Genomic DNA, 144179 nt, shown 5'->3' on the forward strand with positions numbered 1-144179 from the left:
CTTGCCATGTGACCTAAGATCCCAGAGACTGTCTCCAGACTTCCAGCAACCCTACAAAGGTGAGCAGTACGGAAAACTGATGCATGGATAGATGGATGAATGGATGGATGGAGATTATTAACCAAATTGGATGAAGCTTTGCAAAATCAGAATAATTTAGAAACTACGAGAACTTTAGGAAATTAGCCTATTCAGCATGTTTTTGGACTGCGGGAGGAAACTGGATTAACCAGGAGGAAATACACCAAGCACGGGAAGAACATGCGAACTCCACGCACACAGATCCTGATGTGGAAATCGAACCTGGACCCTGGAGGTGCGAGGCCATGGTCCTAAACACTACACCACCGTGCTGCCCCTAAATAATAAGCTGTATAAGTAAATAATATAATGGACTGTAAATCTGCTTATATTTTATCAGAAGCAGGTGTGGATCATAAATATCTGAATCACAGGACAATCACAGCTTGTTCTCATCCCGCTAACCATTTATGCACTAAAATAGCATATAGAACATAGCTCAAGACTGGTACATCTGGTAACTCAGGTTCGTTTTCTCATGTAAAAAAAGAGGCTAAAAGGTTATGGCTAAAATAAGAGCTAAGCTATGCACAGTGATTCATTCTCCACAGTATTTTGGTGGGCTTGACATCACATTTCCTAAATATAGCCTGCGCTTAAATTGTCCAGAGGAAATTAGACAATTCAATTCAAAACTCCACACATACTGTATACACACACACACACACACACAAACACTGACCAGAGAACTCACTTTATTCTGGTTCTGGGTCCGGAGCCATCATGTGGATTAACGCATCAAAATGCCGAAAAACAAATCCAGCAATTGTCTCAGATTTGCATAAAACATTGTTTTTATAATTTTTTTGATTATTGGTTTGGGTTAAGCATGCTTTATTTTAAAAAGTTTTAATTCAGGTGAAAGCTAGTTGGACTATAATAACCAGGTCCACGGACTTCAAAACAATCCTTTTGACTAAGCACGTTGCTATTCAGTCTCTACAACAATTAACAACAGGTTTGAGTAAACCATATGGAATGTTAAACCTAGGTATTAACACTGCGCCTGGTCAAAAATAAAGTTGTACACTTCAATACTTCATTTGACCTCCTTTACCTTCGATTCCTGCTCACAGTTAGTATTCAGTTCATCCATTAAAATGATTCTTCGTTCTCCCAGAACCAGTCCTGGAGGAAAATCCCGATAGATGTGATAACCTGGTGATTCAGTACATTCAGGTGGTCAGCTGACTTCATTTTATTGCCACATAACGTTGCATACGAGTCTAGACCTGAGCGACTGAAACAACTGCAAATGCAAGATGGGTGCATCATGGGTGCGCATCGCTCTGGAATAGGCTCAATCTGTACCCATTAGACCACATGACCCTTTTTCAAGTCGAATGTTTATGCTCCCTTTATGCCTTTTTCTGATGATTCTCACTAACAAGAGGTTTTCTAATGGACACGCAGCTGTTTAGTCCCAATCCTGTGGGTTCTTACATTGTCTGTTTATGGGAATGCTCTTATCTTCACTATTAAACATATACTATATGGACACAAGTATTTGGTCAAACCTGTTAATTATTGAACTGAGATGGGGAATCGTAATGCTTCAGCACCCCTTAACATCTTGGACGAAGCTACGCTTCTATGCAACTTTGTGGCAACAGTTTGTTGAAGGCCCTTTTCTATTCCAACATGACTGAGCCCCAGTGCACAAAGCAAGGACTATAAAGACATGGTTTGATGAGCTCAATGTGGAAGAACTTGACTGGCCCTAACACAGAGCCCTGACCTTAACCCCATCAAACACTTTTGGGATAAACTGGAACGGAGACTGCAGAGAGCCAGGCCTTCTCGCCCAACATCAGTGCCTAACCCTAACCCTAACCACTCTACAGAATGAATGGGCACGGAAACACTCCGAAATCTTATGGACAGCACCCCATCCAAGAAGAAGGGAAGCTGTTGTAGGTGCAAAAGGATAACCGATTCCATATTGAAGTGTATGTATTTGGATACAATGTCAATGCAGGTTTAAACAAATATTTATATCTATATTGTGTAGTTATGGTTTCTATTGTTCATGTTTTCTCATGCAACGTGATCGCCAGTCATGATTAATTCAAGTCCGGATTACTTCCATGAAGTTGACGACTTACTGTAGCACTATTCCACTTCCAGTTTGTAGTGAGGTGTTGGACAGTTCCTAATTCCCAATTTTGATCATTTAAAGTCTCCTTAATTATTTTCTTTGCCTGATGAAGGACAATAATTCGACCAGGCAGTTGTTGCATAAATTGGATAAATGTATTTTATTCACATCTCATACATATATTTTCATTATATGCATATATCCATATAAAAATACAGAATACAGTAGACTGTCACCCAGATATCACATCACCTGGGCCACAATTACTTATTTGCCTTTGGCACCCTGACTATCTTCCATGACTAAGAGCCTTCTAGCTGCATGACAGTCCAAACGTCCAGGAACAGGGATTTTATTCTGCGCCGCGTGAGTTTCTCTTCTCGTTCCTGTGACACCCACAAAGGACATTTATTTATTTATTTTTTAAAACCTCACGTCCAGACACGAGGATTTGTCCTAGTTGAAGTGTTCCGATATATACGAGCAAGAAATCAGTCTCAGATTCATGACGGCCTTCAATAAGTCCATGGCATGTCGCGTGCTGTCCACAGGTTCGAGGTCAGAGGCTCTTAAGTGGGTCGATTTAAAACACAACAAACAAAAACAAAAAGGAAAAAAAAAGAAGAAAAAAAAAAAGGAGACGACGCCGCCATCTAAAGTTTCACAGCTTAGGCCTGTTTCCACACCAAAAAAATGAAAATAATATGCAATAACATCAGTAAAAAAAAAAAATGTGTATGATGATTAGAGCTCTGGTACAACTATTCTTCTTAACTCGTTACATGTGGTTGTGTTGTTTTGTTGTCATTTTTTTAAAAACTCTGTCTCAGTTAGAAAGAACAACCAAACCACTGGACTTTTTCTTTTTTTTTTTTTTTTGTCTCAATGAGACTCGTATAACATCGAATCTAATCCAACTTAAGCACAGCATAACACTTGACCGCATGCGCATCGACACTTTGTAACACCAGCAAGTTTTTTTTTTGTTATTTTTTCTTTACGTCAATTAAAAGCAGTACTGCACTATTTCTACACATAGTTCATGTCTGATGGGTAAATAGTTCTCACGCAACCTTAAGTCCTAATTCCGTTACAGTCGTTTAGTTCTGGTGAAAGAGGAAAGGTTTAAAAATGTGTACAATTAAAATAAAATGTAAAAAAGAAAAAAAAAAACAACAGTTTTTAGTTGCTGCCGTAATGAATATAAGGCTGTAAACGTTCAATAACGGGCAGATTTCTCTTTCAGACGTCCTCGGAAAAGTCACATTCGAGGTCGTAAATTGAGAGAAAACCAAAAACCTTAGTGGTAATGCATGATCGGGGAAACAGATTTAATTCATTGACAGTGGCAGAAATGCATTCGAATCATCAGCAACAGGTCATTCGCACACAGGTCATTAAAACAGTGACGAACATTCTACTGAATATAAAACATAACCAGAATAGCTTCATCTGAAATGTCACATATGGAAATATATATATAGTTTTTTTATGTTGTTGATCGCTGTTCAATCTTTCTCTACAGATGGGTTCTGATGAAGAGAACGGGAAGATAAAATGTAGCTGACGCTCATGAGCAGACAGCAGCGTGCTGGAGATGAGTCAGATTTAGCCCGAAGCCACTCAGAAGCTTGAGAAAAGCAAACTCAAACACTGTTTGGTAACGCACGCCCCAAAAGGGTTACATCACTCACTCACTCCTCTTCTATACCGCTTTATCCTGTATTCAGGCTCGCGGGAACCTGGAGCCTATCACAGGAGACTTAGGGCACGAGGCGGGGTACACCCCGAACAGGGTGCCAATCCATCGCAGGGCACACACACACATGCACACACACACACACATGCACACACTCACACACCCACTCACACACTACGGGCAATTTGGGAACGGCAATTAGCTTAACCTGCATATCTCTTCGGAATGTGGGAGGAAACCGGAGTACCCGGAGGAAACAGAAGGGTTACATAACTAACATTATTCACAGCCTTCATTAAACAGAAGCTTTATTTGTAACACAGCACTGTTGGTTTGAGAATCGAGAAGCCACACCTTCATGTTAGCACACTCACGCTGATGACGATCGTTTCCGTAGTGACAACCTGCACGACGTAATTAAAAAAGAAATTAAATATTTGTCTTGCTGTTTAAAAAAGACCAGCGTGTCCGTGTCGACGTCACATGATGAATGATTGTAACCTTTGTGGAAGGAGTCTGTTTGGTAGAGCTAACCCGTGTTCCCAGGGTCCTACGTTCCCTAAAAAAATAGAATTCCATTTTGTGCTATATGGATCAGGGGGAACATAGGGCCTTGGTAACATGGAATCCTGGGAAGATAGGACTCTAGAACTGGGGAACATACAGTGGGTTTCTAGGAAAAATAGTACCCTTTTCATGCTCCCATTATGTTCCACTTAAATCTGGGGAACACAGCAACTCCATCCATCCATCTAGTGACCACTGAGGCCAACGGGTGACCATTTATTCCCATTTGTACGACCGTACGCCAATTAGCTTAATCTTTTTTGGAAGGTGGGAGGAAACTGGAGGAAACCCACCAAGCACGTGTAGAACAGACCCCGAGGTGGGAATCGAACCCAGGACCTGGAGGTGCAAGGTGACAGTGCTAACCACTAAGAAATGTGTCATTTAATAAAAACATTTTAGAATTGCCAAACAAACAGTGCTGTTATAGAAAAAAATGTTTTAAAATTATTGTTAATTTTTTTTTTTTTTAAAGGTCTTTCATCTCATTCTTTACTTCATCCATAATTAAAACAAACTCAAACTGTATGGTCTCATTCATGCAGTACCTACTTTAAATATTATGGATCGATGGAATAAACACTGCAGGTGTTAATGCAGATTTTTTCCCAAAACATTGAAATAACAATTTTTTGTTGATCCGAAAACTTGAGTTTTTTTTTTCTCAAGGCTGATCTGAAGTCAATAGTCTGAACAATCGCTGCATCTGATCTGACATTTAACGTCATCGACGTCATCATACACACACCAAGCAACGGTCAAAAACATGTTCGTCTGGTTTAGAAGAAAACGCCGTAAAGACTCGATTCAGATTCGAACCAAATGATGTGACTCACAGACAGAGAATAGTGTTAGTTAAGAGACCCTCGATGTTCAGTGTTACACACAGCGTTTTAATAAATGCTCTTCTATCAATCACAAACGTGTCTCTCAAACACACCACACACACACACACACACACACACACACTATGGCTGCTTATCCAGGACGAGTGTAAAGTGGACTTCCTTTAACAAAAGGCACAGGATTAAATAATAATAATAATAATAATAATAATAATAAATCCTAATGGAAGATTTCAGATACATGACCTTTTGTGAAATGTTCCGCAGTTGCATGTCATATTAAATTACAGTATAAAAAAAAAGTTAATTAAATTGGAATTTGTTTTTTGCAGAGCAGAAATATACACATGCCCTGTTTCCTTATTCTTTCTTTAAAGAGAACTGTATCACATATTACATTCAGTAACATTTATTTAAATTTTACTAACATTCATTACAAACTATTAGAAATTGTAAAGAGATTGTTAAAAAACAAAATTTGGTGAAGTCGACTGATCTGTAAGACGGCTGGCCATTAAGCATCATCTCAGATTATACTGTATGTACAGTACTGTGCAAGGAAAAGTCATAGTAAATGAAATTAAATGATGTCGATTCAACTGCGGAAATGAGAACAAATGTTCTGCAAAGTCTCTAAAGATACAGTTAAAAAGCTGGTTGTTCCATGTTAATGTAACGACCTCAGCAGCGACCTCATTTCCCCTCTCGTCTGTTCCAAATCAGCAGTATAACTAATGACTACCCTGATCATCTGTCATCATCTGCACCTGCTTCTCACCGGGTCATGTTGCTCAAGTTAGATTCTTTTTAAAATGCTTGAATAATTCACAGGACACATTCCTTTGAGACTGCTGAGGTACAGGGACTGAGAGACAAAAACGTCCTGCAGAACTTTTCCTCAAAAAGACAAGACAGCCTGGCTCTTTGGAAAGGGGGGGGGGGGGGTGTCAAGACTTTTGCACAGTACTGTTTGTATATAAAACGCTTGACGTGTCAGCAGAGCGTGAAATGGAGCCGAATTCCTGAATCGGAGCTCGGAGATCGTCCTGCCGAAGCCTCTACGAGGAACCGTGTGAATGCAGTGCGCATGTTTGGAAAGGGAGAAAGATAAGATCAGTAATTAGTCGGTCCGAGGGCGAGCGTTAGCGTGGCTGCGGCGGTTTAACGAGCAGGGGGTTCAAGCGTACTTGAAGCACTTCCACGATCATCTCGCTCACTACCCACGCAGGAGCAGGGGAAAAAAAAGAAGACTTTTATACCATAGTCTGAGAAACAAAATAAATAAATTAAGTCCACACCACCAGTTAAGCGACATTAAAAACGATACACAATTCAGATGATACAACTGAGAATTTTTTTTTTTTTTTTTTTTGGAATGAATTAAAAAACAAGTAGGATGCCCGAAGCTCAAACACAAAGAGCGAGAGAACTCTACAAAACAGGAATCAGGAGGGAAAGAGGACGAGATGTATTCGGTTCCGCGCCGGGTTCTTCTTCGTGCTCATTCCGGATTATTTAAGAACTCTCCGCTGCGTTTCCCATGAACCCAGGAACTGGAACGCTTTTCATGTGGATCATCCAAAGCTTTTTCCTCCCTGTACGTACTTGTCCATCCAGGGATCACAGTCAAGCCTTAGACAAGCCTTCAGTCCTCCAAAGGAACAACCACCACAAGCAACCCCTCCCTCTTCCTCCTCCTCCTCCTCCTCCTCCCTTCTACCACAGAAAAGGTCCGACCATTGTTCTTAGAAACGTCATCGTATCTCGGTGGACAGTTCTTCGCTGGAGGTCCGTACTCGTCCCTCATAGCTGAGAGAATAGGAAGTTTATACGTGTGGATCTCGAGTTGTTGCCGCCTTTTTTCGTCCGCTGTACAATCTGTAAAAAAAATAAAAATAAAATAATAATAAAAAAAAAAGAAAAAAAAATGCTTTAGGAACTGGAGATCTTATTGGAAACAAATCTCACCAGTTGCGATGAATCGGGATGGGTCGGGTTACACTGTGCAGATGCTGTTTAATCTTTTGCTGCGTAAACAAACACAAACAAAACAAATAAAAAGAAAGTTCTACCTCAATCACTGGAATCAGTCAGCGATTCTAACACCGACATCTCTAATTAGATCAGGGTTAAGGCATTGGACTGGGATTAAACCCCACTGGGCACTGCGTTTGTGTTTAACTTGGTAGCTGCTGCTGCTAACATACTGTACAGTCCATGTGTACATACTGCAGTGCTGCAAAACAATAACACTGTACAGGCCACGCCCCCCACGAGGACCTCGCCGGTTCAGGGTTATGCTCTAGCGTTAGCTCATAATGATAATTACTTTTCCGATATTTCATCATCTAGCGGTGGTGCGCTGGGCTCGGCTCCGACGTACAGCGGCGGGCCTTCTGTGCTACTCTGCGCGGATGGGGCGTTTCTTCTGGATTTTACCTGCGTGATGAAAACAGACAGGAAGTCAACCGTCTTATCAGTTTCAAAGGGATTTGAAATGAAAATAAATAAACACACACCTTCCAGACAAGCAGCAAGATGGCAGCGATGACGGGAATGAAAAGGAGTGAAAAGAGACTGCCCTTCACCACCTCCGGAAAGGTCATGTGATTCATGAAGCCTGCGGATAAAGGGGATTGTGGTTGGTCAGAACGTGTAGGTTTATATGAACGCGCTCGTTTCCATAGTAACAGCTTTACGGAGATTAAAATGTGTGGAAGGAGTCTCCAGTGTCGGTGCTTTCTAACAGTTAAAAGTAGGGCATGTCGTTGTTTCTTAAGACGCGAGTGAAATGACTGTTTGTAGCTGCTGCAGGAGGTGGGGAGTTATTGCCACGCCCCCCTGTACAGTCCTGTTTAGGCCATTAAAGGAGTTCCTGGGAGGCCGGCATTTCAGCAGGCAGTCCGATCATGGCTGCAGCGTATTGAGACGACTTTCTACCTTGATTTTAACCAAGCACTATTTTTTACATTTTATTATTTTAACGTAACAGCAAAGCTTGGGGTATTTTTTTCTTTATTAATCTGACCACTAGCGTAAGGACACTTTAATGGTGCAAAATATGAAGAATAACCCGTCAGTTACGATTATCAATAAAACACGACAGCAAAATGTCACCTTGGGTTAAACGTCTACAAACCGATGGGAAAAAAGTCCATTTCATTTATACAGAGCTTTAAACGATGGACGCCGTAAAGCAGCCAAAGCTGCTTTACAGAAATCCGGATTTGGATTTAGATTTAAAGTCCCTGCCCCGTAATCTACACAGTAATCACTGATGCCCATGTGGGTTATTCAAGCGTTTCAAATTAAATTAAATTTATAATTTAAAAAGTTTTAGAAATCAGTGTTCGGTTTCTGAACAAAAGCAGAAATCTGATGTGTGCTGGACATACTGTGTCACGGTCAGGTGTCTCGTCAATGCGATTAGAAAAATGGCTGAACCTTCTCTCTTTAGGTTTTCCCACGTCCAGGTCTTTTAGCGTCAGTGCTGAATTGGTTGACTAACGAGCGAGGACTGGGCGTGTCCCTACGTCCATGCTAGTGTACTCAAGCTTCAGCCTTTTATTTACTCTATTATGTGAACAAATAACAAACTTCAGCATTAATTCATCTTAAAAAATCGAAAGAAAGTACCAAATTCAGGAATAACACTTAAAATCATCCTCACTGGAGCAGCTGGTCCTTCAGTGGTTTATTCCATTTTTACAGCATCAAGTTGCCAATTTTTGATTTCCTACTAAGCACTATTTTTTTTATTGTCAGGTTCCAGAGAAACTCGTCAGTCCAGAAGACGTTTAGAAAGTTACAGCTCTGACGCTGGAGACCCCTTCCATAAATATAATTAAATAATTTAAAAAAGAAAAATTTGTGTAACGATTTTTGTTACTTTGTTTTTGGTTTTGTTATTTCACATTATATACTATATATAAAATAATAAAGCACGGCTTTGTGTGAACAGTTTAAACTGAATCACATCTGGAGATTGTATAGGATCAAGCAAGGATAATAAATGTGTTGTGGTCATAAGTTGATTATCTTATGGGAGGTGCGGGAAACACAAAGATGTTTTGGGCACAGATTCAAAATTCCTAAAACTCCCGAGATGCATATTTGTGTAAATGACCACAATAACTTAGAATAACAACATTAATAAAAAAAATCTAAAATAAAAAATGAGGTGGCTTGGGTGTAAGCTCACCTTCTTCTGCATTTGTGTTCTCAGATGATGAGCGACCTGGAGAGAGAGAGAGAGAGAGAGAGAGAGAGAAAAGAAAGGGTGGAGCATTAATACACTTGGATGAAAAACATTGCAGTGAAAGAAGAGTCCATCACGGCCCCCTTTTCTTTCTGTCCTAACAAAAGATCCCATGTGTCTGCTCTCAGAGAGAGAATGAGTCTGTGCTTGGGAAGATCTGAAGATTGCTTGGTTATCACCGCACTGACAATTGCATGTCGGCTCTTTTCTTCTTTTCATGCCGTCCGCTAGGGAACATCTAGTGGTTTTTGGCTTCGTGCTAAAATGGAACTGGCCAGATAAAAAAAACAAAAAAAAGCAACAAACGAACAAAAAATCTGCAGTGTTATCAGCGGATTTCTTTGAAAAGGTGGTTATGCGCAGGACAGCGCGCCCACATCACCCCAGGGGGAGTGCTAATTTATGACAATTTACCCGTCCTGTCGAGCTCTTAAAGTTACATAAACCACACATGTATCAGTATCGGTATCTCTACTTGGCGTTTACCGCAAAGTGGGCGTGGTCTAAGTAGAAAAGGCAGGTTATTATTTCCTGCAGGGATCGCTTACGAATATTCTCGATCTAATGTACAGGTGTTCATTTTTGTTTAGAATGTGTTCATTCTGCTTAACATGCTCGGACCAGGTGACATGATTAACAGTGTTTCCTCACCGCCTTGTGAATAATGCCGCGTCGGCGCCGCCGTCGATGCCGTCGTCGTCGTCATTACTTTCGCATTGTTCGTCCTCGGGCACGGCGGAGGCTCGCAGTCTTCATCATTTGAAGAATTAGCTGTATTGAAAAAGTCTTCGACAAATTCGAAATAACGTGGCGTGAGCCATTTCTCCTCTCTGTAGTGGCACTGAAACTCCAGCATGGAATCCTCCTGAAAAAAACACAATATAAAATGATAACTGCAGTGCTATAGTGAATAACGTGAAGAATGGATCATTGCTGAGAATAAATGCGATCTCATGTGGCGTTTTTAATGCTGTGCTGTACATTAGGAAACACGCGAAGCCTTTGCTTTTGAAGAGGCAAAAAATTTTCTTACATCCGGAGCCAACTTGGACGGCGACCCAGTTTTGCGCCTGATTTTAATACGTAAGGAATAATGCACTGAACTTCGGGGCTTGTCTAGCTTTAGTCTCTGTCTCATATGATTAAGAAGAATCAAATCTCCATAGTGGATCTTGTTCTACGGGTTCATTTGTCAGACTGAGAAAATCTGTCTCAGACTTTGCAGGAAATCTTTTATAATAGCTGATGTTGGACCTCAATTCTTTGCATTTCTTGAACATATCGCAGCGGGCCTAAACTCGAAGCCAACTCATGGCAAAAGTTTCTTTTGCATACTACCTTTCCAAGCACTCCGCCTCATACATCTGGCAAACGTAAAGTTTAGCGGAGATTTCCCATACCCATATTTGTCCCATATAAATCTCTTTATGATAACGCGAAGCATTCTAAAAGGTAAAAAGGCTGCTGTGGCAAGAAACAGGATTAACCAATCAGGATTGTATATTTTCCCTGTGTATTTTAGTCTGAAGGCTATTAAAGGCTCTTTACTCTTCATTAAGCTCTGTACTCAGCTCAGAGCCACAGATCCAGGGTGGATCCAGGAGAATTTACCCTCTGTGAGACTCCAGTACTTCCCGAGGCACCATGTAAACAAAGCTTTAGTGTACCCAATCCACCCCCTGGAGGGTTTTTAGACTGGAGGATCCAAAGAGGTCCCAGAGAAAACCCAGAGGAAACCTGTTGAAATCTCAGAGATAATCCAGGGAAAACCTGGAGGAAACTAGGAACAATCCTGGAGGAAGCCCTGAGGAAATCTTGGTGAAATCCTAGAGGAAACCAGAGGAATCCCAGAGAGATCCTGGAGGACTCCAAAGGAATCCCAGAGAAAACCCAAAGGAAACCTAAACAAATCCCGGAGAGATCCTGGAGAACTCCAGAGGAATCCTAGTGAAAACCCAGCAGAAACTAAAGAGATCCCAGAGAAAACCCAGAGGAAACCTGTTGAAATCTCAGAGATAATCCAGGGAAAACCTGGAGGAAACTAGGAACAATCCTGGAGGAAGCCCAAAGGAAAGTTAAAGGAAGCCCTGAGGAAATCTTGGAGAAATCCTAGAGGAAACCAGAGGAATCCCAGAGAGATCCTGGAGGACTCCAAAGGAATCAAAGAGAAAACCCAAAGGAAACCTAAACAAATCCCGGAGAGATCCTGGAGGACTCCAGAGGAATCCTAGTGAAAGCCCAGCAGGAACCAAAGAGATCTCAGAGAAAACCCAGAGAACACCTGGTGGAATCTCAGAGAAAAACCCAGGGGAAACCTGGAGGAAGCCCAAAGGAAAGTTAAAGTAATCCCTGGGAAAACCAAAAGAAAGTAAGAGAAATCTTAAATAAATCCGAGAGGAAACCTGGAGGAATCCCAGAAGAAACAGACATTTACACAAGCTCCAGGGACTCTCTGCTGTGTGCCACAGCACCACTCCACCCTTCACTATTTTTGCATTTTTATTTTTATTAATACTGCCATGTTGTCATCATTTTCATCACAGTATTAGAAACGCCCTGCAACATCACCACAAGCGCGAGATTGTGCAAGATGTGATAATTAAATGGCATCTCTTCTTTTACTTCTGTCTGGCACGCACCCAGACTGTTTAAGTGTATAACAATTGTTAATTTAATTCTACAGATCACACCAAGGTTTTATTCTGCATATTGAACTCATTCTCACGGCTGGATTGGGATGCTGTCACATGGCTCCTTATGCACGAGCACTTTTTGTGACAGATTTTTTTTATTCTCATAAATATTTGTCTGATGGTTACGTTGAAGTAAATAAACAATGCCAAAGGTCTCCTAATTGGCACCGACGACAAAGCGGAAAAACCTGTCCTTCTCGAGAAAGGTCTCCAGCAGCTGTGACCTCTTGCACCAAAGTCAAGAATGTGCTTGTGGCAAGTGTGCACTGTGTTCTCTGGCAACCTGCCGCGTAATGTCACCTGAGCCCGTACGCGGTGCATATTTAAAACGGCAACCCGACATGACCGCAAACAAACAGCTAGCTTGCATTTCTGCATCTTCTATACAAGTTGAACAATGCAAACATTTCTGTTAACAAGAATTTCACAAAACATGTGAGTTCAAGCAGTAAAGCATGCATGACACACCCACTTTTGGGTTTCTCGAGAATTGCCGAAATTTCGGTGTGAACTTGCTTAAAGTGAGTGAACTGCAGCCCGGAAAGTAGTGCAGGGTTATGTTCATATGCTTGTTCTATCACGTTACTGTTTCCATAGCAACCTTTTTTTTTTTTTTTTTTTTAAATGTGTGCAAGCATTAAAATGGTAAAGATTTATATAAGAATGTGGTCCATATATCTTTGGCTTTTGGCCTCTGTACAATTTTTTAAACACTCAAGACAATGTGAGCAAAGTCAAGATGTTCAGCTTTAATTCAAGGGATTTGACAAAATTGTAGGGGCTCATAAATAATGGAACTAACTAACAATTACAAACATAAGGATTGCGTTTAATACTTGAATGAAAATCCTTTGCAGTCAGTGACTGACTGATGTCTGGATCCCGACATGACCATATGCTGAGTTTCCTCCCTCTAGATGCTTTGCCAGGCTTCTTCAAGTCGTATCTTCAGTACGTGAAAAGTATGATCTATTGGGTTGAGAGCAGGTGACTGACCTGGCTAGTGAAGAATTTCCATTTATTTTTCCTTGGCTAGCTTTAACTGTATTTTTGGGGTTTTTGGGTCTACTTTCATTAGCAGTCAGGCCATCTATAAACACCAGGGCCCGGTTCCATTGGCATTTATTTATTTATTTTTTTTCATTTGCATAGACACCTCTTGGGACCTCATATTGAGAGTTTGTGTGAACAGCTACCAAGTGCAAATGTAACACTCAAAACCACCTCCAGGCCTTGTATCTGCTTAATTAGTCATGGAGTAACAAGAGAACAGGCCACACCTGGTCACGCAACTGCTTGTCAGCCATTTGTTCCATTATTTATGAGCCACCAAAATGGGGGTGCATGTCTGAAAATGGCTATAGATCCGGAATTACACTCTGAATTAAAGCTGAGTCTTGACTATGCTCTGGAGGCCAAATGCCAAACAACTTATCTTTGTTTTAAAATACACACAAGTATAGGCGTGACTGTGTATAATAAGTGAAATGATGAATAAACGTTTGGCTCACTTTAAAAAACGAATAAATCTGTGAAATAACTCACCAAATTATGACCAATGATGTATCGCATCTCTTTCAACATTTGCACAAATTTTCTTATGTCCTCTTTGTTGGAGGAAATATTCCCAAATTTCTCGGACAGTTCATTTAAGCTCTCCTCCAAATGGAACACGTTGAGCTTCACCCAGCACATACCACTCTGGAGGAAATAAACAAAAAATAAACAAAAAAATAAACAAAAAAACAAACAACAGTTTTACGCACAAGTAAACAATTTTTATCACAATGTTGGCTTACAAAAATTTCCACAACTCTTTTGCATACTGAGTTTATTTTATTGGGATTTAAAAAAAAGAAAAATACGAGGGGTGTTTAAGTCAAACCGGGATTTTTAATTGTGCAGAATAACATAATACATTTCTGAAAGCTAAAAACTTCCTGTATTTGTCTATATAATTCCCCTGCTACATTACTGCAATGGATACCATTAAGGTATAACGTTTTCTCAGCAGGATTCACCACGTCCCAAACGCTGGCCTACCAGAAGAGGTTGGGACTGTATATGTGCAAGTGGTGTTGGTGACTGTGTGTACAGTTCACACAGACAGATGCGTCTCTTTCTTCCACAAGCTAGCAAGTTATCCGTAGATTTTCAGGGATCAGGCGCAGAATGTTCACAGGCTCTGCCTTTCACAAACATTCAGACCATTCAGTTGTTTTGCTGCGGTTTAAGAATTCTTAAAGTATTCTGTAAATGTCAACGGCCCTTATTGACCAGAAATGTCAAAAAGTCCCGGTTTGAGTTGAACACCCCTTATATATTACCAGCAAAGTCAAATCAAGTGGTGAAACATATACAGCTTATGCAAGAACACATCCTAACCTTGAGACATGAGTACAGTGCACATTTGAGGCATGCAAATAAAACATATAATTTAGTTAAAGGGTTAAAGATACGCAATATGCACATAAAAAATAAATAAATAAATAAACGACTTACCACTTCTTTAGGTAAATACTGTACAGTGATCTTGTAGTCTTTTGGGATATTCTGTTTCTGTTAAAAAGAAGAAGGAGAAGAAGGAGAAGAGATGGTATAAACCTGGCGGTGTGTGCTTTACAACAAGCGAATGACGTCCGAAACTAAACAAAAGGCGTCTGTTAAAGCGGCTGTAAATAATCTTTACAGTCTCGCTAATTGGGTCCGCGTGCAAATGAGAATTTACCTCAAATGTTAACGACCCTTATATTTACATTTATAAACTCTTAGGAATTAGTTTATAACTACAGGAGCAACCATTAGCAAGCATTAGCTTCAACCAGCAGAGTGGAGATGAAAGAAAGCTGCATTAGGGAGCTAAGCTAGCTGGTGAAATCATGCTAGGCTTGTGTTAGCATAACTGTCAGTCACGACGATCATTTTAATTCTTGAAGTTGATTTTTTTTGTGTTTTCAGATCAATACATTACCAATATATATTTCTCACAATATCAGTAATCATTTGTTAATTTGTCGCGCTAACACGCTAGTTTTTTGGTCGGTGTGTAAAACTGAATTCATTTAGGATCGGGTGGATTCGAAAAAAACAACAAAACAACAACAATAACAAACGTAACACTAAGAGCAAAACAGTTACATAAAAACAAGACAGGACAAGTGAACAGATTCTCCTGCTTTCTAGAAATACTGGTTAGAGATCAAATCTTATTTAAAAGTAAAACACAATGTTTATCTTGGATCGATCTAATCCAATATTTTTGACATATCTGTTCAAAATCTAAATACGATTCAAAATCTGAATAAACTAAATGTCAAACGTGTGTGTGAGGACAACTCGTATTTTACAGAAAAGACCCGACTTTTAAACGTTAACTTTCCAGTTCTGTGATTTAATCCCTTAAAAGCTCGATTGGACTTTTTTTCTGATTGATCGCTGCTTTTGTTCAGCCTTCAGCTCCCTGTCTGTCATAATCTCATGGTTTGATGAAGAAGAAAAAAAAACAAGAACAAGAACAAAAGTTTGAGTTGTTACGAGCACACAATAAACACAACAATGCTTGCTAATCTTTTTAAAACTAGACATAAAAGAACTCTTGACGTTTAACTCTTACCAGTAATGAAATTTTCTTGATGTCATCTGTTATGGGATTTCCGATTACACTGGAATAGACAGCAACTGTGATGCAAAGCAACAAATGGACACAGGTACGTATCCAAATCTAAAAAAAAAAAAAAACAACAACAAAAAAAAGGGATAATTTTTAGATAAAAATGATAGCTATACACCACAATTTCTATAATTATGAGCACAATTGGTGTGTTTAACATCAGCATTTCACCTGCGCCCTCTAAAGGTTTTTACAAATCACACAATGCATCTTGTAATTTGTCATTATGCAGATTAACTCTTAAACTTTGAGATAAAAAAGTTCTTTTGTAACTCCACGAGAGCTTAGTAAGGGAGGAGTGAACAGAAACTAGGACTTTAAAAGTGAACCACTCAGCACATTATTTGCTTGTGTATAATAAATACTTGTATTCTTGTAAAATCTTGTTTAAACTCAAAGAGAATTACAATACTGTGTGTATAATCTCAGGAACAAAACGATACTCTTAAAATCAGCCTTTCCTTGTGAGATGGTACCATTAAGCATCCATCTTATTAAGCTTTAAAATTAGATTTATTCATTTATTTTACAAGGAGCGTTCAAGTCAAACCAGAATTTATAATTGCGCAGAATAACACAGTTCTCAGAGCACCTCGAGTCTGTGTGCATGGAGTCTGCATGTTCTCCTTGTGCTTGGTGGGTTTCCCCAGGGTTGTCCGGTTTCCTCCCGCAGTCCAAAGACATGCAGATTAGGCTAACTGGCATCCCAAATTGCGCGTAGTGTGTAAATGGGAGTGCGAGTGTGTGTATGTGTGTGTGCCCAGCGATGGATTGGCACTCCGTCTCGCGACCCTGTATACAGGATAAAGGAGTATAGACACTGAGTGAGTTCTGACTCCCTTTATAAACTTCTTTTATTTCTCTATATAATCCCCTGCTACACTAACGCACGTATCCCTGTGTTACACTAGCGCTTGAATTAAAGTTATATTTAATCGGACTGCCTGCTTCATGTCTGTAACGCTGGCCTCCCAGGAACTCCTTTAATGGGCCAAACATGTGGAAATGACTTACTGTAAATGGTCTCCGTAAAAAAAAAAAAAAATCTGTTCAAATGTTTTACTGCGGCTAAGAGTCTCATCACTGTTCTGTACTTGAAGTCATTTGTAAATGTCAATCAGTTTTCTGCTTTTATTTACGAGTGGTCCCGGGTTGACATGAACGCTCAAACCATATTGAGATACAAAATAAATGAATAATAACTTTTAAAAAGCCGTCACACTTAAAACATTGCTCAGAAACAACTAAGGACATTAGCATCCGTGATGAATTTATTATTTTATATAAATTGTCTTATAAAGCCTTATCCCGTCAGGAAATACACAGATCTATGTTTATGATTTTTTGTAATTTCTTTGTTTAAAATTTTTTTTTTCTTAAATGCTCTTTTACAAATAATGGCTAAGTAGCATCTCCTGATATTTTTCCAGTGCCCAGTGTAACCTCGGATTCCTGTTCTCTGGCAGGAGTAGCCTATACCCCTATGCCTTTCTGTTCATCACGATTGTACCGATGCTTATTTAAGTTACCCATCAGCTCTGTTGACCTCATGCTGGAGGTTCAGCTGGAAAATCAGCTCTCTGATTAATATTCAAACCCAGCATGCACAACATTAGGGATAACATTATACTCCTTTGTGATGTTGAATGTGAACTTTACCTAAAGCTCTTGACCTGCATTCATTGTCTCAGATGTCTCATGATTGGCTGACTAGACTAGAGTATGTCCTGTATGCATAAACCCATGTAGCTTTAAATGTATATCAGTGCATCTGCAATACATTTCGACACTTTACGGATATCTATATTAAAGACACACACAACATCTCCCTTAATGGTACCACACCAGTGACATGGAAGTCATCAAAGCAGCATTTTCTTGTGCTTTAGAAAGAGAAAAAGAGATTTGTTCAACAATAACACTGACACACCTCTCAGTTCAGCCGAACTGAAACACACCGCAGGTTTTAACGGTGACACCTGAGAAACCGACGTGCTTTAGATAGTAGAAGATCCAGAACGGTTAAGAAACAACCGTCCTCAACCATGTCATGGGCATGTTATTGTAGACAGCTGGTTTATCCTGATCATTTGGGCTGGAGTTTAATATGTGATAAAAAAAAAAAAAGAAAGAGAGAGAGAGAGAGAGAAAAAAAACTCTAATTTATCTGCTAGATCTAAAGTAAACAAAGTCTAAAGTAGACAATCGGGGTGAATGAGGACATCTTAGGTGCTTGTGAGAATGTATTTCTGTGTTGTTGTTTTTTTATTGTGGTTGTTCTAAAGTAAATAAAGGTAAAAATCAGTATCACCAGATAAAATAAATAAATAAATAAATAAATAAAAAAAATAAAAAAAACATCTATTTGTGTTCTTGGTTTAAATTTAATAAGGATGGGGTTGGTGTTAAACCTGACTGACTATGTGGGTTTATATAAGATCTCTAGTGTCGCCCGAACATGAACATGTGCTTTGATGAAAAGAATCGAGGAAACACTCGAGGAAAATCTGACGTTCTGTATAAACGAGTAAACGTGAATGACGAGGTCGAGATCAAATATTAGCTCAGGATTTTAAGTCATGATTGAATGAAAAACTAAATATTAAACAATTCGTTCAATTGTTTTGAGCTTTAAATAAAATTATTATTAATAATAATAATAATAATAATAATAACAATATTAACTTTATTATTCTTTTTTTAACCCTATTGTATACACTGAATTTATCAAAATTTTTACTTTTAGAAAAGTTGGTTTGTTATCCAGGTTTGCAGTTTGGCCATTTTTTGTTTTAAATGTTTTTTTCTGTAATAACAATCCAAATTTTACCTTAATTTATTGGTCCCCCCCACCCCCCATTTCTTACAAATTTAGGACGCAACTCTGGTTCTTTACTCGAGCTGAACGATCTTGGGATCTTTAAAAGGTGGAATACTGGAGCGTTTCCAGTGAGCTGATGTGGAGACAGACAGAAGCAGATACGTACTTTCGATATGTACACAAGTGTCTGTGTTATGTCTTCTGCTTTAAAAAACAAGATCCAGTCAGTTGCACAACAGTCATAAATTCGCAATGGGTCTAATCGCTTCGTGCAAACCCTGACAGTCCAACAGACGAGGCGTAGCGAGAGGAGGAGGAGGAGCTGAACAATAACTAGAGCACAAGTTGCACCAGTGAATACGAGACCTGGCGCTTTAACCTTCATCACTGCAACGTTACATGAGAAATGGGAAAAAAAACTATGCAGTTCTTGGACAATTTTCAAGACTCCGGGAAATTAAATAGTTGAATTGAAACATTTCAGCCATTTTTAAACATGTTTCAAATTAAAGCATGACCTTTTTTTCATAAAAGTCAAAAACCTGCCTTTATTCCAAAAACAACATGTCACGCAACAATATGATCTAGAATTTCAGACGATAATTTTTATAATTAGGAGGCGTAATCTCAAACCAGAATGCATTTTTGGAGATGCTTGCTGATTTAAAAAATAAATAAATAAAAAATTCAACAGAAAGGAAAAAAAAAACACAGCCCCTATCAACTTTCTGGAAATAAAATTAAATAACTAAATAAATACACCAATGGTTTAAATTGTGCAATTTTATTTTCAAAACTTGTTTTTTATTAAGCTTTTTATTTCCAAATATTAAAAAAAAAAAAAACACCTTAAAAGTAGGAAATAAAGGTACGACCAAAATATCATATCAATATACTAGTGGATATCGGTGCAATAAAGCATGTGTAAAGGTTCGTGAATAAACTGCGAGTAAAACAGCAGTGATGTATTTTTACTAAAATCTGAGCTTAACGATATTATAATTTATAAATTAAAACCAAAAATTTGAAAAAATGTCTGTGAACGTAATAACACTTAAAAATGTTTAAATTCTTTAACATCAAACGAGTTACTTACTCTAGTCTAAGTTTTGTGAATGTCAGTTAAAATCCGAAATATTTCACAAAACACACACCTCTCTGAGAGGTGTATCGTATCATTACATCACAATATCGATATGTTTTAACATCACCAAGCGCTATTACAAAATAATCCAATTGTCCCCGTATAATTTGGCCTAAAATAATCAGTATAACACACACACGCCCCCCTGTGTAAACATTTCGGTTTAGTACCTTTAAAGTTGCCCCGTTTGCTAAGAAACAAATTAGATTTTATACAAGTCAGTATATGGCTTTGTAATTAGCCACCGTAAAAAAAATAATAAATCAATCAACTTTTTTTGTCGGAACGACTGTTAAAATGCTAAGTCATGCTAGCGCATCAGTCAAATGTTATCAACAAAACTTTGACGCACACTTCTATGTACCGTACGATAGCTAAAGTACCAGATTTAGTGTCTGTATAGGGTAGTGCAACTTGTAATGTAACGCAACATATAACATACATTTTTTAAAATAACCTGAACAATTCAGCACAGTTAGCATAATTAGCATATCAGTTAACTGCATTCAAAATAGTCTCAAAAGGTCTGGATTTACCTACAATTTGGCGATACCTGTTCACAACTAAAATGTTTTTTTCCCCTCACTATAACTGAAGACTTAAAATTCTTAACATCCTAGTGGCAAACTGCTGAACCTGAGGCTAATAATTACCTTATAACTGTATAATATCGCGGGGTGGCTAGTGCCACAATCAACAGTAGACTAAAATGTGTGTTAGCCATTTCCCTGCACTTTTTCTGACCTCATTTCAAGCACTTACATGTGAATGATGTTATAACGTGCGAGTGCTTGCTCAGACCTGACTCGTACATAATTCAGAATTTCACACGTGTAAAGATTGTGGAGCTTCCTCGAGGGAATAAGCTGCCCCCCTCCCTCCCGTTTAAGTCATTTTAAATCATAAAAATTTGCGGTTTAAATAAAGAGACAAAAAAACTCTGTAATGGATGAATTAGGATGATAATGAGGACCTGTAGCTAAAACGTGCAGGACAGAGACAAACACAGATGGCCATTTCTTACTTTTATTAGCTTGAAGCCTTTTTTTTATTGAACTTAACAAAGACCTAAGTAACTCCGAACAGGAGCTCAGAGCGATGTAGACGGACATAATGTGGGAAGAAAGAGTTTAGCTTTCCATCCTTTTATCCATCTCTGAAATAAAGCAGAGATAAGGCCGTGGGCACCTGGACTAGATAACTCACGTACAGGACGCTTTTGATCGTCGCGCTTCAGTAATTTAGCGAGTCACCCAGACACAGGCTCTAAATTCACAACAAACAAAGAGCCATTCAGCCCATAATCTCATTGACATAATCAGGCTGGAGAACAACAGCAGTGCCAAAGAGCAGTGCATGTTCCATTAGTCACACAGCCATGAGCTTCTTTTCCTCCTCTTTACACAGCTAATACTTCAGTGTGGGAAAAAAACATTTATATCTGCTATGAAGGCGGCATGAAGGGGGCACATTGGCTTAGTGGTTAGCACTGTGGCCTCGCACCTCCAGGTCCTGGAGTCGATTTCCGTGTCGCGTCTGCATACATTTAGTTTGCATGTTCTGCCCGTGCTTGGTGGGTTTCTTTAGGGTTCTCCGGTTTCCTCCCACAGTCCAAAAATATGCGGATTAGGCAAATTGCCATTTCTCAAATTGCGAATGTGTGTGCATGAATGTTGACCAGAGGTCCTACCATGGTCGTACAAAATGGAATAAATCCATTGGTCACCATTGGCCTCCACAGTGCCTGGTTGGACTACAGAGGTTCCTAGATGGATGGATGGATCGTGCTAAACCTTCACAATCCCTAACAAAGGGTGTGTGATATGACAAAAATATCACATCACAATTCTCTGAGATACGCATCATATCTAGGTTCATCTCATGATCGCGATATCTAGTAATACAGTTTCATAATAATTTTAAAATAAAAATGCATATAATATACATTGATATCAATAAAACATATCCTTTTTTACAAAAAAAAACGATGTCATAAAAAATAGTAAAATAATGTTGTCATAAAATGTATTATAATATCGATACCATTGTATTATCCAGCGTGAATATAGTAAATAATAATATATCTTTAAATGTATTTATTTAGTTTTTTGATCATTACAATGCTAATGTAATTAACAATTTCCTAATAAAAATTCCTATAAGTCAATGCATTAACTATTTTAACTAAATATTTTGAATGATAATAATAAAACATATTAATTATCATGTTAAAATGTATTCATTATATATATATATAAGAAATATTATATAATAACAATATTAATGTTTGTATTATTATTTTTAAATATAATAATATAAATATTATACATTTAATAACATCTAAATTTTCTAAAAATAATCAGATTTTAGAAACGTACTACAAATATTGGTAAAATATTCTCCAGCCCTACTGTAAATATATTATAATATTATAAGTTATTATTTGCTTATTCCTCTATCTATCTATCTATCTATCTATCTATCTATCTATCTATCTGTCTAATAATAATAACATGCTAATTAGAAGATTAGAAGGAGCTTTGTTCTTTGTTCAGTTTGTAAAAACAAAAAAAATTTGAAAACTGTATAGTATTTTTTTCTATTTTAAACCAACATTTTACATGAAAAATAAACAAATAAAAACAGTTTTGCAGATGTTTTTGGAGAAAACATCTTTTTTTAAAGCAGCATTTCTGTGTTGTTGGCCCCGCCCCCTTGTGCTCGCACTAGCTATCATCTAGCTACTTCAGACGCCTGTTATCACAGAGCGATATTTAACTTGACTTCCAACAGAATGGAAAAAAAAGAAATGATTGGTCTAAAAGAACGTCGATGAAACAGCGAAAGGGCAGCGGAGGAGAATGCAACGCAATGCAACACAACCATCACCAGTAACCGGAAAAGTCATCAAGTCTTAATCATTTCAGCCTCTGATACAGACAGAGATCCACTCAAAAAGTTCTTAAATTCAATTTGGTTCCACAAATTGCACTTAGTCTGTCTGTTTCCTTTCAGATGCACTCAAAGCGCTTCACGCTAACCGAATCAAACGCGGCATAGCCGGCGGTGTCGTATCGCATGTCCTGAGAGCACGCTCTTTCTCAAAGCACTGAAAACACCGAGCTTCCTCCAGGACACCGGATGTATTGTGATGAAATGAGCACCACAGTGCTGATGAATTCTGGAATCTGATGAATTCTGTTGCCATAGTAACCGCTCATTCACAAGCACTCGCGAATAACGTGACGTCCACGTCATGGACTGACTTATTCCATAAAGAATAAATGGATAAAAGTCACATGGACATGTCACAACATTAAACATAGCTATAAATTGATAAAAGGGGAATGAACATCAAATGTAGATCTAAATCTACTTGTGTACTTGTGTACTGTAGCGGTTGTTGAAAATTAATAAACTTCCTGATTGTCTTATTTTGAAGGTTTATCTCAAGACATTCGTGGCGTACCTGTCCTGGCGATGCCACGCGCCGCATCGCCGCGCAGTCATGTCGGGACACTTAAGTCATATAAAAGCATCTGAACTTTACAATGTGTTAAGTGGGTGATGTTATAGCGTTAATGGAGTTTATAGCCAGGCATGCCATATGGATAATAATCACCTGTCAAGAAGTATATTTAAGAAACATGGCTCGTGTCATAAAAAAAACAACAGATAAGACCTAAGACTATAATTAACACGGCCTTTAGAAGCCTTTCGGCAGCTAGTAGGCTACGTATTGTGTGTTAAAGCCAAGGTGGGGCAGCCTTTCCATCTGTCATGCAGACGCACACAGATATCGCATTCGTCATCTGACTCATGTAACAGAAACATAACAATAACGGACCCTGTAGCTTTTTGTTCTCTTTCACACGGCGAGATGAGAAAGGCGCGAGAAGAGGGCGCGAGGAGCACAAAGGGCGAGGGCCATGTGCGAAATTAGCTCGCGGTAAATTAGTAAATAATTCACTTATCTAGCAATTGATAGTATAAATATTTATAAATACCATAAATTAATCGTCAAGATTGACATTTACATTAAACTTCGAGCACAGTACGCTGATGAGACTCTCCGCCGCAGTAAAACGTTTAAACGGTGCACACTTTGAACTTTTTAAAGTAGGACGACTGTGAATGGCGATTGGCCGAGGTGGCTCAGGAACGCCTGATCCTGGAAAATCAACATCGCACGCACTCTGTACAGTCCCGACCTCGCTCCAAGCCGTTTCCACATGTTCAGGTCATTAAAGGAGTTCCTGTAAGGCCGGGCTTTCAGACGTGAATCAGACAGGCGGTCTGATCATGGCTCTGACGTACTGAGAAAACGTTCTACCTTGTCCAAGCACTAGTGAAACACTGGGACAAGTGCATTAGTGTAGCCGGGGATTTTAAATTCTTATAACTGCGTTCTGTTCCTCTATGCAATCAAAAGTCCCGCTTTGACTTGAACGCCCCTGAGAAACCGCCCTTAACCCTAACCTGCTCAACCTTTCACTGCTGCCAGTCACTCCGGATAAATACGTCTGTCAAAATTCGACTTGGATCGAAAGTATCGTTAAACTATTTTTATTATGAAAGCTAATTCTAAGCAAATTGTTTTGCACATCTGGTGATAAATATCATGAGTCGTGAAAGATCTGTGAGAATTGTGATGTCTCGGGGTACTGCTCCGCCCCAACACGAGTAAAGCTGCCTACTACTTCGTTTTCACTTCGCACACAGGTCTGGGATCTGGTGCATTTTTCCAAATCTTGATTAAACCACTTGCAGAGTGCAGCAGAGTTGCCCGAGGCTATAGATGAGCCAACCGGTAAAGAATGCATAACGAATATTCCTCACTGAGTATTTCATTATCAATATTTATTGCGTTAATAAATCTGCTAAATGAATGAGTATAGCATTTTTTTCTTTTTTTGTGGAAGGCATATTTCCAGGATCAGGTCTGGACTGGAAGGGATTTTTTAGCGCTCGATTTGTTTCAGAGGCAAGACGAAGTCCACGCATGAGGAGGAAAACAAGCCAAATAAAATAAGCTGTGAAAAGAAATCAGGAAATAAGGGAAATAAATCAATGGCAGCATCTACAAGCCGGGTGGTGTAGCGTGACCATGTGCGGCCGGAGGTGCCGAGTGTAAATCAACCCCGCGGCTAGACAAATTAGTACTGCGATTATAATTAAACCAAATATTTAATCCTTATGCACGATCAGCCTTTTTCTTCCTGGATTCTTCAGCATTCTCACGTCTCATGGAGCGACTGCGAGCGGCTCGGACTCTGGCCAGAGTAGCAAGGTTCCTGGATCATGTGGACTTTGGAAGCAAAACAATTACAGGAACTACATGTACACACCACAGCATAGTTTTACTATAATAGAACAGAGACGTTGTGTGTTTGTCTGTGTGTGTGTAGTAAAGTTAGCCCCTCTGTAATGCTCGTGAACAAACATGATATACATTGACACGTCCCAAAAAAAAAAAAAAAAAAAAAGCATTTTAGAGCAGAATCGGTTATTTCATAATGTCAAATCGACAAATTCCATATTTGAAATGAAGACAACTATTCTATGGAACAAACTAAAAAAATGTAATCACACTCTTAAAATCTAAAAGCAACATTGTTTCTGTATCTTAAAAGAAAAGAAAAGAATCTAAGCTTAGTGACCTATTAAGAGGAAATAACTCATTAAAAAAACTTCCGCATGCTTGTGTTTATCTGAAAGATGAACCGATTCTTAAAGGTGTACCTGAATTTGAAATTTCACATCTTGTACGCTTGAGACGACGTGTGTGTGTGTGTGTGTGTGTGTGTGACCAGCCGAGTCAAATGCCTGCTGTGCATGTCAGGGGAAAAAACAGGTGCAAGTTTCCTCCTTGTAATCTACTTTCACCTTCTGCAGCACGGCATCTTATCATGTTGTATAAAGAGCAATTAAAAACACCGAATAAACACTCCCGAGCAAATCGAGCAGCTTTCACACGGCCGGTTCTCTGCACGAATTGAGCAGGTGGCCGAGGCTCGTATCAATTTATTCATTCATTCATTTATTTATTTGTATTTTTTTGGTCCGGAATGTCCAGGACATTTTAGGGAAACTTTTAGGAATGGCATGATGTTTACAGGGAAGGATCATAATCTCTTGTACACAATATAATGACAGGAGTAATCAGGATGGGTGGATCCACAGTCTAGTCTAAACAATGTATTATGCTGTATGAGTGTGAGTCAGATTTAAAAATACATTTAAAAAATTCCTTTTAGGTTATTTTCTAATTTTGCATTGTTTATTGAAAATAGGGATTACACATGTTTATGGAATTTGATATATTAATGGAAAAAGCTTTTATAGACAATGGATGAGGAGATCAGGAGATCAGCTTTACTTAGGGTATACGGCTGCTACATATTCCTAACATATTTGCGATGCTTTATAGTCTGAAATCATACGTTTTCATTATTTCCAGTAGAGTAAGCCTCTCAAACAGAAGCAGCGGGCTTCTCTCCGTTACCACGCAGGAAATATCGCATTATTGCCGTGATGTTTTCCAGATTCCAGCTGATCCAGCCTCGAGCTTGGGCTTTACCAAGATGTAAATCTTGTCCCGTCTCAAAGCCTCTTAATTACTCGTCTAATGCTGCCGCTAGTGAGACGTTAAGTGCTTAAAAATAAAGAGTTTGCAGTGTTAGAAAGTGATAACCCCTAATAACAATCATCACTTCAGGCATCGCTCCGGGGGCCAAACCTACATCAGGTCTCCACAAACGATCTCCACAAGCTGCTGCATTTACAGCCACTTATCATACTCGGGCATGACAGTACAGAAATGCCAGTTTCGGTCATTATGTCTAATTGTTATCAACAGATGTTATCTCGCACAACATCCTGACAAAGCCCATGCGCAACGGATTCCTTAATCCTCTAAACTAAATAACAACCCTTAATGACTCTATTTGGAAAATTCAGTGCTTATTAACCTGAAAAAAAAATGAGTTTCTGTGCCACGACCTGGCAGGAGATCAACATCGAGCATGCTGAATCTCGTCCAGTGATGCCTGTTGGCAGCTGTGACCTCTGCGACATTAATAATTGCATTTATTATTATTACTATTATAAGTACCTTTAATTTCTCAGCACCAAATAAACACATTGTATCTGATTTAAAACAGAAAGAAATCCTCTGAATGCTTGGTATCAGATACATTTTGCATCAATTTGAGAACTTTTTACTATAACACATGTTTCTGATTTAATTCTGAAAAAGAAAAAAAATGAAATGTCATGCTACATGAAGGACTTGGAGCCAACGAAGCAGAGGAGATGATGTGCTGCTGAGTGGATGATGACAGAGCAGCAGCTACGAAGCAGATATGATATGCCTCTTAATTAACCCTTAAAAGCCAAGCGGCTTAGATATGTGCATAGATCAATGATGATATTGGACTTCAAAACTGTGTATTTGGGTTTTTGAATATGTTAGTTAGAATAAAAATTATAATTACTTTTATAAAGGATAAATTTTATATATTATATCAGAATGACTTCGCAAAAGTCTCAAGGTGAGCTTATTATTATTATTATTATTATAATTATTATCTTGGTCATAGAAACGATTAGAAACACGCAGAAAAACACGTTATCATACGCATCTGTGCTATTTCTTTGCCTATGTGACTTTTTATTTATTTATTTTTTACATTTTTTGCTGTCATTTTTTATAGTTCTTTGAATGAACTAAAATTCATCTCATCAAATTGCCTTTTAAAAATATTATTATTATTATTATTATTATTATTATTATTTTGTGCTGAAACAAAAAAAAAGGATATGTCACTCTAGACTGCAAAATCCTGAGCCCCACATATGTATAAAAAACAAACAAACAAACAAAACAAAAAACACAGAAAAACAAATAAGTTCTAGCTCAAGGGCTAAGACAATGATTTATTTCCAGATACTTGCTGACAGATAAATAGGTTGTGAATTAATAATTCATTCGTCCATCCAAATCAATCAGCATGTTAACACATCTGGTGCTGGGTTAAACCTGTTTATCTAGTGAGCCTAGTGATTAAGAGATCATTTGCATGTGGCTCATGCAATCTCAGGGGCGACACTTTGCGTTAACTCGATTTCCTGTAAGGCTAATTATAATATTATAAGCGACACCTTGCGTAAAAAAAGAAAGGAAAAAATAACTTAATAAATTCATAAATACATAAAGAAAGAAAGAAATCAACCAATGTATAAAAGTGCACGTCTCAAAGCCACGCCTCTTTCTGCTGAACGAAGTCTTTAACTGTTACATTTAAAAAAAAATCTAACGTTCAGACACGCAGCAGGATCAAAGGAGTTCCGAACCCCGCGCGCAATGCGAAACAAAGTTGCGCCGCATACGCGCGCGCGCGCGCACACACATATAGAATGAACATGAAAGGAAAATGCAATGCACGACTTACTTTTGGCTTCTTCATAGGGAACGAGAGGATTAAGTCCACTGTAAACGAAACCCTATTTTATTTTGCTTCTGCGTGCAGGAAAGGGCTTCTCTTTATCCCGTTTGCGCATATCCAAAACCATCATAAGTAAAATCCAACACGGATCTTGGAGGAGAAAAAAAGAAACCCGACAACCAAAGAAACTGGAATGCACCTTTCAGGAAAAATACAAAACACCACATTCACACACACCGGGTGTTATCCAGGCGCGCACTTCATTACGCACGGTGACCGAGGAACAGGACAGCTTCTGTGTGTGTGTGTGAGAGAGCGCGAGCGCGCGCGTAAAGGCGTTATAATAGCGTGTCAGAGTGTGTTTCTGAGTGTGTTGGCCCTCTATTTATAAAGCGACTGCACCCCCGATAATCCCTCCCATCATTCATGAACCACGCCCCCGCGGTATAATAGCGGCCACGCCCACTCATGCTGAAGACCAGATTTCAGAAATTCCCAATGCTCAGCTGTACAGTAATTCCATCAGTGTTTTACTTTCCCTCATCTTTCATCCACGCTGAGAATGAGAGCATCAACTCTGATATAGATATAGATATAGATATATATAACTCTCCCTGATATAGAATATTTATTATAAATAAAAGAAAGATTTTGTCTGTACATTGCTCAGAACTCGCACTTGACGATATCGATGATATCTTTATGTTTCATACATCGGAGGACCCGAAAGAAGGAATTTAATGAAACTTCACCAGTGCTTTGGTAGCTGCCTGAAGTTAAACCTGCGCCATAAATGAAATCAAAATGTTGAGTAGAATTGAAGTGATAAGTATTTTGGGAATTGCAATTAGCCAAATCTACATGTTTTTGTACTGTGGGAGGAAACCAGAGTACCTGGAGGAGACCCACCAAGCACAGGGAGAACATGCAAACTCCAGGAACACAGACACCGAGGCTGTGAATCAGACCCGGACCCTGGAGGTGCAGCTCGACGGTGCTGACCACTACACCACCGTGCCGCCCTCATCATAATTCCATAATGAACCATGCACATGATGTGATCGCTCTTGGTACCATCGAATTCATGATCAACAACACATGTTCATATACACCTGCATGTTTATGGGAGAAGGTGGAACCTAGAGGAATGTGTGTGTGTGTGTGTGCTTGTATAGAAGCCTTGCCGGTGTGTGTTAACGGAGATGCTTCAGATTTAAAATTGTCTATTTGGGTTTTCAAATGTCAGATAGAACAAAAGCTATCATTACTTTTATAAAAGGTAAATTTGGCCACTACCTGAATAAGGAAATGACATCACAAAAATGTAGAACTCTCAAAATGAGCATATTACCTTAAAACACAGGTGTGTCTGTGCTATTTATTTGCCTGTGTGACTCATTGTTGAATTTTTTGCTCATTCATGTGTGTGTAGTTGGTTAAAATGAAATACAATTCAGTTCATCATATTGCCTAGCTTGTGGTAAAAAAAAGGAAATACGTCACCCTATACTGCACAATATAATATATAATATATATGTATATAATAAAAAAAATATATATATAATATATAATATAAGCTCTAGATATGTTTATTAAAAAAACAGCAAAAGATTATGGTTAAAGTATTTTGCTTTGTGTGTAACTAAAATATAACAGTTTCAGGAGTCAATTAGAAGCTCCAGACCACTAGGGAGCAACATAATATTTTAAAGTAGATATTTACTCAGTTCACTCATGCAAGATAATTAAATAATGATTTTGTTATTACATTGTGATTGGAGCAAGTTGTCGATGATGAATGTTTAGAAACCGCACGCTTTTTGACAAAGCGCCCCGCTGCACCATCCACATTCAAATAAATTCAGTTTAACTTGATTAGCAATAGATTTAAGACAGATATTGTCACATATACACTTACACCATTAGGGAGAAGCCCTTACTTGAGCGAAGTGCTTTGAAGTCTCTGTTAATAAAGAAATAAACATATCCTTACACCCGATTCACTCAGTTACTGACGATCATGTGTTCTTTTGAACATAAGACACAGGAAGGTCTTTGGATGTCTAAAGATTTGCAGAACCGAAAAAACATCTAGATACGCGTCCTCCTCGACCCCTGAGAGATGGCGTGACCAGTCGAGAAAGTGCCGTAGATCAGACGGAACGTGGTGCAGTGCGGGGTGCGATAAGTGTTTTAAGGTGAGTCGGTGCTGACCTGCTTTTGACTTTGTAGGCCAGCGAGAGAGCTGTGAATCTGATGCGGGCGCAGCTACAGGAAGCCTGTGGAGGGTGTGGGAGAACAAATATGAAGGTTAAAAACAAGTCCTGCGTCCTGGATCAGCTGCAGAGGTCGAATGGAGCACAGAGGCAGAGCGGCCAGGACTGAGTCGCAGTAGTCCAAGTCTTGAAACAACAAGGGATGTGGATGTCTGTGAAGCTGCTCTGTGGTAATATCATGCTGCCAGGATTGATGAAATACTGGATGAGAATCTGGAAATTGTGATGAAATAATTGTAGAAATGAGGAAATTCAGATTCATCCAGAGAGCAAGATGAGACATGGGATGTTAAAAAAAAAATACAGTTAAAATGTATTATTTACTTTGGAATGCGGGTACATAGTCTTAAACAAGATGCAAGAGACAAAAAATGGACCATATCTCCTTCTAGAGAAGACCCTTAAAACTTAGTTAACTTTAAAACCCAAGAGGAACAGATCGGTGTCCCGGCAGCCCAAAGTGTTACCACTAATGGAATATAGGAATGATGTCTTCAACAAATTGACAAAATAATTATAATATTTATAGTTATATAGAGGTGTATGTACTATATATATAAAAGCACCTCTTGGGAAGTGTAATGTGAGAAATTTTGTAGCCTGTAGAAAAATTCCTGATTGTTTCGGCAAAATGTTTAACCCAGAACCTAATCTCAAATGTAAAATCCAAACCAAACAGTTTAGATTTTATGAGGCGCACTAAAAAGTGGTTCAACAGTTTACTTCCATATGTTGTGTCGTTAAAGCAGTTCCCCAGGCAGACCCTTCAAACAGACTGATGCCATAAAGTAAAAAAAACAACAAAACTTTTAATAGCTTAAGCCTGAAGAACAGCTGTTGCCAGAAGAAAGATTTATATTAAAAAAAATTATATAGAACAAATTTAACACAGAAATGAAACAGCAGTACAATGTTGAGGAAACCATGAACTTGGATTGGGTTCAATGTTTTGCGCCTGATTGCTCAGTTTAATCAAAATATCCTTGTTAGATTTAAGGTTCATCCGGTTTGGAAGGTTTGAGATGCTTTTTGTGCTTAAGAATTACTGAATGAGACCGCCAGACGCATATTAGCACCTGGTCCGAGGCAGCTAATTCTGTTTCCTCTTACATCATTTGTTACGTCCGCGATCATAATCGTCACGAGAGGAATGTTGTTTCTACATGCTGTGCGACAGCTCTGATTGTGTTTAATTGCCTGATATGTAATTGTTGATGTTGTGTAGTTTTCTGTAAGGAGAAGTTTATTTAAGGGTGCCACAGGTATGCTCGGTTAAAATATTTTGAGTTGAAAAAAAGTTTCAAGGTTTTTTAACAATTTATTTTTAACGCTCCTAGATCCTAGCGTTAATCCACCTTAACCAATAATGATAGCGTTAGAGAGTTAGCATTAGCATGACATGTTGATTTTGAGACTTTCGACCCTAAAATTATCCGTATTATGTCTTATGGTGTCACGTTGGCTTTGTGTTTGGTGCTGTCGCCTCGCACTTCCAGGGTCCAGGTATGATTCCCTCTGCAGAGTTCATGGAGTGTGCATGTTCTCCCAGTGCTTGGTGGGTTTCCTCTGGGTTCTGCGGTTTCCTCCCACAGTTCCTATACGTGTTTACGTGTGTGTAAATGTTGACCACAGTCATAAAAATGGAAATAAATATAATGATCACCATTTTTTCCCCATGTCTCCTAATCGGACTAGAGAGGCTAAGTACAGTAGATTATTCATCAGTGCAGTCTATGTTCCAAAACAAGCAAACAAACATATCTGCTTATGCTTCATCCCCTTCACTAGTAACCAATAAACGACTCCGTATTGGAAAAGAGCTGCAGCGTTTATTATGGTTGTTCTGTGCTTCTTATTACTTCTTTCCTTCTGTCTTTCTTTGCTGCAGGACACTCGTTATGCTGCCCTGGGCACTGATCACAGACTGAGATAAGGGCAAAGTGAATCAGCATTGGGGACAGGGACATCCAAACATAAACAAGCCCTCTGGGCCATTACACAGCTTTCTAAATTGGTTACTGAACTGAGGTCATAGCTTAAACCATTATCTATTTAATCATGTCTTACATATTTTTCCACATTAGTTGTACTAGTAAGACAAAATACAGCAACAATTATTCCATCTTACTTACAGACTTACTGAATTACAGAAGCACTCTTTTTAAAAAACAAACAAACAACAAAAACAACAACAACAACAAAATAAATATATATCAAGCTCGGGGAAAGTCTTTATGTCTGGTTATGAGTCTGGTTAGAAGAATTAACTTGTTTTGCTGATACTACAACTCTAAATGGAGCAGTCCTGACCTCGCTCCAAGCCATTTCCACATGTTTGGGCCATTAAAAGAGTTCCTGGGAGGCCAGTGTTTCCAATGTGAAGCAGGCAGTCTGATCATGGTTCCGGTGTACTAAGAAAACCTCCTACCTACTTTAGAGAGTGACCTAGCACTAGTGAACACTGGGATAAGTGCATTAGTGGAGCAGGGGATTATATCGAGAAATGAAGGGAGCTTTTAATCTCTTTTCTGTTATTCTGAACAATCAAAAGTCCTGTTTTGGCAAATCAATGTAACATGAAAGGAATGAAATACTCCGGCCCATGCTGTTTTAGGAAAATAATCCACGTCATGGTGAAACCAGCGACTGGGATTCATCACACGACCCTGTATTTGATTAATTTCTTATATTACATGGAGTGTTTAATTCCTTATCCAATAACCATTGTACCTTCATTTTTAGACATGATGATCCACGGGAGCAGTAATGGACAGAATTACACTCTATATAATATTTGTATCAGAAGAGGATTTTTTTTTTTGAAGAACAAGTTTGGATTAGAAACATCTGAGATATCTGTATTTCTACTTTGCATAAGATCGAGAAATTAAAAGTTGTACTGCATTTCATTCTGTAAGATTATTGTCGTAAACAGTTACTTGGGCAGGATGGTTATTAAGTTGAAACTCCCTGGCCAGGGGAAGCATGTCTTTCCAATGTAGACGTCTCCTCCCTGCGAATGTGATGAATTTCCTGAGATAAGGAAGTGACCCAGTAATTAGCCAAAGCCAGACATGGAGCTGTAACTCAGGAAAGGTGTTTTAGATAGATTTGAGCTTTTATCACGCTAGGAATGAAAACTTAAGGATTGAAAAAATTTGATAGATAGATAGATAGATAGATAGATAGATAGATAGATATTCGGTTGTTATTTAAAGACAAGAAGTTCAGCTGTTCTGAAAGTTCTTACAAGAACAATATTTTTAAATGCATTTGCAAAACCCATTGATGAAACTGGCTCTCATGAAGACCTTCCCAGGAAAGCAAGACCAAAACCTACCCTTTAAATGGTTCTAAATAGGAAATTCATTTAGAGAAACCAACCTCAGAAAACGAACAGCAGCTCAGATTAGAGACGTCAGTTATGAAGGCCTTATAGAGCATAAGTAGCAGATACGGCTCACTGTTCAGGAGACTGCAAAGGAGATTAATGCATATTTTGGATGCCTTTAGCATTGTTTAACAGTGGAGAAACAAGTTTAAATTAAGAAAAGAATATGGAATTAGAAGGTGTGTCCAAATTTCTAACTGGTAGTGTAGATAGTGTGATTGCGGTCAGTACTAATGATCTTCTGTACTGTTGCTTATTACAATAGATTAGAATGAATCTTCTAAAGGAGCTCTACGGTTTAACAGTCATGGAGGCAATGCTGTGTAATGAGTTTGTTGCGATTTATTTGCATCTCCACCGCTAATGCCACCTCCCCGGGTTACTTCTGGCCATAAAAGCCTGATATACTCCTGTGAGCTCTTTATCAATGACCTTCCTGCAAACATTAAAATACCTGAGCTTCTTCAGAAAAGAAATATAGTTTGTCCAGCCTTTTTACTGTACATTGCACCCAACTTAACCTTTCACTCTAGCTTGTTGTCCAGACACTAAGGGAACTGAAGGTGTCAACAAGCTTAACATCATGAGACAAGATGGTAATGATGTTGGCTGTGACCCTTTCTTCTTGTATTCCACCTCTAGCTGCTTGGTCTTGTCCATAATGGTGCTTCACAAAGTTGTTGACCAGGTAATCCTCTTTTTGTCCATTCATTATACACCTAACCATCACAGATCCATCAGAACTTTTTTGAAGATGGCAGATATCAGACCTATACTAAAAGTCTGCAGTGAAATGGGAAAAGAGGAAGTAAGGAGTACAGTTCCCTGTGGTGTGCCACTGCAGTTCAGCAGGCATTCAAACAGAAAAGTTCCCAGCTGCCCAACCTGAGGCCAGCAGGTAGTCCATGACCCAGAAGATCACAGATGTGTTTACTTTCATTCTTCACATCACCTCTATAAACAGACTGGGTAATGTTAAATGTGATGTTGTAGTCCAGTATCATTGAACTTTTGCAGTATATGACTTCGAACCAGTGCTTTGTTTTTAGACAGCCAAAGCACCAGCCCTCAGACAGAGAAACTGGTTCCATAGGGGGACCAACACTTTGCAAGGCTAAAACAAAGAACCGCTTATATCACGGGCTGGAGGTCGAAATACCAAACCCATCTAAACGTTTGCGACTGCCATCTTTAAAAAATGGACTTAATGGAAAACTCAAAAGCTTGCAAAGCCATGTTGAGGTTAGCCATTGTTGTTATTGTGCTTGCTGCTAGCATTTTTTGCTGCTAGCATTGCCTTTACCATTGCCTCTAGCATTTCTGCTAACATTGCTGTTGAAGAAAAGACGCACACAGACGTGTACAATGACACGAGGCAGTTACTTTCTTGCCCATGGAAAAACAAAGAGAGTTCTTAGGAGGTTCATTATCCACACCTACCCTATCTGTGGCTAATAGGCAAACTGCAATAGCTAAAAAAAAAAAAAACACTGACCTTAGGTCAGAGATCAAACAACACTAGTCTCTCCATTACCTTGATGACATCTGGGGTGCAGGCTATTAGTTTATAATCATTTAAGGAGTATGGAGTTGTCATCTTCTGAACACACAGCTCTGGAACTTTTTGTTGACAAGGCGCTGGAGAATCTCACACAGCTGGTTGAAACAACCCCTTGAAGATTATAGGCTGATTTATGCTTCTGCGTCAAGTTTATGTGAAGCCTTTGCTGGAGGCTACGCAAATGGTCTACTTGACTGTACGCATTTAGACTTGTGAACTGGTGTGTTTATGTCACGCTGCAGTTACACTGACAAACCGCTAGTTGGCAGTGGTGTGTTTATGCCATGGTGCTAAGTCTCTTTTCCACACTATGGTGAGTTTTTTTTTGGTGTACTACAAACAATGGTGAATGAAATTGAGCGTTGCATTTCTAGGGTTCATGTTCTAGATATTCTACATCATAGAGTTTGGCGTAGAATATCTCGCTATGCAAGACCTATGGCATAAATCTAAATGCAAAAGCAATGGTTGCGTACATGCTAGCAGCAAAATTTGCTGACACCAAGCACAACAACAGCAATGGCTAACCTCAACATGGCTTTTCAAGCATTTGAGCTTCCCATTGAATACTGAGTCCATTTTTTTAAAATATAGCGATCACAAACATCCATGCGCGCCTGGTCTTGATAATTCCACCCCCAGCCCCTTCTTTGTTTTAGCCTAGCAAATTGTTGGTGCCCCTGTGGAACCAGTTTTTCTGTCTGTGGGCCGGTTCTTTGGCTGTCTAGAAACAAAGAACTGGTTTGAAATTGAGGACCGGCTCCGAACTAGATCGACATTGGTGAAAAGGGGGGAATTACTGTCCATCTTACAGACGTCTTACCTTCCCCAATTACATCCCTCTTACTGAACAGCCATCCTCTAAGGGAATCCCAACTCCCTACAAATCTGTAACTAACAGCTAGGTGAAGTGAGTTAGAGACGCTGAAATGTGTTTAATCCGTAGGGTCAGACAGATTCGGTCCAAGGTCAAGGCTAATTTCCACAGAGGCACCAACACTTTGCTATTCTAAAACAAAGAACTGCTTGTGGTTGTGGAACTGGCTGGGGGTAGAATTATCAAGACCACGCGTGCATGGATGCTTGTGACCGCCATCTTTAAGAAATGGACTCGATGGGAAGCTCAAATGCTTGCAAAGCCATGTTAAGGTTAGCCATTGCTGTTGTTGTGCTTGCTGCTAGCATATTCTGCTGCTAGCATTTACGCTACCATTGCTTTTGCATTAAGATTCATGCCATAGGTCTTGCATAGCGAGATATTCTAGGCTAAACTCTACGGTGTAGCCTGACATGAACCTTAGAAATGTCACTACACATTGCAACAATGCAGACTGGATCAACTGCATCAATCTCCTCTAGCATTTCTGCTAACATTCCTGTTAAAGTAAAGGCGCAAACAGATGTATACAGTGACGTAAGGTTGTGACTTTTTTGCTCAAGGAAAAACAAAGGCAGCTTCCAGTTCATTATTAAATTAGCTTTGGACCAGGACAAGCACCAGACATGAACTAGCACCTGGTTCAGTTTGGTGGAAAAGGTTTGGGTGTAACTGCGGGAACTAGGAAGCTGGGAAATCGTGTTAGTGAGGGAATAAAGGAGATTCTTGGAGAGGATTTTGTACTGAACCTATTACAGTACAAATTCAGCTTTGTTCCCCAACCAAGGTTGTTGATCTGCCTTGAAGCCGGTAATTGTCGTGCTAGCCCACACCTCCTTTTGCATTATTCTGCAGAAGCCTACCTTTCAGCTGCCTTCTAGCAGGAAGGATTTTCCAGGGTTTGTATTGAGAAAACCAGACACCCTCCAGACTGAAACTACAGTGTAAATGCAGAATTTTATGTAGTTTGCTATGCAGACTGTCATGCAGTTAAAGCTTTCCAGCTGGTTCACATAACACTCGCCAGTCTGTGGTTTCAATGCAGATCTGCAGAGGCTCCTCTGCCTGTTGTGACCATCATCTTATGGGGTCTTATGTTTTGCCTTAGGATAACAGGCCAGTATGTGCATGTCAGCTATGGTCAGATCTTCCCAGTCAGGACTAAGGGGATATAGTATGTACAAAGATTTTGTGTACATTTTTGTACAGTGGCTAACTATATTAAGAATGCACATTTGAATTACAGATCAAGTATAAATCAAAACAGATTTTTTTGGCCCTTCTAAAGTTTCTTCATGGTTTCTCTTTACTCTCTTTGCTAGCTCTATGGAATGTTCTTGTGAGAATGTACCATTTACAGTAGTTGTACAATTAAATTCATAGCTAAATGTATCTTAGATCTGAAGCAAGAATGGGTTACAAGTGCATATTGTACAATAAACTATAACAAAAATAGGGCATTTTTACTGTACAGGAAACATAACAGATGCAACTATGTAAAAGAAGACATGATAAAGTGCTGTAATGGGTGACGAAATGTCCTCTAATGTGACATGACATGCAATAACGAAAAGAAGTGCCCTCTAGGGCGACCGTCTAAAAAGATTTTGTAAAGTGCCCACCACGATGCACAGTATATAAAGCACGGTGAAAGTGCCCTCTAAGGCACTTATCGGAAAAATGTGCAAGAAAATGAGATGAAGTGCCCTCTAGGTTGCCATGACATGTAAGAATATGTGATGAAGAATATCGAATTAAGTCGCATCTAGGATGCCATGAGCTGCGAGAATATGCTGTCAAGTGCACTCTAGGGTACCATGATGCAAAGGCAAATGAGATTAAGTACCCACTAGGGTGCCTTGACATGCAACAATATGTAATCCAGTGCCCTCTAGGGGACCATGAAGTGGAAGACCTTGTTGTAAAGTTCCCTCTAGTGTATCTTGTGTCTGAGAAAACAAGACAAAGTGCCCTCTGGGGTGTCATGGCATGGAATAATATGGGATGAAGTGGCCTCTAGGATGCCATGAGGTGTGAGAATATGTGATAAAGTACACTCTCAGGTACCACAATGCACTTGAAAACAAGATAGCATACCCTCTAGGGCACCATGCTATCCAAGAAATTGAGATGAAGTGCTCTCTAGGGTGCCATGAAGTGGAAGAATATGTGATGCAGTGCCCACTAGGGGATTATGATGTGCAAGAACATGTGATGAAGTGCCCTCTAAAATAACTTCTAAGAAAATTAGTGTTGATTATCTATGAGAAAATGAGATGATGTGCCATCTAGGATGCCATGAGAGGTGAGAATATGTGATAAAGAACACACTCAGGTGCCATAATGGACACAAAAATGAGATAATGCACCCTCGAGGGCGTCATGCTTTGCAAGGAAATGAGATGAAGTGCTCTCTAGGGTGCCATGAGATGCGATCTTTTAACCTTCTGATTAGTAACAATGCTACTTATTAGTTAAAAAGCTTAAAATATCAGCATTTGTTAACGTTACCTAGACATCATTTTGGCAGCACAGTGGTCTAGTGTTTAGCACTGCCACCTTGCAGCTTCAGGGCCCATGTTTGATTCCTGTCTTGGGGTCTGTGTGCATGGAGTTTGCATGTTCTCCCCGGTGCTTAGTGGGTTTCTCCAAGTACTCCAGTTTCCTCCCATAGTCCAAAGACATAGCCTACAGATTACGCTAATTGCTGTTCCTAAATTGCCCGTAGTGTGTAAATGTTGACCGGTAGTCCTACCACGGTCATAAAAATGGGAAAAAATACAAAGTCACCATTGGCCTCCAAGGTCCATAGTTGGAGCCTAGTTTGACTACAGAGGTTCTTGGATAGATGGATGGATAGCACATTATTTTATTAAGCATTAATCACAGCATATTTATTTCCTACCATATTTTATAGTAATAAAATAATCTACAGCTCTATTTTTGTTCACAAGCCATTTCAAAGAATAATAAAAAAAGAAGGACAAAATAAAGTTCTTTGTTTTTTTTGGGATCCCAGATCTCACAGATGAAGTCAGTGAATTCTTAAAGTTAAAAGAATAATAAGTATGTGAGAATAAAAGCTATCATTCTGGTATAATGATCTCACATACAGTACTGTAGACACAGACACACAGAGCATAAGCCATATCTGTCTTTTTTCCCCTTTTGTCTCTGGCGCTTCATCTAGTATCTGTCAGATCAGAGCTGTTATACGACCACCTCTGATTTCAGTTCCCATCAACCCCATTAGACTAGAACCAGACCACATGGCCCTGTCACATGCTCCTCTGTTCATCACACTCATCTGTTCTGTGTTTTTTACCCATTGATGATTTGTGTTCCTTTGTCTATTTGCTATGTCTAAGCTTTTTCCTGTATGTTTTGCTTTTCAAGCCTCAGCTCCTACTAAACTGGAATTGTTTATTTCATGATATTGGTTTGGGGAAGGCTTGTATTTACAAGTGCCATGGGATCTCAGTCCTAATGCATACCTCTAGTCTCAACCACATGTGTTATCTTTAATCATCGATTTGATTTACACCCATGTGTAATAAAATCACAACACTGTAAAATGCCAAAAATTCATTAGAAAAAAACTATTGTAATTACTATGGTGTTTTTGCACCTTTCTGTAGTAAAATCACGGTCAGGTAGAACTACTGCTTCAGACCTCCACGGTTCGATTCCTGTTTCATTGTCAATTACTGTAGTTAATGATAGAGCAGGGCGGTTAAAGCATTGCTCAGATAACTGCTCAGATGTATAATCAGATAAAAATGTAAGTTGCTCTGGATTAGGGCCTCCACCAAATGCTGTAAATGTAAATATGATGTAAATGTAGTACAGCATTTTTTCTCACGTGGATATTACAATAAGGTTTAACATTTCCATTAAACACAAAGTCAACAAGATGCGGATCTCTTTAATGACTTGCTTTTGCCTTCTTTTGAGGATTCTTTGAGGATTGCCTTCTTTTCAGGAGGACTTCTTTTTGCCTTCAGACTGAGACCGAGCGTGGGAGACGATTACCCACAATCCCACAGCGCAAGAGAGAGAAGAACCATTGGCTCAGTTGTGATCACGTGACGCCTCGTCAGACAAAGCGTATATGTAGTATTCGTATATCAAGACATCACTTGTTTATCAAGTTAAAATTAATTTTTTTATTTTCCTTGTCTTGCAAAACCCTTGCAGAGGCTGAAAATACTGAAAATTTATCTGAACATAGAGTTTACACGTATGACAGAACTTATAAATGATAAGTATAATTATATTCTGTATAAGTATAATCTGTAAATCAATCAATCAGTCAATCTTTATTTATTTAGCACTTTAAAACTACCCATGCTCTGCTGGGTATCATTGGCCCGAGAAAGAAAATGAGTCTAGCCTAAGTTTAGGTAAGTAATTAAACGTATGTCCAGTGGAAGAGCATGACACAATTTAAGAGCAAAGACATGAATATCTCAAGGCTTAAATGTTGGCATGGTTAACATGAAAACCTTGACATTTCATTCATTCATCTTCTACTGTATACGGCTTTATTCTGAACAGGGTCGCGGGCCTAAATCCAACTTTAGTCACAAGGTGGTGTACACTCCAGACAGGGTGCCAATCCATCGTAAAGCACACACACACACACACACACACACACACACACACACACACAACAGGCCTAATTAATTAACTGCAATTAATAAATAAATTAATTAATAAACACTAAATAGCCAGGGTCCGAGTCTGATTGTCGTCTCTGTGTGCATGGAGTTAACATGTTCTCCCGCCTAATACCCTAAGTCTCCTGGAATAGGCTCCAGGCCCCCTGCGAGCCTGAATACAGGATAAAGCGGTATAGACGATGATTGATAGCCGGAGTACTGTATTTCGTTGCCTTGTACCATTCATGCGCAGTGACAATAATGTTCAATCTAATCTAATCTGTGGGAGGAAACCAGAGTAGCCGGAGATAACCCACTGAGCACAGGGGGAACATGAAACTCCATGCACACAGACCTGAGGCGGCAATCAAACCCCTGGCGGTGCACGGCGACAGCGCTAACCACATTTTATTACAAATTAAAGTTTGACAGTAATATCCCTGCATCTTGAAAGCCTGTCTGACCTCTGATAACCTCCATCTGTTTATGTTATGAGTAAGTGTACTGTATACTGTACAGCTTCGATTTCAACCGCGGCTAACATGCAGGTCGAAACTGAAAAAGGTTCTCTTACATCCGCAGTATTGCATTTGCCAAGCACAAACAACGATTTGGAAGCGTTCTTTAGGAAGGAAAACAAAATCCTTCTCTAAACGGTGGGAAAATAAGATCACTCAGTGTGTGTGTGTGTGTGTGTGTGTGTGTGTGTGTGTGGTAAAATGAGTTATGTGTACATTGACAAACAACACTCATTGAAAATATACAAACGTACACTGTCTATAACGTAATGCAACCGTCGTATTCGCACAAGCACAAGAGTGATTGACAGCCCGGACGTTTCTCACCGGACCACTCTGCTCCACGCTCTACTACTTTACGACATGCTTTTGTGTGCATTCGAGGCCTGCGGAGGTGTGATTTTCTCGACTGTAAGTGTATTCTAGGGTTTGTGACAGAAGCTGAGGGTTTTATGTGCGGTGTCTAAAAGTCTAACGTTTGGAAGCCACGTCTCCGATAATAAATCAGACCTTTATTATATCTCATAAGCAAAACCAAAACAAAGTAAATCACATTATTATGTATAGGTGGTCTGTACCAGCGTTTACCAAAAGACATGCGTGAGTCAGTGCACGTCAACTCCTGATCCTGATAATATCACTATTCTTTCATTTAACACCCTCCAGGACCTCAGTCTTAATTAATGACCTCTTCTGACCTTCAACAAGAAAAACACACCGATCACCCACCTAATCTTGAATATGTCCCCCTTTCGACGCTCAAACACATACGCTTGCCCATTTTTTTCTGCTTCCAACACATCAACTTTTGCTTCCTAATATATCTCACTCACTTCTAGTTTACATTGTAATGAGATTTTATCTGTTGCTGCTATGATGAGGCCAAACTGTGATGTCTAGACGACTGGGTCTGAGCAACTTCAAAACAGCAGCTGTGCAGTGATCAGGACCTTCCAAAAGTGGTCCAAGGAAGGATCAGAGACATGGGCCGCCAAGGCTCACGTGAGGAGCGAAGGGTGGCCCATGTAGTCTGATCCAGTAGAAGAGCTCAAATTGATAAAAAGGTTAATTCTGGTTTACACAGTGCATTTGTTTTTTTGGGGCAAAAATGGGGAATCTACTCAACATTAGGTGGATGGTCATGAAGTTAAAGGCTGATGGTTTTAAAACATATGCATAAAAAACATTACAACTAAATGATTTGTTTGCACAATCCTTTGCAAGTAAAAAGGCCACGATTTTAACATTTCGAACCATTCTGACACAGCAGCATAGATATTTTATAACATAAGATATAAAAATTTTATAACACGAGTTAAAAACTTGAGTTCAAGGCCTTGTTACTTGTAGATACTGTGGATCTGAATCATGCCAGACGTGCAGGTTAAAGCGTGGGCCGAGTGTGATCAGTTCACGACTCAATGTAAATGTTATATCAGACTGAACACCAGAGAATAAACTGCCAGTTGATCTTTTTTTCCCCAAGTTATTAAGTTATTATTACATTACAATATGAACAAATCTAGAAAATTTGTGATTTTTTTTTTTTTGCTTGCTATTTTCACTAGAGTAAAACGTTTTCGGCACAGAAAGTGTGGGTTGTCTAATATAAAAAGTGCCGAGTGATGGATTGTATGCTTCAGTTACACAACCAGGTAAAAAAAAAAAAGAAAAAAAAATAGATAGAACCCAAGGATAAACAAAGGCGGCGTGATACAAAGTGTGGAAACGAGACGGCTCCTGCATGAGGAAATAAATATTCCAGAAACGACTCCACCGTGAATTGACCGGCGTAAAAGGATCTGCCTTATTTTATTTTCCCACTTGCATGCTTGACTGAAACTTTAAACTTTAAACGATTCTACTGAAATCCATGAGATATATTTTCTTTTATTTAAAGTGATAATGCATAATAATTTGGCGCTCCATGTTCCCTAGCTACCCCGATTACATGATACATGGTGGTGTTAATTTAACACTGTTGGCTGTCTCACCAGACTCCGTCTTTGCCTTCCAAGCCTGAGATGATGTTTAAATTTTGATTACAAAACCAAACTGTTTATTTGTGTTGAGCTCGACTTCCAGGCTGCCTGTCCTCCTGAGATCTGGACTCTCTTGTTTGTTGTGTGCAGAGCAATTACTTACATTTCTCACTATTTCTGTTTTATTAGATAAATATGTACTAAATCAATGTCTTCAGACAGGGAAATTGTCTGGCAAAAGGATTGTACATAATGGTTCTCAGAGGAGGATTGTGCGAGGATATATGGACAAAATAGCTGGGAGAAAATGTCATCTAATCTGCCAAATATGAGGACTCGAGAGGCTTTAAAACACTACAAACATCATTACCTTCCATAAAGTTGATTTCCGTGGACGTTGTTATTTGCTGCTATGAAAATCCTGGCAGGAGTACAGTAGGTAATGCCTAGTCTTCATAAAAAAACGTGTTAAAAGGAAACAGCTTTCCAATGAGCTGTACTGAATGTGTTTAATAATGCAGCCTGATTGAATACTTTAAGGAATACCACATGGGAGGGAGAAGAAGAAGTGGAGTGTTTTAGAGAGAGAAGAAGAAAGAAAGTGTCTAGGAAATATCTTAAAGTATTCCGTTTTAAAGCAGACCACCTAGAAGAAGAGAAAAACCACTCCACACTTCGGGGCGACTGCAAGGGTTTTTGTATTCACTGAGCAATTTTGTTTTGGAAACGTTCCAAATAAGTATCAGACATGGCTTTACATTCGGGTGGGAATTTAAAGCAGATGACATCATCCAGGAATGATTTACAGTCTACATCACAAAATCTTATCACACTACTTAATGGTCTGGCTAATTAAACCCTGCGTAAGGATTCAGGTCAGGGTTCGATTCCCACCTCGGGGTCGTCTGTGTGTGAAATTTGCACGTTCTCTCCCTTCTTTTTGGGTTTCCTCCGGGTGCTCTGGTTTCCTCCCATATGCATGGTAGGTTAACTGGTATTTCCAAAATGCCCATAGTGTGTGTTTCTGTGCCCTATGGTGGATTGGCACCCTGTCTGGAGTGTACCCTACCCTTGTGCCCCGAGTCTCCTGGGATAGGGTCCAGGCTTCCCACGCCTCCTGAACAGGATAAACGGGATACAAAATGTATGAGATGATAAATGAAAGTATTGCAAGGGGTTTAGACAACCCAATTAGATTTTCACCCTAGTATGACCTCATAAAAGAAGATGCACTCCCCTTGTTTGTTGCTTAAAATCCCAGATTATAAAACAGAGGGAACTTGAGGAACGAAACAAGCTGAGCTGGCGCATTAACTAGACACACTTTTAGGGGGTTAACTTGTCAAAGAAATGATCAAACACTGGACCTTTTGATAGAGTGGTTTCATTATTAAACATCTAAGCATACCTTTAATTCATCTATACTGTACATGGTAACTTTGCAGGGCAAAATTATAAATCTGTGTATACAAAAACTGCCCAGCTTTTAAAATGCAATCACTGAACTCCTTATCTATACAGTAGATGATGTTACACAGCAGTTATTTAGAAGTTATCTGGAAGTTCTTTTTGTCTGCATGACTGAGTCGAGCTGGTTTCTGCTCCACAGTTGTCGTGTACAACTATCTGATTGTCTAGTGTACTACAGTATTATCTGATTCTAAACTAGTTAAGTGGGACTGGATAGTAATCTGTAACCTGTGGCTCGGAAAGCACTGTTTCACACAATGCTGGTTGCGGTTTCATTCGGCAGTTGGTGGATCTGTTGTGTAGTTACTGAACAACTGTCTTTATTCACTTTAAAATAGTTTTAAACTAACAAAGTAGCTGCTTATTTAATCATCTTTTACTCCCCGAACCTAAGGACTAGTCAATATGATCCTTACTAAGTTAGTAGAGCAACAAAAACAGTACAATTCAAGAGTATTTTTGAACTTGTTGCTTAGTTTAGTGCTTAATGAAGATGTGCATGTGTGTTCAGTCTTTGTTTAAACCCAGTGTCCCAGCAACAGAAGGATCATTTCACCACCTGGGTGTCAGTCCAGAGAACAGTCTTGATGGATGTCTTTCTTGGACCAAGTTGGACCAAGTCAAGCAGTGCTTGTGACTTGAGGAAAACACGGTATAGACCAAGGTTTAATGAGGTAGGTAGAGGTCAAGTCATTTTAGGCAAGCACCATCTATAGGAAGCAAGTGGATTGAATGCAACAATGGGGAACTTGAAGGAAGTGTTGCAGCTGTATTATGGATCATTTGCAAAGGCTTAAAGTAAGAGTTACAGCAGCTGAATCCTAAGGTCATTAGATACTGAACAAGCACCTCTATAAAGAGCAAAGGCCAGGTTTTCTTGGCACTGTGTGACTGAGTCAAGCTGGTTTCTAGAACGACTTCACAGTTGTCTGGTGTTGAGATCTGAAGGTCATACAGAGAGCTGACAAGAACGTGCCAGTAGATGCAAATACATGCCAGAATTGAAGAGTACATGCCAGTAGACCCCATTAAATGCTAATAGGCTGAATACATGGTGGGAGACCCAAAAACCTGGCAGTAGATCCAACTACATGCAAGTAGACCAGAATTCATGGCAGTAGACCGGAAAACATGCCAACTGACCCAAATACATGACAGCAGGTTCAAAAACATTATCCCTAGTTGTGTACAAACAGTGCATAAAGGTAGACTGGTTTCCGAGCCCAGGATAGTTTCCGCATCAACTATGACCATGAACAGAAAAGGAGAGATCGCTAAAAATTAATGGCTTACAGTACATTTTATCCTAATGTACACAAACCATATCCTTAGTTGCTCTTTACAGGCGAGAGAACAAGAGATCCTTGTTTGGAACACTGTGTTTACCCTTTAATGACAGTCATTATAGTTTATAACATGTGCAAACCCTGGGGTATGGGTGTGTTCTTCAGAAACAAAATCATTCAGTAAAATTTTTAGACACCATTTTTCCTGGTTCCTAAACCTCAAATCAAGAAGACGGATGGTGCCAGAGACGACCCTGACCTAACAGTTCAGCTCTACTGTATACTGTATGGCGCTTGCACATTGGTGAGAAACTGGGTTTTGCATGAACATCATGATCTGTGCAGAGATGTGTGAACAGTTTCCTCTGACTGGATCACATAATGGCAATAGGATTGTTACATGTGCTTATCCATGTGGGATCACAGGACACCAGCTGGTGAGCCCTAGGTCCAATGGAGATAATGCAATACGATGTTCTCTGGTATTAAGCTGGATAAAGACTCTTTTAATGCCCAAGGCAGGAGCACTCGTGGCAGCAGTCCAGCTCAAGGCTTTTTGCTTTGAAAAGACTAAGACGGTTGAGACAATGTCCCGTGGCGCTTCACACACCACTGTACAGTTGTCACTCTGTGCTTCCACAAAGAGACATAGACAGTAGATGGTGCAAGCTAATGAGGTTGGAACAAACTCAAGATGTCTTGTAAGGACAGTAAGAACGGCAATAATGCAAGCATTTGATGTACTGTATACACACCTGGAATGTTTGAAACCAGGTTAAAAAAAAAACATATCTGATTGAAAATAACATGCATTGAATTGTGGGATTGTTTTAATATTTATTTGCTGAAAGGCTTAACTGGATATTTGTTTAAGTATAAATTTAGTAAAAAATCCATCAACATACTGTATTAATCATAATGTATGAGAGGTGTTCAAGTAAATCTAGACGTCATTGCCAGTATTGTTTAGGACTTGTGATGACATTTCTAATGACTGAAGGCATAAAAGTGATTGACATTTACAGTAGAATACGGACAATTTGGGAACGCCAGTTAGCCCATTCTGCATGTCTTTGGAGTTTTGGAGGAAACCAAAGTCCCCGGAGGAAATCCAACATGCACACTTCATGCACACACAATATAATACTAATACTAAGAATTTGATTTCATTGTATAAATTTGTTTAATGATTATCTTTAAAGATCAAATTTAATCAAAGCTGGCTCTTTTTGTTTGTTTGTTTGTTTGTTTTTAAATGCTGTAGCGTTTTGTTAAAGTTGTTAAAATACCTTTAAGCTTTACTTTACAGACAAACTGTAAAGTCAGTGTGATGCAAAATCACAGAATATATTGTATAAGCATTTATCTGATTTGCTTCGGATAAAAGAAGAATGTGTATTTGTTTCAGTTGACATTTTTAATTGGTTGTGTATTTAAGAAAAAAAGGAAAGCATTCTTTCCCTTTTTAGCAATAAATTATCCCGGATTATAAAATTTTTTTTCTCTCTTTTGCGTCTTTACAGCCCATCATTAATGAAATGTTCCACACCCTTAACTCTTAAATTCTTTATACCATGTTTTGGCACCTGACATGTTGCAGCTATGCTCATAAATTTCTTTAAGACATGAAGGTTAAACAACAAAAAGCTGTTGATTGAATAAAGAATTTGTGACATTGTGGGTGTTTCAACTAGTAAATCGACTTCACAAACAATAAATTAGACCGTTAAAGATGAAATATCTTCAAGATGCCAAATAAAATAAGGGATTATGTTTATGGTGTTACAAGACTTTCAGACGATGCAACAAGCTGGAGATCCAGAAGTGCTAGTGGGTCGAATTCCTCCAGAGTTGCATGCTTCCATATATACAGGATCAGCTTAAAGTCACACCTTCTTATTTAATGTTTTATGTTGGTGATTTATTATCTACATTCTAGAACAATACTGGAGATTTTCAAACTATGCATTAGGTAATCAAATATAATCAAACATCAACAGTCAGTTGTTATTATAAGGCATGAAGGTCGGCTGTTCTGGAACAGTTCTTGCAAGAACAGTATTGTGTCAACTGCTTTTGTAAAACCCTTCAAGCTTCATGATGAAACTGTGTCTCATGAAGACCATCCCAGGAAAGCAAGACCAAAACTTACCTCTGCTGCAGAGGAAAGGTTCATTTAGAGTCACCAGCCTCAGAAATCACCAATTAACAACCAGCACCTCGGATTAGAGCCGTTATGAAGGATTGAATTCAATTCAATTCAATTACATTTAATTGGTACATGTATAGCGCTTTTATCAATGTCATTGTTGCAAAGCAGCTTTACATAATGGAAATTTAAATGAAATGTAAAAAAATGTGTATAAATCAAAATGATTAATAGTCCCTGATGAGCATGCCGAGGGCGACAGTGACAAGAAAAAAACTCCCTGACATGCCAATAGGGAGAAACCTTAAAAGGTGGCTGGAAGTTCATGCTGGAAGTCTTCAAGTTCATTTGGAGTCGGGTTCGTTATTGGAGGCGCTGGTATGTAAGGTAGGAAATTCCAGTCCTGATTATGGAGTGACTGCAGTCACAAGTCAGGGGTAGCTCAGTGGTTAAGGCATTGGACTAGTGGACTGGTTCGGAAGATCCCAGGTTTGAGCCCCACAACCATCGAGTTGCCACTGTTGGGCCCTTGAGCGCGGCCCTTAACCCTCAACTGCTCAGATGTGTAATGAAGTATAAAAATGTAAGTCGCTCGGGATAAGAGCGTCTGCCAAATGCCTAAATGTAGGTATAAATAAAAAAAATAAATAAAATAAAAGTCCTCGGAGAACAGCCGTCTGTATCTGTATCAGGACTGTCTTCATGGTAAAGTGGAACCGTCCCCAAACTATTTAACCCTGTGTCTTTAAATAGTACACTACACCTTTTCAACTGACTTATAATAAAATAAAATGTAAAATAAAGTGACTCTAATACAAGTGACCTCCTTACAACAAGTAAGAACACACTTTAAAAGAAAAAGTGATAAGGAATATAATAAACGAATAAATAAATAAATTTTAAGGCTGTTAAAAATGTCCTCCTATATTTAGAACAATGGTGCATAATAAACAGTTTTATTTCTTTTTTTGTACTTGTAATTTTTGTTTATTGTTCTTTGTAAATGTGTCTTTAAAAAAAAATAACTGACAAACATTTATACCATATTACACTGTTGCCAGATTAACATAAAATAGATCAGAGCATAAAAAAATACATAATGTAAAAATCAGACACAGTCTTATATACTGTAAAAATAATATCATTGATTTTCAACTTCAAAATGCATTATTACTATAAAGAGTGTCCAGTATATAAAATAAAGTTACTGCACTGCACTTCACAGCACTGTAGAATCTTTTTATTATGATTGGTCAGAGACGTTGATTAAAGCTGCATTATGTAATTTTATTTTGAATTTTAATTCACCAATAACAATTACGTAGGTTCGACACTGGATTTATTTCCACCAGTGTGGGTGAAGCCCCGCCCCCAGGAATGGCTTAATACGATGATTACACATTTGCTGAGACCAGAGCTTCATGCATTATTTTTTTAAAATCCTACTGATCATTTAAATAAAAAAATAAAAAGAAATAAAAAAAAAAACTATTGCATTGTTAATTTCCTATAAAATAATTCTGATAAAATCACAGGTTTAAAAGAATCGATTCATTCTAATATTTTATCATTTCTGTATGAATAACTTATATCTGTCAGTAGGACTTCTTTATGTGACAAAATGCTTATGTAGTCTCCAGAGCTCAGGTATTAGTTTCCTACAAACCAACAACATAATGGAGTGTTTAAATCCTTCCTCTGAAATTTTAATTTAACGCTTAATGATCGAGTATAGAACACAGAATTGCATCCATGTTGTATATTTTTCCAAGAAGGTCAAGAGGTGTCTCGGAGGCATTCAGTAATGACATTTAAAAGAATCATGCCAGATTCAGAGCTGGAGAACTGGAAGAGAATGACTGGAATCATGGCCTGAAAAATAATGGCTTTATTAAATAAAATTTTGGCCAGGCCATAATGTTCGGTTTATTTTGGCCAAAATGCCTGGTATTTGTTAGGTTTTTTGATATTGTGTAAACTTTCCCATGTCGTTATCTATTGCATCTCTCTTTGTTCTGTGTCCATGAAACAACCTCCTTGGTGCACATCTTGATTACTTATATGGTAATAAAGTGTCCAGATTAAAAATCCATGCAAAAGGCTCACCGGAACCCTTTTGTCTAACCAGAAAATGCCAAAATGCTTCCATATGATTTGAAATCTGGGTGCAGTGGATGCATCAAGCAAATATTCTTACAATAAACGTTTTTTTTTTAATTAATGTAATATTAATTACAGTAATATTATTATAACTTATTACATTTGATTTATGTAATAAGACTTACTGCAGATACTTTACATGTACAGTACTGGCCTGAACATCACAGCATATCACTGTAAACTGTTAATTCTGTCTAGGAATTGTCTTTTTTCTGTCTTTTTACATGTCCCTTTAAAAGACCCCTGAAGGTTTTATAGGCGAGTTCCCAATGGGTCGAGAGATTTAACGGATGGAAGGAATGGAAAGTTTTGGAGGAACTCGAATTTTTGAAGAAGGTTTGTGCAGAAAGGCAGATCGTAACATGACGGGTTGCCGAACGTCGCCGAGTTACTGCCATCGACGGTATTCCTCCAGCGTTTTATCCCTCGTTCCTCATCTGTTCCTGTGGACACGAAGAGAAAGCGAGGACGAGTCAGTTTTTGAAAAACATTGGTAACAAAACCGTTGCTTCTCATCCAGTGGTGGCTGCTAGCTTTTGAAACAGGGGAAGCTCATATTAGTCCTTCATTATAAAATTCATTATGTTCTTTGTACGTAGATTCTGCCCTCTGGTACCCTTGCAGAAAATGGTCTGTGACCCTGTCGTACCAATTGGCCGTCTTTTCCAGGGACTTAACCAGTTTCCTCTCAATGGCCAGGAGAGCAAGGTTGCTCAAACGATCTTGGCCCATCGTGTTGCGGGTGTATGACTTGACCCGTTTTAAACAAGAGAAGCTCCTCTCTACACCTGCTGATGTAGCACCAATTGTTGCCACTAAAGAAAACAGCTTGTATATATGAGGCATTGCACTATCCAACTTCAAGAAATCACACAGCTTACCCCTGCTCCCCTGTAAGTCATGATTGGAATACAGTACTTGAAGTTCAGATCTCAGTCTCCCTGAGGCAAAGAAATGGCCATAACTTATTAGCACACTTTCAAATGCCTCCTCTGGAAACACTTCATTTCATTTCATCAAATTTCCCTGGATTGACTAATTCTAAGCAGCTCATGCTTTCCAAATTTAAAAAACGCTGAGAAATCTGCTCCATGAGATTGTCTAGGATGGCCATGTACAGATTTCTGTAGCAGTCCTGGGGATCCTGTAATTGTGATAGATTTTGGTGCATTTATCGTCCAACTTTTCTGCAGTGAAAAAAGCTCCTCTGTGCTGCCCATAGAGCTCCAGTGAAGCTGGGCTTCAGGAGGGTTTAACGCGCTGTGCTGCACGGAAATGTATGACAAGGAAATCGCGTCAATCAATCTACAATAAATACCTGATTTTGAACGAGCTAGTCATGAAGTTGAACGCGTTACAGCGCACTTTTATTAAAACCAATATAAACACGACAGTGCATATATGAGCATTTATTTTCTGACATAGTAGAGGAAGCGGAGCTAATCGTATTAATAGTGCAAACACATGCAGGTTCATGTATTATTGCGCTTGTTCAAATACATTCTTGATTCTATAAGAACAGCTTGTTTATGTACTGTTTAAGGAAGGAGTCTCCAGTGTCAGTGCTTTGTAACAGTCAAAGGTAAAGCTATAGCTCATCACACACATTCAGTACGGATGAGTTTACTATAACTGGTGAAGGAATGAGTGTTTGTAGCTGCTATAACATTAATCAGGCCATAAACTTGTATCCTGGAGTTTCCGCAACATTAAATGTAACTACAAATGGATAAGAAGTGTGACATTGTTATTTCATAAATAATTAATAGTAATCGTTGACAAATCACTGAGGAATAAATAATACAAATATATATATATTTAAAAACTTGAGAGCATTAAAACACTTCATAATGTGCTGGTATTAACACAATGATACATAATGAGAATATAGTTTAGAGTATATTTTAGTTACATTTTATTTATATGGCACTTTTAACAGTGGGTGTTGTCACATAGCACCTTTACAGGAATACAAATTCCAGTTATGAGCCTAAGCCTATAATAAGCCAGATATACTGTAACCCTCCTCCCAAATGAGCAAGTAGGAGGCGACAGTGGCTATGAAAAACGCCCAAGCTGACATGAGGGAGAAACCTTGAGAGGAATCCAGACTCAAAAGTGAACCACTCTGGAATGTTTTACTCATTTATAAAACTAAGCAGGTAAGGGAGCGGCAGGTGGCCAAGTTGTGAGTACTGTCGCCTTGCACCTCAAGGTTTTGGGTTTGATTCCCGGCTCGGGTCTGTGTACATGTTCTGCCCGTGCTTGGTGGGTTTCCTCCTGGTACTGCGGTTTCCTTACACAATCCAAAGACATGAAGTTTGGCTAATTGTCGTTCCAAAATTGCTTGTAGTGTGTGTGTGAGTGTGTGTATGTGTGTGTGCCCTGTGATGGACTCGCACCCTGTCCAGGGTTACCCCGCCTCGTGCCCTAAGTCTCCTGAGAGTCTCCTCCCCCGTGACCCCGTGTACAGGATGAGGCGGCGTTAACAATGAGCGAGTGAGTGAGTGAGCAGGTAAGGGGGTTAATGAAATCGCTAGCAGCAGCAGATTGGCGATGTGAAAATGTGAATTTGACCAGTAGTCCATTGTCAGTAGTCCACTTAGCTATGGCTGCACTGTGGTGTTCACAGCATCATTAACATGCATGTAACTATGGCCAATTTTTTGGGAATGTGCTCATAAATAAACATGAGCTACTTCTCTTTAATTTGGGAGTCAATTTGGGCTCCTGGGGCCTGGGGGTAGCTCAGTGGTTAAGGCATTGGACTGTGGTTCGGAAGATCCCAGGTTCAAACCCAGATGTGTAATAAGATAAAAATGTAAGTCGCTCTGGATGAGAGTGTCTGCTAAATGTAAGTCTATTTTTGCAAGCAAAACAAAAACAACCTGGCCATATCTCCTTTGAAGAATTGACTAACCTGGAATAGTGTTATCTAGGATGAATCCCAAGAAGCCACCAATGAACATGGGGGTAGTAAAGAGGACCATGATGAGCTGATCGAGTTCCGTTATACCTGTAAAAACACACAGTGGGGACAGAGGTTTTTACAACACACACTAAGTAAAATGCCTGTGGATTTCTGGATTAGTCTTCATCTGACCAGGCCACCACGAGCTCGCTTGGTCAGGAGTTTAGTGTGTCGGCTTAACGTGCTAAAGCCAAACGACTGGACGTAATATGCTTAAGCTGTCTGTATTAAGGACGCTTGTTTAAAATAAGGCTTTTCCCCACATGAAGCACTTTCTGCTTAGAGCTCTGGAGATACTGTAAGACAGTGGACGTCTGATCACGACGAAGGCGCGCTGATGTCAAACGTTCAAGCAGGGGTCACTTCTACATGCGGTGAAGTGAAGAGATTACGCTTATACAGAGAGGATTTACAGATCAACAGGTCTGACCTTAGGAGCCCAGACAATGCTGCTCACTCCTGCAGATTATCCCTGAGTGCACATGGAGACCCTTCACTAACCAACACAATCATCACATTATACTACCAAAGATTACATCATCAAAATACTCATAGTGCTGCTACCATAATTATTACTGTTCTATCCTCAAATCTGATTGGTTGATTCATGTTCTAGAGCAGCAGCTCCAACACTAGTGCAGCTAGAAATCACGTTTATATTAAAGAGCTCATTCTTTTATCAATAAGATAACATGTTTATAATCACAGCTGAGGAGACATTAATTTAATGCCCATGGAAGGAGTCTCCAGTGTCAGAGCAACACTTACATCATGGAGGTCTAATGACATTTAATGTCCCAATAAAAGTTTTAACCAAATTACATTTTCTTTCTTACAAAATAAGATAAAAAAATACAGCGAAACCTTGGATTGTAAGTAACTTGGTCTGTGAGTGTTTTGCAAGACGAGCAAAATTTTAAATAAATTTTAACTTAATAAACAAGCGAGGTCTTGATATACGAGCAGTACGCATGTGCTTTGTCTGCTGAGCGTCACGTGATCGTAACTGAGCCAATGGTTCTTTTCTCTCGCGTGCTACAGGATTATGGGTCATCTCCCATGCTCAGCCTCAGAGCGCGTATAGTCAAGATCCATGTGACCACGTGTGTGACCACAAGAACGGTATCGTGTCGAGTGTGTTTGTAAAACCCATCAAGCTCCATGATGAAACTGTTTCTCATAAAGACCTTCCCAGGAAAGCAAGAGCAAAACTGAGCTCTGCTGCAGAGACATTATGAAGCTTTACAGAGCAGAAGTAGCAGATATACATCTCAATATCAACTGTTCAAAGGAGATCATTGTGTGTTTAGTATTGTTTTATAGTTTAGAAAGAAATACAAATCAGGAACAACCATGGAGTTCGAATAAAAGGGTCTACAAACTTTTGACTGGTGGTTTATTTCTGCTTCTTTTAAGCATTTTAGATCATGTGACTCACCTGCCGTATGAACAAGTCATTATTATAGAAGATTTATAAACTGATTTAGGAGTTCCCATGCGAGGAACGCTAGATAATCTAAAAGGTTTTAAGAGTGTTTCGAGCACTAAGAACATTTTTCTTCTTGGAGAAACGTGCGCGTACTCAAAAGGGCAATAAATGTCGAATAATACGTCTCATGAGCAAATTTCCACATTGATTCAATTGTCATAAATTCAACTGCTTGTCCTAACACATGGGAACTGACTGTTGTGTGAGTGACTGCCTGTACAGCACCTTGGTCAACAATTGTTGTTTTTAATGGTGCTATATAAATAAAGTTGCGAGTTGAGAGAGAGCTGAGTGTTTTAAGATATTACACTGGTGTGTGTGTGTGTGTGTGTGTGTGTGTGTGTGTGTTTAAGAGAGAGAGAGAGAGATTTATAGGTATAAGACCCCTCTGTGTCCACTGCCAGAGCTTAATGCCCTTTTATTAGATTAAAACAAATAAATAAATGAATTAATTAATTAAAATAAAGTAAAAAAAAAAAAACATATGCTTTAAAGTTTTAATATAAAAGATACGTACTTGGTAACAGATGGAACTCTTTTAACAATATCATGGTATAAACAGTTAAAGATTTAAACATCTAATTACTCTTTTGGTTAGTTTTTGTTTCTTGTAGACACTCGAAATTTGCCTAAACTGTGTTTAAATATGTGCTACAGATTACATTAAAAAATATATATTATAACTGTATTCCACACATCCAGTATCCAAGTACGCTTGTATTAGATGGAGGACGACTCGCCACATCTCTCCTACCCGTGTGGATGGTGTCTGGGTTTGAATGAAACCATGTCGGCAACACGAGTCCGGTGAAGATCGACACGCCGAAGATCAGCAGGTTCCTGGATGAGTTTAAATCCACATACTGCAAAAACAAAGCAAAGCAATTTAATTACGTTGTTTAGTGTATTAATGCATGGTTACGTTTTATTTACTTTAGATTGAGTTTTTAAATCTTGAACATCAAAGCAGCTCCTTACCCAAAGTTACTTCATTAATTATCATGTTCTTTGAACTATTTCCTTAAGGTAAAATGTCAAAACATACAAGAAACATGTACATCCATCAATAATCTATATAATAAATAAATAAATAAATAAATAAACAGGGTTAAAGCTGTAACTCCCATGCACGGACATCATCAGAGATGTGTATGGTTTTAGACATGTTATCTTTGGCAGTTCTACTGTATAAGAAAAATAAAAAACATCAGAAAAATAATGAAAACTATCATGTATAGATTCCACTTCTCTAACCCTAACACAGCAATAATAATGTCCACAAACACAAGTGCAGCATGATTTGTCCTTTTTAGAAGGTCGAGTAATAGCATTTTACAAAAACCACACTGATATGACCCAAACTATTTTGATGTAATATTATGGCATGCACGGGCCCCCAACAGTGCCCTCTCCCCTCAAAAATGCACAAATTGTTTAGTTTTAACATACTTTGGGAAAATAAAAACCTCGAAACTGCCAGAATGGATTTATCTCATTTTGCAGTCAAACCCCTCACTGATACCCTCTCCTGAAGGATGGATTTCAGTCTGTTTTTCATTCCTTGAGTAACAAAAAAATAAATAAACAGTTGAAAACTTTTTGAGTGTGTTTAGATCGGAATGCAACGGCATGTACTTTCACTCACTCTGACTCAGAGCTCAGATGTCAAACGCATTGCGCTGTTTTCTGCGTCTTGCCTTGTGTGTACTGCGGCACTCAACTCCAGGACTAGATCCTGCTTTGACATGCCTCATGAGGCTCACACAGGGATCTCTAATGTGCATGTGTGTGTGTGTGTGTGTGTGTGTGACTTTTGTGACTTTTGCAGGATGACGAATACAAACAAAACAAAAACACTGGACATGCATTGAAAACTGGACATGCAAACACACAAGGACATGCATTTTAGGCGGGGGGGGGGGGGGGATTCAAGGATACGTTTGGGTAAAAGTTACTGTTGTATTCAAATGTACAGTCATGTTTATTTTTTTCATATTGCTCCTCTGATACAAGACACCATGTTTACTTTGCTCTTTAGGTTATGTTAGCCTTCTGTAAGCCTGTAACACGGGAACACATCCGGCACGGCAAGTGAGCACGAAAAACAAACTCATCTGTGGTTTTGTTTAGAGACCAGATCATCCATTTAGGGTCAAACGGTCAAACTCTTGGCAGTAATATGCTTATGGGATATATACAGTAGGACATTCTGGTTATAGTCAATCCCCTCACTGTAATCAGGGTTATGAGAAAAGTGATTAGACAGCGCAGGAGGATGAAGCCTTAAGGGTCACGAAAAGGTTAAGGAGGAATGATTTCACCACTTTGTATGATTTATTTATTTATTCTTAGGTTATAAAGATAATATACTTTTTATAAAAGTTTTAATGCAAATAAATTCCATCTACTCAAACTTACCTAAATTCTCATTTATTCTTTCATTCATTTATCTTCTATACCGCTTATGCTGTCATACAGGGTCACGGGTATCTGATTTGGAGATTTGGGGCACCAGGCAGCGTAAAACCCTGGATAAGGTGCCGATCCATCGCAGGGCTCACCGGCACACACCAAACCCTACGGCAATCTGTGAGTACCTGGATTAAACCCAGCAAGCATGGGGAGAACATGCGCACACATACAGACTCTGAAGGAGAAACAGTTTTGAGAACAGTTCTCAAATCAGGGTCTATTAGATTGATGCGGTTCTGCAATTCAAAATTTTTTTCCGTCCTGTTTCCCTTTTGTCGTTAATGGATTGGTAGCGGGACTGTCCTTCCTGAATGTGACATGAGGTGCATCTAGCTGGACGAATTCTAGAACCAGGAGTCATAGATGCACAAATATAATCAGTTCTAAGAACAGTTCTGTGTCAGTTAGATCACTTTAGAACCTTCTAGTTCAGATGCACCCTATCATACAATCCACAAGCTACAATCATCAGTAAGTACTTGTCTTCATCAGGAAGTATCGGTGTATTCGCCTCCAAGTGGCGTAGTGGTAAAGAGATCGCGAGTTTGAATCCCTGGTGAGGCTGCAGCCTCCCGCAGCCGGGGCTCTTACTGTAGCGCTTCACATCAATCACGGGTCTCTACGGCCAATCATGGGCGTCTGTGTGCTCATGCAAGCGGAAGGACCACATAGCGCTGTCACTCTGAGTGTGTTTAAACTGAGTGAGCAGTTTGAAAAGATGCTTTCAAACAATCGTTTGGATCCTACGAAAAATAATTTCTTGGTTTTTGATGTCACAGGAGCGGCTTTAGAAAGTTGTGCTGCGATATTGAAAACAAATAAATAACAGTGACTCATCCTTTCACCATCCAGAGGAACCTTTAACTGCAGGATTTATTGATTTTCACGTGCAAGTGATTCATTTCCCAGACCAGATTTTTACACATGAATCACTTCCACATGATTCATTTTCCTCCACGTGACTCCTTGATTTTCACATGACCTTTACACATGACGAGTCATTTTAAAAAAAAACTTTTCCGTAGTTTCCCAGGTGACTTTGCTTTTTAGTTGTTTACATTTTATTCTATTTTCTTTGTAAAAGCAATTCACTTTTTTTCCCCTAACCTATTCTCACATCTACTGCATGTCACATGTCGATTGCTCATAAAGAACATTTTAGAATATTCATAAATAACACTTTGAAATGAACAACACAGACAGATAGCCTGGTGGGAACGGGGAAACCTTAAGCGCGGTCCTCGGCGCAAATCAATCATGTGTTGTCATTCTTTTGATCTGGCACGACTGACATTAACAACCATTGGCATAAAAAGATTGCTTAATAATTACCATTCGTCAGGAACCTGTTCTGTCTGAGCGTAGCTCAGCCTGAACCTCTTGAACTTTCATTACCTCCTTAAACGTCAGAAAAAGTTAACAACTTGTGTAGCAGTAATTATACAAGTGACCGTTATACAATTTTCCGTCATTAGTCCATGCAGTGCAGAAGGTGAATACCTGCAGGTTTGAGATTCCCACAGCGGCGACCATCCCGAACATGACCAGGAACATGCCTCCGATTACCGGCTCCGGGATGGTGATGAAGATGGCGCTGAACTTCCCAAAGAGGCCCAGGACGATCATGAGGAGTCCGGTCGTCTGCAGGACCAGCCTGCTTCCCACCTGGTGATGTTAATAACAACAGCTCATCGGTCAAACTGTGCCGAACTGTCGGGGAACAAAGTCTCGGGTACAGCAAAGCAACACTGAAGATGTAAAAGCTAGGGTTACTGTAGGTCATGGCAACGGGCGAATGTGTCCATTTGTAAATTTGCATTTATAAATAGAGGGGATCGGGGGATGAGCATGGCATCCTGGACTTTAAGGACTCCCTTATCTGCAGTCGGTGGGTTTCCATACCTCGTACTCCCCAGCCCCTGCAGCAGTGCCGGTCCCAGTTAAGAGATTTCAAGGTGTATGTTTTAGGATATTATAAAACTGCATAATCTCAAAGAAAATGATATTATAAAACTCCTCTAATCTGTTTGTCATGCATTTCTTTAGTCCAACACTGCAGAAATATAACACAAGCAAATCTGAGTATTTTAAAATAAAGAGATTAGTCATAATTAATCACAGACTATGACTGTAATTAACTAGATTAACATTTTTTAATCGATTGCCAGCACTACAAATAAGACAAATAAAGAATTTTTCAGAAAACTAAGTGAGAAGTGACAGGCACCTCCCAGTGAAGAAATCCAAGAAGCCTGGAAGAAATACCGGAGACTGAAAACGGAACAGGGGAGAACAGAGATGGGAACGCTAACGGCCGTGACCGCTGAGCTGGAAGAGCGTCTGTAACAGATTCCAAAAATCCCAGTCCTCCTAGGAACTGTAAAACCGTGTGCTCTCAAGCCGTTTGATTTTGCCCATTTCAGGATATTTTATATCACTTTTGGTAACTTATACTTGTAAATTCAACCCTGATTATGTTAAAAATGATAAAGTATTTAGGCACAAACAAAACAACAACGGCGGTGATGCTTTTCATGATTATGGCAAATCAGATTTGCACACTGAACATGTTATGGTGAGGTGCTTACACACTGAGTGATGCTACTAGCATACTGTAGCGTACAGTACCAGCCTAAAGTTGGCCGCGGCTTCTAATTCCAATGCCTTTCCAAATCTCTAAATGAACGTCTCCTCTGCAGCAGAGCTCAGGTTTGGTCTTGCTTTCCTGGGAAGGTCTTCATGAGAGACAGTTTCATCATGGAGCTTGATGGGTTTTGCGAACACACTTGACAATTTGGTGGCTTACAAGGACTGTTCCAGGACAGCCAACCTTCACGTCTTTAAAAATAACTGACTAATGCCAATTGTATTATTTCATAGTTTTGATCCAGTGAAATCCAGTGCTGTTCTAGAATAAATAAAATAAATCATTAAAAAAAAAACATTTAATTAGTGTCCAAACATTTAATTGGTACTGTATGCTGATAAAACACCTTAAACAGGACGAGATCAATAGCTCTTGACGATGAGCAGCTCATTGATTCCAGTGTATGACAGAGGAGCTTGCCTAGAACATGACGGACTGCATGTCAGGAACAACCACGAACAGCAGAGGGGAACTTCAACCCTCAATCAGATGGTTTAAAAAGAATCTGCAAGAAATACAACATGGTATAAATAAAACCATGTCTTTTAGGAGAAACTCATTGTGAAGACACCGCTCCTGAGATTAATCCAGAACGTCACCAAACCTTTAGTATCAACTGCTTTTCTATGTTATTGACCTTTACAGATCTCTCCTGATTCCCCAGATGTCATTGGGATGTCATTCTGTTGTTGATGCATCAATGGAGTTCTCATAACTACCACTTCAGGCTTGTTCTAGGTCCATGGTGGGTCCTGTAGAAGACCACATTGGGTACATAATACGATCTTATTGGCGTTTAAGGTTTGCAGGTTTTCAGCACATCTATGTCACATTTAGAGAATCTATGGGGGTGTCACAGTATTTACACCAACCTGCCAGAAGCAATGAAAATTAGTGAGTATATAAGTGTGATAAGAGCATGGTGCGTTCTGATCGGACATGGTAGGAGTGTGATCATGAGCGTGATAGGAAATTAGTGACAACATGAAGGAGACATTGAGAAGCTGACATGGCGAGGAAGTAGTATGTATGAATGCACATTTTTCTATTTGGACCAGCTCTAACTGCGTTCTTTGTTTTGGATCAATGGGAATTCGATGGTCTTCATCACACTGTGATGAAGCCATGGGATTTGTACATTTGTGGGATGTGTAAGCACATTTTTACGTCCAAATGTTTCCTTTAAATTTTTATTTTCTTTTTAGATAAACACGTTTGGGAATAATGATTAGCCTGGGCAGGTGTGGAACCATTTTCCATTATAGTGCAATCCGAAATAAATAAAACATTAAGACTTTTTCCAAGACTCTTTTCAGTTACCATAAAGTTCCATCCAATCATTCATCCATCTAGGAAGATCTGTCATCTAACCAGGGACTGTAGAGGCCAGTGGTGACCAGTGTGTTTATTGCCATTTGTATAACCATTGTAGGTCCTCTGATAAACCTTCACACTATGGGCAATATGGGATGGACGATTAGTCTAATCTGTATCTCATTGGACTGTGGGAGGTAACCACACTACCCGGAAGAAACAGACCAAGTGGGGGAAGAACATGCAAACTCCCTGCACATTTACTTAAACATAAAAATGTGCAAAAATACAGAAAATACAAAAAGAATACATAAATACAAAAATATACCGATGCCACAAAAGTTACCAAATGTGAGGGATATATGGTAACTTTACTGAACTTAATTTGCAACATAAAAAAGACAACAAAGAAAATTTCAAAGGAAAACAAAAAGTCATAAAAGTTTTATCAAACATCTAAACAAGACTTGACTTGTGCTAAATGGATGACCTCCACACAACCTCCGTTGCCTTTTCATTACAGTCAATCTCGAATATTCAAATTCCTTTCATACCATCTTATTTTCTCACGGCTATAATATTTACCCTGTTTTTTTTTAATTGAGTTTTAGCATCATGTGTAGCTATCTTACAAACTGGCCAGCAGTACCGTCCTATCGGACCGTGAGTAGTGTGACTCGGGAACATTGATATTGAGATGTTGAAAATGGAGTTGAGCAATAAAAGAATGCCATAAACAGGTTAAATCTGTGGGGTGTGTAATTGATGATTTCAATAAAGGAGAAAGCAAACTTTAGTTCAATTGCAAGAGAGAAAAGCATGGAGAAGCAGGTGTGGGAGGTTTTTAGAGCTGCTATAAGATAAGTGATATCAAGAACACAAAAATTTACATATAGGGATGAATAGAAAAAAATGTGTGCTATTCTTTAAGAAATATGCAAGGATTAAATACCTCCATCATTAGTAATCGTGTTTGATTTGTTTAAAATGAAGTGTTTTATTTCTTACTCATATCATTCATAGAGTAATTGCTTCCAAGGAACATAGCACATACAGAAGTAGATCAAGCTGATGTGGGAAAATCATGCCTGTGCATGGGAAAGGCTAGACTGAAGGAGAGCATGGAGACATTAATTACAGCCCAGGGACAAACCCTAAGCATGAAGGAAATCCAAACAGGGGTGTTTTGTTTCACATCAGACAAAACTCATGGAGCATTGAGACAATCCAGTACTGAGAGAAAATGGTTTGGAACCAATGGGGAAAAATGGAGAGAAAAAAAAATCTGATAAACAAGCAATAAGCAAACGGAGTAATAACAGATAAGACATGCAAAGAGCAGTGGATGTGGCAATGACAAATGCTGGGTATGTCCAAGTGCAGAAATACAAGGAGCTGGAGGAATACCAGAGGAACTCTCCGAGGAACACTCGGAGCCATGACCACTGAGCTGGAAGACGGTGTGCAACAGATTCCAAAAATCTCAGTCCTTCCTCCTAGGAATTGTAAAATGTTGACCGCTCTAGCTCCCAGACCTCTGGTAAAAGAGTCGGATTTGTATTCACATTAATGTTGCTTTGATATGGATTGGGGTATCATTACCAGCTTGTTTACTTGTTTAAAAAAAAAAAAGGTAACACACAAAGCGAATAGGATTTTCACATTCCACACTCACCTGCTCTGACAGTATCAAGAGAAAGCGTAGAGCATCCTCCTGTAATACACTGCAATAATCACCTTCTCAACCAGAAAACTCATCAGCACTCTAAAGTTCAGCAGCTCTAAATCAATACGTTGCTCCTGATGATCAGCTGCTCTCTGATTCCGGTGCAATCAAAAAATGAAAAAAAAAGCATCCTACATCCAGGAAAACTAAGGCATCAAGCTATTGCAGTTCATTTAAAGGTCAAATATAAAACTCCTTATTAACATGCTAATATTAGACTTCTTGATCCATTTCGAAACCTCTGTAGTCCAACTAGGGATAATGGTGGTACAATTGTGGTAGGACCTCCAGTCCATATACACACACTATGGGCATTTCCACTAATTAGCCTAACCTGAAAGTCTTTGGATGGTGAGAGGAAACCGGACTACCCAGAAGAAACCCGAGCAAGTACTGTACTGGGAAATCAGGCAAACTCCAAGCATGCAGTAATAATGGCTAATGAAAATGTACTGGACAGAACGCTGTTGATGTGTTATTATTTTTATCTTAACACCCACCCTGGTGATCCCCAATGCAGCGATGTTCTGGCTGTACGAGGTGGTCCCGTTGCCGCTGCCCCACAGCCCCGCCAGGATGCAGCCCAGGCCCTCCACTGCAATGCCACGGTTAATAGCATGGGTGGGCGGAGTTGGGGCACCAGAGAGACGCGCACAGGCATAGTAATCCCCGATGGACTCCATGGTAGACGCGAGTACCCCTGCCATCATCCCCAAGACGGAGGAGATGCTCACGGTCGGGAGACCCCATTGCCCTGGAGGTGGGAAACAGGACAGAAACAGGAGATGAAAAGTGGACAACGAGACAGAAAATGAGGATCACCAAAGATTACCAAGATCTACCTGATTCCAGCATTTTTTTTTTAACTTTTTAACCTACAAATAGGAAGATACTGAAAGCAAAAAAGTTATGATTGGTTTTCATTATTTCAAGTTGATTTGAAATTCATTCATAAACAAGCTTAAATGACCTCAATGTTGATAAATGACCAGGTTTTACATTTCATACATTGGAGGACCTGAAACCAGTCTCAGAAAAACTGGCCTCGGACCAGCACGACATCCAGTGTCTGGGCTTTGGACATTTGGACAATCAAGTGGAAATAGAGTACAAGTTATCATGATTGTCTGATGTACTGCTAATATTGAACGCTACACCACTTGCGCATGTTTATTCTATAATTATAATGTTTCTGATAAAAAAATAAATAAAATCACTTATCATTTTAAAAGAAAAAAATATTATTAAAAAATAATGTCAAGGTCTATCAACAATTTCAGTTAAACCATTTTTCCCCCTTCGGCGTCAATAAAGAAAGTATGACAAAGACTGTGACAAAGTGCTCCTGGGTAACTGGTTAAACTGTGTGCCGTGCCAGGATTTACACACATTGTTGCTAAAGGATATGAGCATAATGCAAGTTCAAATCAGTGCCAAGAACTGAAAGAAGAAAAGAAGAAGAAAAAAAGAAGAATACTTAATTGGCATGAGGACATTAATTCCTAGCTTTAGATAAATAAAGAGTATAGCACTTGCGTGGGAACGATAGTCATTTCCTTTTCATCTAATGCGACTGAGAAAGCTAGACGACGATCTTTTAAAGCAGTGATCTCTTCTCCAAATGAATGCACTGATGTTTGTAGTTGACTACAGGAGACACCCTCATAACTTGTACAGTATATACAGTACTGAGCACTGGAATATCTTTAGTACATATATTATTTTGTTATATACGGGGAGAACATGCAAACTCCATGCACGCAGAGACGGGAATCGAGCCTGGCTGGGAACAGCTGGGAGGTTTTACTGAGCATGCTGGAGAATACGCAAACCCAGGAGCCTACATTAGGGTTTTCTGTTTCCACCTGAAAACTGGTCTGTCATGTATGATGTTGCTTTCTTTACAGGCATGCAAATAATTGGCAAAGGCATTGTTACAAATGCATTAATGTTTAAGTTGTGTTTGGGACGTATTGAGTGAGTTTGTGCATGAATATCCAGGACTGATATACATATAAAACAGCATCTGTACATCTAATACGACACCTAAGACTTTTGCATTGTGCACCATGATCAGACTGCCTGCTTCACGTCTGAAATGCCAGCCTCCCAGGAACTCCTGTAATGGCCCAAACATGTGGAAATGGCTTGGAGCTAGACAAGCACTGTACGGATGACGAGGCAATAAAAAAATATTTGTAAAAAAACTGCAAATTTTCTCATGGGACCAAACAATGGATGTTTTCTAAAGAAAACGTTTTCCAATGAACTATCTGATAAGGAAACCGTTGAATGTGGCATAAAGGTCGTGCATTTCCAGATGTGCCCCGGAATTGTTTTTAAGCACCCTTTATGATCTTTATGCGCATTACATCACAACGTGTCCTTCCACATTTGCACTCAATTGATAGTAATATTCAGTAATATAATATAAAATAAATGTAATGCCATTAACAAAACTGGTGCCAGTAATTTAATCTCCTTTTTACAAAAGTAAAATCTCATTGTCTTGGTAATTCGGTTAGAGAAAGAGGTGGGACAAAAGGCCTCTTCGGTGTGATGATTCCTCTCTTCAGACTGACACACACACACACTGCATTATTTTCTTTATTTCGCACCCAGTGTTTTCATAGGCATAAAAACTCCTAAGTCATGTGACTACACCCACTACATTAATATTTGGCAAAGTCTCCAGTGGAGAGAATAGCAACACTAAACCTCTCCCTGTAAAGACTACAAGGCTGGAGACATTTGCATCAAAGGCCTGGACAGCACCATGTGTGTCCCGCTGAATACGTTTTTATTACACGAATCCTTACATAAAGTTGAAATAACCTTCATCTATATAAATAAAAGAAAGCTTTTGGTCAGAACTAACTCTTTCAATGATATCTGCACGGTTTATACTTTGACGTTAATCCTGCACCGTTAAATTAAATCAAAATGTTGAGTAGAAGGGAAGTTGCGTCAAACTGTGTGTGGGCGCGTCTCAAATCGACCTCTGGCCAGAATTTAATAAAACCTTCGCAATACTTACAGTACAGTAGATACCTGCCTGAAGTTTCAAGTAAAAGCGATGTCATGAACAGTTATGTGTCGGATTTAATAATATACTTTAAAATAATCTACTAATGACGAGCCCATAAAAAAAAACTGTGACCAAACAATGGATCTTTTCGAAAGAAAACGTCTTCCAATGAACTATCTGATAAGGAAACAGTTAAATGTGGCATAAAGGCTACTTGCTTAATGTAAACAAACACCTGCACCAATAGATATTATTTAGAAAAGATATTGAACTTAATGTTTTAACTGGGATTAGTTCAGATTTTCACTTTCACTAAAATACAGTAACAGCACTTAAGTGGTAAAGGTGAATTTGAACAGTCTGGAGTTGTTTTTAGACAAAGGTTTATCTTTATCCGATCTACTTTTTCCATTTCTCACCTGTGATTCACTCTCCGATTACCGAACAGGGAGTGTATTTGGCTGACGATGAAAGAAGTACGATGTACACTAGCCAATCGTGGGAATTTGTGAGAGCAATGAAAAGTCCGGATAGATAGCCTTTTCCTCTTTGTGACACTCGGCAGTCTGCTGACGTCCCGCGTCTCAGAGGTGATGAGAAAGTGTCGTGGGGGGGGATTTGCAGATGATCCACTTGGGGTAAAAACTGACTTTGGAAAATATTATTAGGTTGTCATGATTGCATGATGCTCTGCTAATATGGATGACTAAACACCGCGGTGTTCATGTACAGAATCCATTTTCTTTTCACCCTTCAGCAAAATCTGTATGTATACAACTGGGACGAAGTGCTTTAATCACTGTCAGCTGCTGAATAGCTGGATAAACTGAGTGCTGTGCCAAGATTTACACACATAATGAGGGTTTAAGTCGGTGAAAGAAGAAAAGAAAGAAAATATATTAATGACATATAGACATTGATTGCTAGCTTTATGTAAATCCTAAACACAGCATTTACACAGCAATGTTATTAAACATGAGAATTCCGTACGTGTGTATATATGTATATATATATATATATATATATGTATATATGTATATATCTCAGTATAATATTTTTATATATCAATATATATACACTAGCATAATATTTGCTAAATTGTCATTCCTTTACTTCTTCCCTTCTTCAGTTCATTCTGCTCAGCGTTATGGTGGATCCCAGTATAACACTGAGAGTGAGACAGGTATACATACAGTAGTCTACCCCATTGCTCCTAAATGTCACTACTTTTGACATTACTTACATGGAGATTGTAATGATTTGTGATTTTCACATGTACAGCTAACTATGAAAAACAGCAACCTTGGACCCCCCAGCTGTGCTTTACAGATCCTTCCCTTGACACTACTTTGAGAACCATCCTGAAGCTCTACAGTAGGTTCTTGCCATGGATAAGATTTATATGCTACAGTACTTCTGGCTAGACTGTGAACTGTAGTTTAAGCTGCTGATTTCATGGCTGCTCGTCAGCTTGAACGCGGCTACTAGATCGATCGAAGTACGGTCTGGGGATCCTCAGGGGGCGGTGAGGTTTTTGTAATTTACTAACAGCAGTGCTTATTATTCTTATAATTTTTGACCAGCCAGTCGAAATAAATACCCCTGGTTATTTGCTCATTATGGATTTAAAGCTAAATAACCCAAAAACAATCCAATTTAATGAAATCAACATTACAGTTTTACATTACAATCCCAACTATGTTTAAATTTCTGGAATGACTAATGTCACTTTGGACCAAATATGTAAGATAGTCAGGGAAACAGATAGATATAGAGACAGAATAAAAAGCATGTAATACCAAGGTTATGAATTAAAACGCATTTCAATGAAGCAAGTAAGTATTTGACCCCTAAGCAAAAAATTACTTAGTACTTGGTGGAAAACCCCTCACTGGCAAGAACAGAGATAAGATGTTTCTTGTAGTTAGTTACCAGGTTTGCGCACATCTCAGGAGGGATTTCGGTCCACTCTTCTTCATACATTTAGGCATTTGTCAGATGCTCTTATCCAGAACGACTTACATTTTTATCTCATTACACATCTGAGCAGTTGAGGGTTAAGGGCCTTGCTCAAGGGCCCAATAGTGGCAACTTGGTGGTTGTAGGTTTTGAACCTGGGATCTTCCGAACCATAGACCAATGCCTTATCCACTGAGCTACCCCTGGCCCCTGATCTTCTCTAAATCCGCAAAGTTTCTTGCCTGTCACTTGGGACCTCAAAGTTTTAGCTCCTTCCATAAATGTTCTATAGGATTAAGGTTTGGAGAAGGGCTAGGCCACTAGCCAGGTTTTGGGTTATTGTTATGTTAGAAGACCCATCCAAGACCAATCTTCAGGAGGTTCTCGTCCGAAATTTTCCAATACATAGCCCATCCATTGGCTTTTCAATGCGACAGAGTTGGCCTGCACCTTTAGCAGCAAAACAGCCCCAAAGAATGATGTTTACAGTCAAGCTTCATGCTTCATGTTCTTATGATCTTCAGCATTTTCCTTCTTCTATAGAGCTCAGTTTTGGTCTCACCTGATCACAGCACTTCTTCTCTGCTCATTGGAACACTTTAGATGGGCCTGTACATGTGCCTTCTTGAGGAGGTGGACCTTGCCACGCTGAACGATTTCAATGCCTGGTGGAGTACTGTGTTAACAATGATCTGTTTGTAGACTGTAGTCCCAATTGCCTTGAGATCATTCACAAGCTCCTCCTGTGTAGTTCTGGACTGATCCCTCACTAGTTCTGGACTGATCCCTCATGACCATTCTTACCCCACGAGCTCCAGATCAAGGGCGATTAATGTTTTTTTTGTATTTATTGAATTGGTAAGTAAACGATCCAACATTTGTCTCCTTCTCACCAAGCTTCTTGCTGATGGTCTTGTAGGCCTTGTGCAGGTCTACAGTCTTGTCCCTGGCGTTCTTTCATAGCTCTTTGGTCTTGCTGATGGTGGTGAGGTTTGAATAGAAGATAGAGACAGATAGATGGGGAAGATAAATCATGCTTTAATGCAATTAAATGAAAATGACATAGCGCTTCATTAGAATCGAAAACATTCCAGGGAATTATGACGCTGTATTAACTTAAAAACCAGTTTAGTCACATTTAAAGAAATGCTTTGAAGAAAATACAATTGGAAAAATACTGACTGAAGGTCTTCTTGTGTAAACAAGCTGTGGAAGATTGCTACTCTCTGTACCTGCTTGAGTTTTCAAATATGCGTACTAGGTTTTACAAATGTTACAAATTTATTTTGCCTGATACTGGGTAGGATGGGTGCGCTCTCCGATTGAAAAAGTAAAGCACTTCCTAATTGGATCTTTATTTGTATACACCAGAATACATTCTCTGTTCAGGTATTCTCGTTGCATTCTCACTGGAATATACAAACAAAAACATTCGCACTGAACTGTCTGATACAGAAACCCTGAAATGCAGCCTTGCACTACTCATACATACTCATAAATACTACTATACAGACACTGTAAATAGAATTGCACTACCCATCATTGCTGCTCACAACTCACTACTGTACATAAACTTAAACACTCAGGACTGCACTTTTCAAAACTGTTGCACATGTTGTACAGTATATTGTGTAAAGTGATCTACCTCATTTGACTCTCAGTATCAATGATCTATTATCATTGCCCTCATTGCACACAACCCTTCTCGGCATATTATATACATATGAATATTATTTTTCATGATATATATATGTCCTACAAGAAAGGACAGAGCTTGTTGTCTTCTATGAGAATGCACAGCTGGATCGGTGCTAGGGGTTTGACACTGTGGATGTACTAGCGAAAAAAGGAGGATTCTGTCCAAAATACGATTGATCTTGAACAATCCCTCACACCCGTTATTCAGTGTTCTCTCCAACCAAAGAAGCGTCACAAGAGGTCTTTTCTTCCAATGGCCATAAAATTATACAACTCTCCTCTTTAAAGTGTACACTATAGAGAGAGTCACTGTCAGTAACAATAAGACACTATTATTATGTAACTGGACAATTTGTGCAATATATACCAATGCTCTTGGGCCATACAACCTTTCAAGCGCAATTTCTGATTTATCCGTACAATTTGTGCAATGCCTTTATATTTATCCCCCACATGTGCAATATCTGTATATTGAATTATGTTTAGTGTGCAACTAGGGATTTACTGTTTTACTGATTTTTCCCCTCCTTCTCCTCCTTGTCTAATTTATTACTCTTTTGCTTTCCTTTCGGAACACAACTGTAAGCACATTTCTCTCTGGAATAAATAAAAAATCTTGAATCTTGTAATCGAAATGTCACATGTGCTGCTGCTCCATTTTAGGGTCTTTTAATATATCACATCATTGTGCGTACTTCCACATTTGCACTCACCCAATGATAATATACAACGATCAGCCTAACATTAAAACCCCTGAAAGGTGAGTGAATAACATTGGTTATCACGATACTGTGGTACATGTGAACAGTGCAAGTGAACAGTCAGTTCTCGAAGTTGATGTGGTGGAAGCAGGAAAAATGTGCAAGCATAAGAATGTGAGTGACAATGACAGTGGTGATGCTAGATGACTGTGTTAAAGCATCTTCCAAACAGCAGGTCTTGTGTGGTATTCCCAGGTATACACAGTGATTGGTAACTACCAAATATGATCCAAGGAAGGTCAACTGGGAACAAGGTCATGGGCACCTAAGGATCATTGATATCATTGATACCATCCATATGGATCTACTTAATATTAGACACATGATTTTAACATTATGGTGATTGGTGTAAGATGGAACAGATTTTGTGTGACTACCTTAACTGGTACAATGCAATGTTATCTGCGTGGAACAAAAATAAATCTCATGATGTTGGGAGAAATAGGTGGCCTGGACAAAAAAAGCCACTTCAATGCATGTAGGATTTGATCTCCCTGGTGATTGTTTTGTTCTGGTTTTACTGCTGGATTTGAGATTGTGCATCATGCTCATCTCACCATTTTTATCAACATAAGCAGCCACTCTTAACTCGTCACTGCCACTTCAAGGGATTCCCCAGGGTCCGATCCTGGGACATGCACTTTTTTTTCATACACATGCTTCCATTGGGATAAATCATTTGCAAACAAGATATATTTGTCCATCCTCATCCTAATGACATGCAGCTGCATCTTCCTCTGTAAAACTAGTAAGTAGGACTCCCTAATGAGCATAGTTAAAAGTTAAATGGTGTAAAATTATCTTCATTTAAATGAAAACAAACCCCACAAATAATTTTATTCAATCTTCCCCACAATTTGAATCTAATACCCTATATGAGAAAGAATCAAATCAAAGCAAATAAAAGGCAGGTTATTTCAGCTCAGAACTATTGAATAATCTTAATCGTCTCATGACCTACAAAAAGCCGGTTCAGCTTGTAGTAGATCCCAGTCAGACTTTTGCAATGCCTTGCTTGGTTCGATCAGTTAGTCATCTGGTGCACATCTGGAGCTCATTCAAAATACTGCAGCTTGGCTACTAAGAGGGATCATATTACCAAAGTTTTATCTTAGCTTAATTGGATTTCAGTTCAATTCAGGACAGAGAAAAAGCTTTGATTGTTTTTTTTCATCTTGTCATCTTGTACACAGAAGGTATGTTATGCTCATGTGTTATGACTAGATCGTTATGGTTTACCACATAACTACAGCGGACTGTTTAAGTCTAAATCATAGCTTAAAGTGTATAAGTATTCCGCTGATCAATGTTATTTTGTGTCGTCTGTTCATTAGCATTAAGATTCTGTCACATGGTAGGATGTTACTACAATTCCCACCTGGATAAGGCATGAAGAACCACTCTGCGCTGCTAACTGCATCCAGGTTGATGTCTGTCCGGGCCTGGTGACCATACTCGTGTGGGGAAGTGGGCAGAGCATCGAAGTATGTCAGGAGGAAGCACACCAGCCAAGCTCCAGACATCCCAAACAAAGCCTGCCAAAGATGCAACAGCACATTGAAAATTAGTTTGTGCTTTAAAGCTGAAAAAGCTAGGAGGAGCATTTGAGATTTTGAGGTTTATACAAATCAACACTGCCTTCGATCATGGGACAGGAATGTGCTGGGTTAGCTGTGACTTAAACTGTAAACAATGGCACTTACAGGACCACATCACTAGCCTGGGGTGTTTATAGGACGCAGATCTTCCTTAACAAATTTCTCTGCAGGTTGTTAGACATCTGTAAAGTTTTCCCAAATCCTGACAGATGAGTTCAGTTTTATAGTAGATCTCGAATTCCTCTGCATCCTCTCCCAAACCCGTTCTACCTTTCTTCTGACAAATGACACATAATACTTCCTTAATTCTTTTGGTGTACTGATCTGAAACTAACAAGGTTTTTAAATGACACTAAGCTGACATTTAAATCCAGTCGAAACCCTTCTTTTTCGGTGGCTGCTTTCTTCCTTTAGCTCAAGGAAATCTGCTGAAACTTATAAGCAGCTAAGGATTTGCATCTTTTGGAAAAACAAAAATGGAAAATACTGTCTGGAGGAATTTTGACTATGAAAAACTATATATATTTACATTTAGGCATTTGGCAGACGCTCTTATCCAGAGCGACTTACATTTTCATCTCATTACACATCTGAGCAGTTGAGGGTTAAGGGCCTTGCTCAAGGGCCCAACAGTGGCAACTTGGTGGTTGTGGGGTTTGAACCTGGGATCTTCCGAACCGTAGTCCAATGCCTTAACCACTGAGCTACCCCTGGCCCTGTATATATAATATAATATATATTTATATATATATTTTAAAAAACCTTCAATAAACTAAACAAAACTCACCGAGAACAGGCTAAACAGAGGGTACCGAAACACTTTCCACTTTTTCTTCCTATAAGCAATGAGAGGAACTTTGACCTTGCTGAGATACTGGGAGAAGAGGAGTATAAGAAAGACAGTCCTGCAAAGAAAAAAAAACAGAAATTTGAAAAACGCTGGTGATAGTTTTGGATAAAATTCTAGTGTAGAGACCATACACACAGAACAGTCTTGCGTTTTTAACCTTTCTAAGTTTAGCTCAACGTTTTTAGTAGAGCACATTTTGAGTCACTATATCTCATTGAAAAATGCGTTCACCTTAAGCTGATTGAGCCATCTCTACCACTCGGTGGAGGTACAGTATGCTATGCTAAAAAGTCAACTAGCTGTCACTGTGTCTTTAAGTAGTATGCATTCTTTTTTAATTGTAGCATGCCACCATTGAATGCCTAAAAACGTTGCTGCTTTTCTACTATTTTTAAGTATATTTATACTTTTACCCTGAAGCAACATCTCAACCATTTGGAAGAGATGTTATATTGTGGTCTATTAAAGAAAAAAAAATATGAATTGTTGTTTTTATTGTAAATAAAATTAAAAAGATATATAATGTAAGAGGCAATATGGCCGTTTTATATAAGTTTTAAATCTTTGATTATGATTAATTTTTCGGAGCAGCAGCTCTGACTGTAGTGCAACTTCAAAGCATATATTAATGTGCTCTTTTTTAATAATTTATAGATCATATCATAAAGCTTACTGTAAGGATATTTAATTATGGAAGGATAATCTCCAGTGTCAGTACCTTTGCAACCCCCCAGAGAACAACTGTTTACAGCTGCCATATCATAACTGCTATATCGATTTGGGACGTCCCACAACATAAAAAGTTTGTTATATTATTGATGGAAATTGTAATCATTGAAAAACTACTGGGGTATAAAAAGAATAAGACCCTTTAGGCATCACTTGTATCACATTTTTACAACATAATTCTATATAATTTTTATTTATATGTATTGTATATAATTTATATCATAGTTAGTCTTATTTTAATTCTTACTTTGTACCATACTTATTGTTTTATTCTTTTAGTCTTATAATTTTTTAAGAGTTTGTTGCAATTGCACTTCACTACTGTTGAAATTGAACAACTATGTACAAATAAAATTCTTGAATCTTGAGACTATTATTATAGTGGTATTATAGGAAGAAAATAATCTTCAGTCACTAATATTTATTGAATGAGTTTTATATGATAAAGGATAAATTATGAACAGCTTAGCCTTTTTCTACAACTAGCCCAGTGTTGTTTATGTAGGCGGGAATAGCTCAGTGGTTAAGTCATTGGTCTACTGATCAGAAGGTCCTAGGTCCTCAAACCCCACCCCCATCGGCACTGGTGAGCCCTTGAGCAAGGCTCTTAACCCTCAACTGCGCAGATGAAAAATAAGATTATATGTAAGTTGCTCTGGATATGGGTGTCTGCCAAATGTTTATTATGGCGTGCCATTTCCTGGAATAAGTCCACTATGACCTAGATCGGGATTAAGCAGACAATGCTGATTAATTTGTTAATTAAACAGTGGGAAAATTCAGATGTTGCTACATGGCTCAGCTGTTGAATTGGTACAACAGTTTTGTGTCAACAAGCTCATGCAATTAATCCATCAACACATGTTTAAAATGTTGCTTCAGATCCAAAACATACGGACTATGCCTCAGGAACGAGAAGTAATATTCCTGCCATTTATTGTTAACAGTTTTCCAAACAACTGATATTTATATTTGTTTAACTGTCATGTTAAATAAATGGCATGCGCTAATGCGAGTTCTTCAAGTTTATGGCTCAGAGCAATTACATTTTGGTTGGAATGCAGCTCGATGACTCAACGCAGCAGCTGAAGTACAAAGTCCACCATGTCCACAAGAAGGAAATGTCTTCTTCTTTCTCGCTCATGCTAACGGCATTTACCCACGTAGCGCGCTGTGATATGGATGCGTGATGAATGAACCTCAGTGACTGGCCTCAGGCTGCAAGTCAGGGACAACCGGGACAAACAAACTCGCATGCACATCCACTCAGACAAAGCCAGGAACACAAAGGCGTACACTGCGATACACATACACACACACAGGCACCTGGAGTGGCAGGCTAATGGGCTGGTAAACGGAGATGTGTAGACTGATGTCCAATGAATGAAGTGTTCTGTGATACACCTGGCAGACCTTTAAATGTTCTTTCATAGGTCATTAATGAAACAGGACAGACTGGAACCATGCACTAAAAGCCATCCTTTCTTTCTGTGTCCCATCTGCTCCTGATCTGTAGCGAAGGAGCACTGCGCTGAATATAAAGCTCAGGGACTGCTATCTCTCTAATAATGTAATGATCTGAGGATAGATTTATAGGTTCTCTATGGCTCCATAAACATATTACATCCACTACAGGGATCACCTAATTATATGAGGGCATATGAATGGGTCTTTCCTAACAATGTGCTCGGTTGTAACTGCTTCTATATCATTCAGACTAATAGTTGTTACCCAAATGACTTAGGTTACCCTCTTCAAGGAATGAACCAAAGGCTATAAATCTCTCTCTCTCTCTCTCTCTCTCTCTCTCTCTCTCTTTAGTGCAGTGATGGCTCAGGTGGTTGAGGCTCTAGATTGCTGATTTGAGGCTCTGTGGTTTGAGCCCCACTAACGCAATGTCACCACTGTTGGGTCCTTGGGCAAGAGCCTTATCACTTTACCCCATAGGTTTTGGTATTGAGCCCAGTTAGAAGATTGGAGGGTTGCGAGAAGAAGGGCATAAAAACTAAGCTTAAGCTTTTGCAGATCAAATGATCCAAGATGGTCTTTTAGAGCCCCAATGTGAGTTAATGGTGTTTTAACCTCCTTCCTCCTCTCGAGGTAACGGTGTCTGGTTTGAGTTAATAATGTACAGTAGGTCCACTTTGCTCTGGTTTGATTTAATGGGTCCAAGTCCTATTTCAAGTTAAGGGAGTTGTTTCTCACTTTTTTGCTTCACCTTGAGTTATTTTCTGTTATAAATTGCTGCCTTTGATTGGGATTCTGTCTGCAATTTTTGTCCATATTTGTACAGCTAAGTTTTATTATATTTTCATTATATTGTATATTCTGTCTTTCTGGATATATTATTCTTATCCTGGCTAAATGTATTTTCTATTGTATTTTTTTTTTTAATTCATAGTTATTTCCTATTAATAATCTTTTATTTTAAGGTAACGAGCGGTCGTATAAGCATTTCCCTGCATATTGTACTGTGTATGACTGTGTATGTGAGAAATAAAATTTGAATTTGTCTCAGCTTGAGTCAATTCTTATCTCAATGTTATGCCTTAGCTTGAGTTAATTGCTGTCTAAATGAATATCTGGTCACAATCCTCAGATATTGGGTCCTCAAAGTTCTGGCTTAGCCTAAAGTAGTGGTCTCAGCACTTTTGTACAGTAAGTCAGACAAAAGACGTCTGCCTCATGCATAAATGTAAATCTAAATGTAATGGTAATCCAATTGGTCTATTGCCTCCAACTTGAAACTTCTGCCTCAGGTCAAATTAAGTGGTGCATTGGATGAAGTCAATTGCTCCCTCAACCTTTTACCATTGCTTAGAAGCCTCCTCCACTTCCTGCCTCAACTAGAGTTAACTACTGCCTCCAGTTTCTTCCTCAGCTCAAGATAATATTGCCTCAACCTTTTTGGTCTGGTATACAGCCTTAACCCTTGCATTTACTTGAGATTACTGTTGCCCCAACCTTCTTCCCCAGAGGCACCTTGGAGTTCCTGCCTCTCCAATCCTTTCCCTCATGTCTTAGCAACAAACTACTGTACAGTATAAACTGACTCACAGAACTGAAATGCCCCAGTGTGTTCCTGACTTCTTCCCAGCTTGGATGAAGAGCGATAGACCAATCAGGTTGATGGTGGGAGCGATAGCCAGCGGTCCGATGAACTTCAGCACGAACCCCACCAGCCCCGAGAGGCCAAGCACGACCTGAAGCAACGACGCAACCAGGATCGCTCCCTGGATCTGGGAAAGCAGTACATTAATCACAAACATTTCTCCTTTTAATAATAGCAGTGATTTTAGGGTAGCCCAGTTATTATTACAATTCAGAAGAATATATATACATCTGATTAGCCTTGATTACATGCATCAAGGTGGACAAGGTGTGTCCTCTCTGCAGTCTCTCTGAGACTGCCTTTGGTACAGTATAAACCTGTGGTTCTGCCCGTAGCATTGCTCCAATATGGCATCCTTTGCACTGAGACTGAATTTTAACTGGAGTGCAAAATGCTAGCACTTTACTCTAAACCGTCTGCAATTTACACTTCCATCTGTTCTTCTCACAAACAGTTTACACTTGTTCCTTCTTTATTGGTGAAAACGTAGGGTTGCTCCTTTTGTGCTTCACCTGTAAGTCATTAAAAAAAAAAAAAAAATCGGCCAAACAGGGGGCCCGAGAGAGGACGCGCTCAGAATGCTACACGGCCCAAAGTCAAACTAGTCACCAAATAGACCACTAGTCAGACAGTGCAAGCTATCATTTAGTAGCTTTTATAAGATTGTAGCTTAAATATTACTATAACTATTTATTGTCAACTTAATAGCTTGAGAAGATCTATATGGCAAGTCAAACATTACGTGGTACAAAATCAGCATTGTTTCTCTATTTTATAGCATTGTTTATCAAATCAGCATTGTTTCTCTATATAATATTAGTCATAAGCTTTTGCTAAATACAATTTTTAAATAAACACATTGCTGGCAGCAGACAATTTTGATTACACAATAAAATACGACTATGTGTAATTTGTGAGAAACATTCTGCATTGCATGTACATACTACTAACCTACTCAAGCTACTTATTGTCTTATTTATTTACTTACTTAAGTAGTTATATACTTTCTCATTCATAAATTCAATAATAATAAAAAATTATAAAAATGATTAACCTGTTACTTTATTTAACTATCTACCTTTTACTTATTTCTTTGTATCTTTATTTACTTATTTATATCTTTATTAACTGTTTTATATTAACTGTCTTAATAACTTGCCTAAGTCTTGACCTATTTATTAATTTGCTTATCTATCCATCTACCTACCTACCTAATTACTTTCTTACATACCTATATATCTACTTATTTTGTTTACTCGCTTATTTCTTTTTTTCTTTCTTTCTTTCTTTCTTTCTTTCTTTCTTTACCTGCTTATTTAAAGATTTAATTACTAATTTTCAAATTTTCTTATTACTTACTTACTTATTAATTATTTATTTATTTTCCTAGTTAGTTACTGACTTATTTACTTTTATTTACTTATCACCTATTTATTCACTCATTTTTTTACATACTTAATCACTTACATACTCGTATTTACTTATGACTTACTTATTTACTTATTTATTTACCTGCTTATTTCTTAAGTAACAAATTATCTTACACACCTATTTGCCTATTTATTTATTTATTTATTTATTTACCTACCACTGTACTTATGTACTGTACTGTAGATACTGTACTTATTTACCTTCTTAATCACCTATGTACTTAATTATTGTTTTTTTTTTACTCAATTACTCATTAATTTACATTGGAAAAAAAGGAAAAATATCTAAAATCTAATCAAAGTATAATATACACTACACCACTTATAAGATATATAACCCGGCTTCTATACATATTTGACTTATATTTTAACAATGAATTTATTTTATTTATTTATTTTTTTAATGTGATTGTGTCTATTTCTTAATGTTTTAAAATATTAAAAAATGTCTTAATGTTCAGTTTTGTTTGCTGTAAATGTATGCAGATAAATCTAAATAGATTCAAGATTCAACATTTACTTGCTAAGATATAACTTTTAAAATACTTTATTACTTCCTTAAGGACTTAGTTCTTGCTGAATATACTGTAAATGTAAATTCCTGCCACATTAAAATAGCAGTACATTTTTATTTTCATATTTAAGCATATTAGGTTAGGGAAATATTTATCTCATCTAGAGAAACACACAAATAGAATAGAATCAACACATTAAATTATAACTGGGTGAAACACAAAAATCGACATTTGTTCAATATAATCAGGCAACTTTTTTATCTCTACACTCTGGCCTAAACAACGTACCTCTCGCATACGCATTTTCCACCCTTCCTCAGCGTCTAAGCGAGAGACTGGCACTACTGTATCATTGAGCTCAGGACTCAGGCCTCCCTGTGGGCATTTCCACTTGGGCAGTGCCAGGATAGCTAGCGTTGGTGTGATGAAGGTAAATGTTCCTCCTTGTAAGATTGGCAACCTAAAGTGGACAAAATTGAGGCTTCTTAAATCTTTGTTTAATTTTTAATTAGTGTTATAAACGTAAATAACAAGGAAAGCAGGGAATGTTAGAAGTGAACTCAGGCAACCTGGTTCCGACGGTGGTCTGAAGCATGGTGCAAATTCCCGACACGAAGAAGATGGTGGAGACGAGCTGGCTCTTGGCTGCATTGTTGTCCTTAATGCACAGCGGCTCAGCGAGGATTAAAGGGATGGCCAAGATCCCACCGAAAGCCAGTATGTAATGCTTAAAGAGGAGACAAGGGAAACAAGAATCAGCTCGGGAAACAGTTAAATGAAAAGCAGCCTTGGCTGCGACAACATAACTTTAAGAGCCATAACGTTCCATTTTGCAAACAATGTGGCAACACCGAAGAGAGGTGCGGAATATGAGGCCCTCTGGAATTTCTCACGGACACAAAAATACCCGCACAGTTTCAGGCCCAGCCTCTGTGTGCACTTGAGATGTTGGTGAAGGGTTGGAGTTTGACCCCTCCCGTCCTCAGCTCACATACAGAGCAAATCTCCAGTGAGCTAAACTTCTGGAAGTTCTGGCTCGTGTTCTGTCCCACTTAGAGTCATAAAATAAATAAGAACAACATTCTCTAGGGTAGACCCAATGAGCAAACCACCTTCATCACATACTGGAGCTTAGATAGAACAAAAGTAACAGAAAGTGAAAAATATCCTAAATTAGACGAAATGTATCTACTGTTGCTCATTGCAGGATTATAATAAACATATTATTATAGGATTATTATATTAAACATATTATTATAGCTATAATAAACATATTATAATAGGATTATTAAAACTATTTCTAGACGTAGTCTACTATTTTTAAGCGTACCATTTTCTTGTTTTCTCTGCAACCTTTTATTTATTAATTTATCTGCAGATTTTAAGCATTAATTTCTAGAAAGAAGCAACATTATCTTGCAGTTAAATCACAAAATTACATTTAAATATAATAAAATATTACTAGAAATAAGCTTCCAAGACTGCAATCTTATACTAAGAAAAAGCAATCATTTTTGGCTAGATTTGAGACGTACAGTACTAACATCTTTCAAATATACACCAAATATCTATTAAATTTACAACAAATATACACTACTACTTGAAAGTTTGGGATCACTTGCAAATTTCCTTGTTTTTGTTTAGTGATTAAAAGTAGCAGATACAGTATACTGTACATCTCAATCTCAACTGTTCCGAGGAGATTATTGTGTGTTTTGAATAAACGCCTTCAGCAGTGTTTTACAGTGTAGAAAGAAATAACAATCGGGAATGAACATGGAGTTAGAAAGGGAGTCCAAACTTTTGAGTGGTAGTGTATATTTTATTTTTTTGCACTGCCATCACAACTTTTGATGATTTATACAAGAAGAAAGTCATGAAAATAACTGCACTTCAACCCGTCATACATCATTCAACACCCAACTATGACAAAAGTTCGTCTTAAGAAGACCCAGATGTCTCCCACATGCTTGGGAAGAAGAAGAAGAAGAAGAAGAAAACCACTTTTTATCATGCTAAAACATTACGTACACAATGCTGACCGTTGCATAAAGAAAGAGTTTTTTAATTCATTTGGTTTGGACACACTGATAGAAGCAGATCTACGTCGGTTTAAGAGAAACACCATCCTGGATGTTTATCTATTTACCAAAACACTCTACTTATTTAATAACATTCATATTTACTTAATTATTTAGCTATTTCCTTGCTCACTTATTATCCTATTTATATCCTTAATTTTAATAAACATACCTATTAACTCATTCACTCACTTAGCTAGTTGCTTATGTAGTATACGTTGTTACATTACTCACTTTAATGACTTATTTATTTATTCATTTATTTGCATACTTTCTTTCTTACTTACTAATTAATTTATTTGCTTACTTACCTATTTATTTACTTCCTTCTTCATAATACGTAAGTTAGTATTTAATAGATAGGGACGTACAAATTACAGTACACTTGTACTCACATATTTACTCATGCACTTACTTATTGTTTATTGTTTACTAAATTGCTTTTTTTTAATCATTTACTTACTTGCATTCCTACTTATTTATTTAAGTATCATTTATTTACTAACTTACTTCCTATTCTGTTAATTTGTTTAATAAGCTCCTTACTGAATTGCTTACTTATACTTAATTACTCATTTATTTACTCATACTTAATTAATTATTTCTTGGCAAATAATTTAAGAAATAATTGTCTCTTCTGTAGAAACACCAAGATATTATACAGTAGTAATTACAGAGTGTTACATTACAAACAGTTGTAAGGTTGAGTGCACTTCCACCCACAACACATCCTTACATCCTTTCCCAACAAACTATGATCACAGCCTTAAAAGACCCATTTATATACAACAACAACAATCATCATCATCATCATCATCATCATCATTATCGTTATCCCTTTAAGAGATTTTTCATTACATGACCATTTGTTATATCTGATCTTGTCCTTTGCTATTTGTTTGTTGTTGTTTTTTTTTTTTTGGTTTGTTTGTTTGACTTGTAGACAGTCTGACTCAATCAAGAGACACTTCTGCGTGCCGTCCCTACTCCAGGAAAGGCTTTTTGCAGTGAAGTTAAAAGCATCTTCTCGTCTTTCACGCCACTGAATCATTACTAACATTACAGCCTCTATCCTCTTCTCCCTTATCAAGCATTCATTCCTTTATTCAAGCTTCTGCCCAAATGCTTATGATTAATGATTAATTAAAAAAGGTCAATGTAGTGCCTTCCACGAAAGATCATACGAAAGATATGTTGGGACGAGTGAAATCTGTTCTGCACAAGCATACTTCAAACAGATGTTTCATTTAAGTCATAAACTAATATTGTGTCTCCTATTGTTTTCTCCTAGTCTTCACACAAATACTCATCTGGGCGAAAGACGTCTAAAATGAAATGTCAATAATATTTTGCAGTAATTCATGTGCTTGAAATTGCATCAGCTTTGCGTTCTATTTAAGATGAACAAAGGATTTCAGTTTAACATCTAAGCCTGGCAGAATTCTTTCAAAGAACTGCCTTTAAGAATGTCCTGGAAAGTAAATTGCTTGTATTCTCTTATGGTTAATGTAACCGGACAGTATTTCATTAGCATACAAAAGCTTCAGTGATATATAACAAATGTAGGATGTTTTAATACACAAAAGTATTAAGTCTTCTTCGAAGGGCTTAATCGTTTAGAGTTCAATAGAATAATCACTCACTTCCTCTCTCACTCATCGTCTGTACCACTTTATCGTGTATACAGTGTTGTGTGGGGGCCTGGAGCCTATCCCAGGAGACTTAGGGCACGAGATGGGGTTTACCCTGGACGGGGTGCCAATCCACCGCAAGACGCAACACCAAATTCCCCATTATATGTCAATGGGGCAAATTTGGAAATCTTTTGCCCCGGGGGTAAAACTTATGCCCTCTTGCGGGGGTGTTATATTTACTATTAATTTTTCCTTCTGTACAAAGACTTTGGTGCGTAACTAGTCCTGTACTATTTGTCGTAGACCCATGACTGAGGTATAAAATCGTGCAGCTTATTGGGGAATAGGGTGCTATGACTTTCCTAAGGGGTAAGCGGTAATCCATGGGGGCAATTTACCACCCCAAAAATCCCATAGACTTAACATTTAGGACAAATTTGATGGATTGTAGAACAGAGCAAGATTTTGGTAGAAATCTCAAATTTCCCACATTTGAAGAGGTTTGCAAGGTGTGTCAGAAGACTGTAGCAAGAGGATTGAAGTTACCCCTATATGTTAATTGCCCCCTGCTGGAGCATTTCCCAGCCCACCCTTTGGAAAAGTTATGTCAAGCACCCCATTCCCAAACAAGCTGCACGATTTGAGACCTCTTTCGCAGGTCTACGAAGAACGGTACAGTCACGCGCCCCATTATATGTCAGTGGGGCATCTGTTGTGCCCCGCGGGGGAAAATAAATACGCTTTTGCGGGTTATGTACTGACACACCTTGCAAGCCTCTTCAAATGTGGTAAATTTTATTTTTATTGTTTACGAAATTCTCGCTCTGTGCTAGAATCCGTCAAGATTTTTCTCAATATTAAATTTATATGATTTATAAAATAAATTTACCCCCCACCTCTTTACACGGGTCTTGTAAATTTTGGGTCTAAAATTTGGCACCTCTTTCATGGGTCTGCGACAAACGATACGGGAATAGTTAGGCACCAAAATCCCCATTAAAATTCAATGGGGCAAATTTGGGCACCCCTTATACACATAATGAAGTGTAAATTATACAGAACACTAGCGCAGAAACACACTTTCATATTTGCATCAAGCCGAAACCTGTCTCAGGACTGCGGTGATTGTGTAAGGCACTTAATTTTATGAGGTGTAGCTCTGCCAGTGATTCACGAGTGCTTTTGTACTGTAGCAACTTTTTACTCTGAAACCCTGGCCTCCCAGGAACTCCTTTAATGCCCCAAACATGTGGAAATGGCTTAGCGTGAGGTCATGACTGTACGTGGGATTTCCAGCCGAGTTCCCGTAAAATCATGCACTGTATGGTGCGTGATTGTGTGTATAGTTCACACACAATCGGTCAAAATTTTAGACAGATGTGTCTCTTCTGCAAGCTGGTGACAAGTTATGTATTGATTACTGAAGCTAAGTGTCTCATCTCATCTTTACCGTGACTCATCTAGCACACATGACGTAAGATCCTATCGCGACTCAGTGGAGTGTGCAGCAGTTCCACGGTAAGTCGCTCCACTTTTTAAGAAAGTTTTTAAATTTTTTTTATTCTAGCATGCATGATTTGAATAGAATGGGATTACCAGCAAACGATTAGCCTATCAAGCTAGCTAGTGAAGAGACCAGGGGTTGTGAATCTTAGGTGATTTAGGTTGTTAGTTTGCCAACTAGGTAACTTTTTATGTTTGTCGTCCTAAATTCATCCAGTTGAGGAAGTAAATAGAAAAAGTAATAGAACATATAATGTATAACTTAGTACTTGGTGGTTGAAAACCACCATGATCTGTAGATATCTCTAGGTTGATAGAAAGACTGAGAAGTTCTCGGTTTTCAAGATACCTTGGCTTGATTATAGTTTATTTGTAAAGAGGATTGCGTAAGTCAATTACGGGTAAGCACGAAGCGATAAAAGCTCAGAGTTCTCAGGAAAAAAGTGATGAAAACAATTCCAGCATGTACAGTACTGTATGTTGGCTGGCAACCTGATTCTTTTTTTTTTTGTTTGTTTTGAGAAATCTTTGTCACATGAACGTGCTGTTTATTGCTGTAAAAACACTGTTTTTAAAATGACATATTTATTTTTATATTATTTTTAAAGTACAGTGGTGTACAGTAGAGACATGATGTAATGACATGAATGTAAAATATTATGATAGTAATGACCTAAATGTAAATTGATGTGAAAGACTGAACAGTATTTAACCTCAACAAAGTGGACTTTATATTTATCAAAATTATTTCTGTTATAGAGTCGTGCTCTTGACGTTGAACAGGTGCTGAAAAGATTTATTTACGGTTCCAATTATCTGTACTTTATGTCTGCGAACATAAATTTAGATTTTTGTTTAATAATTTCAGTTGTGGTGCAGGTGTTATTTACCCCACCCGCTGTCTTTATTGGAGGCCATCCTCCAACCAGTAGACTTTAAACCAGAAAAACACACTGAGATTTCAATCGGAATGTTATGACACTGCCAGAACTTGCCGAACTCTGTGTTTAAAAATGTGATATCATGTTCTAACATCACTGATCTCAATTCACCACCGTGTGATTTTTGTCACAACTTCAAAAAATGTGGGGGTATAAGGAACTAAACTGTAATTGTAGATAATTTTTTTAAATCATCCGTTGAAAAGTAATGATTCACTTGAATGAGGCCCTGAATATTGTGTAATAACTCTCACTATAATGAAAAAATTGATACCTAAAAAAATACATACCGTGACACTACCGTAAAGTTTGGGGGTCACTTCCAAATTTCTTTGATTTTGTTTAGTGATTTATTTTCTACATTCTACAACAATACTGGGGATTTTTAAACTATAAAATAACACATATGGAATTAGGTAATTACGTAACAACAACAAAAACAACAGTTAGTTGTTATTTTAACAGTATCGTTAAGTGCGTTTGCAAAATCCGTCAAGCACCATAATGAAACTGGCTCTCATGAAGGCCGTCCCAGGAGGGCGAGACCAAAACCTACCTCTGCCGCAGACAAGAAGTTCATTTAGAGTTATCAGCCTGAAAAATGACCAATTAACAACCAGCACCTCAGATTAGAGGCGTTATGAAGTCTTTACAGAGCAGAAGTAGAAGAAACATCTCACTATTAACTGTTCAAAGGAGATTAATGCATTTTTTGGACGCCTTCAGCATTCCTTTACAATGTAGAAAGAAAGAAAAATCAGGAACGATCATGGAGTTAATATAAAATATTTAGAGTCTCTTTTGAGTGAATAGACCTGTAGCATCAAACCAAAAATGTATGTAAGTCAAACAGTGTTACTTTTAAATGTACTCAAGTAGTAGAAATTAGAAATGTTTTTTAATTCAGTCACAGACAATTTTAAATCTTAAATTATAAGTCCTACCATTGGTTACCACTTAGACACTGTGCTGCTTTAAAATAATTAAAATGTTAGGAGTAAAAAGTCATTACCATCATTTAAAGTCTGCAGGCTAGTGTGGTTTGTGTCAATATTATACTAGAAACTCCAAAGAAAAAAGGTGCAGGACCAGATTAAAAAAAAAAGTTCCTTTAGGTAGATGGTGTTAGACTTTTGGCAAGCATCAGTTTTACAGGAGTCTGATGATATTCAGCGTTAGACCTGCCAGGGAAAAGTTGCGTTAGCTCAATCTTGTCACGACAAGGAACTGACCAAGCAACTGAGCAGATGGCTGTGGAGAGAAAAAGCCTGCGTTACTGAGGTTACAATGTAACTACCCCAAGGCTGCAAACACTGGCAAATAAATAGATTCTGGAATTCTCCAAGAAGATCTCAAGATCTTTTTATGGAGATGCATCCCACAGGATATACTGTACAGCAGGGGTCGGCAATTAAGTTTGGCCTCGGGCCAGATTTTTTCCAAGCCATTACATGACGGGCCACGACCAAAACATTGGCTAATTTATTGAATTAATAGGGGAGGATGAATGGTAGGCGCTCGTAAAATGACAGAACCGAGATCCGAGATAAACTGACACATCTAAGATGAGATCATCGTGCTAATTACGATCCGGCTAGGTTGGTTCTTCGAGCACACCTGTTGTTGATGATTAGTATAGCTGGATTGAGTTGTCTACTCACTGATCACAAGCCCTGCTATTGGTTGACGAAATGGAAAAAGAGCGGCTCCATTTTTTTTTTGTAACACGTGTTATGCGCAGAAATGCCCCCTGCCATGGATTGCCCCCCCCTACATAATTGCTATTAAATATTATATTAGAACATAAATTTATAGATTAATGCTTTACAAATTACATGAGACAATAAAATAAAATAAGCAATATGAAAATAAATATGTTGTATATGAAAAAATAGAAATATTAATATTTTTGAAATACATGTATACTTTTATATTGTTTGTTATAAAATTAGTTTCGGTTATATAATTTATCATTATAAAATATTTATTTTTATTATATATAATTATTTATTCGCATATTCATGACAAACCCCTGAAAAATAAATGTGCAAGATGCAAGGATATATGCAAGATCCTTTTCTTTTCCCACGTGAGTCAGTCCGCGTCAGTCGTGCTCTTTAACCAATCAGATGTGACCTCACCATTTCAACCAATTATAACCCGGCAGGAGCGCAGGCTAAATCCTGTTTACATGAAATAAACCTGCTTCCGAGCAGGTTCAAGCTTACGGATATGTTGCTATGACAACAAATGCGAGAAGCGCATCGAAGAACGAAACAATCCAAGATCAGGACAAATTCACATCAATCAAATCCAGCTAACTAAGTTAGAGACAGACGAAGAACGGACCCCTGGGTGCTCGCAAAGCACAACAAGACGTCATTTGTTTTTGCATGTTGAGCGTTCGCTCTGCACCTCGCTGATGCGCTTATTCACCCTCGTATCCAGATATAACAAATAAGAATTTAGATAGATTTAAATATTTCTGTTCTGAAAAATGAGGTTTTCAAACAAAGAGCTTTTTTGAGACTGTCAGTCCGATTTTTAAAAAAATATAATTTATTTATTTTCATTCTCTAGTTTAAACAATCTCACGGGCCAGATGTTTTTGCTTGCGGGACACATGTGGCCCGGGGGCCGCTAATTGCCGACCTATGCTGTACAGCATCTAAACTTACTGGCAATTTGTTTCAATTGATGAGACATCGTATACAGAATAATGAGATATTTTCCAGACATTCTGAGAACCTTGCAGAAATATGGCTGAGCACCAGGAGCAGAAGGATGTGTTGTGTTTCATTAGCATAGAAGACTTTTTGAAAATCTACATGAGAATTATGCCTCACAGAAAGATTTAAGTAAAATAGAAGATGGCCAAGCACTGATCCATGTGGGACACCAGTGACATGTGTGCACTGAGCAGATCTGGATCATATTCATGTCATCTGTTATAATTATTTCTAATGTAAATTGCAATAGATGTTTTTCAGCACTTGAACCCAAACTTTTACACCTTAAGGTACCAAATGTGCTCCCAAAATGTCTGACAAACTCAGTGGAGCACAGGCCATTATTAATAGGCAGCAAGTCATGCACCTACGTGAGCACCCGTTAAGTGTTGCCTCTTCTTCTGTTGCCATTATGCTTAAGGAAAGTCAAGGATTTTTATTTTATTCTGGGGGTCACCACACTGGATCATTAGAGCCACAAGATCCAGCACAGATTTCTTGGGACCAGCACTTATTGCAGCATGAATGGGGCATAAAGTTAAAGGCCTTACCCAAGGATGCAACATTGGCAACCTGGTGGTGGGGTTCAAACCCCTGGCCCTCTGATCGGCAACTCAGTGTCTTAACTACCTGAGCCACAAATGCACTAAAGTCAAGGGTGGTTAGAATTATTTTAATTAATGTTGCAATTTGCTTATGAGACAGCTATGTTTACTCTTAACATAGACTGTCAACAGCAACGGTGCCAGTGTTTTCCGCTGTCTGTAAGAGATACTGTAAACAACAAATACTCTTTCAACAGCTGGTGTACCTCAAGAACCTCCTTCAGAGTAGAACATGACACTGGATCTGATGCCAATGGACGTTTAAAAACGTCTATGAGATGAGAAAAAAAATAATACATAGCTTCCAGAAACTGTTTTAGGAAACGTCTGGAATAAATTGATCCTTAGATTTGACACAAATTGTTGTCACACATAACAGAAAGACATCAAATCTCTTGTTAGGACAAGCTGCGGTCTGAAGAGGAATTCTATAGAACTGTGTATTTTTGTGAGTAGCGGACAGATTTCAACATGAAAGTCTCTAAATTTTACAGGTTAAACAAAACAAACAAACAAAAAAAAATTCTCATCTGGGAAAGTTAACACAGGAGTTATAGACAGATCTCCAGAACTGTAACGATCACATGGTCGATCACAGAATACCGTATTTTGAAGTCTGTAAAGACTATTCAGTGCCCGTTGATAGAGATATCTATTCAGCCGAATGTACAGTAAGATGTTGTCTCAATGTTGTCTTTCATATCCTGACTTGGCTTAATTAAAGTTTAATCTAAACATCCATAATTCTGCCAGTAACATTTGTATTTCTTAACATGTCTTTATCACTGCTTGAACAATAAACTGTATGGTTTGCATGGATTTATTGTATGTTGCCTCACTTATTAATACAAAGAAATGAAAAATTTCTAAGGGTAAGTATCTTATGACTTGTTTACACTAAGTTGTACCTTTTTCACCATCAGCCAATTCCAATCCCTGCTTAAAGTACTATAGTTAAAGTATATAATTACATCCGGCACATAACTGTTTATAACATCACTTTTACTCAACATTTCGATTTTAGCGCATAACACTCTCAGTTCAGGTATTTTACATGCCCCTACTTTGGACTGCTGCAGATATGTTTGCTCTAATGACCCATGCTTTATCTTATAGTGATGTTCCGCATGAACTGCTTTTCTTAGCATCAAAGTTTGTGAACATATGAGACAAACTGGTTTAAACTTCTCGCAGGAAGAATAAACCATTTTTATTCATCTTTAAAGATTTAGTTTTCAAAAGTTACATATGTTTTTTAAAGTAAGCCAGGCTGTGTTGCACGTTCCTTTGTGTTTCATGAGGATTTGGGGGCTTTGTAGAAGCCTTACGGTGTTGTATTTGTCCAAAAAATGTGCTGGATGGTGTGATGTAATCTGTCACATACCTGTAACTGGTTATACCCTTATTTCTACTTAACATTTTGATTGAATTTTCGATGCGGATTCATCTTACTGCATATCACTCGTGCACTTGCATTTCATTAGCTTTGTACATATACTTTGCAAAATGACAATACAGTTGAATGCAATGTAATGTAATCTTTTCAATTTTTGTTTCCCAGTTATGCTTTTTCTCTGCCATTAATTAGTTGCCTTCCAATAGACCTTTCCATGCCCTTGGCTGTAATTATGCATAATTATATCGCTAATACAAACTCAAGATTATGGCCTGCATCACAACATGATATCATAGAAGATTGCCGAGTGTAGACACGAAAAGAAAGTAAAAAGACATGAAAGTGACAACTATTTCATCAGCTCTCTTTTTAGTGTTATTTCTTATACTGTACATGTGACTTGCGTAGTCATACTTCTCTGGCACATTCTTGTTGGGATCACATTCTTTACATAGTGGAAACACCTGAAAGGAGCAATTTTAAGCAAAAAAAAAAATAATTAAACAGCAGGTGCTTATTATTATTTTTTTTTAGAGACATATGCAGGAATGAATACTGCATAACAGTGAAAACATACTTTTACACTTAATCACATGGAAACTCTCTGTGAGATAACTGGAATTTTCATAAAACGTAGTCCAGGTCCAGTTGGTGGTACTGGGGAACTAACTCACAGCTCCTGGATCGAAGGATCAATCCTGAGCTCAGGTTACAGTCTTTGTGGATTTTTTCTAGTGAGCTTATGGCTTGACCTTCAGGTTCTTCATGTTTCTTCTCTTATCTCAAAAACATGCCAGGAAGACAATTTACCCTTACAGTATGTGTCTTGGTGGCCTGAGATCCATTGGCTCAAGCCCAGTTTATCTGGACTTCAGAACTCCAGAACCAGCACAACCCTGATCAGGGTAAAGTGACTGATCATTGACATCTTTCATCTTAAATGTAGTGTTTAGTTTTTTGTTTGGTCTAAAATTCTATTTCTAAACATGAATAATGATCTTTCTAACTAAAGCCATGTCTTCCACATACATTCTCTGATTCTCTGCCAGTGATCTCATCATTCCTTGTATCAGACAACTGAAGGCTGGAGACTGAACCTTTTTCACTGAAACATCTATAAAATTCCTTACCCCAAACCTTAAACCATAAATCACCTGCTCACCCCACCAATAATTTTTTATTGTCTTTTTACCCTACCTTTATACCTACATATAGTATGCATTTAAAATTTTGCATCTGGTCTTCAGTCAATCTTATTTATGTATAAATGTAGCTTACACTATATTGCCAATGGTATTCAATCACTTGCCTTCACATGCATATGAAATTGTGTAACAACCAATTCTTAATCTATAGGGTTTAATATGATGTTGGTCTCATCCTTTGCAGCTATAACAGCTTCATCTCTTTTGTGAAGGCTTTCCACAAGGTTTAGTAATGAGTTCATCAAAATTTTTTACCATTCTTCCAGAAGCGCATTTGTGAGGTCAGACTCTGATTTTAGATGAGAAGCCGTGGCTCGCAGTCTCCGCTTTAATTCATCTTAAAGATGATCTATCGGGTTGAGGTCAGGATCAGTCAGATTCTTCAACACCAAACTCCCTTATCTATGTATTTATTGACCTTGCTTTGTGCACTGGTGCGCAGTCATGTTGGATCATGAAGGGGGCCATCCCCAAACAGTTTCCACCAACTTAGGAGCATGAAATTGTCCGAAATGTCTTGGTATGCTGAAGCATTAAAAGTTCCTTTCACTGGAACAAAGGGGACAAGCCAATCTCCTAAAAAACAGTCCCACATCATAATGCCCCTATACCAAACTTTACACTTGGCACAAGGCAGTCAGACAAGTACCGTTCTGCAGGAAACTGCCAAACCCAGACTCGTCTATCAGAATGCCCGACAGAGAAGCATTAATCATCACTCCAGAGAACATGTCTTTACTGCTCTTGAGTCCAATAGCGGCGTGCTTTATCAGACCACCCCATCCAATGCTTCGCATTGCACTTGGTGATGTAAGGCTTGGAAAACCCATTGCACGAAGCTCTCTATGCACTGTCCTTGAGCTAATCTGAGGGTCACATGAAGGTCTGTAGCTATTGACTCTGTAGAATGTTGGCGACCTTTTTGCACTATGCGTCTTAGCATCTGCTGACCCCACCCTGTGGTTTTACGTGGCCTACCACTTCATGGCGGGTTGCTGTCATTCCTAATCACTTCCATTTTGTTATAATAACACTAACAGGAGACCGTGGAATATTTAATAGCGAGGAAATTTCTCAGCTGGATTTATTGCGCCAGGGGTAGCTCAGTGATTCAGGCATTGGCCTACGGTTCAGAAGATCCCAGGTTCAAACCCCACAACCACCAAGTTGTCCCTGTGGGCCCTTCAGCAAGGCCCTTAACCCTCAACTGCTCAGATGTGTAATGAGATAAAAATGTAAGTCGCTCTGGATAAGAGCGTCTGCCAGATGCCTAGATGTATTGCACAGGTGGCATCCTATCACGGTACCACGCTGGAACTCACTTAGCTCACTTAGAAAGCGACCCATTCTTTCACAAATGTTTGTAGATGTCTGCATGCCTAAATGCTTGATTTTTTACATTTGTACCATGGGTAAGTAAATGTTATATAATAATAATATTATAATATAATTTATATAATATAGTATATATTATATAAATAATATAGTTTATATTTAATGCAAACTTAAGTATATTCTTGTTTTTCCGAGGTTGTATTTGTTTTTTATTCAGACAACATTAGCATCACTGCTTATACTCCTCTGCTACACCTGTGTAAGAGATTTTTGTTTATGTAGCTAGTGATTTGTGCATGTTTTCTTTGGGGTCACAAGGGTGAATAAAAACCACATTTGCTAAAATGATTTCATACGTGTAATTTTGTGTGATTTTTCAAAACGCTATAAATCCACCTTCCACAGTTTTGTCACAGTGGATAAAGCAGCCTGCAGTTGTGTTTCTGTTGATTTAATCATGCAATTTAGTATCAATAATATGTTGGAGGAGTTTGATATAAAATATATATTTTTAAAAACTCTAAAAATAAAAAAAAATGCTTTGACTGAGTGGGTCACATAGAAAGGAGTAGAATCAAAATAGTTCGAAAAAACTTTGCGTTCAAAACCTTTTTAATGATAAAGATTGTTAAAGATCATGAGAAACATGATCAGTACAGATTTTTTATTTATTTTTCAGTTTAGAGAATCAGCAGCTTTAGTAATTTCATGTACTGTTCAGCAACAATACATAAATCGTCTGTGCATGTTTTTAGTTGTGTAAAATGATTCCCCTGCTTCTCTAAAGTGCTTACATTACAGTATCTCACCTACAGTAGTGTTGTTAAGTATATAAAATGGTTATATAGAACAACATCCAGATCATAGAATGTATCACAGACATACAACACACTGCTAAGTGTAAATGATTGAAGAAATGTACAATGATGAGCCATAATATGAACACCACCGCCAAGTAAATTGAATAGTGTCGATTATCAAATAAATACCTTTAAACTGTAATCGCCCAATGCCCATGGGGATAAAACACCAGCCCACCTGCTTCAATCCCACAGAAAAGCAGATGCCATAATGTCAAGGTTGTTAACTCGACCGCCAAACTCCCCAAATCTGATCAAGCACCGATGGGATGCACCAGACAAGCAAGCCTGCCCCACCCCGCAACCCACAGCACCCAAAGGATCCATTGCTAATGGCTCAATGTCAGACACCACAGCACACCCATGAGGTCCTGTGATTCTCTTCCCATGATCCTGTGATGCATTTACACTGGTGGCACAAGAGGAACCGAAAACCTAGGTGGTCTTGATGTTAATATTTTTAAAGTCATCAATGTACTGTATATCAGCGCCCCTGTGAAAACTGGGGGAAAAAATATTAGAATTGAAAAACATTCATGTTTGGACGAACCACAATAAAATTAGGTACTTACAAAAGTTTACACAAGCCTCCTGAAACGTTTACTGAAATCTATTTAGTCTTGTTTAGTTATGTGGTATTGCTTTTGGATCCTTGCCTGTCTGCCATGCCATCTGGAGCCGTGCCATCTGTCTGTAGGCTCTGTGCTCGTACCTCAGTCTGGCCAAGACACAGTTTTGGAAAATCGTAATGCGAAGGCGATCCTGATAGCTTGTAATTGTTTGCAACTGAACTTTTCATTGTATAACATTTTAGTTACTTCAAACGATTAAAAAAAAAAAAACTTGCATTTGAAATTAGAATAAGATGTTGCTGGGAAAAAGAAGGGCTAAGATAAACTACTTAACTGTTTATAACTGTTACTATGCTAAGTTGCATGAACCAAAACTTACAAATTCCCTTTTTTAGACTAAATCCAGAGGACACGGTTCATGAGAAGCTTGTCTTCAGAGGCTTCATCAAAATCTTGGTGTGTGTCAACATACTTGCCCAATAAATCTGATTTTGATTCTGATTCTGATGAAGAACATCTGACCTTTTGTACAAAGCAGTGAACGTGGACTGTATCACAAACTTGCTTACATTAAACCGAGACTTGCGTGGTAATGTGACGGAACCTTGATTATAAAATGTTCTACAGTATGTAGTCTCAGACTTTTGATCCCCACATGTCTGTATTCTCTCAACTTTGTTGTTTTCGCATTTCTTATTCATGTTTTTGTATTAACTCTAAAAACTCAACCAGGATTGGGATTGTCCCAATTTACAGAGAAACAGGGTTTTTTTTTTGGTTTGGTTTGGTTTGTTTTTTCCCCCGCAGAATACCAAGTTTGACAAGCTTTCTCATCTTCCTACATTGCTTCTTCCTTCCCCGCTCTAGGCTCAATAAATCCACGGGAGAGAGTACAGTGTGTTGAGTGATTTAAAGACTGATGCACAGATCTTTCAAAGGTTTGGAATTTGTACAAACAGATCGCCATGAGCAAGCTTAAGCAGAAACATGGATTGGTCAGGGAAGTGGCGACTGGATCACATCACATCACACCCTGTGACTTTTTTTCTGTGGGTAGACACTTGATTGATGATCTGAAGGCAAAATCGAGGGTGGAAATGTCTTGCGTTGATGTGCATACAGTATGATGCAGTGTGCATCGCAGCATTGGGTAAAACAGCTGGACATGGGAGGTACTACCAAAATGTGTTTTGTGCATTTATCTTTGATTGATTGGTAATTAACTGTGTGCTATTTTTTAAAATTATTATTAATTAATTAATTTATTTATTTATTTTTGTATCACAGATTGAAATGTAATGTTCGTACAATCTGTACAACTGTAGGTCATTTAATTTCAGGATTTGGGGTCAATTAATCAATCAAACTTAATCCCAGCAACCTTTGATTTGATCTGCGTTACATCAAACCCAGCAGATATACAGTTTTTTTTATCTGACTGTACATGTTGATTTTAATCACCGCTGCAGCCCTGTGAGTCTGAAGCGAAACCTAGATGACCATGAAAATGTTCAGCACTTTAGCCTGTTTAAATATTATTTTTAATAAACTCAGATGCGCTGAATGTTTTGGCTCACAGGCCTTAGGTTTGACACCTGTGGTGCCGAGTCTGGGGATCGTAAGGGTACAGAAAAGGCACAGCTTAAAACCTGATAAAAAAAATAACTTTATCTTAAAATGTTTCCCTATAAAGCAGATTCCATATGAAACATGTCTCGGTGAGTATCATTCCTTTTTATTTACGTCTGAGGACCGTCTGGAAATATGTATGGAATGTATGATAAGAAACCAAGCAAACCAAGATTTCTCCTCCTTTCAGCCATCATTTAAAGTGATTGCAGATAATATTTCTAAGAGTATATATTGTTTGATTATATACTTACTACTATAAAACAGGTTTACATACACTTAGACTTTTCTTTTGGGTCTGAAGAAAACCCCAAGAATTTGGTGCATATGTTTTTTATTTATCTTGTGTTTCCTAAATTCAACAAGGGTCCATACAAGATCAAAAACAGACACACATCACACCTAATATTTGTCAGAATATGGGCAGAAATGGTAATGTTTAATTTATTTTATTGGTTTCCTGGCACAGACCTGACTTTTAAGCACAGTCCACAAATTCTCAATGGAGTTGAGGCTCCAAAAGCTCAAACTTAGTCTACGTTATCCATTTCACAACCAGCTTTGATGTATTTTCATGGTTACTGTTCTCTTGGAACACCTCAATTTTTCCAAGTTTCAACCATCCTGCTAATGATTTGAGGTTCTGCTGAGGAATTTCTGAAAAGGCCATCCTTCTCCTCCTCCTCGCTTATTACAGCATTTACATGCAGAAGTCCATGGTGATGAAAAACTGGCTTAAGTGTAGACAGTGACACCCAGCAGCTTTTAGTTCATGGCAGGCCTGAATCTTGATGGTTCCTGGGATGTTCCTTACTGTTGGGACAAATTTCCTCTCAGTTTGGATCTTCTTCCAGACCTCCACAAAGTATTCCTCTTCCTTTAGTATTCCTCTTCCTTACAAACTTTGTCCCGTACCACTTGTCGTAGACCCGTGAAAAAGGTGTCAAATTGTGCGGCTTATTCTGGAATGGGGTGCTACAGTATGACTTTTCTAAGCGGTGGCAGGGGGCCATTTACCGATCAAAAACTCCCATAGACTTAACATTGAGAACAACTTTGACAGATTCTAGCAGAGAGTAAGAATTTTGTAGAACTATAAAATGTACCACATTTAAAGAGGGTTGCAAGCTGGATACTGGGCATGAGGTTATAAGTTGTACCCCTGGGGCCCAAAATTTTCCCATTGACATATTATGGTGAAGGTGCTCTCAATTCAGTTCAATTCCGTTCAATTCAATTTTATTTATATAGTGCTTTTAACAATGGTTGTACTCTCCACTGAGACGGGAAGTGACCACAGTTGCATTCCCTTCTGTAGTATCTTTCATAGGAACTTTGAACAGGAACATGTCTCGTTGTAATAAAGACATGGGGGTGGGCTCATTTAACTCAGCCAACCAATCAGTCTCTCAGGATCATTGTGAAGCTGTCAAGACATACCCTAGCAACCACTTTAGAGGTCCGTAGCAACTGATGAACTGATAACTGTCATTATAAAAGGCCCAGAGGCCAGACTTTTGCCACTCAAATTTTCTTCAAAATGTACCTATTTATTTCTCTTTTTTTATTTTCCCTACCTTGTGCACTTTTCAGGACTTGAGCAGTTCTGTCAAACATCCTCTCAGCCCATCTATAATGATAACAGATTAAGAATAAATAGGCCTAACAAATGATTTAAATACCAAGAAAATAAGTCGGCAGCTTTAAAGATTGTTCAACCAGCAGGAGACAGATTTTCCTCGGAATTCCTGTTAAACTCTTTTTTATCGGACAGGTGAAACAAATTATGTCTCACATGGTTACCATATGGACAACAAAGCTCAGCTTAGTGGACTGGATCCACTACACTGCCTGTTTCCCACTGTACTAACTTTCTGTCTTATTTTCCACTTTTCTTTTCAGACTGTTGGACAACAGCAAGTCATCACCTTGGGTGAAATGTCTCTAGGGGACCTTATGTTACATTCCTGGCCCTAGATTTTCCAAGAGTCTGGTGCTGGATCTCTCCCTTGTGCTGGAGTCCTACTGTATACTGTCTCTTCATTGTTGGAGTGACCTAGAACGGCTAAATCCATGTTTTCTTCTCAATTAATGTCACAGCGTTCTGGGATGTTGCACATACAGAGTCTTCAGCAAGTGCAATGCTAGCTGTCTGATCTTCTAACCAACAATTCATTTGTGACGGTGAAAGGACTCCAAGGTCTAACCAGAGACTGACCTACTGGTTAATGGTTCTCATCATCTTAGGCTTGATATGCCTCTCTGGACAGACCTTAACATGACATGCATAGCTCTTTTACATCCTTTCACAAGTTCTACTGCACTCTCTTTATATCATTATGCACCTTCTCCTACAGGGTCAATATTTTTACTTCTTTAACTCATCTTAACATAGTTCTAATTTTCAACAAATGATATCCAGGTGATTCTCAGAAACATGATGTTAATAATGGAAGTATGGTTTCATGTATAATGTTAGTATTCCCACGAGGGGCTTCCTGTCATTCGGATCCAGTGGCAACATGGCGAGAACTCAGTAAACACTTTTCATAAGAAGATGCCAATATGACAGCAATCTTTATTACAAAATCTGTCATACATTATTTTGTCACTCTGTTTCTTTTGTTGGAAAGTCTCAGCATGCATGCACATGCACTCGAACAGGTATCGGGGTGATTCTCAGTGCCCTTGGCGGTTATCTGTGGTTCACAGCATCACCGTTAAATTAAAGCGCTGCTTATATGTGTCAAAACCAGGACTTGTTATGAAATTTCCACTGAATGAAGGTGTGAAAGCAATTGACATCCACAGAAGACTTCAAGCACAGTATGGGTGATGAAACTCTTAGCCTTTAAGTCGTTCATGTGAACATTCAGTGAGAGGAACGCCTTATCCTTGTAAATCGACTGATAAAGCCGGCAACTTGCGGATGAGACGCATCTCATGTCTCTTTGAACAGTACACACAATCACTCACCAACACCACTTGCATTACATGGAACTCGGCTGGGAGTTATTGCCACATTTCCCGTACCGTCCTGCCCTCGCTCCAAGCCATTTCCAGATGTTTTGACCATTAATGGAGTTCCTGGGAGGTCAGGGTTTCAGACGTGTAGCAGGCAGTCCGATCATGGCTTTGGTGTACTGAAAAATCTTTCTACCTTGATGAAATTCAAGCACTAGTAAAACAGTTTTACTAGGAGGGAGGTTTTATGCTTAGAACTGTGGTCAGTTATTTGACGTAATCAAAAGACGCACTTTGAATGCCTCTCGTATAAAGTTTTTGAAGCAGCATGCAGTTCTTCCTAACACACTATTTAATAAGCAGTTGACCATTAGGATATATACCTTGTGATGTTGCACTAATTTCTGAATCTAACATTCACTCCTAACCTGATTTAAATTCAGGGACAGCATGGGCCTCTTTCTTTCCACTGACTCATTCTTCTCACTTTGATCTTCTACACGAGTGCACAAAAGGCCCCTAGTCCATGTATCCCTATACATTTCTGGACGGCAAGCATCCCAGGCTATCATTCCAGCAGTAATCGAAGACACATTACAGAAGTATGTAGATATTCCTAAAGAATTAGATTATCCCAGATCAGGTGTGTTAAATGTCAGTGGGTTTCCAGAATGGAGGTGTGTACTTTATAAGTGAACAACAGATGTCCTAATTCAGTTAGGTTAGCTTGAGTAATATAATGTAAGGTCTTGAATGCTATGGTAAGTGCAGCGGTGTTGAGGAAATAGACTAAAGTATAAATATTGCTACTTTGCAAAAAAAATGTATAGCTAGTAAATTAGCCATGTTAAATAGTGTTTCAAAAAGAGTAAACTTCTAACTTCGACACTAATGTGTCACTTGCCCACTGAACCTGCTACATTTTTTTAAATGCTGTACCGGGCCTTGAAAAAATTCCCCTAAAAATAGCTAGTGTACATCCTAATAAGGGTTTTGTAACAGTTTGGTCCTATTAATAGGAGTTGACCATCAAAGAAAAGTATGACCATAACGGATGATGGTCGCTGTTCCCTATGTGTCACAAGGAAAGCCTTCACCTTCTCTTGTGCTCAGCTTAAGTGTAAGTTGCTTTGGATAAAAGTGCCTGCCAAATAAATAATATATATACTGTATAGAATCGTGCACATGTATTGTCATGGATGTTCTTGTGATGCAACATTAATGAGAATTGTATCATCCTTCATATGACGGAGCCAATCCAATTGATTTTCCTGTAAAAGTGATTGTTTCTCACCTGGAAGCCCAGTAAAAGGCAGAGGTGCCATGGTGGGCGATCATTTATGGAGTAGATGAGGTTACACCCAGGCCGCGGCCTAAGATTTCCCTTCAAACTGTCAGGGTTGGACTGTGCAGGAATGATTTTACTGGCCAGGTGGTTTGCATCTGATATCTGGAGAAAGAAAAAGAACGTGGAACCTAAACATGGATTAAATGTGTAAAAATACGTTTTTTCAAAACACTTTTGTACTGATATCCAAACCATATTTCTACCATACTTCTGTACAAACTGCTGCTTTTTTCTTGCTAATTGTTTGACCAGACAGCATATCTCTGCTTTGATCTACAAAAATATAGTTTAATTAGTTTCTTATTTATATCAACATGTAAGGTTTCATAGTTTGTATTAAAAAAAACCCAAAAAAAACATTGAAAATAATCTTGTTCCTTGCACGACCACACCCACTTCTGGTTTCATTCTAAACAGAGATATTTTAAGCCTTAATTAGACACAGATAGGGTTACTGGATTAGACCTCTCCTCTTAATCTATACATTCCTCAGCATGATTTTTGTGATATAATTGTGTGTTTGTCACTTTTCACCATACATCCCCAAAGGGAAGACCATTCACTCAAAGGCTTTCACACAATATTAGTGATGAATCAGTTGCGCTGGCAGCTTGACTTATTGGAAACACATGAAACTGAAGACTTGACCAGAATCCAGCAACTCAGACACAGCAGGAAACAATAACTTGTCACGGGCAAAAACCTTAAAAAGTCCAAAAGTTCAAATGCAAAACCATCTTCATTCTCACTCTCTCATGAACATCTGATATAGCTGCTTGGGTGATTGCATGTTTTGTCTTACACTGATAATATATTTTCAAAGGTTTTGACTCATGACCCAACCCCTACTATGGAAGGGGTACAGAAACATGTAATTATGGCACAACCCCTACTTTAGTGGGGGGTCATAGCCAAAATCCATCTAATAGTGCCTGTACAGAAACACACACTCTGGCTCAAACCTCTCTAATAGCATAAATATAAAAACATGTACTCATGCCCCAACCCTTACAATAGTACAATAGTGGGGTACAGAAACACTTTCTTATGGCCCAAACCTCTATAATAATGGGGGAACAGAAGCACAACCTGATGGTCCAATCCCCTCTAATAGAGGGGGTACAGACACATAATCATGACCATAACCACTTTAATAGTGAGGGTACCGAAACAGTTATTCAGGGCCCAAACCCTAGTATAGTGGGGGTCCAGAAACATGTTTTCATGGCCCAAACCGGTATAATATTGGGGGAACAGAAACACAACCTTGTGGTCCAAACCCTACAATAGTGGGGGTACAGAAACACATACTCAATGGCCAAACCCCTCTAATAGTTGGGGTACAGAAACACATACTCAATGGCCAAACCCCTCTAATAGTTGGGGTACAGAAACACTTATAGCCCAAACCCCTAGTATAGTGGGGGTACTAATAAATATATTCATGGCCCAAACCCCTCTCATAGTGAGGGTACAGGGGCACTTACTCATGGCCCAAACCCCTCTAATAGTGGGAGTACAGAAACACAACCTTATGGTCCAAACCCTACTATAGTGGGGGTACAGAACACATACTCATGGCCCAAACCCCTCTAATAGTGGGAGTACAGAAACACAACCTTATGGTCCAAACCCTACTATAGTGGGGGTACAGAAACATGTACTCATGGCCCAAACTCCTTCAATAGTCAGGGTACAGAAACACATACTCAATGCCCAAACCCCTCTAATAGTGGGGGTACAGAAACACTTATGGCCCAAACCCCTAGTATAGAGGGGGTACTTATAAATTTACTTATGGCCCAAACCCCTTTGATAGTGAGGGTACAGAGACATTTACTCATGGTCCAAACTCCTCTAATAGTGGGGGTACAGAAGCACATACTCATGGCCCAAACTCCTTCAATAGTCAGGGTACAGAAACACATACTCAATGCCCAAACCCCTCTAATAGTGGGGGTACAGAAGCACATACTCATGGTCCAAACTCCTCTAATAGTGGGGGTACAGAAGCACTTACTCATGGCCCAAACTCCTCTAATAGTGGGGGTACAGAAGCACTTACTCATGGCCCAAACTCCTCTAATAGTGGGGGTACAGAAGCACATACTCATAGTCCAAACCCCTTTTAATCGTGGGGGTACAGGAGCACATACTCATGGCCCAAACCCCTATAATATTGTGGGTACAGAGGGATGCACTCATGGCCCAACCAATACTACAGTGGTTTATGTAAATGAGCTACTCCTGACCCCCCCAGCCACAAAAGGACAACAGATCTGAGCAACAAGCCAGGGGAGGATTTTTGTTATATGAGGTCATGTTAGAGGGAAAATCTAAGTTGCTTGTTTGATCCCTGGCATATACAAAAATGCCCAAAAGAAAAAAAAAAACTGAAATTATGAGTTTCTCGTTTTTTGCTTGTAGACACAATATAATATAAATGCCGATTATCAGTTAAAAAGGGTAAAAATAATTTTTTTACGTCATTCAACACATGCAGTTAACTGAACCCAATATCTTTTGATTTTCAGTGATATTATAAGATTGACTCACAAGGTCGCCTTAATGTGCTTCTCCCTTACGAAAATGACAGACTCAAAGCAAAATCAAATGATTCATCTTTTTTTTAAATTAAGTTATTGATATGTCCTTAATGTCCTCATCCTATTACATATGTATATTTTCTGTTTGCTACTCCTCAACCCTGTTACTCATTGAAGAGCAGCTGTTATCGAATCAGTGGATGTTATTAGAGGTTTTTTTTTTCGCTCCTCAAATCAATGCATAACTCATAACAAAGAGTAATAAATAACAGCGTCTATATAACAAGACACAGACACTGCGCATTTTACTCTTGAGATCTTTGGAGTTTACTGGGCCACAAAACGGACTCGATGAAACTTTTGCATGCTTGGAATAACAATAGAAGACCAACACCCTTGTTCTCATGCACCCACGCACACATGTGCCTGAGCAGACCTTTTTGGGTTTTTCTAACACTCTGTTTAGTGAGGCGCAACAATCGACTGAGCACGTACTGTCACCTACTGGTGCAAGAAAGAAATTGAAGTGATGAAATCCTGTAGCTTTTGAAATAAAATGCAAGAATATGTACAGAATAAAACACAGTCTTAAATATTAGCGCTGTTGAGAGCGGGTTCGGGATTGTCATTTCTTTATGAGCGCAGACAATAGTTTATCCATGTCTCGATTTATTGACATTTTCAGAATTTCGCTCTACATTACTCTACACCTACCAAGGCGGTTTCAGCCTCACATCTTCATCCACTTACGTTTCTGTGTGCATGTTCATGTGTGCATACATGTGCAAGAGATAAAACACTCCTGCCCTAAAGCTTTATTCCGTCCCATCTGAAGGCTCATGTGGAGAACAACTCCATAAATCATATCATCTCCGAACCTTATCTCAAAGAACGCACCACAGGAGACTGGATCCAGTCACCTCCACACCGTCCAATCCGCAGCGTGCTTCCTGGCATAGGATTCATATTTATTATTCGACAGATAATTTTAGCATTGTGCTGGGGATGAGTAACGTCGACTTCTCCTGTTGCCGCAATTGTTCACGAGTTTGCATGCTTTGATAGAGTTCACTTTGATAAGAAAAAAATCAATGTACACATGGCTAACATGTGTGTCTGTGATCGTAATCGGCGCTCCACATCGTAGCTTTGCACACGGCAAAGAGTTTTCACTGAACCTAAAGAAACACCTCAACACCTGAGATTTCTGAAAGAGCAGGAAAGCAGAAGTGAAGCGCGCAAGACAAAGACAGGCCACGGATACGGACTAATAGAGACAGGAATTGCCAGGGACCATCAGTAGAATATTATTATGATACCTAGGTGACCATTTGATATATGTTGTGATTGCGTAAGTATCACAATCCTACAAAGAATTTTTTTTAACCTTTAAAAGAAAAGCGAAAAAGAAGGAAAAGAGGAATAACTTGAATTTTTTATTTTTTTTTTTATTACGTAGCCTTATTCACCAACTTGAAACCTGAATTGAACATGAGTAATTAAATATAAGGCAGCAAGGTGGCGTAGTGGTTAGCAGTGTGGCCTCGCACCGCCATGGTTGAGGGCTCGATTCCTGCCTCTTGGTGTTCGCATGTTCTCCCCATGCTTGGTGGGTTTCCTCCAGGTATTCTGGTTTCCGAAGACAGGATCAGGCTGATTGTCCCTATAGTGTGCGAATAAGTGTGTGTGTGTGTACGCTAATGTGATTGTCACTTTGACATGTACTTCCTACCTAAACATTGTTGCAGGCTGTGGCCTCTTTCAGCTGGATGATTCTCCCTGATACACGGCAAAAATGCTGCAGGAATGGATTGAGGAACATGACAATGGTGGTGACTCATCCTCTAATCAAGCTTCTGTGGGATGTTCTGCAAACAACAAGTCAGGTCCATGGAAGCCCCACCTTGTAAATTACAGGACTTAAGTGATCTGCTACTGATGGCTTGGTGCCAGGTACTACACACTCCTTCAGAGGTCTATTGGAGTCCAGGCCTCGACGGGTCAGACCTGTTTTGGTGGCAAGGGGGGTGTGCTCAATATTAGGTGGGTGGCCGTGATGTTATAATATACTTCATAGATTGGATTCGATTAAATTCAATTAGATTAGATGAAACATTATTGTCATCGTGCTAAGTGCCTGTACAAGACCAACGAAATGCAGTTAGCGTCTAACCCACTTTTCACATTTCAGCCCACCAACCCGTGGAATCTGGCAACAGAGGGATCAGTAGGCTGGATAACGACTCCAAAGACACAGTGTGAAAGCATAAAGCCTGCATCTTTGCCATAGCTGTGGCGACACACACACACATACACGAAAGTAAAGAGTATAAGGGACGCTCTGCCAAACGAGTCCAAGATCCTCTGCAAGTGTCTCCAACATTGTTAAACATTACGACAAGTGCTGTCATTTTGGGCTCGTCAGATAATAAAAATATACTCTGGTACTCTGTTTTCCTCCCACAGTCCAAACGCATTTAGATTAGGCTAATTGATGTTTCCTCATACTGTGAGTAGGTGTGAAGGTGTGATTGTGGGCCCTGCAATGGACTGGTACACCGTCCAGGGTGTACACCGCCTAGTGCCTGGAGACCCCCTGGGACAGCCTCCTTACCTGTCTCTAGCCAGATGAGTAATGTTATCTCTGCTTTCTTGTACTGTAATGTATAAAGAGCAATGTGTGTCACAATATAAGGACATTTTACTCATTTTTACTATGTACGCATTCTGGAGTGGTTTAGGGGACAGGACTTTTATTTCCTATAGGCTTTCATCTGACCCTCTTTCGGGATACATGTTATAGAAAAGGAACAAGCCAATCTCATAGAAGATACGTTTGTTCTAGCAGCTGAGCTAATTATAGTCCTAAAGTCTGGTTCCATGTCCTCCGTTTCCATGACAACCCTTTCTTCACCATAATAGAGTCTGAAAACCGGAAGTAACTTGACAAGTTGAACCAATCACGTTGGCTGTGGACAGCCTACATACGATGGGTTTAGTGGAAGTGAGCTCAAACCTGATCAATCAGGAGCTCAGAAATCGTCCCGAGGTTAATATCAACGCACTAGTTCTAATAAATGTTCTCGTTTCTTTCGACTCATACACAGCGACTTGGACAATTTCATGTTATCTAAAAATCATAATAAAAAAAATTAAAACTTTTGTTAGCTTGCCCGCTACGTTATTTCAGCTTTATGGAAGGAGTATCCAAGGTCAGTTGTCATAGTTACTGTGCTTCATGACAGACGAAAGTTTACGCTTTTATTTACTCCGTGGAACAGAAGAAAAAGAGATGCTGATGAGGAGATGGTTAAGCGTTTGTTTAGTGTCACCATAACAACTGTAAGAACAGGAACATCTCTCAATGGGCGTTTTTTAGGATGATATGATTCAATTCTCGGCCATATTTTCCCCATGCTTAGTGAGATTCCTCTGGGGACTCCGGTTTCCTCCCACAGTCCAAAGACCTGGAGATTAGGGCAACTGGTGTTCCAAAATTGCCCATAGTGTGTGTATATGTACGGAAGGGGCCAGGGGTAGCTCAGTGGTTAAGTCATTGGACTACGGTTCAAACCACACAACCACCTAGTTGCCACTGTTGGGCCCTTGAGCAAGGCCCTTAACCCTCAACTGCTCAGATGTGTAATGACTTCTGTCCCAGTTCAAGATCTGCTGATGTAAGCTTCAGACGCAGCCTTTACCCGCAGCACTAGCAACGCTCCACCTTTGACTTGAACAACCAACGCTGTTACTCTTTAGACTGTATTTTCTAACTTTGCGTCATGTTTAGTGTTTAATGATTAATTAGGCTTACCGTTATGTTTGACAGCGAGGGGCGTTCAAGTCAAACCAGGACTTTGACTTGATCAACTTTCTGGTGAATAAAAGTGTGAAACAGTAAAACATTTAAACGGTGCAAACGTTTAAGAGAAGGCCGTATGTCTGTGAATCGAGCTGGATAAATTGTTCAAGAATGGATGGCTTGATATAATAGGATTTTATACGAGAGGTGTTCAAGTCAAAGCCAGACTTTTGATTGTGCAGAATAGCAGTTATGAGGGTAAAAACACTCATTATTTATCTGCACTAATGCACTTATCCCAGTGTTTAACTAAGGTTTGTCAGGACTTGGACTGCCTGTTTCATGTCTGAAACGCTGGCCTCCCAGGAACTCCTTTAATGGCCCAAAAATGTGGAAAAGGCTTGGATCAAGGTTCGAACCGTACTAGGGATGTGGCAATAACTCCCAGTCGAGGTCCTGTAATGTGCAAGTGGTGTTGGTGAACAATATAACATGCAGTTTACAAAGACAGATGTGTTTCTCCCACAAGTTGATGAGAAGTTATTTTCAAAAATCAGGTATTCCACTCGCTGAATGTTCACGAGCCACCTCGGCCGTACGGTCTTCTTTAAAACATTCGCTCAGTTCAAATATTTTACTGCAGCTAAGAGTCTCATCACCATACTGTCCTGGAAGTCTTCTGTAAATGTCTTTCGCCCTCAATCATCTGAAATTTCATTACAAGTCCCGGTTTGACTTGAACACCGGTCACGGTTTTTTTTTATTTTGTTTTTGGACCGAATGAGGTAGGAGGTGCGGGGTTTAATGTTTAAAGTTAGAGTCTCTCTCTTTGCTATTATTCTGAAAACTCGGAAGATTATCACTGAACTCTAACATCAACTATCTTAGAGAAAATCAGAAATATTGTTATTAAATACGATATTTAATGACTTATGACTTATTAAATGTTATGTAATGTAATGTTCGGTATTGTTACCTTTGCCACGAGGCTATATGTAATAAATAAATTGTGGGGTTGTGCTGTAAAAGAGAAAGAATAAACAACAGGGTGGTGTGATAAAGCAGACCATCCCAGAGTGGAAGACGTTCCTATAATAACAGAACGTGAAGTGTTTTACGCCTCTTGTTGCGGAATGTTTACAAAGCGATTAAGTTCATATTCGTTGTTCCCTCACCAGGTTCTCTCACAGCTAATAAGACACACACACACACACACACACACATGAAAAAAAAACACACAGCAGCCACATTTTTCTCTATGTAACCCTAAACCCAAAGAATGAAAATAGCTGATGCTTATCTTTAAATGAAACTTTACAACAATTATAGAAATATGAGAAGATAATTAGAGAAATATTCTAGAAATGCTCAAAGTCTCATGAAAAGTCAACACTATACTTTCCATAAAACAGCCAAACAGGGAGGAGTAGACTTCAGATGAATGTCTACATCATTAGCATCTGTTTTCTATTTTATATGTAGAAATGTTATCATCTTTTATCTGCTCTGTAGGATAATATGTATTGGAGGAGGAAAAAAAGTACAAATGCAAATTCTTATCATCTGGTATAGCTTAAAAAGTATGTACTGTCTTTCTTCGAGTTAGAGTAGAGTTAAAGGATAAACTCTAGTCATACTCAATATAGTATGAACTTAAAACATATATAAGAAAGATTTAACTGTTAAAAGGACAAACCGATGTTAGTTCCTGATAGTAAATCAGCATCTCTTTCACCAAGGAAACAAAAAAAGACAACGTGTGCTGACAAAAAAAAAAAAATGCAGTTTTGTTTTCCGGAAGGCAAATATTTACTGCTGGAAAACTAATATTTGGAAATTAAAAATGTTTTTTTGTACTGAGAGAATACTGGTCAAAAATACTCTCGTACTATTTCATTCCTGGAAAACGGAGTGCCAATCCATCGCAGACCACGAGCACACACATATTCATAAACTCCAGGGAATTTGGAACTGCCAATTGCAATATGTGTGTCCTTGGACTGCGGGAGGAAACCAGAGAATGAGGAGGAAACCCACCAAGAACATGGGGAGAACATGCAAACCCCACACATACGGACCCAAGGTGGGACCAGAACAATTAACACTTGAGGCGTGAGATCTTACAGATAACCACTTTACTGAAGCTGGTTTCGGATCCTCCGATGTATGAAACGTAAATACATCATTGAAAGAGCAAGTTCTGACCAACGTACAGACAAAATCTTTCTTTTATTATTATTATTATTATTATTATTATTATTATTAGCAATAAACATTTCGACAGTGCAGTGTAGTCCAAGCAACATAACATAAAGACAGATCAATAAAGGTTAAAAGTTTTACAGTTTAACAGTTTTATTGGTTTAAAGTCTGATGTATTAATTCAGTAGGTGTCCATATGGTGTATTTACATATAGAGAAGTTTACAATGGTGGTGACCGGGCTCAGCCAATCAGATTTCAGAACTCAAACTATCCCAAACTCCGATAAGGAATGCAGCGCTATCTATACACTTGAATACATCATGTGACTGCTTATCTAATACAATGTTACAGCTGATGATGATGATGATGATGATGGTGGTGGTGATGTATAGAATTCAACCTAATATCCTGAATATAATGAATAATTGATCATTATCCTTTTTTTCTCCTAACAACAACTAAACAGTTTTATTTAAGGACTGCGAGCTTCAACAACAGTCAGTGGAATGATTTCGCAGATTTGTTCAACAAGACATGGTACTCTACTTACTGCGAGTGACGCTTCGGTGGCTCCTTTTTCCTTAAGCTCAATGTCAGCAGTTCGGACCTCTTGCGCAAGATGCATGGCTGACCTGGCCTGAGGAGGAGGACGAGGAGAAAGAGGAGGAGGAGGAGGAGGAGGATGAGCGTCCAGCTTGGTTTACTCCACGCAAATGAGAAAATCAAAGCAAGCCTGGCCTTGGAGCTCACGGAAACTACGTCAAGCAGGTGGTCTTAACAAGGTTACCGGAGCTGCATGTTGCTGGAGGCTTCAATAAGAGTCTGTGCTTTGTTTTTTTTGTTTTTTTCTAATCATGTGCTTGACTAACCACTCCTCCTCCTCCTCTAATGCTCAGTGGACTGAATGGGCACATAGGGGGGATTTATTCTATATAGGCTTCGCAATCCAAATCCTGATATGAGCAAACTCAAGACCGCCATGTGATCTTTCTATAAAATATTTATCCAAATTATATTTCCACTGGTTACTCCAGGTTCCTCCCACAGTCCAAAGACACGCTGATTGCTGTTCCCAGATTGCCTGTAGCTCGTGAATGTGCGTTTAAATGTTGACCAGAGGACCTACTATGGTTGTAAAGATGGAATTTAATGTAGTGGTCACCATTGGCACCATGGTTCTTGGTTGGACTACAGAGGTTCCTAGATCTATTTTATCTGTCTTCTTGACGGATGTTTATTAATGCGTTTGTCTAAATCATTATCTATAGTCAGGTCTATAAAGTTGAAGTGAAGCAATCAAGATGCGACTGAAGTATGGATTTTCTGATTTAAAAGTATTACTGCCATTTTTATTCTTACAAAGTCCATCCATTTTCAAAAATAATTCAAAAAACAGTTAACCAGTTGTGGCCTGTTGGTTGTGTCATGACAGATTAAGGAGATGAACAAAAATATGGACTTGTTTTCAAGTGCTTGGTAGCCAAACAACTCTCAATGAGCATTCCAAAGAGATGCTGCAAGTGAAGGAGGCCATCCTTATCCCAATCAGAGGGATAGTGTAGAGAGAGCGGAAACATTAGGAATGGCAAAATCAACATCTTAAAAACAAGGAATGCACTTGTGGGCTGAGCAACATCAAAAGGCCTCAAAGGTCGCGCAAGATGACTAACATGGATGATCGTAAAAAAAATTAAAAAAAAACCTTCACAAGATCAAGAAGCCAAGTCATAACACTGTTCAGGCCGTGGGAGACAATTAATATGAAACTGTTGTAATAGGAACCTGGGAAAAGCGAAAAATATGTTGTGGCTGTGCTGTTAGAGAAGATCTCTGTAAAACATTAACATTACGTAATTTCATCATCAGTACTTTTAAAGAAAGCGCTCATATTGTTGTCACGTTTTCAGCCTTGAAGACTGACCTTGAGATGATAATTTGATACAGCACAGAACCAATAACTTTAGACCGTAGTCTAATTTTATAGGAAACATTCACTCAAACACTCAATCCAGACTTTTATGAGCTTCGATCTCTATTTGTCCTCCTTTGTTTCTTCTCCTTTCGGGTAACTGATTTCCTCTGGAATCATCTGCCTTTGGTGTATTACATTCATTTGCAGAAAAACTGTTATTGTCACCAGGAGTGTGCTTTCAAGGTTCTTAAACAGCTGTTCACACACACACACACACACACACACACGGGAGGGTTTCTAGTCACACAAGCGCACCATAAACAAAATATGCTTGATGGTTATGTTTTCATAAGGCTGTTCTGGGGCCTTTAATGCTGCGTAAATGTTGCATAAATATATGCGTTATGACTTATGGGAAAGGATTTGTCTTAATGACTTTTACAAACGTTCTTTATATCTTCTGCTCAAAAAACAAAACAAAACAAAAAACCCTGTCCTGACCTGACTTTTTTATTCTGGTTGAATCCAAAGTAAATCAAAATAGAATATAATTAATAATTGATAATTAATATAATAATTGAATGTGCGAGTTAAGTTTTACACTGTGTTTACTTATTCAGCAGCTGATGACATCATTCGCTGAACACTTTTATCCAGTAATCTAACATTTTAAATTGATGACTCCGCCCCCATTCCCGGGGCAAAGGGTGTGTGTGGGGGGGGGGATGATATGTGGGTGGGGGGCTACAGTTAACCGTACAAAATGATTGTGAAATACATCAAATTTTTATTAACAGTTTTATTAACAAAATATAAGCTTAATTAAATCAACTTGAAGCCATCAAAACAAAACACATGCATGTAAACATGCAATTGCCAAAACTAGCATTTGATCCTTTTCATGGCTTTCATCTGGAGAAGATTATAAGAGTACAATAAAAATCTACATAAACATTAGTGATAAATTAATTTTTATAGTACTGCAATTTTATATATGACTATGCACCAGTCTCTTTCTCTTACACACACACACACACACACACACACTCATTCATGCATGCACAAAATAATGAAATTATTATAATGGGATTTAAAAATCCATTTTTGACCCTTTTGCACCCAAGCGCAAAAAATAATAAAAAAAACAAAACCTTTTCTTTAAATTGAGAATGAAATTAGACAAATTGAGTAAAGAACTCGTCTTTTATAATCATTACAGCTGTCAGTCATTTCGAAAAAACTTGCGTTTTCATCGCGTCTCCGCTGAGAGGATTTGTGTGTGTGTGTATCATACCTTCAGTTCTCTTCTTTTTGAAGTATGTCAAAAGCTGTGCTTGAACTCTTCTCTTGGTCATTGCGAAAAGGCGACCAGCACAAAAAATGGCAAAACTTGTGTGAGCAGCGCGTTACAATATTAACTTATGATTGGATAATCGCTGTTATTTATAGTTCGTAGATGATCATACATACAGAGTTTTAATGTTTCATTTTTATGACAAATTAAATATAATAATCAGTAAGGGGGTGGAGGTTTTACAGGGAGGATGGTTTTGGTCATTTTTTTCAACAGGGTGACTGCCATCCCCACCTCACCCCCCCTCAAATCGAGCCTTGACTGTAGCTGTGGCTTTATGTTTGTCTCACGTCTTCTGCAGACTCTAACAGATTTCCCTCTAAGATTATCCTGTATTTGGCTCCATCCATCTTCCCACCATCTTTGACCAGCTTCCATGTCCCTGCTGACGTAAAGCATCCCCACACCATGATGCTTCCACCACCATGCACAGTGTTCGTTTACCGCCACACAATGCATTTTGCATTTAGGTAAAAAAAAAAAAAGTTCAGCTTTGGTCTCACTCAGAGCACCTTCTCCCACATGTTTACTGTGTCCCCACATGGCTAATTTGCGGTGTGCACGGCTAACAGTTGTCCCGTGAGCAGATTCTCCTTTGCCAGGCCTGTCAGTATAGATGGACGGCCATGTCTTGATAGGTTTGCAGTTGCACCTCTCTGGCGTGTTCCTTGGGCTTCATGTTCTCTAACAAAACCGTGCAGATTTCACAGAACATGTGTATTCATACTGAGATTAAATTACACACAGTTGGACTCTATTTACTAATTATGTGACTTCTAAAAGCGACTGGATCTACTGGATTTCACTTAGGGGGATCGGAGTAAATGGGGGCTGAAGACAAACGCCCGCTACACTTTTCAGATTTCTATTTGTAAATAGTTTTGAAAACCACTTCATAATTATGTGCCACTTTATGTTGATCTGTCACATAAAATTCCGATAAAATACATTTAAGTTTGTGGTTGTAACATGACAAATGTGGACAAAAAGTTCCAGGGGTATGAATACGTCTGCAAGGCGCTGTAGAAAAGGAGCAAGAATATATTTAGTGGGATCAATGTTAAAAACATAGACATGCCAAAGTTAATACAGGTCATGTCTCGAATTATTATTATTATTATATCATATTATTATGTAGTATTATGTATAGTATGTGTTCTGACAAAGCATGTCACAACAAAACTCCAAAATGACAAAAATGAGGTTTAATCCACCGTAAACATAATTTTTATCCTTTACTACCACTTTCCCCACAGTACAGTAATACTGTATCTGTCCATGAACAGGAGATCTACAGTATTCATCCCAGTCATAAAGGTCTGCGTACTTACTACACTCCAGCCTACTTATGATAGTTTTTATAATGACATTTAATAATGTAATTTGTGTAATTTGCACAGTCTGATTGGTGTCAATTATGAGCATTAATTAATTTACGCAGTCTACTCAACCTTTTCATGACTCCTATTTATGCTCAATGTGGCGGCTGCATTTCAGCTCTTTTTTGTTTATTACGCTGTTTAACACTTGTAGTTTTCCATGTTGCACCAAGAAAGGGTTAATGAATTTTCCATAACAGCATTTAGTCCAGCTGCAAATCTGACATATTTATATTAACACACTCACTACTGTGCCACATTATTATTTCTGTAGTAATAGCTCAGTTATATGGACTAACACAACCATAATAAAAAATTCATGCACTATTTAGCAAAGACGTGAGCATGGGATGCTAACGCTAATTCTGCTCCATCACATCACATCTTCATCGCATCTGTTCGGTTAATTGTTTTCATGTGTTACTGCTTAATGTATCATTAATCCAAAAAAAATAAAAAAAACGCAATTTTTAAACCGCCATTTTTAAACAGAACATGTAACATGTGACCCAAACTGAAGCAGCTTAGTCTATCAACTTTGCACATGTGTGTTCTTTTTATATTTGGAGAAAACGTGTCCTTGACATAATACTAATGATTGTTTTCCAGCTGGAATCTAAAAGTTTGTGTCTTTTAGCATTCGATTCACGCAGCTTTCGTTCCCTGGGCACTCGCTCCCTGCCGAACACAGCTGTTTCTCCGATTATATATAGATACAAACAGCCAAAGAAAAAAAAAAACTCCGCACTTGGATTTAATTAAGCAAGCACTTAAAAGCCTAACTGCTGCAATAAGTAGTTTCCTACTTCTTAAAGATCCCATATGTTTTTATTTCTTTAACAAGTTTTAAAAGGTTGCAGAGCTCGCTCAAAAAAAAAAGTGTGCGTGTCTTTTAATGCTCCTTGAATAATGCATTTTTCATTTTAACTATCTCTGTATCACTCTGCTTTCTGTGACTCGACTCTTCTTATATCAGGTCACATCGAAAAATTTAAAACATTACATTTTGCACAATAGGTCGACTTTATGCAATCATTTGATTCACTCCATTACTGTCACGGTCCACGAATAGTTTGGATCCCATCCCAAGAGACGCAGGGCATGAGGTGGGGCTCTATGGAGAAAGGCTATCCATCACAGGGCACACAAGGGCACTCACAAACTCGCACACTACAGGCAATTTGGGAACAGCGATTAGCCTACTATGAATGTCTTTGGACTGTGGGAGGAGTCCCAGAGTACCCAGAGGAAACACACCAAGCACGGGGTGAACATGTAAACCCCACACACACAGACCAAAGAAAACAACCAAGGAAATTGCTAAAATAACTAGAATTCGGTGCATTCCGAACATGGCGGCGCTGTGGAACAGGTTTTCATAGAGGATCTCTGTACTTTGCTCCATTTAGCTTTCCCTCAACCCTGACCAGTCTCCAAGTCGCTGCTGCTGATAAAAACACCCCCACTTCAAGATGTTGCCACCACCATGCTTCACTGCTGGGATAGTATTGGGCAGGTGATGAGCCGTGCCTGGTTCCTCAAAACTCCTCCATAATTTTTGGAATTGAGCCCAATAGTTCAACCTTGGGATCATCTGACCAGAGAATCTTGTTCCTCACAGACTGAGAGTGCTTTTTTGAAAACTGTAAGCAGGCTCTTATGTGTTTTGCATGGAAAAGAGGCTTCCATTTAGTCACGCTGCCATAAACCCCTTCCCCCTCGATTGGTCAGACAAGCTCCTGGAAGAATCCTGGTTGTCCCAAACTTCTTCTATTTGAGAATTATGGAGGCCTCTTTGCTCTTGGCAACCATTAGTGCAGCAGAAAGTTTTTGTACCCCTTTAAAGAGCTGTGCCTAGCAGGAATCCTGTCTCTGATCTTTGCAGGCAGTCCCTTTGACCTCATAGCTTTTGCTGTGATACCGTGTGCATTGTTAGTTGTAAAGCCTTCTAATGAGAGGTGTCCGGTTTTCCAAATCATGTCCAATCCACCACAATCAAGGTGTAGAAACATATCAGCAGTGATCAAGAGAAATGAGCCTAATTTCAAAGGTTGATGCAAAGGGTCTGAATGCTTAAATAGATGCGAAATTTCATTTTTTTTAATTTTTTTTAGTAAATTTACAGACATTTCTTAAATTCTGTTTTCACTTTGTCATTATGGAGCACTGGGTGAAGATTAATGAGGAAAAAAGAGAATTAAAACAACTGTAGTATAAGTTTGGAGGCACTTGCGCTTTGCACTCCCAGGGTTCGGGTTCGACTGCCGCCTCAGATCTGTGTGCATGGAATTTGCCCATTCTCCCCGTGCTTGGTGGGTTTCCTCTGGGTACTCCAGTTTCCTCCCACAGTCCAAAGACATGCAGATTAGGCTAACTGGCGTTCCCAAATTGCCCCTAGTGTATGAATGCACGCGTGAATGATGACCAAAGGTCCTACCACAGTTGTAAAAATGGGAATGAATACAATGGTCACCCTGTGGCTCCCCCAGGTTGGATACTAGTTGGACTACAGAGGTTTCTAGGTGGATGGATGGAGTATCAGGCTCCAACATACCGAAATTAAAAAAAAGTGAAACCTGTCTGAACACTTTCCGAATGCCCTGTGAATATAAATGAGAAATGAATGTATGATTGTTGAATCGTTGTCTATGAAATAAATCAGATCTGTGCTCGAGTGTCATGTGACGGCATCTGATCAGTAAGTGTATGTCTTGCTATAGTTATCCGGTTCATAAACAGATTTTACAACTAATCAACAACACACTCGTATCTTTGAAGAAGACTTGGATGGCTGTCACATAGCTGCTCCATTTGACAAAGAATTTTGGCAAGGAAATAAAGAAATTTAAAATGATTCATAGGGAGATGAAAGTCAGATTAACAAGATTGCAAAAGTGTGTGTCAATGAGGCGAGAGGAAACAGGAAGAGACTCCGCTAATAGGAAACGTGTGCGATGCGAGGAGATTAGCCAGCTATGAATGAAGAGACTAATGCGCTACGGCAGCAGTGCACAGCCAAAAATATCTGTAATGGCAAGCGCTCGGTGTAAATATTTATCTGTGTACACAGTCGGAAAAGTTAGTCACAGTGAGTCTCCACACTCCTGGATCTCACACAGATTAGGAAAATAACCACAAAGAGTTCTGATTAATAGCATGAGCAAAATTGGTAGGGGCATACACGTACTCTCCCCCGCCAATCACGGCAACGCGACCTTATGATGCATTGGTCCAGTTTGTTATCCTCTTAGTGGGAGCGGTGGCACGGGCGGCTCAGGCTCTACTGTAGGTTGTTGATTTGGGGATCTGACGAGCGGGACTCAAGCCCTGCTGTTGGTGGTTGTCACACCCCATACCACCCAGCCACTACATGCAGTGCCGGTCCCAAGCAAAGACGGTAAAGCAAGAAAAATTGGAGGGTTTAAACAGGAAGGGCATCTGGTGTAAAACTTGTGCCAAATTGTGTGCAACCCCTTAATGGGAGCAGCCAAAAGAAAGTTTATCCTGTTAGCCTGGTGAGGATAATTTCATGTGAACTTGCTTGGAAAACGTGAACTATCACGTGCTTCTTCCAAGAAACGTCAAAGCCAACCAAATACAGTACATTATTTTCACACTGCTGCTCAGTCTACATCATAAAGTTGTGTAATACACTCGAAGGAATGTGCTGTTTGCCCTCTTCCTCATACATGAGCTCACAAATGCAGATGACTGCCAAAGAGCACAGACGTTTCTTTCTCTCGGACTGCCCTCTCTGTGTTGCCCCACTATGGTGGCCCTCGCTTCCAGCATCGCCATACTGCTGCTGCGTAAATCAAACATATATTGTATTTGATTAAAATAGAGACAAACAGACATATTAGTCATTTCTTTTTTCCTCTTACTTTAAACATCTTCCAACTTTCCTTTTTTTTTGCACGTCAGCTCTCAGGATGATAATAAGGGCCTCCACTTTCTGTTCTGAGTTAACATGAATGTGTTTCTGATTTTGCCACTGCCGTTTTTTGTTTTCATTTTTTTATGTGTTTTTGTTTATGCCCCACTATAGTTACGTTGCACCAGATAACTCGTAAAATTCCCTTCATGCACTTCTGTCACACACAAGGGGTATCAAAAAAAGACTCTTGTGTGCCGCAGATCATTAGCAAAAGTTAGCAAAGTTTGCTAATGACGATCTGGCCCCTGGGGACGGGTTCTTGGTGCACAATGCTGGCAAATATTAAAAAAAAAAAGACGATGAACATGTACCCGGTTGAGCTGCAGACCTGGCTTGCCTTTTTAGGTCATGGACCTTTCCACTGTAAAGACTGTTGCTTCGCCTTAGGGTCGTGTTCGTACATCCAAGTCTCGTCACTAGTGATCCTCGACATGAAGGACATCTACGGCACACTGGCGGAGTTCTTGGAACTTTGCTGGTTTCACGCAACAATGTTCCTTCTGCTCCTGGATCAACAGCCTGGGGACGAACCTGGCAGCAAAAATGGTACATTTTTAAAATTACACGTGAGAATTGGCTGGACTGTTGCGTATGGTGACAGCAATGTTCTGGATTATTCTTCAAAGATCATGATGCACAAGATGCCAAATGGTTTCGACATTTTCAGTGGTTGAGCTCATTGAAGGTCTTCCTGACCTCTTTTTGTCTTCCAGTGATGTTCTTCACACACTACTCAAAACACCTCAAACGACTCATTGCAACATCGGCGTAAACATGCAGAATCATGCCAAACATCTCTGTGACAGATTTGCCCAGTTTTGTGCAGAATCTCACGCAGCCCTTTGTTTTAACTTGCTGGAATCGCATGTGGTCAGAATAGCACCAGTTGCACAGCTCCCGATGTATACAGGACAATGTCTTTTGGCGCCCTGACATATGAAGGTCAGTTCTCCCTGTGACTGTGTGTGCAGACTTGTGCTGCCATCTGCTGGTGTGTTACAACTGGTGTATATATATATATATATATGTGACGGCGGGCCTAGAGCTAGAGCCTATCTGCCACCTTCGCCCTCAACCAAGCAGAGGAAAACCCAGCATATATTCAGCACCATGATCAGCTCCATCTCATGCACAGAAGGCGCCTCAACTGTATCATTACAGCACCCACAGTACCATCCCAGTGTCAACAACATCCAAAACAGGGACGAACCAACACCAGACGGGTGAGTAGAACCGACTGGATACAAAACCCACGGCCCTTCTTCTCTGCCCTCTACTCAAGGAAGCCTTTAACCTTGGACAACTGGCCGAGAAGGGGACTGCGCCTTAGCCTTATGTGGAAGACACAAAAACAACCATAATGCACCTACAAAGTGCCTGAAAGCACCACACAGCATATGTTATCCAAAAAAAAAGCAAGTAGATTATGAAAACAGAACTGTCAAAGATGAATGGACAGATCAATGTATGTTTATTCTTCAATGGAAGTTTACAATCAGTTTGTCTCATATGTTCCGAAACTGTGGCGATAATTAAAAGCAATAAGGCGAAGCGCCACTATGAGATAAAACACGAGTCGTTAAAGCAAACAGCAGTCCGAGGTGAGGGTTTAAATCTAAATGTGGAGTAAAAGTGATGTTATGATCAGTTATGTGTGGGATTTAATAATCTACTGTAAAATAATCTACTAATGCGCTACTGTCTCAATGTAAACAAACACCTGCACCAATAGATATTAATTAGAAAAGATAAAGTGAATATTTTGACTGGGATTAGTTCATATTTTCACTTTGGCTGAAATAAAAGCGCTGAAGTGGTATAAGTGAATTTTAACACGCTGGAGTGGTTTTAAGACAAAACTTCATCTTTATCCTTTTATCTACTTTTTCCATTTCTCACCAAAGAAGGACAACTTAGTGTAAACAAGATAAGATACTCAAGATAAGAACAAGATAAGATCCTCAACCTTACAGAATGGGATTTCTTTGTATTAATAAGTTAGACAGAGAGTTCTGCTGTACAGAGAGACACACAGACATGTACATTGGGCTTCAACCTCAAATAATAATAATCATAATAATAATAATAATGTCACTGATTACATTAAAGATCAGCAGATTATTTTAAGCTTTAACCTTTTAACTATTTCTACAAACTCTTTAAACTCAATTTCTTTCAATTGGTCGACTGTTAAAAGTTACTTGTATGATTACAGAACATGAATCAGTGAATTTTAGACCATAAAAAAAGACAAATGTATTTTATATGATATGTAAGTAACTTTTAACAGTTGACCATTGATTATGCTTTATGTTTTCATATTGTCCTGAATCTAAAGTCATATTTATATACCCCAGCTGGCATGCCAGAGCGAGTAAAAGTTGCTATTATAATGTAATTAGAATAACTACAGGCTATATCCATTTTTTTTTTCTCACAAGATTGGAGTTATGTAACCTGAGTCATTAAAAACAGATTATAGTCAAAGTGACTCAGAGGTCAAAACTTAGTCCGATAAATGGACAGACTGCTGCACGTGTATGTGTGTGTGTGTGTGTGTGTGTGTGTGTGTGTGTGTGTGTGTGTTTCAAGCCAAATATTTTACAGAACATGTCCGGATCACGCTCCAGCATGCTTGTCTCCTCGCTTTTATTTTATTTTATTTATTATTTTTTTTGCCCCACATGTGTTGTGTTAGTGCTCTGGACATGTGGATTTGTGTTAGTGAGACATTTTCTAAGAAAAAGACACATTTCGTAGTAGAAATCTAGACCAGAGACATCAGGGACAGTGTGTGTTTGTGTTCTGTGTTCTGAAGGCGAGGACGTGTAGCACCAAAGAACCTTTTAGAAAAAGTTCCACATTGTCCTGCTTTAATAACATCAATCTCTTTAATCTGGTGTAATCTGCAGCGTGCCCGTCTGTAACCGTCGCAGTGGCAGATGTGGAAACCAGACACTGGTCGAGCAACTGGTGACTTCAAGTTGACATCAAAGACTCGTGACTTCACTTGAACTCGAGTCCTTTGACTTGGAAAGACTTTAAACTAAAGATTCGAAATTACAGATTAAAACATGTGCAGCAAATCAATGTTTCTTCGACTTCTTCTTTAAAAAAAAACAACAACAACAGCCCATCAGCATCGGTCTTCATCTCCAACATCTCCAGCGTCCAACCTGTCGAAGATGAAAGCCGTCGTTCCGCGATGACTCAGAGGTGCTCTGAGGTGGCCACGCCCCCCAGGACAGTAGCCTTCATCTACAACGGTGATGATGGACACAACAACATGTAGAGTTCAGGGGGTTCAAGAACTTCAGACACACAAGTAACATCTGTGGAACAAAGCGAATCCCGAGGCGAAGCCAAACCGATCTGATATGGACGAGGAAGGCTTGGGAAAAACACACAGATCTCATCTTATGTCTTATTTTATAATCACAGACACGAGTCTTTCACGTACTCATTTATTTCTGTTCAGTTCTAAAATTGTCTAGAAAGTGGTTTAAGCACCAGTTAATAAAAAAAAAAAAAGGCCTCCATGGTTTGTGTATGTTTATTATACTTTTTAGATTATCGCACATCACGACTTTTGGGATTACCTTACACTGGAAAAAAATGATTTACTGTATCAGCATATGTAAATTAGCCCTTAATTAGGCATGTGAGAATTTTAATAAATAAAGTATTTAGTTGTGTTTAATACATTTCTGTAATTATTTATTTATTTAGTTGTTTATTTGCACATTATTTAAAAAATAAATATTTTTATATATACATATTTTGGAAAATGATTACCCTAGACAGATAAGGAAACACATCTCCATATAGGGCCCTCAGTGAAATACTCAGAAATTAAAATTTCAAGGCTTTTTTTATTAAAAATTTTTTTTCAATTTTTTTTTTCCGTTGTCAGCTTTATGTTGCAAATTAATGTCAGTGACGTTACCATATACTCTCCAATCAGGCAAAAAAACAAATATGTAACTTCTGTGGGATTTGTATATTTTTGTATTATTTTTTGTATTTTTGCCCATTTTCATATTTAAGTAAAAGTGCTTTTATCTCGTCTGTATTCTTTGTTTGTTTGTTTGTTTTTTATGCTTTTTCTTTTGTTTTGGTTTGTTGTTGTTTTTTCCAGATAAGGAAACATATATAAAGGGTAAAACATATTGAAAAAAAAATTACAAAAGTAAAAGAATTATAATACTAAAGTCTTGAAATTGTAAAATGTGAAATTTTCTAGTACTTCAGTAAAAAAATACAAGTTTCCTCAACCACAAAAAATACAAAAATATAAAGATATACAAATCCTACAGAAGTTATCAAATGTGCTTCTTTACCAATTAAGAGCTAAGAGCAGAATTTCCATTTACATATAATATGTAATTAACAAACAAACATAAATAATGGTAAACAATAGTAATTTTGCAGCGGTGCCTCAGGCAGTTGAGGCTCTGGGTTACTGACAGGAGGGTTGGGGGTTCGAACACCCGTGACCACCGTGTTGCTAATGGTCGGCCATTAACCCATACAAGCTTCACAAGAGCAAGCAGGACCCACCAAGAAAATATATTTATACTGTATGAATTATAATTTACTCAAACTCTAAATATTCGAATATCATGAGATATGCTGTACATCTGATACTCTAATTTTTTGAGATGCACTGTGCATATCATTTATATAGTAGGCCTTATGTGGTAATAATATACAATAGAACAATAAAAAAAAAAAAAAATCTATATAAAAGCTAAAAAAAACTAAGGTATGTTTTTAAAAATAGGTTTTCTCGCTCACTCTCACTCAATTTCTATGAGATTCTGCTTATCCTGTTCAGGGGATATGTAAAGCCTGGAGCTTGATTTAGGCTACTTAATCATGAAATAAGGAATGAGAGTTCGGAGCCTAAAAACATTTTAAATGAATAAAGTTTTCCCCAGTAAAATTTTAAAAACCTAATAACATATGATAACACATTAAAAAAAAAAAAATCAAGTGATTATATGGAAAAATCATAGTTTGTTCAAGTGAACATCACTGCGCCTGTTTTACCAGCTTTGACCACCAGATGGCAGCACCCCACTCCTTTTTCATCACTCTTCCACTCGACCTCTGTTTAAAACCACCCCCCCCCCTCCCCAGAGGCAAAGTGTCTATATTGCTTAAATTCTGTCAAATATTTAAAATACCAGATAAATTTCATTTATATAAAATTCAGGTTATTTTATATTCCAGTGGCTCTGAGGATATTCATAGATTTATATGAATAAACTTATTTTAGTACTTTATTGTTTCCATGGTAACAGCCTATTCACGGGGAACTTGTACGGCTTTACAAAATCTATGGCTATAAATAACCGGCCTACATCAGGAGGTTTCCAACATTTATGTTAAGAATCTTTGATGTTAGCGCTTTGTAACATCAAGTATTGATCAACTTCTGGTTGAGCAAAAGTCAGTCTAATTAACGTCCTTTTAACCAGCAGTCAATAGTGACATGGGAAAAGGGGAGCAAGTCAAATAATTGATTAGGAGCACTCTGCACCTCAGGCTACTAATTGTACAGAAACAGACTAATTGGTGTCTGAAATACATCCTAAAAATAGCCGGAAAAATTAGAAAGTGTAAATATTTTTAAATATTGACATTTACAGTTTACAGAATCCAGTGTGTAAAAAACAGATGAGGTAGAGGGGTGCCAATACATTTACATACTCTGACAATGTATTGGCACCCATTTACCTCATCAGTCTGCTGTTTTTTAAACACTGGGTGCCAATACTTTGTGCAGAGGGAATACACTCAGGCCGGTACAGCATTTGGCACACGCCTTTATCCGGAGCGACGTTCATGTTTATCTAATTATACATCTGAGCAGTTCAGGGTTAAGGGGCCTCGATCAAGGAATCAAGTTGCTCAAGGGTGGTGGTTGTGGGGATTTGAACCTGACATCTTCCGATCAGTCGTCCAACGCCTTAACCACTTGCGCAAGAGATGGCAATCGTTCACCGACACCCTTTCCGAAACTCGGCTGGGAGTGATTGCTACATCCCCCGTACAGTCCGGACCTCGCACCAAGTCATTTCCACAAATTTGGGCCACTGAAGGAGTTCCTGGGAGGCCGGCGTTTCAGACCTGAATGGCACAGGCAGGCCAATCGTGGCTCCGGCGTGCTGAGAAAACTTTCTACCTTAATAATATCCAGGTAGTAGTGAAACACTGGGAGTCCCGCTTTGATTTGAACACTTTGTCTTTCTTCCTCACACCTGTATACAGATGTAAAAACAGATCCCATGTCACAGGATAAGAGAAGAATAACTCTTGTTTCACTTACAGCAGTCTCAAGTCAGAAATCCTACGTACAAATTATGTGAGTTTCGGTTCATAAACCTACGTATTTGATTTCTTTTAATAGGAACGGACAATGTGTGTGTGTGTGTGTGTGTGTGTCACTTCCCAGTATACTATATGTAACTTAACTCAAAAAGGTAGGAGGATTTATAAAAATAAAAAACGGATCGCTGTCCCATGCTGTCGAAAAAGGGGTCCTCATGTACGTTGCAGCTAAATGGTATGAGAGCTAATCGTACCAGAACACAGAATGGACTGCTGTTTAAAACATGATGTCATCAAACGGGCTAATCTGACCATAAAAGAAGGAAAAAAGGTGAGAGGATTGCTCTTTTAGGATTTGCTGTAAAATATCGATAATATAAAAAAAGCATAGGTCAAGTTTGCAAAATAACCTGGTGCATACCGCCCCCTGCTGTGTCGGAGAAGTGTACTCGTGCACAAGTGTAAGGAACGATATTACTCGTGTGAAAGCTGATCAGCAGGTGGACGAGGGAGGGGGAGACAACGTCAGGAAACCATGACATGAGGAAAACGTCTTGTCCTCTTCTGACCGATACCGGATGGTGGGATTATAGATAGGTTCTGTATACAGGAAGCTCAGTGGGTTAAGACCCTGGGTTACTGATCAGAGGGTCGCCGGGTCGAGCCCCAGCTCCACCAAGTTGTGGATGTATCATGAGCCATCCGTCGATCCCACCCCGGCTTCTTAACAAGCTTGGATATGAGAATAAAACCATTCACTGTGCCGTGATGTATAGTATACGTGAAGACTAAATCCAAACATTACATCAGGACAGTTAGCCTAATCTGCATGTCTTTGGAAGGAAACCGGAGTACCCGGAGGAAACCCAGCAAGCACAGGGAGAACATGCAAACTCCATGCACACAGACTCCATGGTGGGAATCGAACCCGGACCCTGGAGGTGCGAGGCAACAGTGCTAACAACTAGGCCACCATGTAAATCTCCTTGTTTTATTAGTAAGATTATTATCACGTTAAAATTTTTGTTATTTACAAATTTGTTTCATATCGTCGTGTCCGGTGTTGACCATCGTCTCTTCCGGTCTGTTCCTCAGATCACGAAGAACCTTGAAACTGTTCCATCCTTCATTTCCAGGGGGGGGAAAAAAGGCTGTATTTGAAGCATCGTTCAAAATGGGATCCGAGACGCCGTGACGTAATCCGTTTTCTAATGCAGCCCCCGATGGATGCGGCTCTGGAATCGACACGTACAGAATCCGTGCATTTGAGGGAAAAGTCACAGCGGCAGAGAAGGAGACGTGAGACGAGTCTTCGAGGTGGAAGTGAGTCAACACATGAGCAGCTCCGAACCTCCATCAAACCTGAGGAGGTCCAAATGGCTGAGAAGCTTTTGTTTTATTGTTTTATTGTTATTTCTGTTGTGCTAATTATAAAACATTGACCAAAACAGTTTGTAATGTAACACGTGACGAGAAGACGGATGGATTTGGTGAAAAGTGAATCATCAGATTTTAAACAAGATTTTGCAATGAAATTAGTAAAGCATGCAAAATAAAAGACTTTTCTTGCATGAAACAAAAGTGTATGATTATATACTATTATTATTATTATTATTATTATTATTATTATTATAGCAGCATCTTAAATACATTACAATCTGCCATTAAAATGCGCTCTGGTGCAGAGTGACCTCATAATGTTCACAGGGTGTGACTGCACACTCGTAATCTCTTGCTCTCCCTCATTCACTCAGACATATCCCCCCCCCCACACACACACACACACACACATGCTCGCACACACACACTGCAGCACAACCCTCCCTTTCTGGCTGAGTCTTTTTCTCAATGGATTCTGAGAAAACCAGGCTGAATGAAACCACCCAACCTCGGCAGCTTTTCTTCCTGAAAAAAAAAAAAAACAATGCAAGGAAACAGGGATGGATGGAAGGAGGGATGCTGAAGGTAGAGGTGTCCGCTGTTGCCACGGCGATGATGCAGTCGAACCTGAAATATGTTTATATCAGGCCTGATTTTTCTGAAACGGAAGCTTGTCATTCAGACTCAACCTGCCGGAGGATTACAGGCTGTAATCTGCACGGCAACAGTCCCTACATCTATCCTCTCTCTCTCTCTCTCTCTCTCTCTCGGAGACGTAGAGATAGAGAGAGGAGAGAATGGAAAGGGAGGAGGGGAGAAAAACCAAAGCATGAAGGAAATAAGGACGAGTGAATGAGAGATAGAAAGAGAGATGAGATCGAGAATGGCTGCAGATTCATTCATATTTTTTTCACCTCCCTTCAGTCCGTGGTTAGCGAAAAGAAGGAACGATGGATCGGGCCCGAGTAGGCGGGGCTTAGTCAGCTCCCGTCAGTCAGCCTCACCCTATCCCCGACCTTCTTCATCAGCTGAGGATGAGGAGGCCGATGACGTCACTGCTGCGCTGTGGTAAATGCAGCACGGTACATGGGGCTGGATTCTGCAGGGTACAACAGCACTGCAGTGCAACACACACACACTGAGCACATGCATACACACACACACCCACACACACATTGCGATGCTTATTCAACGAGACAGCAATACCTGTCATCGCAATAAAATCAGCAGCAAGTTCGACAGTGCATTACATCTTTATGAGGTATCAGTGCCAGGCCCGGAACGTCTTCGAGGACGCGGATGATCAGGTGGAACTGGAGGTGGAGAGCGAGCATGGCACCGGACCAGGAGAAGCTTTTTCATTAAGACTGAGTGCGCAGTGAAAGCAGGACAGCCCCGTCGCTCTGTGCTCGGTGACGTTTGCGCTTGACGTGGTCTAGATGACATCATTGGGTGCAGTCCGTGCAAAAAAAAAAAAACGAAAAAACAGCGCTCGCTGTACGGGCGTGGGGACGGAGATGATGAACAAAGAGGACCGTGTCCCAAAAACAGTTTGAGGAATTAGAAACATCTCAATAATAATAATAATAATAGTCAACATGGTGGTACAGTGTATAACGTTATTGCTTCACAGCTCCAGCGTTACACGATCCTCAGTCCCAGGGTTTCTTCCTGGTTCACTTTTTTCCTTTGACCTCTCAAAAACATACTGCAGCCAGGCACATCATTTTTGGAACATAGATAAGTTGTTTGGCACTTGGCATCTGTACATCTGTAAATGAATCTGGAATGAAACACTGAAAGATCAAGATCAAGTCAAGAATTCAAAGATCAAGAATTCAAAAGTATTGGCATTGTGTCATGTTGTTGCTCTTGTTTGCAGATGTTCACATGAACCTGATCTTATAGAGAAGTCTGAGCGTTTATGGCTGCCAATGGAACCGGGCCCTGGTGTTTATAGACGTCCTAACTGTTGATAAAAGGAGCAGTCAGTATACTCTTTGCTCAGATTCAGCCAAGACAAGACTGAAAGCAGAAAGACTCACAAACTTTCAGCAGCTGAAGGCCTGGCAAAGAATCCAGAGGGAGGAAACTCAGCATTCGGTTACGTCCATGGGTTCCTGAGTGCAAAGGATTTTCATCCAAGTGTTAAAGACATTGCTTTTGTTTCTAATTATGTTGCTTTGTTCCATTATTTATGAACCCCACCAAAATGTGTGTGTGTGTGTGTGTGTGTGTGTGAATAAATAAAAATGGCTGTAATTTCTGAATGGTTAATGCCACAGATTTTTTCAAACCCCTCGAATTAAACCCGAAGGTCCTGACTACGCTCATACCCCTGAAATAATTTCAGATTCAGTGTGGTACCGTGCAAGTACGAGGTCAAATGCCAAAAAAAAACCTTCATTCCATAATTTATGGGCCTGACTGCATGAATAAAAAGGTCTTTCCAAATTCTTATAATTTCCAAGGGGTCTCTGGATGCCAAAGGTTTGAGAAACACCCACCTTCACCCCAGAGTAGAGAGGCCAAATTTGTTTCTCTCCAGGTTCTCCAGTTTTCTATTTGGAGGTCACAAGGTGCTCCTTGATGTGAGTGTGTGAATTTGCATGCAATTTTAAATGTATCAAATCAAAGGCCACGTTACAATTTTGGTGAATGATATAAATCAAACAAACGAACAAGAAGGCTTAAGTCCTTCAAGTGCAGATCAGATTTGAATCTTGATGAAGATGTCGACATGGCCATGGTGTCACCTGGAGCTACGTCTTTTAGTGTGGTTTCAAGACTAATGCATCACAAACTTGTTGGCTTGTTGCTTGTCATATTTTTGGAATGAGGCAACCATCTCTGCACAAAAAAACAAAACAAAACAGAGAACTCGCTCCATCTCCAGCTAAAAAAAACTAGGCTCGGACTGGGGGAGCGAGCAAGAAACAATAGAGAATGGGAAAAAGTACTAGATATAAAAATGAAGCATGCCGGGATGACTAATGTTTTACGTAACTGCAGAGAATCCCTCTCGGTGCTCCTCAATAGGCTGCGCACTGCGTTTTGTTTCAGAAGCCTCCCACTTCCCCAACATAACATAGATCAAACTCTGCAAACGTTCTCAGTCATCAATCGTTCTAAGTCGTAGGTTTGACATGGCAGCTGTGCCGAGAGCAGATGGGTAGGGGAAAGCAGGGAAAGGAATGAAAAACAGAGTGGGTGAGTGGTAAGAACATCCAGGTTTCATTGGGTGTAGGTTTAGGCTGAACCTGTGCTCAAAAGCAGGGGCCTTGATTGATGGATTTCTTAACTCAAATGACAGTGAAAAAGATTGCTAACTAGTATCAAGGTCCTTATGGTTATTATGTAGTTGTTATTGCTGTGAGCTTAATAAGTTGTTGATATTTTTCTCTATTCTGATGGCTGATGTGAAGCTCTTGACCTGTATCTGCATGACTTTATCCATTCCACTGCTGTCACTTGAGCCAGTATACAGGGTTAAAGGGGTCCTGGAGCCTATCCCAGAAGACTTATAGCACAAGGTGGTGTACACCCTGGACAGGGTTCTAATCCATCACAGACACTATGGGCAATTTGGGAACGCCAATTAGCCTAATCTGTATGTCTTTGGACTGTGGGAGGAAACCGAAATACCCGGAGGAAACCCACCAAGTGTGGGGAGAACATGAAAACTCCATGCACGCAGAGGCGGAAATCGCTATTGACGGTCTGGCCCCTAGAGATGAATCGTTGATGCACAATGTCGCGAATGTCAAAAAAGACGATGCGGACGCATTTGGTTGCTCATGTTTAAATCAATGGATAGCCTGGACTATTCCGTATGACACACCAACATTGGCAACTGATTGTTTTCCTGGTCTCCGAGTGGCGCAGTGGTAAAGTGCTCGACCTATCATCCGGAGATTGCTGGTTCGATCCCTGGGTGATGCTGTTACCTCTCACAGCCGGAGGTCTAGAGAGAGCTCATTGGCTCTAAGAGGGGAGGGATGAGAGGTACTTGGTGCTCCCACATTAATTACGGCTCTACAGCCAATCAGGGGCGTCTGTGAGCTCGCGCACGCGGAAGGAGTGGCTAGCGCTTTCCTCCGACTGTGTTACTCCGCCCCTAACAGTGTGTGAGCAAGCAGTTCGAAAAGATGCGGCCGGCTGACGTCACATGGTTCGGAGGAAACACGTGATAGTCTTCGGCCCTCCCGGCTGAATAGTAGTAGTAGCTTTAATGTGGGAGCCCCCTAGTGACGGGGAGGAATTGGCCACGACTAAATTAGGGAGAAAATCGGGAAAAAAAACTGATTGTTTTCCTATGATCATCATGCTGAATGGTTTCAACATTTTTTGGGGGTTGAGCTTGTCGAAGGTCAATGTCTTTTGGCACACTGTGTTATGAAGGTCAATGCTCCCTGTGACTGTGCATGCAGGCTTGTGCTGCACTTGGTTAGCTTGTTACAAAACCAGTCTCAAAACGTTTCAATACCACAATCTTTTTGGCCTCAAAGCTACACATCAAAATCTTCCATGCAAAAATATACAGTATATCTCCTTAGAAATACATATTACATTGGGAAAACTTACATGGCAATTCTCATTCTCCACAATGTTCAGTGCGAGTTCACCTTTAGTGAAATTTGACCTTTGTGCCAACCTGAGTGGACAGCAGACTCAAAATAGAAAGATGCTCTTATCGCATCAAATGGAAAAGGCTTGGGATAGTGTGTTATATAAACAGTGCTGCAGTGAATCATAGACGGTTAGGAAGAGTAGGTTTTAAGGTTGAAATGTACTGTATGGAATATATCGCATTACTGTATGATTAATTACAGATAAGAGCTATACAGTATGCCAGCTATGAAATCTTCTCTGTGCCTGTACATCTATTGACGTCACTCCCAGGTCTAAGTCGAGCTGAAGCAAATCGTGTTCCAGACAGAGTGTTGAAGAGGAGTGGGAGTCTGGGGAAGAAACCTGCATGAAGTAAGTGATGGGGAAGCATCTGTGGGTGTACAGGATCCTCATCTGTATTGCTCTTTAAATCCCACTTCCTGTCCTAGTTCCATCCCCAGTGTTTCACTAAGCGGTGGAGATTTCTGTTTGCATCACCGTTGGCGTCACCAGCCTCCTCCAGCCGTGAGTCGCTCACTCTCGAGTTCTCCCCGACTTCCCCCCTGAAAGTTTTGTTGCCTCACTGTAACCAAAATAAACTGCCTACAGAACAGGATGAATCATCCCCTCATCCTCTCCTCCCTCTTCCCTTTTTCCTGTATTTTACCAGGGTGCTTCTCCCGGAAATCACGACGCTCGCTGAGTTTTATTTTGAGCCCCGAGTGCTGATGAGAGATGTTAGCGGCTTAGATTTGCCAGGGATGTGGCGGCGCCAGCGGTGAAGGCTAAGGCCATTAAGCCTGGGCGCTGTTTGTGTTTGAATGACCTTTGACCTTATAAAGTTGTAAATTTTTGACTATTTACGTCCTTGGTAAATAACAAACTGAGCTTTGTCATTTCGAACAATAGTAGCTTGTCCTACTTTGTACATTTTTAAGAAGCATTGTTCCATGATGGTTCCCTTGATGGCTCATGTGACGCAGACACTGTAAACATTACAACTCTCTTACCAGCTCTAGGTAGTATCGGCTAACTAACTTGCACTTCTGATGTGATTTATTAGAGAAGACATGGGCCGGTGGCTCTGATTGGAAGGTCGGCGGTTCGAGCCCCAGTTCCTCCAGGTTGCACCTGTTGGGCCCTTGAGCAAGGACCTTAATCCTGTCTGCTCCAGGGAGCGTTGTATAATAACCGACCCTGCACTCTAACCCCAGCCTTCTAACAAAGCTGGGATATGTGGAAAAAGTTTTATCGAAATGGTGTGGTAATGAGTTAAGGTAAAAGATTAATGCCACAAACCCTTTGGCTTTGGACAATGCTCAGTGGCTCAGCTTGTTGTTTTCCCAACCAGGAATTGAACCTGGCCCACAGCAGTCCACTGGTCCACCACGCAACTTACCTCCTACCTTCTGTCCCGATCATAGCATTAAATAAGTATGGATGGAAATCCCAAAGGATGGTTGGGATTTTCCAACTCATTCATTTTAAAATCCACACTAAGGGCACACACATAATCTAAACCATTGTCCACAGAATCATGCGATAACCACAAGCAAAAGGTAAACACAGCTTGAAAGGAATAAAGAGGGTGTGAAAGAACTGGTTCGAACAAAGAGTTGGCCGCAGATTTCCCAGGAATTAATCTAAACAGGTCAGTAGGCAGAGCTCATGTGATGTGAATTAACCAGAATCTAAAATCCATCGAAGACTAAGCAATGATTTTTTAATATTGTTAAGGACAAGAAGAACTGTTGTTAACATTCTGAGCAAATGAGTCGTTCTATAAAACATTAAACATTGTGTAAATAGAGTCAATACTTATTAGAACATACAAAAAGTAGAATACGATTGCATGTCTATAGAGATCTATAAAATGGAGTAAACATGTCTCAAAGTAAATGGTCTATAGAATCCTGCTGTAGAGTTCTATAGAATTGAGTGAAACACCAAAGAACATCCACCTTGAAGCGAATGCTCTATGGAATCCTTCCGGAAGTTTATAGAGTTCTATACAGTAGAGCTAAGTTAAAATGTAATTAGAGTTGAGAAGAAATTCCAAAGAGCATGCATCTCACACCAAACTTTCTATGGAGTCCTACTGCATGTCTATAGAGTTCTATAAAACTGAGAAAGAATTCTATTAAAATAAACATTGAAGCAAATTTTTACTCAAACAACTTATGCAGGTTTGATCTCATGGACGTTTGATCTCATGGACGTTTGATCTAATGGACGTTTGATCCGACTGCAGGTCTACAGACGTTCGGAGAAGAATAGAAATCCATAGAACATGAATCTTTAGGCAAATGTTCTACAGATTCCTATTGCAAATCTATAGAACCGAGTAAAAATTCCACAAAGCATGTCTGTAGAGGAGAAATTCTATCGACCATTAAGTCAAATTGTTGGCCTATAGAGTTCAACAGAACTGAGAAGGACTTTCATAGAACAAGCTAAATTTCTGTTCAACAGAACTGAGTAAGAGTTTTATATGCATATGTTTTAAAGCAAAGTCCTTCTGCAGGTCTAAAGAGTTCTATAGAGAAGGTCTTCAGGGGGAAAAGTTCTATAGGGTCCTATTGAAAGATTTTTTATGAAGTTCTGTTAAACTTCTGTAGAACATTTATGCAGGGAAACCGAGCTGTGTGTGTGTGAGTGTATGCAACTACAATTGACGTAGGATATTACATTATGTAAAAGCGAGCATCCCAAAGTTGGAATATTGGCAATGAAATGTTAAAGAGACACTTACTCGAGCCGCTTTATCCCACACACTTCCTGTGCTTCATGATTGTGTGAGCTGTTGCTGAAATTGTGATGCGATTTGGTTTGGATAAATTTTCTCAAGGTCATTCCACTTGATCTTTTGACTTTTGAACACACACATAAACCAACTCTCTTTCTCTCTTTTTCCACCTTCATGAGAGTCTCGTCCATGATGCCATCGTGCAGAGGAACAGGACCAGCCAGGTCGTGTGAATATGAGCGTGTGTTCACGAGTGTGTATGTCTTGGAGTCAGCTGGAATGTACGTATTTGATTCAGGTTTGAAGGAGAGGTGAGATATTTCTCTCACACATCCAATCCAGGGCGCTGCAGAGACAGTCTGACGCCCAACACGTCTGTTTTATCTGTCTTTCCCAGAACAGCAGGGAGGGGGCGGCTGTGGAGACGGCAACGCTTCTCGGGTCTTTATGGTTTGTAGGTATTTTCATGCATGTGTTTTTGAACGGGAGGATTCTTTTATTTTATTTCATGTATAACGTCCAGGATTCTTTTACAAGACTTGAGAGAAGAGGGGTTAGAAGCAAGGAGAGAAATAAGCGGGAAATAAAAGAAGAAATTACATTGATGTTAAAAACTCAGAAAGGAAACACAGAAGTAATGAAGAGCATGACCTATAGTTGTCATTTTTTGGAGTTGATTTCTAAGTTGATTTCACAATTGCAGTGTCAAAGATGTTACACAAGTACTAATACAAGCTTGGAAAGGTAAAGTCTTACAAAATTAACTATCGCATTGCATGCCATTGCAACTCTTTTATCTTGAACTATAATTATCGAAATTCTTGACACAAATGAGGTGGCACGGTGGTTTAGTGGTTAGCCCTGTTGGCCTGCACCTCCAGGTCTCGGGTTTCATTCCTGCATTGAGTTTGTGTGCATGAAATCTGCATGTTCTCCCCGTGCAAAGACATACAGATTAGGCTAATTGGTGTTTCTAAATTGCACGTGATTGGTGTCTGGAGGTCCTACCACTGTTGAACAAACTGGGAATAAATACAATGAACACCCCAATGGATGGGTAGATGAAACAAATGAGGGGCGTCAAGTCAAACTTGGACTTGTGATGGCCTTTTTTGGTGAATGGAGGTGTAAAAGCGATTGACATTTACAGACTCTGAAGGAACTTGGCTGGGTGTTATTGCCACATCCCCCTAGAGTCCAAGAGATTTCCACATGTTTGTGGCCTGGGAGGCCAGTGTTTTCGATGGCAATGATGCAGCCAGTCTGATCATGGCTCCGGCGTACTGGGAAAACTTTCTATCTTGATGATATCCAAGCCCTAGTGAAAGTGCATTAGTGTAGCATTTCTGTATATGTAGTATTACGCAGAGAAATAAAGGAAGTTTTTATTCCCATAACTGTGTCCGGTTATTCGGTACAAAAGTCCTGCTTTGACTCGAACGACCTTTGAAACTTTCCACTTTTGTCTATTATGAAATATGAAAAACACTGCATACACTTCATTTTAATGACTCCCTCATCTCCGGCCCCCAACACAACTGAGATGGAAGTTGCATCATCCGAACACAAACCCAAAGATCCTGTGAAGAAGAAAACAGAAAAAAGTCTTGGTGTGATATTGACTCAGGGGGTTACTTTGCAAGAACTTACAACATTTATGAAAAACTATTCATTAAAAGGGATCACAATCATGGAATCCACCTGAAATCCCTGAGACAGATCGAAAGCAGGAAGTGGGAGTGTATCGAGAACATTCATCTCCCCTGATTACTGAAACTGTATCTGGGTTAGAACTGCAGATTTAAATAAATATGACTGATATATATATATACACACACACACACACACTGATACACAGGCTCGCTTGCCGTATGGCCTTCTTCTCCTCCAGCGCCGCTTCTCACAGGAACACACAGACAGGACTAAGAATAACCGCTGAAACTCGCAGTCTAATCTAACACCTTTCAGGACGTGGGAATGTGTGTCACACACAATTGTCCAGAACAGGCAGCGACACATCTCCCACTCGGCTGTGTGTGTGTGTGTGTGTGTGTGTGTGTGTGTTTTAGGGAGAGAGATAGATAAACAGAGAGAGACACAATAGTTTCAACATGGCGGCGTACTGTGTCTCTCTTTCAGGAATAAAACCTGCTCGTCTATTCACTGTAATAAAGAACTTGTAGTGGTTACTGCTGTCGCCTCGCACCGACACGGACCGGGTTCGAGTCTGTGTGTGTGGAGTTTCTATGTTCTTGGTGGGTTTCTTCCAGGTTCTCCGTGTTTTCTCCCACATGCAGATTAGTGTGAATGAGCGTGTGTGTGTGTGTGTGTGTGTGTGTGTGGGTGCCCTGTGATGGATTAGGATTCTGTCCAGGCTGAACTCTTACTCTATGCTCCAGGCCCCACACGACCCAGCATACAGGATACAGCGGTATATGTGTGTGTGTGTGTGTGAGTGTGTGTGTGTGAGGTGTATAATAGCCTCTACACTGCAATGTTACTTAAACACAGCTACACTCCTACATGCTAACAGGGTACATTAGCGGAATTTCAGCAGTTGTTTTATTTTATTAGCATTTTCGAGATGTTTTTCAGTTCACTTCTGTTGTCCTTAATTATTGTTAATGTGGAGTTAAAATTAAAGCTTGGCCATAATTGTAGTATAATTAATTTATCAGTAGCAACCACTCGGTAGTCTGGATTACAGCGGTACCTCAGCGTATGAACTTAATCTGTTCCGGAGGCAAGTTTTCTTATTATTCATCATATTGCAAAATGCATTTGAGAAATAATGTAAAAACAGATAATCTGTTCCAGCCACCCAAAAATATTACCAATATTAATATATAACCAACTATAATCATATTTCTGCATATAAAACAATCGAAACATTTAGGAAAGACATAACATTCTTGGGACCCATGGTGCTGTGTCTTCACTACATCTTGCACAAAAGCTAAGGTCATATGCTAAGGTCCCGCCGTGTTCATTTATTTATGAACTAGCACGGTATTAGTAGTTAGCAAGGCTAGCATGTTTAATTCAGGTTTTTTCTGTTTAGCTTTGCTCCTAAGCTGATTATTCTCTCATGACATTTCACATTCCAATGTGCTTTATTCCACTTACACCACAGCAATCTGACAATGATTTTTTATCTGTTAAAAAAAACATCATACTTTTAATCTGTTCATAGTTACATTTAATGTGGAATGACAATTTGTTATAAGTGAAAATATCTTTAATGTATTAAAAATGTATCCACAGTTTCTTATGGCAAGATTTACATTAAACCAAATATAAGATTAATAAATCTCCTTCTAGAAATTATTTATTTTATTTATTTATTTTTTACTATTTTTAATTTTCTTTCTTCTTCTATTTCCAAATTTTAGGCATTTTTTAGGAAAAAAAAGAATGAAAAAATGAATGAAATAAAATGAAAAAATAAATAAATAAATAGTAAAATATGTTTAAATTATTATGCTTAATAATATTGCAATGTTATATTAAGAAAAAGTTTATAAATTTGACTACATTAAAGGTACCTTCACTCGCTAAAACATGGCTTTCGCAGGGAAAACATTGTGCCGTCTTTACTCTTTTTTTCTTCTTTAAGTTAATAAGAAAAAAATAAACAATTAAATAAAAAACCAAGATACAAGCTTGTCACATTATCAAGAAACCATAAAAGTGACACTGAAGAGTCCTTCCATAAATGTGAAATTAAAACATCTCTCCACAGGAAATAATTTTATCAATAATTACAAAGGATAATTTCTTTTAAATAAGGAGCGCTCATGATACAAGAACCTGTGAATGAACTGTTGCTATAGAAACGCTGACGAGTGCATTAATATTAACCTGCATTTCTGTCCTGTTTTGATGAATCAGACTCGAGCGTTCAACAGAGCCGTGGTTTAAAGTGATTTAGCCAATTATACGGCCAAGTTCCTAACCTTAGCTGTTTTGGAGAGATGATTTTATTTGTGTCCCAAAAATATAATTTTTTTTAGCGTTATACTGTCCCGTTTTAAACAATAATCATTAAAACACTAATTATTTATATTTCTTTATGAGTATTAATACTAAAATTAGTGAAAGCTTCTTGACTTGTAAAAACTGCTGCTTTAAAATAAAGCATTCTGCGCTAAATTATCTGCTGAAAAAATCTGTAGTGTCCGTAACCATGTCAAATTCATGTTGCAATATCTTAACAAGTTTGCGTTTTTTATAATAATATAGTGTTTCAGGTTTATGTCTTTTAATGTGAAATCTAAACTGACCAAGTTTGATCAGGATGACAGTTAAGATCAGTGAAAGGTTTGAATACAGAAAGGTTACAGACCCTACAGACATGAAAGGGCATGAAATTGTATTAAGCCAATATGTTTCTTTTTATTTTTTCAATGTGTTTGTGTGAGACATATTAAAATGTTGGACTTGTTTAAACATTATGCTGTTATTGTAGATTTCTTTCTCTTTGTTTAATGAAGGAGAAACGAGACAACTCTGGCATGTTAGTCCATGACGTGTCGGTGTGTTCATCTAGACTAGAAGACAGCGTTCATTAAATCATTCTGACTAAGGCCGACTCGGGGTGTGTCACAGGGTTTATTCACCGGATGTGGTCAAAAGAAGAAAAGAAAGGAAGATAGCAGAAGATAGAGTTAGACGTACCTGACGTGTCAGAGATAGCTTTTTTACATTTTTGCCTGAGCAAATAAAAAACACATTCTCTCTCTCTCTCTCTCTCTCTCTCTCCCAGCATGCATTTGAGCTTCTGGACTCTGGAGGCCTGAACATGTGTAAATATGAGCCTGGCGCTGGAGCTGAGAGAGAGCGCTGGAAGCCATTAATCGATTCTCTCCTCTTTCAGGATGTTTCTCCATCGAGCTCCAGGCTGCCAGAGGATCCTGTTACTCGCGCTCTGACTGATGATGTTTCCTTCCATGTTGTGTAAAAGCAGAATCACACAGCTGTCCTGCACATCAGCCAGGCTCTACCTGACACATCACACACACATTTTAAACAGGCCTGCACTCAGGATGATGCAAAGTTGTGTAACACCTGCGGTTTTAAATCTCGGAAGTTAGTTTTTAATCATTAAAGTAAAATTTTAACGATTTCCAGATTTCATTCTACATCCTTTTATACGGCCGTTTGTTTCTCAACATCGCCGACATCAAAGATCTCCAATCAGGAGCCTGATTTGCTCTCATTCGTTCTGTAATAAAAATTCAATAATAATAATAATTTCATTTATAAGCACCTTTCATGTACCCAAGGACACTTTATATGGTAAGAAACTAAAAGAACCTAAAAACAGCATTTAACAAATAAAGAGTTAAGAATAGAATCATTTAAAAAAAGAATAATAAAATAGTACACAATTAATCTGAAGGATTAATACATGAATAAAATTAAGTAAAACAAATAGAGTCAATCAGTGATAAATATACAGTATAAGGGTCAAATCACTAATATAAGTAATAACATAAATAATTAAATAAATAACATTTAGGCGTTTGGCAGAATAAGTGAGTAAATAAAAATAAAATTATATAAAACAGACATAAAAGTTGTAATTCAAGAAGACGCGTCTTGACAGCTGCCTTAAACTCAGAGATGGAGTTACAGTGTCGAACGTCAAGGGCGAGTAAACTCCAGAGCCTTAGACAGACTTACATTGGACAGTAAACAATAATCACAGTAATAATCATAAGGAATAACACAGAAAAAAGACAGAAAGCAGACATATATATATATACTTTGTCTTCTATCTGCAAGATAGAAGACTTTTCTGCGTTTATATATATATATATAGATACAGTAAGTGAACGAAGTGTACAGAAGTAATTAATATATAGAAATTAACCAGTATGCATAATTGTGGAGGAAATCTCATAAAATAATGTGTTTAATGTTTGTAAAGTGGTCTAGCAGCCTGTAAATACATGCATGTACATACAAGGGACGGTCAAGTCAACCCGGGACTTCTGATTCTACAAAATAACAGAACTCTGAGAGTTTTGAGAGTAAAAAAATTCCCTTTATTTCTCTATATAATCCCCTGATACACTAATGCCCTTATCCCAGTGTTTCACTAGTGCTTGGACACCATTAAGGTACAAAGTTCTCTAAGTACACGTCTGATTCACGTCTGAAACCCTGGCCTCCCAGGAACTCCTTTAACATGTGGAAATGGTTTGGAGTGAGGTCAGGACTGTACAGGGGAATGTGGCACACTTGCTGTGATATATTCTAAAGAAGTCCATGATGCAGGCTACTTTCCAGGGTCAGGGGTTCAGTGGTTAAGGCATTGGACTACAGTTCAGAAGGTCCCAGGTTCGAACCCCACGACCACTAAGTTGCTACTGTTGGGCCCTTGATCGAGGCCCTTAACCCTCAGATGTTTAATGAGATAAAATGTAAGTTGCTCTGGATAAGAGCGTCTGCCAAATGCAGGACATTGTCTTATATTGAATTTTATTCACAAACTTGTTTATTCTATTTTTTTTGTGTTAAAGACAAGCCGACGGTGTGAAGGATAAACTGGTCTTGTACACTTACAGACACCTGTACATGTAACATCATTCACTTCAGACAGAGAGACAGAGCATTACATGGCATCTGATCCCAAAAACACACACTTATCGAGTTGCTGTATTCCTGATCACACTGGACTGCATTACAAACATTCCGCTCAATCGACTCGAACTCCTTAAAAGAACCTCCGCAGCCTTGAGTGTGTGTTTGGGCTGATGGTAAGTGATGGGTCCGTTCCTGTGAGGAAGGACGAGATGCGGAGCGAGGCAGTTTACTGGCCGTGGCACGGCTGTTTTCACCTCATCAATATTTCAACACTGCCATTTCTTTCTTCCTTCCTCCCCCAAACGCCCCCCCCGCTCCCCCCTCGCTCTCTTTCAGCACTTGAGAGGAGCTGATCCTGGCATCATTCGGCTTTAATGCAGTCTTAACTCTTTGGCTTTAGTGCGCTCTTTGCTCAGTAACTGGAGAGCGGGGTGAGTAAGTGCATGGCAAGCCCAAGCCTGAGCAAACAGCATACACACACACACACACGCACTGTGTCTACAGTTTTTCCACAGTTTCACACACTCCGGATCTGCTCCGGATGTGTGATGCATCCTCATTTTTCACAGTATTTTGCACATTTGGGAAAGCAGCGTGACAATTTCACTTTCATTTCCAGTTTTGTCTTTAACTTGTTCTTTTCTTATTCATTTCAGAACTATATTTATATATAAATTCAAAATCTTATTCTATTTTATTTGTTAAATACACAAGCATACACACCAAGACGCGTTGTGAAATGATTATCCGACTGTCCATGACCTAAATTAGAAAAGTTATTTTAATGTTAGAAAAATGCAATTGAACTAAGAATAGAATGTGCAATAAAAATTAAGTTATAAAAATAAAATAGAATTAAAGTAGGTGATTTACAAGATTTAACTGAAAACTGAAAAATTATGAAGATATAAAAGTGTAAAAATCTAAAATGTAAATATATTGTGTGTAATATGACAGCAGCAGAATATACTATATATACATAACATATGGTTTCATGCATAGAAAGAGTACATCATTTGCTTTGAGGATGCTGATGGAGAAGTACAGAGAAGGTAATAAAGAGTTGCATTGTGTCTTTGTAGATTAAGAGAAAGCGTACAACAGGGTGCCGAGAGAGGAGCTGTGGTGTTGTATGAGGAAGTCTGGAGTGGCTGAAAAGTATGTTAGAGTGGTGCAGGACATGTATGAGAGCTGTAAGACCGTGGTGAAATGAGCTGTAGGTGTGACAGAAGAGTTCAAGGTGGATGTGGGTCTGCATCAAGGATCTGCTCTAAGCCCCTTTTTGTTTGCTTTGGTGATGGACAGGTTGACAGATGAGGTTAGACAGGAATCTCCATGGACTATGATGTTTGCAGATGACATTGTGCTTTGTAGCGAGAGCAGGGAACAGGTGGAGGAAAATTTGGAGAGGTGAAAGTATGCTCTGGAAAGCAGAGAAACGAAGGTTAGCCGCAGCAAGACGGAATACATGTGTGTAAATGAGAGGGACCCAGGAGGATCGGTGAGGCTACAGGGAGCAGAGGTAAAGAAGGTGCAGGACTTTAAGTACTTAGGGTCAACGGTCCAGAGCAACGGAGAGTGTTCAAAGGAGGTGAAGAGGCGGGTACAGGCAGGTTGGAATGGGTGGAGAAAAGTGTCAGGTGTGTTGTGCGATAAAAGAGTATCAGCGAGAATGAAAGGAAAGGTGTACAGGACAGTGGTGAGACCAGCGATGCTCTACGGCTTAGAGACAGTGGCGCTGAAGAAAAGACAGGAGGCAGAGTTGGAGGTAGCAGAGCTGAAGATGTTGAGGTTCTCTTTCTAACGAGGGACAACCCACGTTAGATGTTTTGGAGATAAAGTCAGAGAGGCCAGATTGAGGTGGTTTGGACATGTTCAAAGGAGAGATTGTGAATATATCGGTAGAAGGATGCTGAGGTTGGAACTGCCAGGCAGGAGGTCTAGAGGAAGACCAAAGAGGAGATTTATGGATGCAGTGAGAGAGGACATGAAGTTAGTTGGTGTGAGAGAAGAGGATGCAGAGGATAGGGTTAGATGGAGGCAGATGATTCGCTGTGGCGACCCCTGAAAGGGAACAGCCCAAAGACAAAGAAGAAGAAGTATATACGCCCTGCGGTGCTTTAGTCCTCTTATGCCACGGCAATTTGCAAACACTTTAAAAAATAATCTAATGACACATTGAAATTTTTTAATAAATTTGTAGTTGCATTTACAGTATGGTTGAGGAACATCTGCAACATTGTCACTTATCCTATAGCAGCTATAAATATTGCTTACCTTATGTATACCGTACAAGCACCTGTGCATAAGAAACAATAGGGTATTAGAACAAATGTAATATTATATAATCCAGTGATTTGAATCACCACCTTCTGAATCGAGCATTCGAACAAACTGGACACTCTGGATGTAATTTCATCTGCGCATGATATGTTTGGTTTGTACAAGCTTATTATAAATTTCTCTGCTGTAAGACGTATCCTCATGGAAGGCTCCACTTGACCCACCCAGTGTGATCTCAGTGTTATCAAAGTCATGACGCCCTGCCCCTTTACCTGGGTTCGTTCCAGCACCTCATCCTGTGTCACACGGTCTAGTCATCAAGCACACGTACCCAGTGTCTCTCTCTCTCTCTCTCTCTCGTCCTGTTGAAAAGGTTAACCCGAGTCCTGCGCTCCCTGTGGGGTGTAATGTAATCTCCTGCTTCTCAGGTGTGGCCTTCTGCCGGCTCCTTCACGCTGACCTTTTGAACTTCCTCCCTAAAGACAGAACATTCAGCACTTGAGTTCTAAGCAGGGCACTGAGGAATTTTTATTACTGGTGATAAAGTGTGGTTAGAGGACCGAGCAAGCGAGGGAGAAAGGGAGGTGTGTTTGAGGACATGGAGAGAGGTGTAACCCTGCATTCGGCTTACCTAAGAAGTGAGAAGTCACAGCTCCCAAGCAGGTCATGTACGACTTTATTTTCGATCTCCAAGTGGGAAAAAAAAAACACACGAGCGCCTCCTTGTTTTCCCGATAGTCACCGCTGTTGCCTTCATAAGCAAACAACTCTGTATGTTGAGCTTCTAGAACTTCTTTTTACACTTCCTGGTTTCTTTGGAACAGTTGCATTGTTTCTTCTTATTGCCTGGTGAAGGAATGACTTTTGTCTGTTTATAGCTACTATAGCATAAGCGCAAACAGGAACTCATTGTTTTGTAGACATTTAATACCATTAAAGATAACTACAAATCGATTAAAAGTACAATTTCTTAAATCGTTCTATGATTTTTTTTAAATGGCCATTCATTCTGTGATGACACATTCATTCAGTACATAAAACATGATAGGAAGTGCTGAGGGGGTCACTCAAGGGCGGAGTCAGGGTGAAAGACTGAGTAAGATCGGTTCAGGTTCCAGGCCTGGTGTGGTTTGTTGCTGGGTCAAATCTCAGGATGAGTAAAAAAAAATCGCTTTGGTAAAATGCAAAAGTACTGCATTGCAGCATGCAAAAGTATTTACCCCCTTTACCAAAACATTTGATTACTAGATAAAACTTTATTACAATATTACAACAAAAATCAGAATATGCTAAATATTGCCAGAAAAATTTCAAAACAAAAACTTTGAAACTTAAAATATTTAGAGAAAATAATCAAATATTTTAAAAAGAAACTTGCTACATTAAAAACAAAAGAGTTCAGAAAATTTTAAGAAACAAATCTAAATACTGTATTACAAAAATATTATTATTTTTATTCATTTATTTATTTTGATTAATGATGTAAGAATATATTATTTAAAAGGTCAGAGTAGTTCCAGGGAATAAACAATATAATTTGTAATTTTATTTTTGTATTTGTATACATTTATTATAATTTTACAACAACAAATGTCAGAATATTTTAAGCAAAACAAGTAATAAAACAAGAATAAACGTAGACTTTTAACATCCAAATAGACTTAATATTTTTAAGAGAAAAGGTCAAACATTATTTAAATAAAATCATAATTATTTACAACAAAATAAGTTGTAATATTTGGAGAAAAAAGGTAGAACGTTATGAGAATAAACTTTGAATTTTGAAACAAAAAATATGGCAAGAATTTATTTGTACATTTATGACAAGAAAAATCTAAAATATTTATAACATACTACAGGAATCATAATCAGAAAAGAAATACTGAATATAATTTTGCTTACAAAATTGTCCTATGATTTTGAAAACAAAAGGTGAAATATGTTTTTTATTTCTGTTAATTCTAAATTTCAACAAAAGAAGTTTTGTAAAATATTGTTACAACAACAAAAAGAAACATAATATTGAGTGGAAAGAAGATTCAGTTTGAACTGTAAATAAAACATTATAAGAAGGGCTGCGGGGTGATTTAAGGGCGGAGTCAGGGTGAGCGCGATCGGTTCAGGTTCCGTGCCTGGTGTGGTTTGTTGCTGGGTCAGATCTCAGGATGGGCTAAACGTTGCTTTCAGGCACTTTGGAAGAATTGCCAGTATACTGTATTGCAGCATGCATAAGTATTCACCCCCTTACCAAAACAGTAATCAGTCACAGTAGCTCAACGTTTATCCTAAGTGTAAACTCTCCTACAGTTATGCAGTTATGCTTGGATATGATTAGATTTCACAATGTTTTGCCCCCCATCCGGGGTTTGTGCCCCGCGTTGGGCCCTGACTCGCGACAGGCTCTAGGCCCAGGATAAGTGCTATAGACGAGTGAAGGGATGGATGATCTGATCACGGATGTTGTTGCTGTACACGTCTGGACCCCGATAGCCCTGTTCCATATGAAAAGTGAGTTTAATTAAATCTCTGGTTGCTTCCGCTTGAATTTAAGTACAGATTTTATCAGGCCACGGGACAATGAGTTGCAATTTGGTGCTTTGGGTCAAACTATAATTGGTTCACCTTCAAAAAGTTCAGGCCTGATTAAAACTCGACTAAGATTAATTTAAGCAGCGGACAGCCAGCAGCACAAAGAGCTTCCCCTCATGGAGCTCATGAATAGATGTGTTTGTCTGGTGGTCATGTGGAGTCAAATACAAGAGAGTTATCTTTATAGCTGGCCTTCCTTTTCCCCTTCTTATCCCATGACATCTATTCAAAGAGAGAGAGAGAGAGAGAGAGAGAGAGAGAAAGTTCTAGTTTCCACGAAGAAGCAAAGAAGCAAATATGGTGCGTCTTAGTAACCAAACCAGTTTGTTGCTTCCTCACTGCTGTTTTGTTTGTCCTGGCTCTTGGTATCACACAAGTGACGTCACTGAGGTCAGTTTCCGAACAGGAAAGCCCCAAACCACCAGCATATCGTGACAGCACCTGTGTGCTGGTTTGTGATCTTCAATGATCCTGTTTATCATCTCAGATAAAGAATACTTTCATTTTGCAAAAGAAAACAGCCAGAAGCTCAGTCCGCTCACAAACTAGAAATCTATTTTTAATCTAAAAAATTCCAAAAATACTAATATCGAAGCCGGAGTTAGTGTTTTGGGGCTCTTTAGGCTATTCCTAGAGTCAAGGATTTTCCACAAGTGCTCCTTGTACAGGCTGAAATCAGAGCCCATTGTTCATGCTGGTGAGAAGGCTTGCGTGAGAACGGTTATAAACATGCCAAAAGGGGTTTTTTTGTTGT

The 144179-nt window shown here is 39.0% G+C and overlaps 2 protein-coding genes across 2 annotated transcripts; both read right to left on the reverse strand.

Moving 5' to 3' along the window:
- Window positions 1–2320: 2320 nt before the first annotated feature.
- On the reverse strand, window positions 2321–28633 carry kitlga (kit ligand a). The gene is made up of 10 exons (XM_053506325.1): window positions 28330–28633; window positions 15855–15962; window positions 14744–14800; window positions 13787–13942; window positions 10200–10413; window positions 9492–9527; window positions 7810–7910; window positions 7620–7729; window positions 7259–7317; window positions 2321–7168 (listed from the first exon to the last, which is right to left on the reverse strand). Exons 1-9 carry the CDS (start codon window positions 28342–28344, stop codon window positions 7287–7289), a joined length of 828 nt encoding a protein of 275 aa, XP_053362300.1. The 5' UTR covers window positions 28345–28633; the 3' UTR covers window positions 2321–7168; window positions 7259–7286.
- A 22241-nt stretch (window positions 28634–50874) lies between these two features.
- On the reverse strand, window positions 50875–109057 carry si:dkey-106n21.1 (solute carrier family 23 member 2). The gene is made up of 12 exons (XM_053506098.1): window positions 108858–109057; window positions 99702–99857; window positions 79523–79680; window positions 79242–79413; window positions 76954–77135; window positions 73105–73222; window positions 72098–72254; window positions 63774–64027; window positions 59087–59251; window positions 55869–55977; window positions 53575–53670; window positions 50875–51097 (listed from the first exon to the last, which is right to left on the reverse strand). Exons 1-12 carry the CDS (start codon window positions 108930–108932, stop codon window positions 50907–50909), a joined length of 1833 nt encoding a protein of 610 aa, XP_053362073.1. The 5' UTR covers window positions 108933–109057; the 3' UTR covers window positions 50875–50906.
- Window positions 109058–144179: the final 35122 nt, after the last annotated feature.

This window comes from Clarias gariepinus, chromosome 10 (assembly GCF_024256425.1).
Source record: "Clarias gariepinus isolate MV-2021 ecotype Netherlands chromosome 10, CGAR_prim_01v2, whole genome shotgun sequence".
In the NCBI taxonomy this organism is placed as follows: Eukaryota; Metazoa; Chordata; class Actinopteri; order Siluriformes; family Clariidae; genus Clarias; species Clarias gariepinus.

What these genes read in the sequence shown, in the direction of transcription:
- kitlga (XM_053506325.1), bottom strand. An exon ending in ACATCATTGGTCATAATTTG is followed by an intron (nt 10,414 to 13,786) that starts GTGAGTTATTTC and finishes TGTTTTTTTCAG; the next exon opens with GAGGATTCCATGCTGGAGTT. An exon ending in GCGGCATTATTCACAAGGCG is followed by an intron (nt 9,528 to 10,199) that starts GTGAGGAAACAC and finishes CTCTCTCTCCAG; the next exon opens with GTCGCTCATCATCTGAGAAC.
- si:dkey-106n21.1 (XM_053506098.1), bottom strand. Translation starts at nt 108,932, where the DNA reads ATGCATCTTGCGCAAGAGGTCCGAACTGCTGACATTGAGCTTAAGGAA. An exon ending in CACTGGGGCATTTCAGTTCT is followed by an intron (nt 73,223 to 76,953) that starts GTGAGTCAGTTT and finishes TTTTCTTTGCAG; the next exon opens with GACTGTCTTTCTTATACTCC. An exon ending in CCTAGATAACACTATTCCAG is followed by an intron (nt 51,098 to 53,574) that starts GTTAGTCAATTC and finishes TCGTGTCCACAG; the next exon opens with GAACAGATGAGGAACGAGGG.